The following is a 143,582-nucleotide window of genomic DNA, read 5'->3' on the forward strand; positions in this document are numbered from 1 at the left end:
GAATGATGAGCAACAAAGGAACATGCATGCCAGATGGCACTTGAATAGGCTGTCCACGGTGATAGAAAAGGTTTAAAAAACAACAACAACAATGTTATCATAATTAATGTCATATTTTAGCTTGTGTGGTCATTTTTTACAAGCTAAACCCTGCAAGACTGTTTTACAGTTGAAGCAAGGATAAAATATCAACTCTAGTGATGAGACACTTGCTGTAATGACTTCCACCCCATATGGGACTTGGAACCCCTGGCTTAGGAGGGCAGTGACTTATTCATTATGCCAGTGGTGCTTACTGATGTTCTTATTTAAGACTGTTAGGTTTTTAATAGTCAATTATTTATTTTTGAGGAAAAAGTGAAGCTGTTTACTGTGTTCTTTGCATTACCAAGTCCAGCAAGAAATGTGCTGGTACTATCCAGAGCTGTCAGTATGGATTATCATGCTATATTGCAGAAAATGAATTTGATGCAACTGCTTTACCAACAGTATGTTAATCTTTTCCATTGCTGTTTTGTTGGCTGACTGAAGGAAGATATGCAGTGCATTTGAACCAAAGCAGATGTGTGCTGACAACTTAAATGCACAATCATGTTTGAGTTTTTTCTTTCTTTCTTCCATCCTTTGTAATATCATATTAAATATTAAGGTAGCAGTTTATAATCAATGACTAATGACATAAGAAAAGGAAAAAAACAGTGTACAAAGATGCTCCAGGTGAGGCTTGAACTCACAACCTCGGCATTGCTCAACAGATACTGTCTTATAAGTACTGCGCGCTGACCAATTGCGCCACTGGAGCACTTTGCAGCATTAATTGGTTATGCTAGATGTGGATTTTATTCAATACAATCAGTACAGTCATAAGAATTGAAAAAGAAAATCATTTTTGGTGATGAATGATGAGCAACAAAGGAACATGCATGCCAGATGGCACTTGAATAAGCTGTCCACGGTGATAGAAAAGGTTTAAAAAACAACAACAACAACAACAATGTTATCATAATTAATGTCATATTTTAGCTTCTGTGGTCATTTTTTTACAAGCTAAACACTGCAAGACTGTTTTACAGTTGAAGCAAGGATAAAATATCAACTCTAGTGATGAGACACTTGCTGTAATGACTTCCAACTCAGACAGGACTTAAACCCACAACCACTGGCTTAGGAGAACAGTGCCTTATCCATTATGCCAGTGCTGCTTACTGATGTCTTTATTTAAGACTGATAGGTTTTTAATAGTCAATTATTTATTTTTGAAAAAAAGTGAAGCTGTTTACTGTGTTCTTTGCATTACCAAGTCCAGCATGAAATGTGCTGGTACTATCCAGAGCTGTCAGTATGGATTATCATGCTATATTGCAGAAAATCAATTTGATGCAACTGCTTTACCAACAGTATGTTAATCTTTTCCATTGCTGTTTCGTTAGCTGACTGAAGGAAGATATGCAGTGCATTTGAACCAAAGCAGATGTGTGCTGACAACTTAAATGCACAATCATGTTTGTGTTTTTTCTTTCTTTCTTCCATCCTTTGTAATATCATATTAAATATTAAGGTAGCAGTTTATAATCAATGACTAATGACATAAGAAAAGGAAAAAAAAACAGTATACAAAGATGCTCCAGGTGAGGCTTGAACTCACAACCTCAGCATTGCTCAACAGATATTGTCTTATTAGTACTGCGCGCTGACCAATTGCGCCACTGGAGCACTTTGCAGCATTGATTGGTTATGCTAGATGTGGATTTTATTCAATACAATCAGTACAGTCATAAGAATTGAAAAAGAAAATCATTTTTGGTGATGAATGATGAGCAACAAAGGAACATGCATGCCAGATGGCACTTGAATAAGCTGTCCACGGTGATAGAAAAGGTTTAAAAAACAACAACAACAATGTTATCATAATTAATGTCATATTTTAGCTTGTGTGGTCATTTTTTACAAGCTAAACCCTGCAAGACTGTTTTACAGTTGAAGCAAGGATAAAATATCAACTCTAGTGATGAGACACTTGCTGTAATGACTTCGACCCCATATGGGACTTGGAACCCCTTGCTTAGGAGAACAGTGCCTTATCCATTATGCCAGTGGTGCTTACTGATGTCCTTATTTAAGACTGATAGGTTTTTAATAGTCAATTGTTTATTTTTGAAAAAAAGTGAAGCTGTTTACTGTGTTCTTTGCATTACCAAGTCCAGCAAGAAATGTGCTGGTACTATCCAGAGCTGTCAGTATGGATTATCATGCTATATTGCAGAAAATCAATTTGATGTAACTGCTTTACCAACAGTATGTTAATCTTTTCCATTGCTGTTTTGTTGGCTGACTGAAGGAAGATATGCAGTGCATTTGAACCAAAGCAGATGTGTGCTGACAACTTAAATGCACAATCATGGTTGTGTTTTTTCTTTCTTTCTTCTATCCTTTGTAATATCATATTAAATATTAAGGTAGCAATTTATAATCAATGACTAATGACATAAGAAAAGGAAACAAAAAGTATACAAAGATGCTCCAGGTGAGGCTTGAACTCACGACCTCGGCATTGCTCAACAGATACTGTCTTAAAAGTACTGTGCGCTGACCAATTGCGCCACTGGAGCACTTTTCAGCATTAATTGGTTATGCTAGATGTGGATTTTATTCAATACAATCAGTACAGTCATAAGAATTGAAAAAGAAAATCATTTTTGGTGATGAATGATGAGCAACAAAGGAACATGCATGCCAGATGGCACTTGAATAAGCTGTCCACGGTGATAGAAAAGGTTTAAACAACAACAACAACAACAACAACAATGTTATCATAATTAATGTCATATTTTAGCTTCTGTGGTCATTTTTTACAAGCTAAACACTGCAAGACTGTTTTACAGTTGAAGCAAGGATAAAATATCAACTCTAGTGATGAGACACTTGCTGTAATGACTTCCACCCCATATGGGACTTGGAACCCCTGGCTTAGGAGGGCAGTGACTTATCCATTATGCCAGTGGTGCTTACTGATGTCCTTATTTAAGACTGATAGGTATTTAATAGTCAATTATTTATTTTTGAAAAAAAGTGAAGCTGTTTACTGTATTCTTTACATTACCAAGTCCAGCAAGAAATGTGCTGGTACTATCCAGAGCTGTCAGTATGGATTATCATGCTATATTGCAGAAAATCAATTTGATGCAACTGCTTTACCAACAGTATGTTAATCTTTTCCATTGCTGTTTTGTTGGCTGACTAAAGGTAGATATGCAGTGCATTTGAACCAAAGCAGATGTGTGCTGACAACTTAAATGCACAATCATGTTTGTGTTTTTCTTTCTTTCTTCCATCCTTTGTAATATCATATTAAATATTAAGGTAGCAGTTTATAATCAATGACTAATGACATAAGAAAAGGAAAAAAAACAGTATACAAAGATGCTCCAGGTGAGGCTTGAACTCACAACTTCGGCATTGCTCAACATATACTGTCTTATAAGTATAGCGCGCTGACCAATTGCGCCACTGGAGCACTTTGCAGCATTAATTGGTTATGCTAGATGTGGATTTTTTTCAATACAATCAGTACAGTCATAAGAATTGAAAAAGAAAATCATTTTTGGTGATGAATGATGAGCAACAAAGGAACATGCATGCCAGATGGCACTTGAATAAGCTGTCCACGGTGATAGAAAAGGTTTAAAAAACAACAACAACAACGATGTTATCATAATTAATGTCATATTTTAGCTTCTGTGGTCATTTTTTACAAGCTAAACACTGCAAGACTGTTTTACAGTTGAAGCAAGGATAAAATATCAACTCTAGTGATGAGACACTTGCTGTAATGACTTCCACCCCATATGGGACTTGGAACCCCTGGCTTAGGAGGGCAGTGACTTATCCATTATGCCAGTGGTGCTTACTGATGTTCTTATTTAAGACTGTTAGGTTTTTAATAGTCAATTATTTATTTTTGAGGAAAAAGTGAAGCTGTTTACTGTGTTCTTTGCATTACCAAGTCCAGCAAGAAATGTGCTGGTACTATCCAGAGCTGTCAGTATGGATTATCATGCTATATTGCAGAAAATCAATTTGATGCAACTGCTTTACCAACAGTATGTTAATCTTTTCCATTGCTGTTTTGTTGGCTGACTGAAGGAAGATATGCAGTGCATTTGAACCAAAGCAGATGTGTGCTGACAACTTAAATGCACAATCATGTTTGAGTTTTTTCTTTCTTTCTTCCATCCTTTGTAATATCATATTAAATATTAAGGTAGCAGTTTATAATCAATGACTAATGACATAAGAAAAGGAAAAAAAACAGTGTACAAAGATGCTCCAGGTGAGGCTTGAACTCACAACCTCGGCATTGCTCAACAGATACTGTCTTATAAGTACTGCGCGCTGACCAATTGCGCCACTGGAGCACTTTGCAGCATTAATTGGTTATGCTAGATGTGGATTTTATTCAATACAATCAGTACAGTCATAAGAATTGAAAAAGAAAATCATTTTTGGTGATGAATGATGAGCAACAAAGGAACATGCATGCCAGATGGCACTTGAATAAGCTGTCCACGGTGATAGAAAAGGTTTAAAAAACAACAACAACAACAACAACAATGTTATCATAATTAATGTCATATTTTAGCTTCTGTGGTCATTTTTTACAAGCTAAACACTGCAAGACTGTTTTACAGTTAAAGCAAGGATAAAATATCAACTCTAGTGATGAGACACTTGCTGTAATGACTTCCAACTCAGACGGGACTTAAACCCACAACCACTGGCTTAGGAGAACAGTGCCTTATCCATTATGCCAGTGGTGCTTACTGATGTCTTTGTTTAAGACTGATAGGTTTTTAATAGTCAATTATTTATTTTTGAAAAAAAGTGAAGCTGTTTACCGTGTTCTTTGCATTACCAAGTCCAGCAAGAAATGTGCTGGTACTATCCAGAGCAGTCAGTATGGATTATCATGCTATATTGCAGAAAATCAATTTGATGCAACTGCTTTACCAACAGTATGTTAATCTTTTCCATTGCTGTTTTGTTGGCTGACTGAAGGAAGATATGCAGTGCATTTGAACCAAAGCAGATGTGTGCTGACAACTTAAATGCACAATCATGTTTGTGTTTTTTCTTTCTTTCTTCCATCCTTTGTAATATCATATTAAATATTAAGGTAGCAGTTTATAATCAATGACTAATGACATAAGAAAAGGAAAAAAAAAACAGTATACAAAGATGCTCCAGGTGAGGCTTGAACTCACAACCTCGGCATTGCTCAACAGATACTGTCTTATTAGTACTGCACGCTGACCAATTGCGCCACTGGAGCACTTTGCAGCATTAATTGGTTATGCTAGATGTGGATTTTATTCAATACAATCAGTACAGTAATAAGAATTGAAAAAGAAAATCATTTTTGGTGATGAATGATGAGCAACAAAGGAACATGCATGCCAGATGGCACTTGAATAAGCTGTCCACGGTGATAGAAAAGGTTTAAAAAACAACAACAACAATGTTATCATAATTAATGTCATATTTTAGCTTCTGTGGTCATTTTTTACAAGCTAAACCCTGCAAGACTGTTTTACAGTTGAAGCCAGGATAAAATATCAACTCTAGTGATGAGACACTTGCTGTAATGACTTCCACCCCATATGGGACTTGGAACCCCTGGCTTAGGAGGGCAGTGACTTATCCATTATGCCAGTGGTGCTTACTGATGTCTTTATTTAAGACTGATAGGTTTTTAATAGTCAATTATTTATTTTTGAAAAAAAGTGAAGCTGTTTACCGTGTTCTTTGCATTACCAAGTCCAGCAAGAAATGTGCTGGTACTATCCAGAGCTGTCAGTATGGATTATCATGCTATATTGCAGAAAATCAATTTGATGCAACTGCTTTACCAACAGTATGTTAATCTTTTCCATTGCTGTTTTGTTGGCTGACTGAAGGAAGATATGCAGTGCATTTGAACCAAAGCAGATGTGTGCTGACAACTTAAATGCACAATCATGTTTGTGTTTTTTCTTTCTTTCTTCCATCCTTTGTAATATCATATTAAATATTAAGGTAGCTGTTTATAATCAATGACTAATGACATAAGAAAAGGAAAAAAAAACAGTATACAAAGATGCTCCAGGTGAGGCTTGAACTCACAACCTCGGCATTGCTCAACAAACACTGTCTTATTAGTACTGCACGCTGACCAATTGCGCCACTGGAGCACTTTGCAGCATTAATTGGTTATGCTAGATGTGGATTTTATTCAATACAATCAGTACAGTAATAAGAATTGAAAAAGAAAATCATGTTTGGTGATGAATGATGAGCAACAAAGGAACATGCATGCCAGATGGCACTTGAATAAGCTGTCCACGGTGATAGAAAAGGTTTAAAAAACAACAACAACAACAATGTTATCATAATTAATGTCATATTTTAGCTTCTGTGGTCATTTTTTACAAGCTAAACCCTGCAAGACTGTTTTACAGTTGAAGCAAGGATAAAATATCAACTCTAGTGATGAGACACTTGCTGTAATGACTTCCACCCCATATGGGACTTGGAACCCCTGGCTTAGGAGGGCAGTGACTTATCCATTATGCCAGTGGTGCTTACTGATGTTCTTATTTAAGACTGTTAGGTTTTTAATAGTCAATTATTTATTTTTGAGGAAAAAGTGAAGCTGTTTACTGTGTTCTTTGCATTACCAAGTCCAGCAAGAAATGTGCTGGTACTATCCAGAGCTGTCAGTATGGATTATCATGCTATATTGCAGAAAATCAATTTGATGCAACTGCTTTACCAACAGTATGTTAATCTTTTCCATTGCTGTTTTGTTGGCTGACTGAAGGAAGATATGCAGTGCATTTGAACCAAAGCAGATGTGTGCTGACAACTTAAATGCACAATCATGTTTGAGTTTTTTCTTTCTTTCTTCCATCCTTTGTAATATCATATTAAATATTAAGGTAGCAGTTTATAATCAATGACTAATGACATAAGAAAAGGAAAAAAAACAGTGTACAAAGATGCTCCAGGTGAGGCTTGAACTCACAACCTCGGCATTGCTCAACAGATACTGTCTTATAAGTACTGCGCGCTGACCAATTGCGCCACTGGAGCACTTTGCAGCATTATTTGGTTATGCTAGATGTGGATTTTATTCAATACAATCAGTACAGTCATAAGAATTGAAAAAGAAAATCATTTTTGGTGATGAATGATGAGCAACAAAGGAACATGCATGCCAGATGGCACTTGAATAAGCTGTCCACGGTGATAGAAAAGGTTTAAAAAACAACAACAACAACAATGTTATCATAATTAATGTCATATTTTAGCTTCTGTGGTCACTTTTTTACAAGCTAAACCCTGCAAGACTGTTTTACAGTTGAAGCAAGGATAAAATATCAACTCTAGTGATGAGACACTTGCTGTAATGACTTCCACCCCATATGGGACTTGGAACCCCTGGCTTAGGAGAACAGTGCCTTATCCATTATGCCAGTGGTGCTTACTGATGTCCTTATTTAAGACTGATAGGTTTTTAATAGTCAATTGTTTATTTTTGAAAAAAAGTGAAGCTGTTTACTGTGTTCTTTGCATTACCAAGTCCAGCAAGAAATGTGCTGGTACTATCCAGAGCTGTCAGTATGGATTATCATGCTATATTGCAGAAAATCAATTTGATGTAACTGCTTTACCAACAGTATGTTAATCTTTTCCATTGCTGTTTTGTTGGCTGACTGAAGGAAGATATGCAGTGCATTTGAACCAAAGCAGATGTGTGCTGACAACTTAAATGCACAATCATGGTTGTGTTTTTTCTTTCTTTCTTCCATCCTTTGTAATATCATATTAAATATTAAGGTAGCAATTTATAATCAATGACTAATGACATAAGAAAAGGAAACAAAAAGTATACAAAGATGCTCGAGGTGAGGCTTGAACTCACAACCTCGGCATTGCTCAACAGATACTGTCTTAAAAGTACTGTGCGCTGACCAATTGCGCCACTGGAGCACTTTTCAGCATTAATTGGTTATGCTAGATGTGGATTTTATTCAATACAATCAGTACAGTCATAAGAATTGAAAAAGAAAATCATTTTTGGTGATGAATGATGAGCAACAAAGGAACATGCATGCCAGATGGCACTTGAATAAGCTGTCCACGGTGATAGAAAAGGTTTAAACAACAACAACAACAACAATGTTATCATAATTAATGTCATATTTTAGCTTCTGTGGTCATTTTTTACAAGCTAAACACTGCAAGACTGTTTTACAGTTGAAGCAAGGATAAAATATCAACTCTAGTGATGAGACACTTGCTGTAATGACTTCCACCCCATATGGGACTTGGAACCCCTGGCTTAGGAGGGCAGTGACTTATCCATTATGCCAGTGGTGCTTACTGATGTCCTTATTTAAGACTGATAGGTATTTAATAGTCAATTATTTATTTTTGAAAAAAAGTGAAGCTGTTTACTGTATTCTTTACATTACCAAGTCCAGCAAGAAATGTGCTGGTACTATCCAGAGCTGTCAGTATGGATTATCATGCTATATTGCAGAAAATCAATTTGATGCAACTGCTTTACCAACAGTATGTTAATCTTTTCCATTGCTGTTTTGTTGGCTGACTAAAGGTAGATATGCAGTGCATTTGAACCAAAGCAGATGTGTGCTGACAACTTAAATGCACAATCATGTTTGTGTTTTTCTTTCTTTCTTCCATCCTTTGTAATATCATATTAAATATTAAGGTAGCAGTTTATAATCAATGACTAATGACACAAGAAAAGGAAAAAAAAACAGTATACAAAGATGCTCCAGGTGAGGCTTGAACTCACAACCTCGGCATTGCTCAACATATACTGTCTTATAAGTACTGCGCGCTGACCAATTGCGCCACTGGAGCACTTTGCAGCATTAATTGGTTATGCTAGATGTGGATTTTTTTCAATACAATCAGTACAGTCATAAGAATTGAAAAAGAAAATCATTTTTGGTGATGAATGATGAGCAACAAAGGAACATGCATGTCAGATGGCACTTGAATAAGCTGTCCACGGTGATAGAAAAGGTTTAAAAAACAACAACAACAATGTTATCATAATTAATGTCATATTTTAGCTTCTGTGGTCATTTTTTACAAGCTAAACACTGCAAGACTGTTTTACAGTTGAAGCAAGGATAAAATATCAACTCTAGTGATGAGACACTTGCTGTAATGACTTCCAACTCAGACGGGACTTAAACCCACAACCACTGGCTAAGGAGAACAGTGCCTTATCCATTATGCCAGTGGTGCTTACTGATGTCCTTATTTAAGAATGTTAGGTTTTTAATAGTCAATTATTTATTTTTTGAAAAAAAAGTGAAGCTGTTTACTGTGTTCTTTGCATTACCAAGTCTAGCAAGAAATTTGCTGGTACTATCCAGAGCTCTCAGTATGGATTATCATGCTATATTGCAGAAAATCAATTTGATGTAACTGCTTTACCAACAGTATGTTAATCTTTTCCATTGCTGTTTTGTTGGCTGACTGAAGGAAGATATGCAGTGCATTTGAACCAAAGCATATGTGTGCTGACAACTTAAATGCACAATCATGTTTGTGTGCTTTCTTTCTTTCTTCCATCCTTTGTAATATCATATTAAAAATTAAGGTAGCAGTTTATAATCAATGACTAATGACATAAGAAAAGTAAAAAAAACAGTATACAAAGATGCTCCAGGTGAGGTTTGAACTCACAACCTCAGCATTGCTCAACAGAAACTGTCTTATAAGTACTGCGCGCTGACCAATTGCGCCACTGGAGCAATTTGCAGCATTAATTGGTTATGCTAGATGTGGATTTTATTCAATACAATCAGTACAATCATAAGAATTGAAAAAGAAAATCATTTTTGGTGATGAATGATGAGCAACAAAGGAACATGCATGCTAGATGGCACTTGAATAAGCTGTCCACGGTGATAGAAAAGGTTTAAAAAACAACAACAACAATGTTATCATAATTAATGTCATATTTTAGCTTCTGTGGTCATTTTTTACAAGCTAAACACTGCAAGACTGTTTTACAGTTGAAGCAAAGATAAAATATCAACTCTAGTGATGAGACACTTGCTGTAATGACTTCCAACTCAGACGGGACTTAAACCCACAACCACTGGCTTAGGAGAACAGTGCCTTATCCATTATGCACATGGTGCTTACTGATGTCCTTATTTAAGACTGATAGGTTTTTAATAGTCAATTATTTATTTTTGAAAAAAAGTGAATCTGTTTACTGTGTTCTTTGCATTACCAAGTCCAGCAAGAAATGTGCTGGTACTATCCAGAGCTGTCAGTATGGATTATCATGCTATATTGCAGAAAATCAATTTGATGCAACTGCTTTACCAACAGTATGTTAATCTTTTCCATTGCTGTTTTGTTGGCTGACTGAAGGAAGATATGCAGTGCATTTGAACCAAAGCAGATGTGTGCTGACAACTTAAATGCACAATCATGTTTGTGTTTTTTCTTTCTTTCTTTCTTCCATCCTTTGTAATATCATATTAAATATTAAGGTAGCAGTTTATAATCAATGACTAATGACATAAGAAAAGGAAAAAAAACAGTATACAAAGCTGCTCCAGGTGAGGCTTGAACACACAACCTCAGCATTGCTCAACAGATACTGTCTTATAAGTACCACGCACTTACCAATTGCGCCACTGGAGCACTTTGCAGCATTGATTGATTATGCTAGATGTGGATTTTATTCAATACAATCAGTACAGTCATAAGAATTAAAAAGAAAATCATTTTTGGTGATGAATGATGAGCAACAAAGGAACATGCATGCCAGATGGCACTTGAATAAGCTGTCCATGGTGATAGAAAAGGTTTAAAAAACAACAACAACAATGTTATCATAATTAATGCCATATTTTAGCTTCTGTGGTCAATTTTTACAAGCTAAACACTGCAAGACTGTTTTACAGTTGAAGCAAGGATAAAATATCAACTCTAGTGATGAGACACTTGCTGTAATGACTTCCAACTCAGACGGGACTTAAACCCACAACCACTGGCTTAGGAGAACAGTGCCTTATCCATTATGCGAGTGGTGCTTACTGATGTCCTTATTTAAGAATGTTAGGTTTTTAATAGTCAATTATTTATTTTTTGAAAAAAAAGTGAAGCTGTTTACTGTGTTCTTTGCATTACCAAGTCTATCAAGAAATGTGCTGGTACTATCCAGAGCTCTCAGTATGGATTATCATGCTATATTGCAGAAAATCAATTTGATGCAACTGCTTTACCAACAGTATGTTAATCTTTTCCATTGCTGTATTGTTGGCTGACTGAAGGAAGATATGCAGTGCATTTGAACCAAAGCAGATGTGTGCTGACAACTTAAATGCACTATCATGTTTGTGTGCTTTCTTTCTTTCTTCCATCCTTTGTAATATCATATTAAATATTAAGGTAGCAGTTTATAATCAATGACTAATGACATAAGAAAAGGAAAAAAAAAACAGTATACAAAGCTGCTCCGGGTGAGGCTTGAACTCACAACCTCGGCATTGCTCAACAGATACTGTCTTATAAGTACTGCGCGCTGACCAATTGCGCCACTGGAGCAATTTGCAGCATTGATTGGTTATGCTAGATGTGGATTTTATTCAATACAATCAGTACAATCTTAAGAATTGAAAAAGAAAATAATTTTTGGTGATGAATGATGAGCAACAAAGGAACATGCATGCCAGATGGCACTTGAATAAGCTGTCCACGGTGATAGAAAAGGTTTAAAAAACAACAACAACAACAACAATGTTATCATAATTAATGTCATATTTTAGCTTCTGTGGTCATTTTTTACAAGCTAAACACTGCAAGACTGTTTTACAGTTGAAGCAAGGATAAAATATCAACTCTAGTGATGAGACACTTGCTGTAATGACTTCCAACTCAGACGGGACTTAAAGCCACAACCACTGGCTTAGGAGAACAGTGCCTTATCCATTATGCACATGGTGCTTACTGATGTCCTTATTTAAGACTGATAGGTTTTTAATAGTCAATTATTTATTTTTGAAAAAAAGTGAAGCTGTTTACTGTGTTCTTTGCATTACCAAGTCCAGCAGGAAATGTGCTGGTACTATCCAGAGCTGTCAGTATGGATTATAATGCTATATTGCAGAAAATCAATTTGATGCAACTGCTTTACCAACAGTATGTTAATCTTTTCCATTGCTGTTTTGTTGGCTGACTCAAGGAAGATATGCAGTGCATTTGAACCAAAGCAGATGTGTGCTGACAACTTAAATGCACAATCATGTTTGTGTTTTTTCTTTCTTTCTTTCTTTCTTTCTTTCTTTCTTCCATCCTTTGTAATATCATATTAAATATTAAGGTAGCAGTTTATAATCAATGACTAATGACATAAGAAAAGGAAAAAAAAACAGTATACAAAGCTGCTCCGGGTGAGGCTTGAACTCACAACCTCGGCATTGCTCAACAGATACTGTCTTATAAGTACCGCGCGCTGACCAATTGCGCCACTGGAGCACTTTGCAGCATTAATTGGTTATGCTAGATGTGGAGTTTATTCAATACAATCAGTACAGTCATAAGAATTGAAAAAGAAAATAATTTTTGGTGATGAATGATGAGCAACAAAGGAACATGCATGCCAGATGGCACTTGAATAAGCTGTCCACGGTGATAGAAAAGGTTTAAAAAACAACAACAACAATGTTATCATAATTAATGTCATATTTTAGCTTCTGTTGTCATTTTTTAAAAGCTAAACACTGCAAGACTGTTTTAGAGTTGAAGCAAGGATAAAATATCAACTCTAGTGATGAGACACTTGCTGTAATGACTTCCAACTCAGACGGCACTTAAACCCACAACCACTGGCTTAGGAGAACAGTGCCTTATCCATTATGCCAGTGGTGCTTACTGATGTCCTTATTTAAGACTGTTAGGTTTTTAATAGTCAATTATTTATTTATTTTTTAAAAGTGAAGCTGTTTACTGTGTTCTTTGCATTACCAAGTCTAGCAAGAAATGTGCTGGTACTATCCAGAGCTCTCAGTATTGATTATCATGCTATATTGCAGAAAATCAATTTGATGCAACTGCTTTACCAACAGTATGTTAATCTTTTCCATTGCTGTTTTGTTGGCTAACTGAAGGAAGATTTGCAGTGCATTTGAACCAAAGCAGATGTGTGCTGACAACTTAAATGCACAATCATGTTTGTGTGCTTTCTTTCTTTCTTCCATCCTTTGTAATATCATATTAAATATTAAGGTAGCAGTTTATAATCAATGACTAATGACATAAGAAAAGGAAAAAAAAAGTATACAAAGATGCTCCAAGTGAGGCTTGAACTCTCAACCTTGGCATTGCTTAACAGATACTGTCTTATAAGTACCGCGCGCTGACCAAAGCGCCACTGGAGCACTTTGCAGCATCAGTTGGTTATGCTAGATGTGGATTTTATTCAATATAATCAGTACAGTCATAAGAATTGAAAAAGAAAATCATTTTTGGTGATGAATGATGAGCAACAAAGGAACATGCATGCCAGATGGCACTTGAATAAGCTGTCCACGATGATAAAAAAGGTTTAAAAAACAACAACAACAATGTTATCATAATTAATATCATATTTTAGCTTCTGTGGTCATTTTTTACAAGCTAAACACTGCAAGACTGTTTTACAGTTAAAGCAAGGATAAAATATTAACTCTAGTGATGAGACACTTGCTGTAGTTACTTCCACCCCATATGGGACTTGGACCCCCTGGCTCAGGAGGGCAGTGACTTATCCATTATGCCAGTGGTGCTTACTGATGTTCTTATTTAAGACTGTTAGGTTTTTAATAGTCAATTATTTATTTTTGAGGGAAAAGTGAAGCTGTTTACTGTGTTCTTTGCATTACCAAGTCCAGCAAGAAATGTGCTGGTACTATCCAGAGCTGTCAGTATGGATTATCATGCTCTATTGCAGAAAATCAATTTGATGCAACTGCTTTACCAACAGTATGTTAATCTTTTCCATTGCTGTTTTGTTGGCTGACTGAAGGAAGATATGCAGTGCATTTGAACCAAAGCAGATGTGTGCTGACAACTTAAATGCACAATCATGTTTGTGTTTTTTCTTTCTTTCTTCCATCCTTTGTAATATCATATTAAATATTAAGGTAGCAGTTTATAATCAATGACTAATGACATAAGAAAAGGAAAAAAACAGTATACAAAGCTGCGCCAGGTGAGGCTTGAACACACAACCTCGGCGTTGCTCAACAGATACTGTCTTATAAGTACCACGCACTTACCAATTGCGCCACTGGAGCACTTTGCAGCATTTATTGGTTATGCTAGATGTGGATTTTATTCAATACAATCAGTACAGTCATAAGAATTGAAAAAGAAAATCATTTTTGGTGATGAATGATGAGCAACAAAGGAACATGCATGCCAGATGGCACTTGAATAAGCTGTCCACGGTGATAGAAAAGGTTTAAAAAACAACAACAACAATGTTATCATAATTAATGTCATATTTTAGCTTCTGTGGTCATTTTTTTACAAGCTAAACACTGCAAGACTGTTTTACAGTTGAAGCAAGGATAAAATATCAACTCTAGTGATGAGACACTTGCTGTAATGACTTCCAACTCAGACGGGACTTAAACCCACAACCACTGGCTTAGGAGAACAGTGCCTTATCCATTATGCCAGTGGTGCTTACTGATGTCCTTATTTAAGAATGTTAGGTTTTTAATAGTCAATTATTTATTTTTTGAAAAAAAAGTGAAGCTGCTTACTGTGTTCTTTGCATTACCAAGTCTATCAAGAAATGTGCTGGTACTATCCAGAGCTCTCAGTATGGATTATCATGCTATATTGCAGAAAATCAATTTGATGCAACTGCTTTACCAACAGTATGTTAATCTTTTCCATTGCTGTTTTGTTGGCTGACTGAAGGAAGATATGCAGTGCATTTGAACCAAAGCAGATGTGTGCTGACAACTTAAATGCACAATCATGTTTGTGTGCTTTCTTTCTTTCTTCTATCCTTTGTAATATCATATTAAATATTAAGGTAGCAGTTTATAATCAATGACTAATGACATAAGAAAAGGAAAAAAAACAGTATACAAAGATGCTCCGGGTGAGGTTTAAACTCACAAACTCGGCATTGCTCAACAGAAACTGTCTTATAAGTACTGCGCGCTGACCAATTGCGCCACTGGAGCAATTTGCAGCATTAATTGGTTATGCTAGATGTGGATTTTATTCAATACAATCAGTACAATCATAAGAATTGAAAAAGAAAATAATTTTTGGTGATGAATGATGAGCAACAAAGGAACATGCATGCCAGATGGCACTTGAATAAGCTGTCCACGGTGATAGAAAAGGTTTAAAAAACAACAACAACAACAATGTTATCATAATTAATGTCATATTTTAGCTTCTGTGGTCATTTTTTACAAGCTAAACACTGCAAGACTGTTTTACAGTTGAAGCAAGGATAAAATATCAACTCTAGTGATGAGACACTTGCTGTAATGACTTCCAACTCAGACGGGACTTAAAGCCACAACCACTGGCTTAGGAGAACAGTGCCTTATCCATTATGCACATGGTGCTTACTGATGTCCTTATTTAAGACTGATAGGTTTTTAATAGTCAATTATTTATTTTTGAAAAAAAGTGAAGCTGTTTACTGTGTTCTTTGCATTACCAAGTCCAGCAAGAAATGTGCTGGTACTATCCAGAGCTGTCAGTATTTATTATAATGCTATATTGCAGAAAATAAATTTGATGCAACTGCTTTACCAACAGTATGTTAATCTTTTCCATTGCTGTTTTGTTGGCTGACTGAAGGAAGATATGCAGTGCATTTGAACCAAAGCAGATGTGTGCTGACAACTTAAATGCACAATCATGTTTGTGTTTTTCTTTCTTTCTTTCTTTCTTTCTTTCTTTCTTTCTTTCTTTCTTTCTTTCTTTCTTTCTTTCTTTCTTTCTTTCTTTCTTCCATCCTTTGTAATATCATATTAAATATTAAGGTAGCAGTTTATAATCAATGACTAATGACATAAGAAAAGGAAAAAAAAACAGTATACGAGGCTGCTCCGGGTGAGGCTTGAACTCACAACCTCAGCATTGCTCAACAGATACTGTCTTATAAGTACCGCGCGCTGACCAATTGCGCCACTGGAGCACTTTGCAGCATTAATTGGTTATGCTAGATGTGGATTTTATTCAATACAATCAGTACAGTCATAAGAATTGAAAAAGAAAATAATTTTTGGTGATGAATGATGAGCAACAAAGGAACATGCATGCCAGATGGCACTTGAATAAGCTGTCCACGGTGATAGAAAAGGTTTAAAAAACAACAACAACAATGTTATCATAATTTATGTCATATTTTAGCTTCTGTTGTCATTTTTTAAAAGCTAAACACTGCAAGACTGTTTTAGAGTTGAAGCAAGGATAAAATATCAACTCTAGTGATGAGACACTTGCTGTAATGACTTCCAACTCAGACGGTACTTAAACCCACAACCACAGGCTTAGTAGAACAGTGCCTTATCCATTATGCCAGTGGTGCTTACTGATGTCCTTATTTAAGACTGTTAGGTTTTTAATAGTCAATTATTTATTTATTTTTTAAAAGTGAAGCTGTTTACTGTGTTCTTTGCATTACCAAGTCTAGCAAGAAATGTGCTGGTACTATCCAGAGCTCTCAGTATGGATTATAATGCTATATTGCAGAAAATCAATTTGATGCAACTGCTTTACCAACAGTATGTTAATCTTTTCCATTGCTGTTTTGTTGGCTAACTGAAGGAAGATATGCAGTGCATTTGAACCAAAGCAGATGTGTGCTGACAACTTAAATGCACAATCATGTTTGTGTGCTTTCTTTCTTTCTTCCATCCTTTGTAATATCATATTAAATATTAAGGTAGCAGTTTATAATCAATGACTAATGACATAAGAAAAGGAAAAAAAACATTGTACAAAGATGCTCCAAGTGAGGCTTGAACTCTCAACCTTGGCATTGCTTAACAGATACTGTCTTATAAGTACCGCGCGCTGACCAAAGCGCCACTGGAGCACTTTGCAGCATCAGTTGGTTATGCTAGATGTGGATTTTATTCAATATAATCAGTACAGTCATAAGAATTGAAAAAGAAAATCATTTTTGGTGATGAATGATGAGCAACAAAGGAACATGCATGCCAGATGGCACTTGAATAAGCTGTCCACGATGATAAAAAAGGTTTAAAAAACAACAACAACAATGTTATCATAATTAATATCATATTTTAGCTTCTGTGGTCATTTTTTACAAGCTAAACACTGCAAGACTGTTTTACAGTTGAAGCAAGGATAAAATATCAACTCTAGTGATGAGACACTTGCTGTAATTACTTCCACCCCATATGGGACTTGGACCCCCTGGCTCAGGAGGGCAGTAACTTATCCATTATGCCAGTGGTGCTTACTGATGTTCTTATTTAAGACTGTTAGGTTTTTAATAGTCAATTATTTATTTTTGAGGGAAAAGTGAAGCTGTTTACTGTGTTCTTTGCATTACCAAGTCCAGCAAGAAATGTGCTGGTACTATCCAGAGCTGTCAGTATGGATTATCATGCTCTATTGCAGAAAATCAATTTGATGCAACTGCTTTACCAACAGTATGTTAATCTTTTCCATTGCTGTTTTGTTGGCTGACTGAAGGAAGATATGCAGTGCATTTGTACCAAAGCAGATGTGTGCTGACAACTTAAATGCACAATCATGTTTGTGTTTTTTCTTTCTTTCTTCCATCCTTTGTAATATCATATTAAATATTAAGGTAGCAGTTTATAATCAATGACTAATGACATAAGAAAAGGAAAAAAACAGTATACAAAGCTGCTCCAGGTGAGGCTTGAACACACAACCTCGGCATTGCTCAACAGATACTGTCTTATAAGTACCGCGCGCTGACCAATTGCGCCACTGGAGCACTTTGCAGCATTAATTGGTTATGCTAGATGTGGATTTTATTCAATACAATCAGTACAGTCATAAGAATTGAAAAAGAAAATAATTTTTGGTGATGAATGATGAGCAACAAAGGAACATGCATGCCAGATGGCACTTGAATAAGCTGTCCACGGTGATAGAAAAGGTTTAAAAACAACAACAACAATGTTATCATAATTAATGTCATATTTTAGCTTCTGTTGTCATTTTTTAAAAGCTAAACACTGCAAGACTGTTTTAGAGTTGAAGCAAGGATAAAATATCAACTCTAGTGATGAGACACTTGCTGTAATGACTTCCAACTCAGACGGTACTTAAACCCACAACCACTGGCTTAGGAGAACAGTGCCTTATCCATTATGCCAGTGGTGCTTACTGATGTCCTTATTTAAGACTGTTAGGTTTTTAATAGTCAATTATTTATTTATTTTTTAAAAGTGAAGCTGTTTACTGTGTTCTTTGCATTACCAAGTCTAGCAAGAAATGTGCTGGTACTATCCAGAGCTCTCAGTATGGATTATCATGCTATATTGCAGAAAATCAATTTGATGCAACTGCTTTACCAACAGTATGTTAATCTTTTCCATTGCTGTTTTGTTGGCTGACTAAAGGTAGATATGCAGTGCATTTGAACCAAAGCAGATGTGTGCTGACAACTTAAATGCACAATCATGTTTGTGTTTTTCTTTCTTTCTTCCATCCTTTGTAATATCATATTAAATATTAAGGTAGCAGTTTATAATCAATGACTAATGACATAAGAAAAGGAAAAAAAACAGTATACAAAGATGCTCCAGGTGAGGCTTGAACTCACAACTTCGGCATTGCTCAACATATACTGTCTTATAAGTATAGCGCGCTGACCAATTGCGCCACTGGAGCACTTTGCAGCATTAATTGGTTATGCTAGATGTGGATTTTTTTCAATACAATCAGTACAGTCATAAGAATTGAAAAAGAAAATCATTTTTGGTGATGAATGATGAGCAACAAAGGAACATGCATGCCAGATGGCACTTGAATAAGCTGTCCACGGTGATAGAAAAGGTTTAAAAAACAACAACAACAACGATGTTATCATAATTAATGTCATATTTTAGCTTCTGTGGTCATTTTTTACAAGCTAAACACTGCAAGACTGTTTTACAGTTGAAGCAAGGATAAAATATCAACTCTAGTGATGAGACACTTGCTGTAATGACTTCCACCCCATATGGGACTTGGAACCCCTGGCTTAGGAGGGCAGTGACTTATCCATTATGCCAGTGGTGCTTACTGATGTTCTTATTTAAGACTGTTAGGTTTTTAATAGTCAATTATTTATTTTTGAGGAAAAAGTGAAGCTGTTTACTGTGTTCTTTGCATTACCAAGTCCAGCAAGAAATGTGCTGGTACTATCCAGAGCTGTCAGTATGGATTATCATGCTATATTGCAGAAAATCAATTTGATGCAACTGCTTTACCAACAGTATGTTAATCTTTTCCATTGCTGTTTTGTTGGCTGACTGAAGGAAGATATGCAGTGCATTTGAACCAAAGCAGATGTGTGCTGACAACTTAAATGCACAATCATGTTTGAGTTTTTTCTTTCTTTCTTCCATCCTTTGTAATATCATATTAAATATTAAGGTAGCAGTTTATAATCAATGACTAATGACATAAGAAAAGGAAAAAAAACAGTGTACAAAGATGCTCCAGGTGAGGCTTGAACTCACAACCTCGGCATTGCTCAACAGATACTGTCTTATAAGTACTGCGCGCTGACCAATTGCGCCACTGGAGCACTTTGCAGCATTAATTGGTTATGCTAGATGTGGATTTTATTCAATACAATCAGTACAGTCATAAGAATTGAAAAAGAAAATCATTTTTGGTGATGAATGATGAGCAACAAAGGAACATGCATGCCAGATGGCACTTGAATAAGCTGTCCACGGTGATAGAAAAGGTTTAAAAAACAACAACAACAACAACAACAATGTTATCATAATTAATGTCATATTTTAGCTTCTGTGGTCATTTTTTACAAGCTAAACACTGCAAGACTGTTTTACAGTTAAAGCAAGGATAAAATATCAACTCTAGTGATGAGACACTTGCTGTAATGACTTCCAACTCAGACGGGACTTAAACCCACAACCACTGGCTTAGGAGAACAGTGCCTTATCCATTATGCCAGTGGTGCTTACTGATGTCTTTGTTTAAGACTGATAGGTTTTTAATAGTCAATTATTTATTTTTGAAAAAAAGTGAAGCTGTTTACCGTGTTCTTTGCATTACCAAGTCCAGCAAGAAATGTGCTGGTACTATCCAGAGCAGTCAGTATGGATTATCATGCTATATTGCAGAAAATCAATTTGATGCAACTGCTTTACCAACAGTATGTTAATCTTTTCCATTGCTGTTTTGTTGGCTGACTGAAGGAAGATATGCAGTGCATTTGAACCAAAGCAGATGTGTGCTGACAACTTAAATGCACAATCATGTTTGTGTTTTTTCTTTCTTTCTTCCATCCTTTGTAATATCATATTAAATATTAAGGTAGCAGTTTATAATCAATGACTAATGACATAAGAAAAGGAAAAAAAAAACAGTATACAAAGATGCTCCAGGTGAGGCTTGAACTCACAACCTCGGCATTGCTCAACAGATACTGTCTTATTAGTACTGCACGCTGACCAATTGCGCCACTGGAGCACTTTGCAGCATTAATTGGTTATGCTAGATGTGGATTTTATTCAATACAATCAGTACAGTAATAAGAATTGAAAAAGAAAATCATTTTTGGTGATGAATGATGAGCAACAAAGGAACATGCATGCCAGATGGCACTTGAATAAGCTGTCCACGGTGATAGAAAAGGTTTAAAAAACAACAACAACAATGTTATCATAATTAATGTCATATTTTAGCTTCTGTGGTCATTTTTTACAAGCTAAACCCTGCAAGACTGTTTTACAGTTGAAGCCAGGATAAAATATCAACTCTAGTGATGAGACACTTGCTGTAATGACTTCCACCCCATATGGGACTTGGAACCCCTGGCTTAGGAGGGCAGTGACTTATCCATTATGCCAGTGGTGCTTACTGATGTCTTTATTTAAGACTGATAGGTTTTTAATAGTCAATTATTTATTTTTGAAAAAAAGTGAAGCTGTTTACCGTGTTCTTTGCATTACCAAGTCCAGCAAGAAATGTGCTGGTACTATCCAGAGCTGTCAGTATGGATTATCATGCTATATTGCAGAAAATCAATTTGATGCAACTGCTTTACCAACAGTATGTTAATCTTTTCCATTGCTGTTTTGTTGGCTGACTGAAGGAAGATATGCAGTGCATTTGAACCAAAGCAGATGTGTGCTGACAACTTAAATGCACAATCATGTTTGTGTTTTTTCTTTCTTTCTTCCATCCTTTGTAATATCATATTAAATATTAAGGTAGCTGTTTATAATCAATGACTAATGACATAAGAAAAGGAAAAAAAAACAGTATACAAAGATGCTCCAGGTGAGGCTTGAACTCACAACCTCGGCATTGCTCAACAAACACTGTCTTATTAGTACTGCACGCTGACCAATTGCGCCACTGGAGCACTTTGCAGCATTAATTGGTTATGCTAGATGTGGATTTTATTCAATACAATCAGTACAGTAATAAGAATTGAAAAAGAAAATCATGTTTGGTGATGAATGATGAGCAACAAAGGAACATGCATGCCAGATGGCACTTGAATAAGCTGTCCACGGTGATAGAAAAGGTTTAAAAAACAACAACAACAACAATGTTATCATAATTAATGTCATATTTTAGCTTCTGTGGTCATTTTTTACAAGCTAAACCCTGCAAGACTGTTTTACAGTTGAAGCAAGGATAAAATATCAACTCTAGTGATGAGACACTTGCTGTAATGACTTCCACCCCATATGGGACTTGGAACCCCTGGCTTAGGAGGGCAGTGACTTATCCATTATGCCAGTGGTGCTTACTGATGTTCTTATTTAAGACTGTTAGGTTTTTAATAGTCAATTATTTATTTTTGAGGAAAAAGTGAAGCTGTTTACTGTGTTCTTTGCATTACCAAGTCCAGCAAGAAATGTGCTGGTACTATCCAGAGCTGTCAGTATGGATTATCATGCTATATTGCAGAAAATCAATTTGATGCAACTGCTTTACCAACAGTATGTTAATCTTTTCCATTGCTGTTTTGTTGGCTGACTGAAGGAAGATATGCAGTGCATTTGAACCAAAGCAGATGTGTGCTGACAACTTAAATGCACAATCATGTTTGAGTTTTTTCTTTCTTTCTTCCATCCTTTGTAATATCATATTAAATATTAAGGTAGCAGTTTATAATCAATGACTAATGACATAAGAAAAGGAAAAAAAACAGTGTACAAAGATGCTCCAGGTGAGGCTTGAACTCACAACCTCGGCATTGCTCAACAGATACTGTCTTATAAGTACTGCGCGCTGACCAATTGCGCCACTGGAGCACTTTGCAGCATTATTTGGTTATGCTAGATGTGGATTTTATTCAATACAATCAGTACAGTCATAAGAATTGAAAAAGAAAATCATTTTTGGTGATGAATGATGAGCAACAAAGGAACATGCATGCCAGATGGCACTTGAATAAGCTGTCCACGGTGATAGAAAAGGTTTAAAAAACAACAACAACAACAATGTTATCATAATTAATGTCATATTTTAGCTTCTGTGGTCACTTTTTTACAAGCTAAACCCTGCAAGACTGTTTTACAGTTGAAGCAAGGATAAAATATCAACTCTAGTGATGAGACACTTGCTGTAATGACTTCCACCCCATATGGGACTTGGAACCCCTGGCTTAGGAGAACAGTGCCTTATCCATTATGCCAGTGGTGCTTACTGATGTCCTTATTTAAGACTGATAGGTTTTTAATAGTCAATTGTTTATTTTTGAAAAAAAGTGAAGCTGTTTACTGTGTTCTTTGCATTACCAAGTCCAGCAAGAAATGTGCTGGTACTATCCAGAGCTGTCAGTATGGATTATCATGCTATATTGCAGAAAATCAATTTGATGTAACTGCTTTACCAACAGTATGTTAATCTTTTCCATTGCTGTTTTGTTGGCTGACTGAAGGAAGATATGCAGTGCATTTGAACCAAAGCAGATGTGTGCTGACAACTTAAATGCACAATCATGGTTGTGTTTTTTCTTTCTTTCTTCCATCCTTTGTAATATCATATTAAATATTAAGGTAGCAATTTATAATCAATGACTAATGACATAAGAAAAGGAAACAAAAAGTATACAAAGATGCTCGAGGTGAGGCTTGAACTCACAACCTCGGCATTGCTCAACAGATACTGTCTTAAAAGTACTGTGCGCTGACCAATTGCGCCACTGGAGCACTTTTCAGCATTAATTGGTTATGCTAGATGTGGATTTTATTCAATACAATCAGTACAGTCATAAGAATTGAAAAAGAAAATCATTTTTGGTGATGAATGATGAGCAACAAAGGAACATGCATGCCAGATGGCACTTGAATAAGCTGTCCACGGTGATAGAAAAGGTTTAAACAACAACAACAACAACAATGTTATCATAATTAATGTCATATTTTAGCTTCTGTGGTCATTTTTTACAAGCTAAACACTGCAAGACTGTTTTACAGTTGAAGCAAGGATAAAATATCAACTCTAGTGATGAGACACTTGCTGTAATGACTTCCACCCCATATGGGACTTGGAACCCCTGGCTTAGGAGGGCAGTGACTTATCCATTATGCCAGTGGTGCTTACTGATGTCCTTATTTAAGACTGATAGGTATTTAATAGTCAATTATTTATTTTTGAAAAAAAGTGAAGCTGTTTACTGTATTCTTTACATTACCAAGTCCAGCAAGAAATGTGCTGGTACTATCCAGAGCTGTCAGTATGGATTATCATGCTATATTGCAGAAAATCAATTTGATGCAACTGCTTTACCAACAGTATGTTAATCTTTTCCATTGCTGTTTTGTTGGCTGACTAAAGGTAGATATGCAGTGCATTTGAACCAAAGCAGATGTGTGCTGACAACTTAAATGCACAATCATGTTTGTGTTTTTCTTTCTTTCTTCCATCCTTTGTAATATCATATTAAATATTAAGGTAGCAGTTTATAATCAATGACTAATGACACAAGAAAAGGAAAAAAAAACAGTATACAAAGATGCTCCAGGTGAGGCTTGAACTCACAACCTCGGCATTGCTCAACATATACTGTCTTATAAGTACTGCGCGCTGACCAATTGCGCCACTGGAGCACTTTGCAGCATTAATTGGTTATGCTAGATGTGGATTTTTTTCAATACAATCAGTACAGTCATAAGAATTGAAAAAGAAAATCATTTTTGGTGATGAATGATGAGCAACAAAGGAACATGCATGTCAGATGGCACTTGAATAAGCTGTCCACGGTGATAGAAAAGGTTTAAAAAACAACAACAACAATGTTATCATAATTAATGTCATATTTTAGCTTCTGTGGTCATTTTTTACAAGCTAAACACTGCAAGACTGTTTTACAGTTGAAGCAAGGATAAAATATCAACTCTAGTGATGAGACACTTGCTGTAATGACTTCCAACTCAGACGGGACTTAAACCCACAACCACTGGCTAAGGAGAACAGTGCCTTATCCATTATGCCAGTGGTGCTTACTGATGTCCTTATTTAAGAATGTTAGGTTTTTAATAGTCAATTATTTATTTTTTGAAAAAAAAGTGAAGCTGTTTACTGTGTTCTTTGCATTACCAAGTCTAGCAAGAAATTTGCTGGTACTATCCAGAGCTCTCAGTATGGATTATCATGCTATATTGCAGAAAATCAATTTGATGTAACTGCTTTACCAACAGTATGTTAATCTTTTCCATTGCTGTTTTGTTGGCTGACTGAAGGAAGATATGCAGTGCATTTGAACCAAAGCATATGTGTGCTGACAACTTAAATGCACAATCATGTTTGTGTGCTTTCTTTCTTTCTTCCATCCTTTGTAATATCATATTAAAAATTAAGGTAGCAGTTTATAATCAATGACTAATGACATAAGAAAAGTAAAAAAAACAGTATACAAAGATGCTCCAGGTGAGGTTTGAACTCACAACCTCAGCATTGCTCAACAGAAACTGTCTTATAAGTACTGCGCGCTGACCAATTGCGCCACTGGAGCAATTTGCAGCATTAATTGGTTATGCTAGATGTGGATTTTATTCAATACAATCAGTACAATCATAAGAATTGAAAAAGAAAATCATTTTTGGTGATGAATGATGAGCAACAAAGGAACATGCATGCTAGATGGCACTTGAATAAGCTGTCCACGGTGATAGAAAAGGTTTAAAAAACAACAACAACAATGTTATCATAATTAATGTCATATTTTAGCTTCTGTGGTCATTTTTTACAAGCTAAACACTGCAAGACTGTTTTACAGTTGAAGCAAAGATAAAATATCAACTCTAGTGATGAGACACTTGCTGTAATGACTTCCAACTCAGACGGGACTTAAACCCACAACCACTGGCTTAGGAGAACAGTGCCTTATCCATTATGCACATGGTGCTTACTGATGTCCTTATTTAAGACTGATAGGTTTTTAATAGTCAATTATTTATTTTTGAAAAAAAGTGAATCTGTTTACTGTGTTCTTTGCATTACCAAGTCCAGCAAGAAATGTGCTGGTACTATCCAGAGCTGTCAGTATGGATTATCATGCTATATTGCAGAAAATCAATTTGATGCAACTGCTTTACCAACAGTATGTTAATCTTTTCCATTGCTGTTTTGTTGGCTGACTGAAGGAAGATATGCAGTGCATTTGAACCAAAGCAGATGTGTGCTGACAACTTAAATGCACAATCATGTTTGTGTTTTTTCTTTCTTTCTTTCTTCCATCCTTTGTAATATCATATTAAATATTAAGGTAGCAGTTTATAATCAATGACTAATGACATAAGAAAAGGAAAAAAAACAGTATACAAAGCTGCTCCAGGTGAGGCTTGAACACACAACCTCAGCATTGCTCAACAGATACTGTCTTATAAGTACCACGCACTTACCAATTGCGCCACTGGAGCACTTTGCAGCATTGATTGATTATGCTAGATGTGGATTTTATTCAATACAATCAGTACAGTCATAAGAATTAAAAAGAAAATCATTTTTGGTGATGAATGATGAGCAACAAAGGAACATGCATGCCAGATGGCACTTGAATAAGCTGTCCATGGTGATAGAAAAGGTTTAAAAAACAACAACAACAATGTTATCATAATTAATGCCATATTTTAGCTTCTGTGGTCAATTTTTACAAGCTAAACACTGCAAGACTGTTTTACAGTTGAAGCAAGGATAAAATATCAACTCTAGTGATGAGACACTTGCTGTAATGACTTCCAACTCAGACGGGACTTAAACCCACAACCACTGGCTTAGGAGAACAGTGCCTTATCCATTATGCGAGTGGTGCTTACTGATGTCCTTATTTAAGAATGTTAGGTTTTTAATAGTCAATTATTTATTTTTTGAAAAAAAAGTGAAGCTGTTTACTGTGTTCTTTGCATTACCAAGTCTATCAAGAAATGTGCTGGTACTATCCAGAGCTCTCAGTATGGATTATCATGCTATATTGCAGAAAATCAATTTGATGCAACTGCTTTACCAACAGTATGTTAATCTTTTCCATTGCTGTATTGTTGGCTGACTGAAGGAAGATATGCAGTGCATTTGAACCAAAGCAGATGTGTGCTGACAACTTAAATGCACTATCATGTTTGTGTGCTTTCTTTCTTTCTTCCATCCTTTGTAATATCATATTAAATATTAAGGTAGCAGTTTATAATCAATGACTAATGACATAAGAAAAGGAAAAAAAAAACAGTATACAAAGCTGCTCCGGGTGAGGCTTGAACTCACAACCTCGGCATTGCTCAACAGATACTGTCTTATAAGTACTGCGCGCTGACCAATTGCGCCACTGGAGCAATTTGCAGCATTGATTGGTTATGCTAGATGTGGATTTTATTCAATACAATCAGTACAATCTTAAGAATTGAAAAAGAAAATAATTTTTGGTGATGAATGATGAGCAACAAAGGAACATGCATGCCAGATGGCACTTGAATAAGCTGTCCACGGTGATAGAAAAGGTTTAAAAAACAACAACAACAACAACAATGTTATCATAATTAATGTCATATTTTAGCTTCTGTGGTCATTTTTTACAAGCTAAACACTGCAAGACTGTTTTACAGTTGAAGCAAGGATAAAATATCAACTCTAGTGATGAGACACTTGCTGTAATGACTTCCAACTCAGACGGGACTTAAAGCCACAACCACTGGCTTAGGAGAACAGTGCCTTATCCATTATGCACATGGTGCTTACTGATGTCCTTATTTAAGACTGATAGGTTTTTAATAGTCAATTATTTATTTTTGAAAAAAAGTGAAGCTGTTTACTGTGTTCTTTGCATTACCAAGTCCAGCAGGAAATGTGCTGGTACTATCCAGAGCTGTCAGTATGGATTATAATGCTATATTGCAGAAAATCAATTTGATGCAACTGCTTTACCAACAGTATGTTAATCTTTTCCATTGCTGTTTTGTTGGCTGACTCAAGGAAGATATGCAGTGCATTTGAACCAAAGCAGATGTGTGCTGACAACTTAAATGCACAATCATGTTTGTGTTTTTTCTTTCTTTCTTTCTTTCTTTCTTTCTTTCTTTCTTCCATCCTTTGTAATATCATATTAAATATTAAGGTAGCAGTTTATAATCAATGACTAATGACATAAGAAAAGGAAAAAAAAACAGTATACAAAGCTGCTCCGGGTGAGGCTTGAACTCACAACCTCGGCATTGCTCAACAGATACTGTCTTATAAGTACCGCGCGCTGACCAATTGCGCCACTGGAGCACTTTGCAGCATTAATTGGTTATGCTAGATGTGGAGTTTATTCAATACAATCAGTACAGTCATAAGAATTGAAAAAGAAAATAATTTTTGGTGATGAATGATGAGCAACAAAGGAACATGCATGCCAGATGGCACTTGAATAAGCTGTCCACGGTGATAGAAAAGGTTTAAAAAACAACAACAACAATGTTATCATAATTAATGTCATATTTTAGCTTCTGTTGTCATTTTTTAAAAGCTAAACACTGCAAGACTGTTTTAGAGTTGAAGCAAGGATAAAATATCAACTCTAGTGATGAGACACTTGCTGTAATGACTTCCAACTCAGACGGCACTTAAACCCACAACCACTGGCTTAGGAGAACAGTGCCTTATCCATTATGCCAGTGGTGCTTACTGATGTCCTTATTTAAGACTGTTAGGTTTTTAATAGTCAATTATTTATTTATTTTTTAAAAGTGAAGCTGTTTACTGTGTTCTTTGCATTACCAAGTCTAGCAAGAAATGTGCTGGTACTATCCAGAGCTCTCAGTATTGATTATCATGCTATATTGCAGAAAATCAATTTGATGCAACTGCTTTACCAACAGTATGTTAATCTTTTCCATTGCTGTTTTGTTGGCTAACTGAAGGAAGATTTGCAGTGCATTTGAACCAAAGCAGATGTGTGCTGACAACTTAAATGCACAATCATGTTTGTGTGCTTTCTTTCTTTCTTCCATCCTTTGTAATATCATATTAAATATTAAGGTAGCAGTTTATAATCAATGACTAATGACATAAGAAAAGGAAAAAAAAAGTATACAAAGATGCTCCAAGTGAGGCTTGAACTCTCAACCTTGGCATTGCTTAACAGATACTGTCTTATAAGTACCGCGCGCTGACCAAAGCGCCACTGGAGCACTTTGCAGCATCAGTTGGTTATGCTAGATGTGGATTTTATTCAATATAATCAGTACAGTCATAAGAATTGAAAAAGAAAATCATTTTTGGTGATGAATGATGAGCAACAAAGGAACATGCATGCCAGATGGCACTTGAATAAGCTGTCCACGATGATAAAAAAGGTTTAAAAAACAACAACAACAATGTTATCATAATTAATATCATATTTTAGCTTCTGTGGTCATTTTTTACAAGCTAAACACTGCAAGACTGTTTTACAGTTAAAGCAAGGATAAAATATTAACTCTAGTGATGAGACACTTGCTGTAGTTACTTCCACCCCATATGGGACTTGGACCCCCTGGCTCAGGAGGGCAGTGACTTATCCATTATGCCAGTGGTGCTTACTGATGTTCTTATTTAAGACTGTTAGGTTTTTAATAGTCAATTATTTATTTTTGAGGGAAAAGTGAAGCTGTTTACTGTGTTCTTTGCATTACCAAGTCCAGCAAGAAATGTGCTGGTACTATCCAGAGCTGTCAGTATGGATTATCATGCTCTATTGCAGAAAATCAATTTGATGCAACTGCTTTACCAACAGTATGTTAATCTTTTCCATTGCTGTTTTGTTGGCTGACTGAAGGAAGATATGCAGTGCATTTGAACCAAAGCAGATGTGTGCTGACAACTTAAATGCACAATCATGTTTGTGTTTTTTCTTTCTTTCTTCCATCCTTTGTAATATCATATTAAATATTAAGGTAGCAGTTTATAATCAATGACTAATGACATAAGAAAAGGAAAAAAACAGTATACAAAGCTGCGCCAGGTGAGGCTTGAACACACAACCTCGGCGTTGCTCAACAGATACTGTCTTATAAGTACCACGCACTTACCAATTGCGCCACTGGAGCACTTTGCAGCATTGATTGGTTATGCTAGATGTGGATTTTATTCAATACAATCAGTACAGTCATAAGAATTGAAAAAGAAAATCATTTTTGGTGATGAATGATGAGCAACAAAGGAACATGCATGCCAGATGGCACTTGAATAAGCTGTCCACGGTGATAGAAAAGGTTTAAAAAACAACAACAACAATGTTATCATAATTAATGTCATATTTTAGCTTCTGTGGTCATTTTTTTACAAGCTAAACACTGCAAGACTGTTTTACAGTTGAAGCAAGGATAAAATATCAACTCTAGTGATGAGACACTTGCTGTAATGACTTCCAACTCAGACGGGACTTAAACCCACAACCACTGGCTTAGGAGAACAGTGCCTTATCCATTATGCCAGTGGTGCTTACTGATGTCCTTATTTAAGAATGTTAGGTTTTTAATAGTCAATTATTTATTTTTTGAAAAAAAAGTGAAGCTGCTTACTGTGTTCTTTGCATTACCAAGTCTATCAAGAAATGTGCTGGTACTATCCAGAGCTCTCAGTATGGATTATCATGCTATATTGCAGAAAATCAATTTGATGCAACTGCTTTACCAACAGTATGTTAATCTTTTCCATTGCTGTTTTGTTGGCTGACTGAAGGAAGATATGCAGTGCATTTGAACCAAAGCAGATGTGTGCTGACAACTTAAATGCACAATCATGTTTGTGTGCTTTCTTTCTTTCTTCTATCCTTTGTAATATCATATTAAATATTAAGGTAGCAGTTTATAATCAATGACTAATGACATAAGAAAAGGAAAAAAAACAGTATACAAAGATGCTCCGGGTGAGGTTTAAACTCACAAACTCGGCATTGCTCAACAGAAACTGTCTTATAAGTACTGCGCGCTGACCAATTGCGCCACTGGAGCAATTTGCAGCATTAATTGGTTATGCTAGATGTGGATTTTATTCAATACAATCAGTACAATCATAAGAATTGAAAAAGAAAATAATTTTTGGTGATGAATGATGAGCAACAAAGGAACATGCATGCCAGATGGCACTTGAATAAGCTGTCCACGGTGATAGAAAAGGTTTAAAAAACAACAACAACAACAATGTTATCATAATTAATGTCATATTTTAGCTTCTGTGGTCATTTTTTACAAGCTAAACACTGCAAGACTGTTTTACAGTTGAAGCAAGGATAAAATATCAACTCTAGTGATGAGACACTTGCTGTAATGACTTCCAACTCAGACGGGACTTAAAGCCACAACCACTGGCTTAGGAGAACAGTGCCTTATCCATTATGCACATGGTGCTTACTGATGTCCTTATTTAAGACTGATAGGTTTTTAATAGTCAATTATTTATTTTTGAAAAAAAGTGAAGCTGTTTACTGTGTTCTTTGCATTACCAAGTCCAGCAAGAAATGTGCTGGTACTATCCAGAGCTGTCAGTATTTATTATAATGCTATATTGCAGAAAATAAATTTGATGCAACTGCTTTACCAACAGTATGTTAATCTTTTCCATTGCTGTTTTGTTGGCTGACTGAAGGAAGATATGCAGTGCATTTGAACCAAAGCAGATGTGTGCTGACAACTTAAATGCACAATCATGTTTGTGTTTTTTCTTTCTTTCTTTCTTTCTTTCTTTCTTTCTTTCTTTCTTTCTTTCTTTCTTTCTTTCTTTCTTTCTTTCTTTCTTTCTTCCATCCTTTGTAATATCATATTAAATATTAAGGTAGCAGTTTATAATCAATGACTAATGACATAAGAAAAGGAAAAAAAAACAGTATACGAGGCTGCTCCGGGTGAGGCTTGAACTCACAACCTCAGCATTGCTCAACAGATACTGTCTTATAAGTACCGCGCGCTGACCAATTGCGCCACTGGAGCACTTTGCAGCATTAATTGGTTATGCTAGATGTGGATTTTATTCAATACAATCAGTACAGTCATAAGAATTGAAAAAGAAAATAATTTTTGGTGATGAATGATGAGCAACAAAGGAACATGCATGCCAGATGGCACTTGAATAAGCTGTCCACGGTGATAGAAAAGGTTTAAAAAACAACAACAACAATGTTATCATAATTTATGTCATATTTTAGCTTCTGTTGTCATTTTTTAAAAGCTAAACACTGCAAGACTGTTTTAGAGTTGAAGCAAGGATAAAATATCAACTCTAGTGATGAGACACTTGCTGTAATGACTTCCAACTCAGACGGTACTTAAACCCACAACCACAGGCTTAGTAGAACAGTGCCTTATCCATTATGCCAGTGGTGCTTACTGATGTCCTTATTTAAGACTGTTAGGTTTTTAATAGTCAATTATTTATTTATTTTTTAAAAGTGAAGCTGTTTACTGTGTTCTTTGCATTACCAAGTCTAGCAAGAAATGTGCTGGTACTATCCAGAGCTCTCAGTATGGATTATAATGCTATATTGCAGAAAATCAATTTGATGCAACTGCTTTACCAACAGTATGTTAATCTTTTCCATTGCTGTTTTGTTGGCTAACTGAAGGAAGATATGCAGTGCATTTGAACCAAAGCAGATGTGTGCTGACAACTTAAATGCACAATCATGTTTGTGTGCTTTCTTTCTTTCTTCCATCCTTTGTAATATCATATTAAATATTAAGGTAGCAGTTTATAATCAATGACTAATGACATAAGAAAAGGAAAAAAAACATTGTACAAAGATGCTCCAAGTGAGGCTTGAACTCTCAACCTTGGCATTGCTTAACAGATACTGTCTTATAAGTACCGCGCGCTGACCAAAGCGCCACTGGAGCACTTTGCAGCATCAGTTGGTTATGCTAGATGTGGATTTTATTCAATATAATCAGTACAGTCATAAGAATTGAAAAAGAAAATCATTTTTGGTGATGAATGATGAGCAACAAAGGAACATGCATGCCAGATGGCACTTGAATAAGCTGTCCACGATGATAAAAAAGGTTTAAAAAACAACAACAACAATGTTATCATAATTAATATCATATTTTAGCTTCTGTGGTCATTTTTTACAAGCTAAACACTGCAAGACTGTTTTACAGTTGAAGCAAGGATAAAATATCAACTCTAGTGATGAGACACTTGCTGTAATTACTTCCACCCCATATGGGACTTGGACCCCCTGGCTCAGGAGGGCAGTAACTTATCCATTATGCCAGTGGTGCTTACTGATGTTCTTATTTAAGACTGTTAGGTTTTTAATAGTCAATTATTTATTTTTGAGGGAAAAGTGAAGCTGTTTACTGTGTTCTTTGCATTACCAAGTCCAGCAAGAAATGTGCTGGTACTATCCAGAGCTGTCAGTATGGATTATCATGCTCTATTGCAGAAAATCAATTTGATGCAACTGCTTTACCAACAGTATGTTAATCTTTTCCATTGCTGTTTTGTTGGCTGACTGAAGGAAGATATGCAGTGCATTTGTACCAAAGCAGATGTGTGCTGACAACTTAAATGCACAATCATGTTTGTGTTTTTTCTTTCTTTCTTCCATCCTTTGTAATATCATATTAAATATTAAGGTAGCAGTTTATAATCAATGACTAATGACATAAGAAAAGGAAAAAAACAGTATACAAAGCTGCTCCAGGTGAGGCTTGAACACACAACCTCGGCATTGCTCAACAGATACTGTCTTATAAGTACCGCGCGCTGACCAATTGCGCCACTGGAGCACTTTGCAGCATTAATTGGTTATGCTAGATGTGGATTTTATTCAATACAATCAGTACAGTCATAAGAATTGAAAAAGAAAATAATTTTTGGTGATGAATGATGAGCAACAAAGGAACATGCATGCCAGATGGCACTTGAATAAGCTGTCCACGGTGATAGAAAAGGTTTAAAAACAACAACAACAATGTTATCATAATTAATGTCATATTTTAGCTTCTGTTGTCATTTTTTAAAAGCTAAACACTGCAAGACTGTTTTAGAGTTGAAGCAAGGATAAAATATCAACTCTAGTGATGAGACACTTGCTGTAATGACTTCCAACTCAGACGGTACTTAAACCCACAACCACTGGCTTAGGAGAACAGTGCCTTATCCATTATGCCAGTGGTGCTTACTGATGTCCTTATTTAAGACTGTTAGGTTTTTAATAGTCAATTATTTATTTATTTTTTAAAAGTGAAGCTGTTTACTGTGTTCTTTGCATTACCAAGTCTAGCAAGAAATGTGCTGGTACTATCCAGAGCTCTCAGTATGGATTATCATGCTATATTGCAGAAAATCAATTTGATGCAACTGCTTTACCAACAGTATGTTAATCTTTTCCATTGCTGTTTTGTTGGCTAACTGAAGGAAGATATGCAGTGCATTTGAACCAAAGCAGATGTGTGCTGACAACTTAAATGCACAATCATGTTTGTGTGCTTACTTTCTTTCTTCCATCCTTTGTAATATCATATTAAATATTAAGGTAGCAGTTTATAATCAATGACTAATGACATAAGAATAGGAAAAAATCATTGTACAAAGATGCTCCAAGTGAGGCTTGAACTCTCAACCTTGGCATTGCTTAACAGATACTGTCTTATAAGTACCGCGCGCTGACCAAAGCGCCACTGGAGCACTTTGCAGCATCAGTTGGTTATGCTAGATGTGGATTTTATTCAATATAATCAGTACAGTCATAAGAATTGAAAAAGAAAATCATTTTTGGTGATGAATGATGAGCAACAAAGGAACATGCATGCCAGATGGCACTTGAATAAGCTGTCCACGATGATAAAAAAAGGTTTAAAAAACAACAACAACAATGTTATCATAATTAATATCATATTTTAGCTTCTGTGGTCATTTTTTACAAGCTAAACACTGCAAGACTGTTTTACAGTTGAAGCAAGGATAAAATATCAACTCTAGTGATGAGACACTTGCTGTAATTACTTCCACCCCATATGGGACTTGGACCCCCTGGCTCAGGAGGGCAGTGACTTATCCATTATGCCAGTGGTGCTTACTGATGTTCTTATTTAAGACTGTTAGGTTTTTAATAGTCAATTATTTATTTTTGAGGGAAAAGTGAAGCTGTTTACTGTGTTCTTTGCATTACCAAGTCCAGCAAGAAATGTGCTGGTACTATCCAGAGCTGTCAGTATGGATTATCATGCTCTATTGCAGAAAATCAATTTGATGCAACTGCTTTACCAACAGTATGTTAATCTTATCCATTGCTGTTTTGTTGGCTGGCTGAAGGAAGATATGCAGTGCATTTGAACCAAAGCAGATGTGTGCTGACAACTTAAATGCACAATCATGTTTGTGTTTTTTCTTTCTTTCTTCCATCCGTTGTAATATCATATTAAATATTAAGGTAGCAGTTTATAATCAATGACTAATGACATAAGAAAAGGAAAAAAACAGTATACAAAGCTGCTCTAGGTGAGGCTTGAACACAACCTTGGCGTTGCTCAACAGATACTGTCTTATAAGTACCACGCACTTACCAATTGCGCCACTGGAGCACTTTGCAGCATTTATTGGTTATGCTAGATGTGGATTTTATTCATTACAATCAGTACAGTCATTTTTGGTGATGAATGATGAGCAACAAAGGAACATGCATGCCAGATGGCACTTGAATAAGCTGTCCACGGTGATAGAAAAGGTTTAAAAAACAACAACAACAACAATGTTATCATAATTAATGTCATATTTTAGCTTCTGTGGTCATTTTTTACAAGCTAAACACTGCAAGACTGTTTTACAGTTGAAGCAAGGATAAAATATCAACTCTAGTGATGAGACACTTGCTGTAATGACTTCCAACTCAGACGGGACTTAAACCCACAACCACTGGCTTAGGAGAACAGTGCATTATCCATTATGCCAGTGGTGCTTACTGATGTCCTTATTTAAGAATGTTAGGTTTTTAATAGTCAATTATTTATTTTTGAAAAAAAGTGAAGCTGTTTACTGTGTTCTTTGCATTACCAAGTCCAGGAAGAAATGTGCTGGTACTATCCAGAGCTGTCAGTATGGATTATAATGCTATATTGCAGAAAATCAATTTGATGCAACTGCTTTACCAACAGTATGTTAATCTTTTCCATTGCTGTTTTGTTGGCTGACTCAAGGAAGATATGCAGTGCATTTGAACCAAAGCAGATGTGTGCTGACAACTTAAATGCACAATCATGTTTGTGTTTTTTCTTTCTTTCTTTCTTCCATCCTTTGTAATATCATATTAAATATTAAGGTAGCAGTTTATAATCAATGACTAATGACATAAGAAAAGGAAAAAAAAAACAGTATACAAAGCTGCTCCGGGTGAGGCTTGAAATCACTACCTCGGCATTGCTCAACAGATACAGTCTTATAAGTACCGCGCGCTGACCAATTGCGCCACTGGAGCACTTTGCAGCTTTAATTGGTTATGCTAAATGTGTATTTTATTCAATACAATCAGTACAGTCATAAGAATTGAAAAAGAAAATCATTTTTGGTGATGAATGATGAGCAACAAAGAAACATGCATGCCAGATGGCACTTGAATAAGCTGTCCACGGTGATAGAAAAGGTTTAAAAAACAACAACAACAATGTTATCATAATTAATGTCATATTTTAGCTTCTGTTGTCATTTTTTAAAAGCTAAACACTGCAAGACTGTTTTAGAGTTGAAGCAAGGATAAAATATCAACTCTAGTGATGAGACACTTGCTGTAATGACTTCCAACTCAGACGGTACTTAAACCCACAACCACTGGCTTAGGAGAACAGTGCCTTATCCATTATGCCAGTGGTGCTTATTGATGTCCTTATTTAAGACTGTTAGGTTTTTAATAGTCAATTATTTATTTATTTTTTAAAAGTGAAGCTGTTTACTGTGTTCTTTGCATTACCAAGTCTAGCAAGAAATGTGCTGGTACTATCCAGAGCTCTCAGTATGGATTATCATGCTATATTGCAGAAAATCAATTTGATGCAACTGCTTTACCAACAGTATGTTAATCTTTTCCATTGCTGTTTTGTTGGCTAACTGAAGGAAGATATGCAGTGCATTTGAACCAAAGCAGATGTGTGCTGACAACTTAAATGCACAATCATGTTTGTGTGCTTTCTTTCTTTCTTCCATCCTTTGTAATATCATATTAAATATTAAGGTAGCAGTTTATAATCAATGACTAATGACATAAGAAAAGGAAAAAAAACATTGTACAAAGATGCTCCAGGTGAGGCTTGAACTCTCAACCTTGGCATTGCTTAACAGATACTGTCTTGTAAGTACCGCGCGCTGACCAAAGCGCCACTGGAGCACTTTGCAGCATCAGTTGGTTATGCTAGATGTGGATTTTATTCAATATAATCAGTACAGTCATAAGAATTGAAAAAGAAAATCATTTTTGGTGATGAATGATGAGCAACAAAGGAACATGCATGCCAGATGGCACTTGAATAAGCTGTCCACGATGATAAAAAAGGTTTAAAAAACAACAACAACAATGTTATCATAATTAATATCATATTTTAGCTTCTGTGGTCATTTTTTACAAGCTAAACACTGCAAGACTGTTTTACAGTTGAAGCAAGGATAAAATATCAACTCTAGTGATGAGACACTTGCTGTAATTACTTCCACTCCATATGGGACTTGGACCCCCTGGCTCAGGAGGGCAGTGACTTATCCATTATGCCAGTAGTGCTTACTGATGTTCTTATTTAAGACTGTTAGGTTTTTAATAGTCAATTATTTATTTTTGAGGGAAAAGTGAAGCTGTTTACTGTGTTCTTTGCATTACCAAGTCCAGCAAGAAATGTGCTGGTACTATCCAGAACTGTCAGTATGGATTATCATGCTCTATTGCAGAAAATCAATTTGATGCAACTGCTTTACCAACAGTATGTTAATCTTTTCCATTGCTGTTTTGTTGGCTGACTGAAGGAAGATATGCAGTGCATTTGAACCAAAGCAGATGTGTGCTGACAACTTAAATGCACAATCATGTTTGTGTTTTTTCTTTCTTTCTTCCATCCTTTGTAATATCATATTAAATATTAAGGTAGCAGTTTATAATCAATGACTAATGACATAAGAAAAGGAAAAAAAACAGTATACAAAGCTGCTCCAGGTGAGGCTTGAACACACAACCTCGGCGTTGCTCAACAGATACTGTCTTATAAGTACCACGCACTTACCAATTGCGCCACTGGAGCACTTTGCAGCATTGATTGGTTATGCTAGATGTGGATTTTATTCAATACAATCAGTACAGTCATAAGAATTGAAAAAGAAAATCATTTTTGGTGATGAATGATGAGCAACAAAGGAACATGCATGCCAGATGGCACTTGAATAAGCTGTCCACGGTGATAGAAAAGGTTTAAAAAACAACAACAACAACAATGTTATCAAAATTAATGTCATATTTTAGCTTCTGTGGTCATTTTTTACAAGCTAAACACTGCAAGACTGTTTTACAGTTGAAGCAAGGATAAAATATCAACTCTAGTGATGAGACACTTGCTGTAATGACTTCCAACTCAGACGGGACTTAAATCCACAACCACTGGCTTAGGAGAACAGTGCCTTATCCATTATGCCAGTGGTGCTTACTGATGTCCTTATTTAAGAATGTTAGGTTTTTAATAGTCAATTATTTATTTTTTGAAAAAAAAAGTGAAGCTGTTTACTGTGTTCTTTGCATTACCAAGTCTATCAAGAAATGTGCTGGTACTATCCAGAGCTCTCAGTATGGATTATCATGCTATATTGCAGAAAATCAATTTGATGCAACTGCTTTACCAACAGTATGTTAATCTTTTCCATTGCTGTTTTGTTGGCTGACTGAAGGAAGATATGCAGTGCATTTGAACCAAAGCAGATGTGTGCTGACAACTTAAATGCACAATCATGTTTGTGTGCTTTCTTTCTTTCTTCTATCGTTTGTAATATCATATTAAATATTAAGGTAGCAGTTTATAATCAATGACTAATGACATAAGAAAAGGAAAAAAAACAGTATACAAAGATGCTCAAGGTGAGGTTTAAACTCACAAACTCGGCATTGCTCAACAGAAACTGTCTTATAAGTACAGCGCGCTGACCAATTGCGCCACTGGAGCAATTTGCAGCATTAATTGGTTATGCTAGATGTGGATTTTATTCAATACAATCAGTACAATCATAAGAATTGAAAAAGAAAATAATTTTTGGTGATGAATGATGAGCAACAAAGGAACATGCATGCCAGATGGCACTTGAATAAGCTGTCCACGGTGATAGAAAAGGTTTAAAAAACAACAACAACAATGTTATCATAATTAATGTCATATTTTAGCTTCTGTGGTCGTTTTTTACAAGCTAAACACTGCAAGACTGTTTTACAGTTGAAGCAAGGATAAAATATCAACTCTAGTGATGAGACACTTGCTGTAATGACTTCCAACTCAGACGGGACTTAAAGCCACAACCACTGGCTTAGGAGAACAGTGCCTTATCCATTATGCACATGGTGCTTACTGATGTCCTTATTTAAGACTGATAGGTTTTTAATAGTCAATTATTTATTTTTGAAAAAAAGTGAAGCTGTTTACTGTGTTCTTTGCATTACCAAGTCCAGCAAGAAATGTGCTGGTACTATCCAGAGCTGTCAGTATGGATTATCATGCTCTATTGCAGAAAATCAATTTGATGCAACTGCTTTACCAACAGTATGTTAATCTTTTCCATTGCTGTTTTGTTGGCTGACTGAAGGAAGATATGCAGTGCATTTGTACCAAAGCAGATGTGTGCTGACAACTTAAATGCACAATCATGTTTGTGTTTTTTCTTTCTTTCTTCCATCCTTTGTAATATCATATTAAATATTAAGGTAGCAGTTTATAATCAATGACTAATGACATTAGAAAAGGAAAAAAACAGTATACAAAGCAGCTCCAGGTGAGGCTTGAACACACAACCTCGGCGTTCCTCAACAGATACTGTCTTATAAGTACCACGCACTTACCAATTGCGCCACTGGAGCACTTTGCAGCATTTATTGGTTATGCTAGATGTGGATTTTATTCAATACAATCAGTACAGTCATAAGAATTGAAAAAGAAAATCATTTTTGGTGATGAATGATGAGCAACAAAGGAACATGCATGCCAGATGGCACTTGAATAAGCTGTCCACGGTGATAGAAAAGGTTTAAAAAACAACAACAACAATGTTATCATAATTAATGTCATACTTTAGCTTCTGTGGTCATTTTTTACAAGCTAAACACTGCAAGACTGTTTTACAGTTGAAGCAAGGATAAAATATCAACTCTAGTGATGAGACACTTGCTGTAATGACTTCCAACTCAGACGGGACTTAAGCCCACAACCACTGGCTTAGGAGAACAGTGCCTTATCCATTATGCCAGTGGTGCTTACTGATGTCCTTATTTAAGAATGTTAGGTTTTTAATAGTCAATTATTTATTTTTTGAAAAAAAAGTGAAGCTGTTTACTGTGTTCATTGCATTACCAAGTCTATCAAGAAATGTGCTGGTACTATCCAGAGCTCTCAGTATGGATTATCATGCTATATTGCAGAAAATCAATTTGATGCAACTGCTTTACCAACAGTATGTTAATCTTTTCCATTGCTGTATTGTTGGCTGACTGAAGGAAGATATGCAGTGCATTTGAACCAAAGCAGATGTGTGCTGACAACTTAAATGCACAATCATGTTTGTGTGCTTTCTTTCTTTCTTCTATCCTTTGTAATATCATATTAAATATTAAGGTAGCAGTTTATAATCAATGACTAATGACATAAGAAAAGGAAAAAAAACAGTATACAAAGATGCTCCAGGTGAGGTTTAAACTCACAAACTCGGCATTGCTCAACAGAAACTGTCTTATAAGTACTGCGCGCTGACCAATTGCGCCACTGGAGCAATTTGCAGCATTAATTGGTTATGCTAGATGTGGATTTTATTCAATACAATCAGTACAATCATAAGAATTGAAAAAGAAAATCTTTTTTGGTGATGAATGATGAGCAACAAAGGAACATGCATGCCAGATGGCACTTGAATAAGCTGTCCACGGTGATAGAAAAGGTTTAAAAAACAACAACAACAATGTTATCATAATTAATGTCATATTTTAGCTTCTGTGGTCATTTTTTACAAGCTAAACACTGCAAGACTGTTTTACAGTTGAAGCAAGGATAAAATATCAACTCTAGTGATGAGACACTTGCTGTAATGACTTCCAACTCAGACGGGACTTAAAGCCACAACCACTGGCTTAGGAGAACAGTGCCTTATCCATTATGCACATGGTGCTTACTGATGTTCTTATTTAAGACTGATAGGTTTTTAATAGTCAATTATTTATTTTTGAAAAAAAGTGAAGCTGTTTACTGTGTTCTTTGCATTACCAAGTCCAGCAAGAAATGTGCTGGTACTATCCAGAGTTGTCAGTATGGATTATAATGCTATATTGCAGAAAATCAATTTGATGCAACTGCTTTACCAACAGTATGTTAATCTTTTCCATTGCTGTTTTGTTGGCTGACTCAAGGAAGATATGCAGTGCATTTCAACCAAAGCAGATGTGTGCTGACAACTTAAATGCACAATCATGTTTGTGTTTTTTCTTTCTTTCTTTCTTTCTTCCATCCTTTGTAATATCATATTAAATATTAAGGTAGCAGTTTATAATCAATGACTAATGACATAAGAAAAGGAAAAAAAATAGTATACAAAGCTGCTCCGGGTGAGGCTTGAACTCACAACCTCGGCATTGCTTAACAGATACTGTCTTATAGGTACCGTGCGCTGACCAATTGCGCCACTGGAGCACTTTGCAGTGTTAATTGGTTATGCTAGATGTAGATTTTATTCAATACAATCAGTACAGTCATAAGAATTGAAAAAGAAAATCATTTTTGGTGATGAATGATGAGCAACAAAGGAACATGCATGCCAGATGGCACTTGAATAAGCTGTCCACGGTGATAGAAAACGTTTAAAAAACAACAACAACAATGTTATCATAATTAATGTCATATTTTAGCTTCTGTTGTCATTTTTTAAAAGCTAAACACTGCAAGACTGTTTTAGAGTTGAAGCAAGGATAAAATATCAACTCTAGTGATGAGACACTTGCTGTAATGACTTCCAACTCAGACGGGACTTAAACCCACAACCACTGGCTTAGGAGAACAGTGCCTTATCCATTATGCCAGTGGTGCTTACTGATGTCCTTATTTAAGACTGTTAGGTTTTTAATAGTCAATTATTTATTTATTTTTTAAAAGTGAAGCTGTTTACTGTGTTCTTTGCATTACCAAGTCTAGCAAGAAATGTGCTGGTACAATCCAGAGCTCTCAGTATGGATTATCATGCTATATTGCAGAAAATCAATTTGATGCAACTGCTTTACCAACAGTATGTTAATCTTTTCCATTGCTGTTTTGTTGGCTGACTGAAGGAAGATATGCAGTGCATTTGAACCAAAGCAGATGTGTGCTGACAACTTAAATGCACAATCATGTTTGTGTGCTATCTTTCTTTCTTCCATCCTTTGTAATATCATATTAAATATTAAGGTAGCAGTTTATAATCAATGACTAATGACATAAGAAAAGGAAAAAAAACTTTGTACAAAGATGCTCCAGGTGAGGCTTGAACTCTCAACCTTGGCATTGCTTAACAGATACTGTCTTATAAGTACCGCGCGCTGACCAAAGCGCCACTGGAGCACTTTGCAACATCAGTTGGTTATGCTAGATGTGGATTTTATTCAATATAATCAGTACAGTCATAAGAATTGAAAAAGAAAATCATTTTTGGTGATGAATGATGAGCAACAAAGGAACATGCATGCGAGATGGCACTTGAATAAGCTGTCCACGATGATAAAAAAAGGTTTAAAAAACAACAACAATGTTATCATAATTAATATCATATTTTAGCTTCTGTGGTCATTTTTTACAAGCTAAACACTGCAAGACTGTTTTACAGTTGAAGCAAGGATAAAATATCAACTCTAGGGATGAGACACTTGCTGTAATTACTTCCACCCCATATGGGACTTGGACCCCCTGGCTCAGGAGGGCAGTGACTTATCCATTATGCCAGTAGTGCTTACTGATGTTCTTATTTAAGACTGTTAGGTTTTTAATAGTCAATTATTTATTTTTGAGGGAAAAGTGAAGCTGTTTACTGTGTTCTTTGCATTACCAAGTCCAGCAAGAAATGTGCTGGTACTATCCAGAGCTGTCAGTATGGATTATCATGCTCTATTGCAGAAAATCAATTTGATGCAACTGCTTTACCAACAGTATGTTAATCTTTTCCATTGCTGTTTTGTTGGCTGACTGAAGGAAGATATGCAGTGCATTTGAACCAAAGCAGATGTGTGCTGACAACTTAAATGCACAATCATGTTTGTGTTTTTTCTTTCTTTCTTCCATCCTTTGTAATATCATATTAAATATTAAGGTAGCAGTTTATAATCAATGACTAATGACATAAGAAAAGGAAAAAAAACAGTAAACAAAGCTGCTCCAGGTGAGGCTTGAACACACAACCTTGGCGTTGCTCAACAGATACTGTCTTATAAGTACCACGCACTTACCAATTGCGCCACTGGAGCACTTTGCAGCATTGATTGGTTATGCTAGATGTGGATTTTATTCAATACAATCAGTGCAGTCATAAGAATTGAAAAAGAAAATCATTTTTGGTGATGAATGATGAGCAACAAAGGAACATGCATGCCAGATGGCACTTGAATAAGCTGTCCACGGTGATAGAAAAGGTTTAAAAAACAACAACAACAACAATGTTATCATAATTAATGTCATATTTTAGCTTCTGTGGTCATTTTTTACAAGCTAAACACTGCAAGACTGTTTTACAGTTGAAGCAAGGATAAAATATCAACTCTAGTGATGAGACACTTGCTGTAATGACTTCCAACTCAGACGGGACTTAAACCCACAACCACTGGCTTAGGAGAACAGTGCCTTATCCATTATGCCAGTGGTGCTTACTGATGTCCTTATTTAAGAATGTTAGGTTTTTAATAGTCAATTATTTATTTTTTGAAAAAAAAGTGAAGCTGTTTACTGTGTTCTTTGCATTACCAAGTCTATCAAGAAATGTGCTGGTACTATCCAGAGCTCTCAGTATGGATTATCATGCTATATTGCAGAAAATCAATTTGATGCAACTGCTTTACCAACAGTATGTTAATCTTTTCCATTGCTGTATTGTTGGCTGACTGAAGGAAGATATGCAGTGCATTTGAACCAAAGCAGATGTGTGCTGACAACTTAAATGCACAATCATGTTTGTGTGCTTTCTTTCTTTCTTCCATGCTTTGTAATATCATATTAAATATTAAGGTAGCAGTTTATAATCAATGACTAATGACATAAGAAAAGGAAAAAAAACAGTATACAAAGATGCTCCAGGTGAGGTTTAAACTCACAACCTTGGCATTGCTCAACAGAAACTGTCTTATAAGTACTGCGCGCTGACCAATTGCGCCACTGGAGCAATTTGCAGCATTAATTGGTTATGCTAGATGTGGATTTTATTCAATACAATCAGAACAGTTATAAGAATTGAAAAAGAAAATAATTTTTGGTGATGAATGATGAGCAACAAAGGAACATGCATGCCAGATGGCACTTGAATAAGCTGTCCACGGTGATAGAAAAGGTTTAAAAAACAACAACAACAATGTTATCATAATTAATGTCATATTTTAGCTTCTGTGGTCATTTTTTCCAAGCTAAACACTGCAAGACTGTTTTACAGTTGAAGCAAGGATAAAATATCAACTCTAGTGATGAGACACTTGCTGTAATGACTTCCAACTAAGACGGGACTTAAACCCACAACCACTGGCTTAGGAGAACAGTGCCTTATCCATTATGCACATGGTGCTTACTGATGTCCTTATTTAAGACTGATAGGTTTTTAATAGTCAATTATTTATCTTTGAAAAAAAGTGAAGCTGTTTACTGTGTTCTATGCATTACCAAGTCCAGCAAGAAATGTGCTGGTACTATCCAGAGCTGTCAGTATGGATTATAATGCTATATTGCAGAAAATCAATTTGATGCAACTGCTTTACCAACAGTATGTTAATCTTTTCCATTGCTGTTTTGTTGGCTGACTCAAGGAAGATATGCAGTGCATTTGAACAAAAGCAGATGTGTGCTGACAACTTAAATGCACAATCATGTTTGTATTTTTTCTTTCTTTCTTTCTTCCATCCTTTGTAATATCATATTAAATATTAAGGTAGCAGTTTATAATCAATGACTAATGACATAAGAAAAGGAAAAAAAACAGTATACAAAGCTGCTCCAGGTGAGGCTTGAACTCACAACCTCGGCATTGCTTAACAGATACTGTCTTATAACTACCGCGCGCTGACCAATTGCGCCACTGGAGCACTTTGCAGCGTTAATTGGTTATGCTAGATGTGGATTTTATTCAATACAATCAGTACAGTCATAAGAATTGAAAAAGAAAATCATTTTTGGTGATGAATGATGAGCAACAAAGGAACATGCATGCCAGATGGCACTTGAATAAGCTGTCCACGGTGATAGAAAAGGTTTAAAAAACAACAACAACAATGTTATCATAATTAATGTCATATTTTAGCTTCTGTTGTCATTTTTTAAAAGCTAAACACTGCAAGACTGTTTTAGAGTTGAAGCAAGGATAAAATATCAACTCTAGTGATGAGACACTTGCTGTAATGACTTCCAACTCAGACGGGACTTAAACCCACAACCACTGGCTTAGGAGAACAGTGCCTTATCCATTATGCCAGTGGTGCTTACTGATGTCCTTATTTAAGAATGTTAGGTTTTTAATAGTCAATTATTTATTTATTTTTTAAAAGTGAAGCTGTTTACTGTGTTCTTTGCATTACCAAGTCTAGCAAGAAATGTGCTGGTACAATCCAGAGCTCTCAGTATGGATTATCATGCTATATTGCAGAAAATCAATTTGATGCAACTGCTTTACCAACAGTATGTTAATCTTTTCCATTGCTGTTTTGTTGGCTGACTGAAGGAAGATATGCAGTGCATTTGAACCAAAGCAGATGTGTGCTGACAACTTAAATGCACAATCATGTTTGTGTTTTTTCTTTCTTTCTTCCATCCTTTGTAATATCATATTAAATATTAAGGTAGCAGTTTATAATCAATGACTAATGACATAAGAAAAGGAAAAAAAACAGTATACAAAGATGCTCCAGGTGAGGCTTGAACTCAAAACCTCGGCATTGCTCAACAGATACTGTCTTATAAGAACCGCGCGCAGACCAATTGCGCCACTGGAGCACTTTGTAGCATTGATTTGTTATGCTAGATGTGGATTTTATTCAATACAATCAGTACAGTCATAAGAATTGAAAAAGAAAATCATTTTTGGTGATGAATGATGAGCAACAAAGGAACATGTATGCCAGATGGCACTTGAATAAGCTGTCCACGGTGATAGAAAAGGTTTAAAAAACAACAACAACAATGTTATCATAATTAATGTCATATTTTAGCTTCTGTGGTCATTTATTACAAGCTTAACACTGCAAGACTGTTTTACAGTTGAAGCAAGGATAAAATATCAACTCTGGTGATGAGACACTTGCTGTAATGACTTCCACCCCATATGGGACTTGGACCCCCTGGCTTAGGAGGGCAGTGACTTATCCATTATGCCAGTGGTGCTTACTGATGTCCTTATTTAAGACTGATAGGTTTTTAATAGTCAATTATTTATTTTTGAAATAAAGTGAAGCTGTTTACTGTGTTCTTTGCATTACCAAGTCTAGCAAGAAATGTTCTGGTACTATCCAGAGCTGTCAGTATGGATTATCATGCTATATTGCAGAAAATCAATTTGATGCAACTGCTTTACCAACAGTATGTTAATCTTTTCCATTGCTGTTTTTTTGGCTGACTGAAGGAAGATATGCAGTGCATTTGAACCAAAGCAGATGTGTGCTGACAACTTAAATGCACAATCATGTTTGTGTTTTTTCTTTCTTTCTTCCATCCTTTGTAATATCATATTAAATATTAAGGTAGCAGTTTATAATCAATGACTAATGACATAAGTAAAGGAAAAAAAACAGTATACAAAGCTGCTCCAGGTGAGGCTTGAACACACAACCTCGGCATTGCTCAACAGATACTGTCTTATAAGTACCGCGTGCTGACCAATTGCGCCACTGGAGCACTTTGCAGCATTAATTGGTTATGCTAGATGTGGATTTTATTCAATACAATCAGTACAGTCATAAGAATTGAAAAAGAAAATCATTTTTGGTGATGAATGATGAGCAACAAAGGAACATGCATGCTAGACGGCACTTGAATAAGCTGTCCACGGTGATAGAAAAGGTTTAAAAAACAACAACAAAAATGTTATCATAATTAATGTCATATTTTAGCTTCTGTGGTCATTTTTTTAAAGCTAAACACTGCAAGACTGTTTTAGAGTTGAAGCAAGGATAAAATATCAACTCTAGTGATCAGACACTTGCTGTAATGACTTCCAACTCAGACGGGACTTAAACCCACAACCACTGGCTTAGGAGAACAGTGCTTTATCCATTATGCCAGTGGTGCTTACTGATGTCCTTATTTAAGACTGTTAGGTTTTTAATAGTCAATTATTATTATTTTTTTTAAAAATTGAAGCTGTTTACTGTGTTCTTTGCATTACCAAGTCTAGCAAGAAATGTGCTGGTACTATCCCGAGCTCTCAGTTTGGATTATCATGCTATATTGCAGAAAATCAATTTGATGCAACTGCTTTACCAACAGTATGTTAATCTTTTCCATTGCTGTTTTGTTGGCTGACTGAAGGAAGATATGCAGTGCATTTGAACCAAAGCAGATGTGTGCTGACAACTTAAATGCACAATCATGTTTGTGTGCTTTCTTTCTTTCTTCCATCCTTTGTAATATCATATTAAATATTAAGGTAGCAGTTTATAATAAATGACTAATGACATAAGAAAAGGGAAAAAAACAGTGTACAAAGATGCTCCAGGTGAGGCTTGAACTCACAACCTCGGCATTGCTCAACAGATACTGTCTTATAAGTACCGCGTGCTGACCAATTGCGACACTGGAGCACTTTGCAGCATTAATTGGTTATGCTAGATGTGGATTTTATTCAATACAATCAGTACAGTCATAAGAATGGAAAAAGAAAATCATTTTTGGTGATGAATGATGAGCAACAAAGGAACATGCATGCCAGATGGCACTTGAATAAGCTGTCCACGGTGATAGAAAAGGTTTAAAAAACAACAACAATGTTATCATAATTAATGTCATATTTTAGCTTCCGTGGTCATTTTTTACAAGCTAAACACTGCAAGACTGTTTTACAGTTGAAGCAAGGATAAAATATCAACTCTAGTGATGAGACACTTGCTGTAATGACTTCCAACTCAGACAGGACTTAAACCCACAACCACTGGCTTAGGAGAACAGTGCCTTATCCATTATGCCAGTGGTGCTTACTGATGTCCTTATTTAAGACTGATAGGTTTATAATAGTCAATTATTTATTTTTGAAAAAAAGTGAAGCTGTTTACAGTGTTCTTTGCATTACCAAGTCCAGCAAGAAATGTGCTGGTACTATCCAGAGCTGTCAGTATGGATTATCATGCTATATTGCAGAAAATCAATTTGATGCAACTGCTTTACCAACAGTATGTTAATCTTTTCCATTGCTGTTTTGTTGACTGACTGAAGGAAGATATGCAGTGCATTTGAACCAAAGCAGATGTGTGCTGACAACTTAAATGCACAATCATGTTTGTGTTTTTACTTTCTTTCTTCCATCCTTTGTAATATCATATTAAATATTAAGGTAGCAGTTTATAATCAATGACTATTGACATAAGAAAAGGAAAAAAAACAGTATACAAAGATGCTCCAGGTGAGGCTTGATCTCACAACCTCGGCATTGCTCAACAGATACTGTCTTATAAGTTTCGCACGCTGACCAATTGCGCCACTGGAGAACTTTGCAGCATTTATTGGAAATGCTAGATGTGGATTGTATTCAATACAATCAGTACATTCATAAGAATTGAAAAAGAAAATCATTTTTGGTGATGAATGATGAGCAACAAAGGAACATGCATGCCAGATGGCACTAGAATAAGCTGTCCACGGTGATAGAAAAGGTTTAAAAAACAACAACAACAATGTTATCATATTTAATGTCATATTTTAGCTTCTGTGGTCATTTTTTACAAGCTAAACACTGCAAGACTGTTTTACAGTTGAAGCAAGGATAAAATATCAACTCTAGTGATGAGACACTTGCTGTAATGACTTCCAACTCAGACGAGACTTAAACCCACAAACACTGGCTTAGGAGAACAGTGCCTTATCCATTATGCCAGTGGTGCTTACTGATGTCCTTATTTAAGACTGATTGGTTTTTAATAGTCAATTATTTATTTTTGAAAAAAAGTGAAGCTGTTTACTGTGTTATTTGCATTACCAAGTCCAGCAAGAAATGTGCTGGTACTATCCAGAGCTGTCAGTATGAATTATCATGCTATATTGCAGAAAATCAATTTGATGCAACTTCTTTACCAACAGTATGTTAATCTTTTCCATTGCTGTTTTGTTGGCTGACTGAAGGAAGATATGCAGTGCATTTGAACAAAAGCAGATGTGTGCTGACAACTTAAATGCACAATCATGTTTGTGTTTTTTCTTTCTTTCTTCCATCCTTTGTAATATCATATTAAATATTAAGGTAGCAGTTTATAATCAATGACTAATGACAAGAAATGGAAAAAACAGTATACAAAGATGCTCCATGTGAGGCTTGAACTCACAACCTCGGCATTGCTTAACAGATACTATCTTATAGGTACCGTGCGCTGACCAATTGCGCCACTGGAGCACTTTGCAGTGTTAATTGGTTATGCTAGATGTAGATTTTATTCAATACAATCAGTACAGTCATAAGAATTGAAAAAGAAAATCATTTTTGGTGATGAATGATGAGCAACAAAGGAACATGCATGCCAGATGGCACTTGAATAAGCTGTCCACGGTGATAGAAAACGTTTAAAAAACAACAACAACAATGTTATCATAATTAATGTCATATTTTAGCTTCTGTTGTCATTTTTTAAAAGCTAAACACTGCAAGACTGTTTTAGAGTTGAAGCAAGGATAAAATATCAACTCTAGTGATGAGACACTTGCTGTAATGACTTCCAACTCAGACGGGACTTAAACCCACAACCACTGGCTTAGGAGAACAGTGCCTTATCCATTATGCCAGTGGTGCTTACTGATGTCCTTATTTAAGACTGTTAGGTTTTTAATAGTCAATTATTTATTTATTTTTTAAAAGTGAAGCTGTTTACTGTGTTCTTTGCATTACCAAGTCTAGCAAGAAATGTGCTGGTACAATCCAGAGCTCTCAGTATGGATTATCATGCTATATTGCAGAAAATCAATTTGATGCAACTGCTTTACCAACAGTATGTTAATCTTTTCCATTGCTGTTTTGTTGGCTGACTGAAGGAAGATATGCAGTGCATTTGAACCAAAGCAGATGTGTGCTGACAACTTAAATGCACAATCATGTTTGTGTGCTATCTTTCTTTCTTCCATCCTTTGTAATATCATATTAAATATTAAGGTAGCAGTTTATAATCAATGACTAATGACATAAGAAAAGGAAAAAAAACTTTGTACAAAGATGCTCCAGGTGAGGCTTGAACTCTCAACCTTGGCATTGCTTAACAGATACTGTCTTATAAGTACCGCGCGCTGACCAAAGCGCCACTGGAGCACTTTGCAGCATCAGTTGGTTATGCTAGATGTGGATTTTATTCAATATAATCAGTACAGTCATAAGAATTGAAAAAGAAAATCATTTTTGGTGATGAATGATGAGCAACAAAGGAACATGCATGCGAGATGGCACTTGAATAAGCTGTCCACGATGATAAAAAAAGGTTTAAAAAACAACAACAATGTTATCATAATTAATATCATATTTTAGCTTCTGTGGTCATTTTTTACAAGCTAAACACTGCAAGACTGTTTTACAGTTGAAGCAAGGATAAAATATCAACTCTAGTGATGAGACACTTGCTGTAATTACTTCCACCCCATATGGGACTTGGACCCCCTGGCTCAGGAGGGCAGTGACTTATCCATTATGCCAGTAGTGCTTACTGATGTTCTTATTTAAGACTGTTAGGTTTTTAATAGTCAATTATTTATTTTTGAGGGAAAAGTGAAGCTGTTTACTGTGTTCTTTGCATTACCAAGTCCAGCAAGAAATGTGCTGGTACTATCCAGAGCTGTCAGTATGGATTATCATGCTCTATTGCAGAAAATCAATTTGATGCAACTGCTTTACCAACAGTATGTTAATCTTTTCCATTGCTGTTTTGTTGGCTGACTGAAGGAAGATATGCAGTGCATTTGAACCAAAGCAGATGTGTGCTGACAACTTAAATGCACAATCATGTTTGTGTTTTTTCTTTCTTTCTTCCATCCTTTGTAATATCATATTAAATATTAAGGTAGCAGTTTATAATCAATGACTAATGACATAAGAAAAGGAAAAAAAACAGTAAACAAAGCTGCTCCAGGTGAGGCTTGAACACACAACCTTGGCGTTGCTCAACAGATACTGTCTTATAAGTACCACGCACTTACCAATTGCGCCACTGGAGCACTTTGCAGCATTGATTGGTTATGCTAGATGTGGATTTTATTCAATACAATCAGTGCAGTCATAAGAATTGAAAAAGAAAATCATTTTTGGTGATGAATGATGAGCAACAAAGGAACATGCATGCCAGATGGCACTTGAATAAGCTGTCCACGGTGATAGAAAAGGTTTAAAAAACAACAACAACAACAATGTTATCATAATTAATGTCATATTTTAGCTTCTGTGGTCATTTTTTACAAGCTAAACACTGCAAGACTGTTTTACAGTTGAAGCAAGGATAAAATATCAACTCTAGTGATGAGACACTTGCTGTAATGACTTCCAACTCAGACGGGACTTAAACCCACAACCACTGGCTTAGGAGAACAGTGCCTTATCCATTATGCCAGTGGTGCTTACTGATGTCCTTATTTAAGAATGTTAGGTTTTTAATAGTCAATTATTTATTTTTTGAAAAAAAAGTGAAGCTGTTTACTGTGTTCTTTGCATTACCAAGTCTATCAAGAAATGTGCTGGTACTATCCAGAGCTCTCAGTATGGATTATCATGCTATATTGCAGAAAATCAATTTGATGCAACTGCTTTACCAACAGTATGTTAATCTTTTCCATTGCTGTATTGTTGGCTGACTGAAGGAAGATATGCAGTGCATTTGAACCAAAGCAGATGTGTGCTGACAACTTAAATGCACAATCATGTTTGTGTGCTTTCTTTCTTTCTTCCATGCTTTGTAATATCATATTAAATATTAAGGTAGCAGTTTATAATCAATGACTAATGACATAAGAAAAGGAAAAAAAACAGTATACAAAGATGCTCCAGGTGAGGTTTAAACTCACAACCTTGGCATTGCTCAACAGAAACTGTCTTATAAGTACTGCGCGCTGACCAATTGCGCCACTGGAGCAATTTGCAGCATTAATTGGTTATGCTAGATGTGGATTTTATTCAATACAATCAGAACAGTTATAAGAATTGAAAAAGAAAATAATTTTTGGTGATGAATGATGAGCAACAAAGGAACATGCATGCCAGATGGCACTTGAATAAGCTGTCCACGGTGATAGAAAAGGTTTAAAAAACAACAACAACAATGTTATCATAATTAATGTCATATTTTAGCTTCTGTGGTCATTTTTTACAAGCTAAACACTGCAAGACTGTTTTACAGTTGAAGCAAGGATAAAATATCAACTCTAGTGATGAGACACTTGCTGTAATGACTTCCAACTAAGACGGGACTTAAACCCACAACCACTGGCTTAGGAGAACAGTGCCTTATCCATTATGCACATGGTGCTTACTGATGTCCTTATTTAAGACTGATAGGTTTTTAATAGTCAATTATTTATCTTTGAAAAAAAGTGAAGCTGTTTACTGTGTTCTATGCATTACCAAGTCCAGCAAGAAATGTGCTGGTACTATCCAGAGCTGTCAGTATGGATTATAATGCTATATTGCAGAAAATCAATTTGATGCAACTGCTTTACCAACAGTATGTTAATCTTTTCCATTGCTGTTTTGTTGGCTGACTCAAGGAAGATATGCAGTGCATTTGAACAAAAGCAGATGTGTGCTGACAACTTAAATGCACAATCATGTTTGTATTTTTTCTTTCTTTCTTTCTTCCATCCTTTGTAATATCATATTAAATATTAAGGTAGCAGTTTATAATCAATGACTAATGACATAAGAAAAGGAAAAAAAACAGTATACAAAGCTGCTCCAGGTGAGGCTTGAACTCACAACCTCGGCATTGCTTAACAGATACTGTCTTATAACTACCGCGCGCTGACCAATTGCGCCACTGGAGCACTTTGCAGCGTTAATTGGTTATGCTAGATGTGGATTTTATTCAATACAATCAGTACAGTCATAAGAATTGAAAAAGAAAATCATTTTTGGTGATGAATGATGAGCAACAAAGGAACATGCATGCCAGATGGCACTTGAATAAGCTGTCCACGGTGATAGAAAAGGTTTAAAAAACAACAACAACAATGTTATCATAATTAATGTCATATTTTAGCTTCTGTTGTCATTTTTTAAAAGCTAAACACTGCAAGACTGTTTTAGAGTTGAAGCAAGGATAAAATATCAACTCTAGTGATGAGACACTTGCTGTAATGACTTCCAACTCAGACGGGACTTAAACCCACAACCACTGGCTTAGGAGAACAGTGCCTTATCCATTATGCCAGTGGTGCTTACTGATGTCCTTATTTAAGAATGTTAGGTTTTTAATAGTCAATTATTTATTTATTTTTTAAAAGTGAAGCTGTTTACTGTGTTCTTTGCATTACCAAGTCTAGCAAGAAATGTGCTGGTACAATCCAGAGCTCTCAGTATGGATTATCATGCTATATTGCAGAAAATCAATTTGATGCAACTGCTTTACCAACAGTATGTTAATCTTTTCCATTGCTGTTTTGTTGGCTGACTGAAGGAAGATATGCAGTGCATTTGAACCAAAGCAGATGTGTGCTGACAACTTAAATGCACAATCATGTTTGTGTTTTTTCTTTCTTTCTTCCATCCTTTGTAATATCATATTAAATATTAAGGTAGCAGTTTATAATCAATGACTAATGACATAAGAAAAGGAAAAAAAACAGTATACAAAGATGCTCCAGGTGAGGCTTGAACTCAAAACCTCGGCATTGCTCAACAGATACTGTCTTATAAGAACCGCGCGCAGACCAATTGCGCCACTGGAGCACTTTGTAGCATTGATTTGTTATGCTAGATGTGGATTTTATTCAATACAATCAGTACAGTCATAAGAATTGAAAAAGAAAATCATTTTTGGTGATGAATGATGAGCAACAAAGGAACATGTATGCCAGATGGCACTTGAATAAGCTGTCCACGGTGATAGAAAAGGTTTAAAAAACAACAACAACAATGTTATCATAATTAATGTCATATTTTAGCTTCTGTGGTCATTTATTACAAGCTTAACACTGCAAGACTGTTTTACAGTTGAAGCAAGGATAAAATATCAACTCTGGTGATGAGACACTTGCTGTAATGACTTCCACCCCATATGGGACTTGGACCCCCTGGCTTAGGAGGGCAGTGACTTATCCATTATGCCAGTGGTGCTTACTGATGTCCTTATTTAAGACTGATAGGTTTTTAATAGTCAATTATTTATTTTTGAAATAAAGTGAAGCTGTTTACTGTGTTCTTTGCATTACCAAGTCTAGCAAGAAATGTTCTGGTACTATCCAGAGCTGTCAGTATGGATTATCATGCTATATTGCAGAAAATCAATTTGATGCAACTGCTTTACCAACAGTATGTTAATCTTTTCCATTGCTGTTTTTTTGGCTGACTGAAGGAAGATATGCAGTGCATTTGAACCAAAGCAGATGTGTGCTGACAACTTAAATGCACAATCATGTTTGTGTTTTTTCTTTCTTTCTTCCATCCTTTGTAATATCATATTAAATATTAAGGTAGCAGTTTATAATCAATGACTAATGACATAAGTAAAGGAAAAAAAACAGTATACAAAGCTGCTCCAGGTGAGGCTTGAACACACAACCTCGGCATTGCTCAACAGATACTGTCTTATAAGTACCGCGTGCTGACCAATTGCGCCACTGGAGCACTTTGCAGCATTAATTGGTTATGCTAGATGTGGATTTTATTCAATACAATCAGTACAGTCATAAGAATTGAAAAAGAAAATCATTTTTGGTGATGAATGATGAGCAACAAAGGAACATGCATGCTAGACGGCACTTGAATAAGCTGTCCACGGTGATAGAAAAGGTTTAAAAAACAACAACAAAAATGTTATCATAATTAATGTCATATTTTAGCTTCTGTGGTCATTTTTTTAAAGCTAAACACTGCAAGACTGTTTTAGAGTTGAAGCAAGGATAAAATATCAACTCTAGTGATCAGACACTTGCTGTAATGACTTCCAACTCAGACGGGACTTAAACCCACAACCACTGGCTTAGGAGAACAGTGCTTTATCCATTATGCCAGTGGTGCTTACTGATGTCCTTATTTAAGACTGTTAGGTTTTTAATAGTCAATTATTATTATTTTTTTTAAAAATTGAAGCTGTTTACTGTGTTCTTTGCATTACCAAGTCTAGCAAGAAATGTGCTGGTACTATCCCGAGCTCTCAGTTTGGATTATCATGCTATATTGCAGAAAATCAATTTGATGCAACTGCTTTACCAACAGTATGTTAATCTTTTCCATTGCTGTTTTGTTGGCTGACTGAAGGAAGATATGCAGTGCATTTGAACCAAAGCAGATGTGTGCTGACAACTTAAATGCACAATCATGTTTGTGTGCTTTCTTTCTTTCTTCCATCCTTTGTAATATCATATTAAATATTAAGGTAGCAGTTTATAATAAATGACTAATGACATAAGAAAAGGGAAAAAAACAGTGTACAAAGATGCTCCAGGTGAGGCTTGAACTCACAACCTCGGCATTGCTCAACAGATACTGTCTTATAAGTACCGCGTGCTGACCAATTGCGACACTGGAGCACTTTGCAGCATTAATTGGTTATGCTAGATGTGGATTTTATTCAATACAATCAGTACAGTCATAAGAATGGAAAAAGAAAATCATTTTTGGTGATGAATGATGAGCAACAAAGGAACATGCATGCCAGATGGCACTTGAATAAGCTGTCCACGGTGATAGAAAAGGTTTAAAAAACAACAACAATGTTATCATAATTAATGTCATATTTTAGCTTCTGTGGTCATTTTTTACAAGCTAAACACTGCAAGACTGTTTTACAGTTGAAGCAAGGATAAAATATCAACTCTAGTGATGAGACACTTGCTGTAATGACTTCCAACTCAGACAGGACTTAAACCCACAACCACTGGCTTAGGAGAACAGTGCCTTATCCATTATGCCAGTGGTGCTTACTGATGTCCTTATTTAAGACTGATAGGTTTATAATAGTCAATTATTTATTTTTGAAAAAAAGTGAAGCTGTTTACAGTGTTCTTTGCATTACCAAGTCCAGCAAGAAATGTGCTGGTACTATCCAGAGCTGTCAGTATGGATTATCATGCTATATTGCAGAAAATCAATTTGATGCAACTGCTTTACCAACAGTATGTTAATCTTTTCCATTGCTGTTTTGTTGACTGACTGAAGGAAGATATGCAGTGCATTTGAACCAAAGCAGATGTGTGCTGACAACTTAAATGCACAATCATGTTTGTGTTTTTACTTTCTTTCTTCCATCCTTTGTAATATCATATTAAATATTAAGGTAGCAGTTTATAATCAATGACTATTGACATAAGAAAAGGAAAAAAAACAGTATACAAAGATGCTCCAGGTGAGGCTTGATCTCACAACCTCGGCATTGCTCAACAGATACTGTCTTATAAGTTTCGCACGCTGACCAATTGCGCCACTGGAGAACTTTGCAGCATTTATTGGAAATGCTAGATGTGGATTGTATTCAATACAATCAGTACATTCATAAGAATTGAAAAAGAAAATCATTTTTGGTGATGAATGATGAGCAACAAAGGAACATGCATGCCAGATGGCACTAGAATAAGCTGTCCACGGTGATAGAAAAGGTTTAAAAAACAACAACAACAATGTTATCATATTTAATGTCATATTTTAGCTTCTGTGGTCATTTTTTACAAGCTAAACACTGCAAGACTGTTTTACAGTTGAAGCAAGGATAAAATATCAACTCTAGTGATGAGACACTTGCTGTAATGACTTCCAACTCAGACGAGACTTAAACCCACAAACACTGGCTTAGGAGAACAGTGCCTTATCCATTATGCCAGTGGTGCTTACTGATGTCCTTATTTAAGACTGATTGGTTTTTAATAGTCAATTATTTATTTTTGAAAAAAAGTGAAGCTGTTTACTGTGTTATTTGCATTACCAAGTCCAGCAAGAAATGTGCTGGTACTATCCAGAGCTGTCAGTATGAATTATCATGCTATATTGCAGAAAATCAATTTGATGCAACTTCTTTACCAACAGTATGTTAATCTTTTCCATTGCTGTTTTGTTGGCTGACTGAAGGAAGATATGCAGTGCATTTGAACAAAAGCAGATGTGTGCTGACAACTTAAATGCACAATCATGTTTGTGTTTTTTCTTTCTTTCTTCCATCCTTTGTAATATCATATTAAATATTAAGGTAGCAGTTTATAATCAATGACTAATGACAAGAAATGGAAAAAACAGTATACAAAGATGCTCCATGTGAGGCTTGAACTCACAACCTCGGCATTGCTTAACAGATACTATCTTATAGGTACCGTGCGCTGACCAATTGCGCCACTGGAGCACTTTGCAGTGTTAATTGGTTATGCTAGATGTAGATTTTATTCAATACAATCAGTACAGTCATAAGAATTGAAAAAGAAAATCATTTTTGGTGATGAATGATGAGCAACAAAGGAACATGCATGCCAGATGGCACTTGAATAAGCTGTCCACGGTGATAGAAAACGTTTAAAAAACAACAACAACAATGTTATCATAATTAATGTCATATTTTAGCTTCTGTTGTCATTTTTTAAAAGCTAAACACTGCAAGACTGTTTTAGAGTTGAAGCAAGGATAAAATATCAACTCTAGTGATGAGACACTTGCTGTAATGACTTCCAACTCAGACGGGACTTAAACCCACAACCACTGGCTTAGGAGAACAGTGCCTTATCCATTATGCCAGTGGTGCTTACTGATGTCCTTATTTAAGACTGTTAGGTTTTTAATAGTCAATTATTTATTTATTTTTTAAAAGTGAAGCTGTTTACTGTGTTCTTTGCATTACCAAGTCTAGCAAGAAATGTGCTGGTACAATCCAGAGCTCTCAGTATGGATTATCATGCTATATTGCAGAAAATCAATTTGATGCAACTGCTTTACCAACAGTATGTTAATCTTTTCCATTGCTGTTTTGTTGGCTGACTGAAGGAAGATATGCAGTGCATTTGAACCAAAGCAGATGTGTGCTGACAACTTAAATGCACAATCATGTTTGTGTGCTATCTTTCTTTCTTCCATCCTTTGTAATATCATATTAAATATTAAGGTAGCAGTTTATAATCAATGACTAATGACATAAGAAAAGGAAAAAAAACTTTGTACAAAGATGCTCCAGGTGAGGCTTGAACTCTCAACCTTGGCATTGCTTAACAGATACTGTCTTATAAGTACCGCGCGCTGACCAAAGCGCCACTGGAGCACTTTGCAGCATCAGTTGGTTATGCTAGATGTGGATTTTATTCAATATAATCAGTACAGTCATAAGAATTGAAAAAGAAAATCATTTTTGGTGATGAATGATGAGCAACAAAGGAACATGCATGCGAGATGGCACTTGAATAAGCTGTCCACGATGATAAAAAAAGGTTTAAAAAACAACAACAATGTTATCATAATTAATATCATATTTTAGCTTCTGTGGTCATTTTTTACAAGCTAAACACTGCAAGACTGTTTTACAGTTGAAGCAAGGATAAAATATCAACTCTAGTGATGAGACACTTGCTGTAATTACTTCCACCCCATATGGGACTTGGACCCCCTGGCTCAGGAGGGCAGTGACTTATCCATTATGCCAGTAGTGCTTACTGATGTTCTTATTTAAGACTGTTAGGTTTTTAATAGTCAATTATTTATTTTTGAGGGAAAAGTGAAGCTGTTTACTGTGTTCTTTGCATTACCAAGTCCAGCAAGAAATGTGCTGGTACTATCCAGAGCTGTCAGTATGGATTATCATGCTCTATTGCAGAAAATCAATTTGATGCAACTGCTTTACCAACAGTATGTTAATCTTTTCCATTGCTGTTTTGTTGGCTGACTGAAGGAAGATATGCAGTGCATTTGAACCAAAGCAGATGTGTGCTGACAACTTAAATGCACAATCATGTTTGTGTTTTTTCTTTCTTTCTTCCATCCTTTGTAATATCATATTAAATATTAATGTAGCAGTTTATAATCAATGACTAATGACATAAGAAAAGGAAAAAAAACAGTAAACAAAGCTGCTCCAGGTGAGGCTTGAACACACAACCTTGGCGTTGCTCAACAGATACTGTCTTATAAGTACCACGCACTTACCAATTGCGCCACTGGAGCACTTTGCAGCATTGATTGGTTATGCTAGATGTGGATTTTATTCAATACAATCAGTGCAGTCATAAGAATTGAAAAAGAAAATCATTTTTGGTGATGAATGATGAGCAACAAAGGAACATGCATGCCAGATGGCACTTGAATAAGCTGTCCACGGTGATAGAAAAGGTTTAAAAAACAACAACAACAACAATGTTATCATAATTAATGTCATATTTTAGCTTCTGTGGTCATTTTTTACAAGCTAAACACTGCAAGACTGTTTTACAGTTGAAGCAAGGATAAAATATCAACTCTAGTGATGAGACACTTGCTGTAATGACTTCCAACTCAGACGGGACTTAAACCCACAACCACTGGCTTAGGAGAACAGTGCCTTATCCATTATGCCAGTGGTGCTTACTGATGTCCTTATTTAAGAATGTTAGGTTTTTAATAGTCAATTATTTATTTTTTGAAAAAAAAGTGAAGCTGTTTACTGTGTTCTTTGCATTACCAAGTCTATCAAGAAATGTGCTGGTACTATCCAGAGCTCTCAGTATGGATTATCATGCTATATTGCAGAAAATCAATTTGATGCAACTGCTTTACCAACAGTATGTTAATCTTTTCCATTGCTGTATTGTTGGCTGACTGAAGGAAGATATGCAGTGCATTTGAACCAAAGCAGATGTGTGCTGACAACTTAAATGCACAATCATGTTTGTGTGCTTTCTTTCTTTCTTCCATGCTTTGTAATATCATATTAAATATTAAGGTAGCAGTTTATAATCAATGACTAATGACATAAGAAAAGGAAAAAAAACAGTATACAAAGATGCTCCAGGTGAGGTTTAAACTCACAACCTTGGCATTGCTCAACAGAAACTGTCTTATAAGTACTGCGCGCTGACCAATTGCGCCACTGGAGCAATTTGCAGCATTAATTGGTTATGCTAGATGTGGATTTTATTCAATACAATCAGAACAGTTATAAGAATTGAAAAAGAAAATAATTTTTGGTGATGAATGATGAGCAACAAAGGAACATGCATGCCAGATGGCACTTGAATAAGCTGTCCACGGTGATAGAAAAGGTTTAAAAAACAACAACAACAATGTTATCATAATTAATGTCATATTTTAGCTTCTGTGGTCATTTTTTACAAGCTAAACACTGCAAGACTGTTTTACAGTTGAAGCAAGGATAAAATATCAACTCTAGTGATGAGACACTTGCTGTAATGACTTCCAACTAAGACGGGACTTAAACCCACAACCACTGGCTTAGGAGAACAGTGCCTTATCCATTATGCACATGGTGCTTACTGATGTCCTTATTTAAGACTGATAGGTTTTTAATAGTCAATTATTTATCTTTGAAAAAAAGTGAAGCTGTTTACTGTGTTCTATGCATTACCAAGTCCAGCAAGAAATGTGCTGGTACTATCCAGAGCTGTCAGTATGGATTATAATGCTATATTGCAGAAAATCAATTTGATGCAACTGCTTTACCAACAGTATGTTAATCTTTTCCATTGCTGTTTTGTTGGCTGACTCAAGGAAGATATGCAGTGCATTTGAACAAAAGCAGATGTGTGCTGACAACTTAAATGCACAATCATGTTTGTATTTTTTCTTTCTTTCTTTCTTCCATCCTTTGTAATATCATATTAAATATTAAGGTAGCAGTTTATAATCAATGACTAATGACATAAGAAAAGGAAAAAAAACAGTATACAAAGCTGCTCCAGGTGAGGCTTGAACTCACAACCTCGGCATTGCTTAACAGATACTGTCTTATAACTACCGCGCGCTGACCAATTGCGCCACTGGAGCACTTTGCAGCGTTAATTGGTTATGCTAGATGTGGATTTTATTCAATACAATCAGTACAGTCATAAGAATTGAAAAAGAAAATCATTTTTGGTGATGAATGATGAGCAACAAAGGAACATGCATGCCAGATGGCACTTGAATAAGCTGTCCACGGTGATAGAAAAGGTTTAAAAAACAACAACAACAATGTTATCATAATTAATGTCATATTTTAGCTTCTGTTGTCATTTTTTAAAAGCTAAACACTGCAAGACTGTTTTAGAGTTGAAGCAAGGATAAAATATCAACTCTAGTGATGAGACACTTGCTGTAATGACTTCCAACTCAGACGGGACTTAAACCCACAACCACTGGCTTAGGAGAACAGTGCCTTATCCATTATGCCAGTGGTGCTTACTGATGTCCTTATTTAAGAATGTTAGGTTTTTAATAGTCAATTATTTATTTATTTTTTAAAAGTGAAGCTGTTTACTGTGTTCTTTGCATTACCAAGTCTAGCAAGAAATGTGCTGGTACAATCCAGAGCTCTCAGTATGGATTATCATGCTATATTGCAGAAAATCAATTTGATGCAACTGCTTTACCAACAGTATGTTAATCTTTTCCATTGCTGTTTTGTTGGCTGACTGAAGGAAGATATGCAGTGCATTTGAACCAAAGCAGATGTGTGCTGACAACTTAAATGCACAATCATGTTTGTGTTTTTTCTTTCTTTCTTCCATCCTTTGTAATATCATATTAAATATTAAGGTAGCAGTTTATAATCAATGACTAATGACATAAGAAAAGGAAAAAAAACAGTATACAAAGATGCTCCAGGTGAGGCTTGAACTCAAAACCTCGGCATTGCTCAACAGATACTGTCTTATAAGAACCGCGCGCAGACCAATTGCGCCACTGGAGCACTTTGTAGCATTGATTTGTTATGCTAGATGTGGATTTTATTCAATACAATCAGTACAGTCATAAGAATTGAAAAAGAAAATCATTTTTGGTGATGAATGATGAGCAACAAAGGAACATGTATGCCAGATGGCACTTGAATAAGCTGTCCACGGTGATAGAAAAGGTTTAAAAAACAACAACAACAATGTTATCATAATTAATGTCATATTTTAGCTTCTGTGGTCATTTATTACAAGCTTAACACTGCAAGACTGTTTTACAGTTGAAGCAAGGATAAAATATCAACTCTGGTGATGAGACACTTGCTGTAATGACTTCCACCCCATATGGGACTTGGACCCCCTGGCTTAGGAGGGCAGTGACTTATCCATTATGCCAGTGGTGCTTACTGATGTCCTTATTTAAGACTGATAGGTTTTTAATAGTCAATTATTTATTTTTGAAATAAAGTGAAGCTGTTTACTGTGTTCTTTGCATTACCAAGTCTAGCAAGAAATGTTCTGGTACTATCCAGAGCTGTCAGTATGGATTATCATGCTATATTGCAGAAAATCAATTTGATGCAACTGCTTTACCAACAGTATGTTAATCTTTTCCATTGCTGTTTTTTTGGCTGACTGAAGGAAGATATGCAGTGCATTTGAACCAAAGCAGATGTGTGCTGACAACTTAAATGCACAATCATGTTTGTGTTTTTTCTTTCTTTCTTCCATCCTTTGTAATATCATATTAAATATTAAGGTAGCAGTTTATAATCAATGACTAATGACATAAGTAAAGGAAAAAAAACAGTATACAAAGCTGCTCCAGGTGAGGCTTGAACACACAACCTCGGCATTGCTCAACAGATACTGTCTTATAAGTACCGCGTGCTGACCAATTGCGCCACTGGAGCACTTTGCAGCATTAATTGGTTATGCTAGATGTGGATTTTATTCAATACAATCAGTACAGTCATAAGAATTGAAAAAGAAAATCATTTTTGGTGATGAATGATGAGCAACAAAGGAACATGCATGCTAGACGGCACTTGAATAAGCTGTCCATGGTGATAGAAAAGGTTTAAAAAACAACAACAAAAATGTTATCATAATTAATGTCATATTTTAGCTTCTGTGGTCATTTTTTTAAAGCTAAACACTGCAAGACTGTTTTAGAGTTGAAGCAAGGATAAAATATCAACTCTAGTGATCAGACACTTGCTGTAATGACTTCCAACTCAGACGGGACTTAAACCCACAACCACTGGCTTAGGAGAACAGTGCTTTATCCATTATGCCAGTGGTGCTTACTGATGTCCTTATTTAAGACTGTTAGGTTTTTAATAGTCAATTATTATTATTTTTTTTAAAAATTGAAGCTGTTTACTGTGTTCTTTGCATTACCAAGTCTAGCAAGAAATGTGCTGGTACTATCCCGAGCTCTCAGTTTGGATTATCATGCTATATTGCAGAAAATCAATTTGATGCAACTGCTTTACCAACAGTATGTTAATCTTTTCCATTGCTGTTTTGTTGGCTGACTGAAGGAAGATATGCAGTGCATTTGAACCAAAGCAGATGTGTGCTGACAACTTAAATGCACAATCATGTTTGTGTGCTTTCTTTCTTTCTTCCATCCTTTGTAATATCATATTAAATATTAAGGTAGCAGTTTATAATAAATGACTAATGACATAAGAAAAGGGAAAAAAACAGTGTACAAAGATGCTCCAGGTGAGGCTTGAACTCACAACCTCGGCATTGCTCAACAGATACTGTCTTATAAGTACCGCGCGCTGACCAATTGCGCCACTGGAGCACTTTGCAGCAATAATTGGTTATGCTAGATGTGGATTTTATTCAATACAATCAGTACAGTCATAAGAATTGAAAAAGAAAATCATTTATGGTGATGAATGATGAGCAACAAAGGAACATGCATGCCAGATGGCACTTGAATAATCTGCCCACGATGATAGAAAAGGTTAAAAAAAAAAACAACAACAATGTTATTTTTGTCATATTTTAGCTTCTGTGGTCATTTTTTACAAGCTAAACACTGCAAGACTGTTTTACAGTTGAAGCAAGGATAAAATATCAACTCTAGTGATGAGACACTTGCTGTAATGACTTCCAACTCAGACAGGACTTAAACCCACAACCACTGGCTTAGGAGAACAGTGCCTTATCCATTATGCCAGTGGTGCTTACTGATGTCCTTATTTAAGACTGATAGGTTTATAATAGTCAATTATTTATTTTTGAAAAAAAGTGAAGCTGTTTACAGTGTTCTTTGCATTACCAAGTCCAGCAAGAAATGTGCTGGTACTATCCAGAGCTGTCAGTATGGATTATCATGCTATATTGCAGAAAATCAATTTGATGCAACTGCTTTACCAACAGTATGTTAATCTTTTCCATTGCTGTTTTGTTGACTGACTGAAGGAAGATATGCAGTGCATTTGAACCAAAGCAGATGTGTGCTGACAACTTAAATGCACAATCATGTTTGTGTTTTTACTTTCTTTCTTCCATCCTTTGTAATATCATATTAAATATTAAGGTAGCAGTTTATAATCAATGACTATTGACATAAGAAAAGGAAAAAAAACAGTATACAAAGATGCTCCAGGTGAGGCTTGATCTCACAACCTCGGCATTGCTCAACAGATACTGTCTTATAAGTTTCGCACGCTGACCAATTGCGCCACTGGAGAACTTTGCAGCATTTATTGGAAATGCTAGATGTGGATTGTATTCAATACAATCAGTACATTCATAAGAATTGAAAAAGAAAATCATTTTTGGTGATGAATGATGAGCAACAAAGGAACATGCATGCCAGATGGCACTAGAATAAGCTGTCCACGGTGATAGAAAAGGTTTAAAAAACAACAACAACAATGTTATCATATTTAATGTCATATTTTAGCTTCTGTGGTCATTTTTTACAAGCTAAACACTGCAAGACTGTTTTACAGTTGAAGCAAGGATAAAATATCAACTCTAGTGATGAGACACTTGCTGTAATGACTTCCAACTCAGACGAGACTTAAACCCACAAACACTGGCTTAGGAGAACAGTGCCTTATCCATTATGCCAGTGGTGCTTACTGATGTCCTTATTTAAGACTGATTGGTTTTTAATAGTCAATTATTTATTTTTGAAAAAAAGTGAAGCTGTTTACTGTGTTATTTGCATTACCAAGTCCAGCAAGAAATGTGCTGGTACTATCCAGAGCTGTCAGTATGAATTATCATGCTATATTGCAGAAAATCAATTTGATGCAACTTCTTTACCAACAGTATGTTAATCTTTTCCATTGCTGTTTTGTTGGCTGACTGAAGGAAGATATGCAGTGCATTTGAACAAAAGCAGATGTGTGCTGACAACTTAAATGCACAATCATGTTTGTGTTTTTTCTTTCTTTCTTCCATCCTTTGTAATATCATATTAAATATTAAGGTAGCAGTTTATAATCAATGACTAATGACAAGAAATGGAAAAAACAGTATACAAAGATGCTCCATGTGAGGCTTGAACTCACAACCTCGGCATTGCTCAACAGATACTGTCTTATAAGTACCGCGCGCTGACCAATCGCGCCACTGGAGCACTTTGCAGCATTAATTGGTTATGCTAGATGTGGATTTTATTCAATACAATCAGTACATTCATAAGAATTGAAAAAGAAAATAATTTTTGGTGATGAATGATGAGCAACAAAGGAACATGCATGCCAGATTGCACTTGAATAAGCTGTCCACGGTGATAGAAAAGGTTTAAAAAACAACAACAACAATGTTATCATAATTAATGTCATATTTTAGCATCTGTGGTCATTTTTTACAAGCTAAACACTGCAAGACTGTTTTACAGTTGAAGCAAGGATAAAATATCAACTCTAGTGATGAGACACTTGCTGTAATGACTTCCAACTCAGACGGGACTTAAACCCACAACCACTGGTTTAGGAGAACAGTGCCTTATCCATTATGCCAGTGGTGCTTACTGATGTCCTTATTTAAGACTGATAGGTTTTAATAGTCAATTTTTTATTTTTGAAAAAAAGTGAAGCTGTTTACTGTGTTCTTTGCATTACCAAGTCCAGCAAGAAATGTGCTGGTACTATCCAGAGCTGTCAGTATGGATTATCATGCTATATTGCAGAAAATCAATTTGATGCAACTGCTTTACCAACAGTATGTTAATCTTTTCCATTGCTGTTTTGTTGGCTGACTGAAGGAAGATATGCAGTGCATTTGAACCAAAGCAGATGTGTGCTGACAACTTAAATGCACAATCATGTTTGTGTTTTTTCTTTCTTTCTTCCATCCTTTTTAATATCATATTAAATATTAAGGTAGCAGTTTATAATCAATGACTAATGACATAAGAAAAGAAAAAAAAAACAGTATACAAAGATGCTCCAGGAGAGGCTTGAACTCACAACCTCGGCATTGCTCAACAGATACTGTCTTATAAGTTTTGCGCGCTGACCAACTGCGCCACTGGAGCATTTTGCAGCATTATCTGGTTATGCGAGATGTGGATTTTATTCAATACAATCAGTACATTCATAAGAATTGAAAAAGAAAATCATTTTTGGTGATGAATGATGAGCAACAAAGGAACATGCATGCCAGATGGCACTTGAATAAGCTGTCCACGGTGATAGAAAAGGTTTAAAAAACAACAACAACAATGTTATCATATTTAATGTCATATTTTAGCTTCTGTGGTCATTTTTTACAAGCTAAACACTGCAAGACTGTTTTACAGTTGAAGCAAGGATAAAATATAAACTCTAGTGATGAGACACGTGCTGTAATGACTTCCAACTCAGACGGGACTTAAACCCATAACCACTGGCTTAGGAGAACAGTGCCTTATCCATTATGCCAGTTGTGCTTACTGATGTCCTTATTTAAGACTGATAGGTTTTAATAGTCAATTTTTTATTTTTGAAAAAAAGTGAAGTTGTTTACTGTGTTCTTTGCATTACCAAGTCCAGCAAGAAATGTGCTGGTACTATCCAGAGCTGTCAGTATGGATTATCATGCTATATTGCAGAAAATCAATTTGATGCAACTGCTTTACCAACAGTATGTTAATCTTTTCCATTGCTGTTTTGTTGGCTGACTGAAGGAAGATATGCAGTGCATTTGAACCAAAGCAGATGTGTGCCGACAACTTAAATGCACAATCATGTTTGTGTTTTTTCTTTCTTTCTTCCAACCTTTGTAATATCATATTAAATATTAAGGTAGCAGTTTATAATCAATGACTAATGACATAAGAAAAGGAAAAAAAACAGTATACAAAGATGCTCCAGGTGAGGCTTGAACTCACAACCTCGGCATTGCTCAACAGATACTGTCTTATAAGTTTCACGCGCTGACCAATTGCGCCACTGGAGCACTTTGCAGCATTAAATGTTTATGCTAGATGTGGATTTTATTCAATACAATCAGTACATTCATAAGAATTGAAAAAGAAAATCATTTTTGGTGATGAATGATGAGCAACAAAGGAACATGCATGCCAGATGGCACTTGAATAAGCTGTCCACGGTGATAGAAAAGGTAAAAAAAACAACAACAACAACAATGTTATCATAATTAATGTCATATTTTAGCTTCTGTGGTCATTTTTTACAAGCTAAACACTGCAAGACTGTTTTACAGTTGAAGCAAGGATAAAATATCAACTCTAGTGATGAGACACTTGCTGTAATGACTTCCAACTCAGACGGGACTTAAACCCACAACCACTGGCTTAGGAGAACAGTGCCTTATCCATTATGCCAGTGGTGCTTACTGATGTCCTTATTTAAGACTGATAGGTTTTTAATAGTCAATTATTTATTTTTGAAAAAAAGTGAAGTTGTTTACTGTGTTCTTTGCATTACCAAGTCCAGCAAGAAATGTGCTGGTACTATCCAGAGCTGTCAGTATGGATTATCATGCTATATTGCAGAAAATCAATTTGATGCAACTGCTTTACCAACAGTATGTTAATCTTTTCCATTGCTGTTTTGTTGGCTGACTGAAGGAAGATATGCAGTGCATTTGAACCAAAGCAGATGTGTGCTGACAACTTAAATGCACAATCATGTTTGTGTTTTTTCTTTCTTTCTTTCATCCTTTGTAATATCATATTAAATATTAAGGTAGCAGTTTATAATCAATGACTAATGACATAAGAAAAGGAAAAAAAACAGTATACAAAGATGCTCCAGGTGAGGCTTGAACTCACAACCTAGGCATTGCTCAACAGATACTGTCTTATAAGTACCGCGCGCTGACCAACTGCACCACTGGAGCACTTTGCAGCATTGATTGGTTATGCAAGATGTGGATTTTATTCAATACAATCAGTACATTCATAAGAATTGAAAAAGAAAATCATTTTTGGTGATGAATGATGAGCAACAAAGGAACATGCATGCCAGATGGCACTTGAATAAGCTGTCCACGGTGATAGAAAAGGTTTAAAAAACAACAACAACAATGTTATCATATTTAATGTCATATTTTAGCTTCTGTGGTCATTTTTTACAAGCTAAACACTGCAAGACTGTTTTACAGTTGAAGCAAGGATAAAATATCAACTCTAGTGATGAGACACTTGCTGTAATGACTTCCAACTCAGACGGGACTTAAACCCACAACCACTGGCTTAGGAGAACAGTGCCTTATCCATTATGCCAGTGGTGCTTACTGATGTCCTTATTTAAGACTGATAGGTTTTTAATAGTCAATTATTTATTTTTGAAAAAAAGTGAAGCTGTTTACTGTGTTCTTTGCATTACCAAGTCCAGCAAGAAATGTGCTGGTACTATCCAGAGCTGTCAGTATGAATTATCATGCTATATTGCAGAAAATCAATTTGATGCAACTGCTTTACCAACAGTATGTTAATCTTTTCCATTGCTGTTTTGTTGGCTGACTGAAGGAAGATATGTAGTGCATTTGAACCAAAGCAGATGTGTGCTGACAACTTAAATGCACAATCATGTTTGTGTTTTTCTTTCTTTCTTCCGTCCTTTGTAATATCATATTAAATATTAAGGTAGCAGTTTATAATCAATGACTAATGACAAGAAATGGAAAAAAACAGTATACAAAGATGCTCCATGTGAGGCTTGAACTCACAACCTCGGCATTGCTCAACAGATACTGTCTTATAAGTACCGCGCGCTGACCAATTGCGCCACTGGAGCACTTTGCAGCATTCATTGGTTATGCTAGATGTGGATTTTATTCAATACAATCAGTACAGTCATAAGAATTGAAAAAGAAAATCATTTTTGGTGATGAATGATGAGCAACAAAGGAACATGCATGCCAGATGGCACTTGAATAAGCTGTCCACGGTGATAGAAAAGGTTTAAAAAACAACAACAACAATGTTATCATAATTAATGTCATATTTTAGCATCTGTGGTCATTTTTTACAAGCTAAACACTGCAAGACTGTTTTACAGTTGAAGCAAGGATAAAATATCAACTCTAGTGATGAGACACTTGCTGTAATGACTTCCAACTCAGACGGGACTTAAACCCACAACCACTGGCTTAGGAGAACAGTGCCTTATCCATTATGCCAGTGGTGCTTACTGATGTCCTTATTTAAGACTGATAGGTTTTAATAGTCAATTTTTTATTTTTGAAAAAAAGTGAAGTTGTTTACTGTGTTCTTTGCATTACCAAGTCCAGCAAGAAATGTGCTGGTACTATCCAGAGCTGTCAGTATGGATTATCATGCTATATTGCAGAAAATCAATTTGATGCAACTGCTTTACCAACAGTATGTTAATCTTTTCCATTGCTGTTTTGTTGGCTGACTGAAGGAAGATATGCAGTGCATTTGAACCAAAGCAGATGTGTGCTGACAACTTAAATGCACAATCATGTTTGTGTTTTTTCTTTCTTTCTTCCATCCTTTGTAATATCATATTAAATATTAAGGTAGCAGTTTATAATCAATGACTATTGACATAAGAAAAGGAAAAAAAACAGTATACAAAGATGCTCCAGGTGAGGCTTGAACTCACAACCTTGGCATTGCTCAACAGATACTGTCTTATAAGTTTTGCGCGCTGTCCAATTGCGCCACTGGAGCACTTTGCAGCATTAATTGGTTATGCTAGATGTGGATTTTATTCAATACAATCAGTACATTCATAAGAATTGAAAAAGAAAATCATTTTTGGTGATGAATGATGAGCAACAAAGGAACATGCATGCCAGATGGCACTTGAATAAGCTGTCCACGGTGATAGAAAAGGTTTAAAAAACAACAACAACAATGTTATCATAATTAATGTCATATTTTAGCATCTGTGGTCATTTTTTACAAGCTAAACACTGCAAGACTGTTTTACAGTTGAAGCAAGGATAAAATATCAACTCTAGTGATGAGACACTTGCTGTAATGACTTCCAACTCAGACGGGACTTAAACCCACAACCACTGGCTTAGGAGAACAGTGCCTTATCCATTATGCCAGTGGTGCTTACTGATGTCCTTATTTAAGACTGATAGGTTTTAATAGTCAATTTTTTATTTTTGAAAAAAAGTGAAGTTGTTTACTGTGTTCTTTGCATTACCAAGTCCAGCAAGAAATGTGCTGGTACTATCCAGAGCTGTCAGTATGGATTATCATGCTATATTGCAGAAAATCAATTTGATGCAACTGCTTTACCAACAGTATGTTAATCTTTTCCATTGCTGTTTTGTTGGCTGACTGAAGGAAGATATGCACTGCATTTGAACCAAAGCAGATGTGTGCTGACAACTTAAATGCACAATCATGTGTGTGTTTTTTCTTTCTTTCTTCCATCCTTTTTAATATCATATTAAATATTAAGGTAGCAGTTTATAATCAATGACTAATGACATAAGAAAAGGAAAAAAAAACAGTATACAAAGATGCTCCAGGTGAGGCTTGAACTCACAACCTCGGCATTGCTCAACAGATACTGTCTTATAAGTTTCACGTGCTGACCAATTGCGCCACTGGAGCACTTTGCAGCCTTAATTGGTTATGCTAGATGTGGATTTTATTCAATACAATCAGTACATTCATAAGAATTGAAAAAGAAAATCATTTTTGGTGATGAATGATGAGCAACAAAGGAACATGCATGCCAGATGGCACTTGAATAAGCTGTCCACGGTGATAGAAAAGGTTTAAAAAACAACAACAACAATGTTATCATAATTAAAGTCATATTTCAGCTTCTGTGGTAATTTTTTACAAGCTAAACACTGCAAGACTGTTTTACAGTTGAAGCAAGGATAAAATATCAACTCTAGTGATGAGACACTTGCTGTAATGACTTCCAACTCAGACGAGACTTAAACCCACAACCACTGGCTTAGGAGAACAGTGCCTTATCCATTATGCCAGTGGTGCTTACTGATGTCCTTATTTAAGACTGATAGGTTTTTAATAGTCAATTATTTATTTTTGAAAAAAAGTGAAGTTGTTTACTGTGTTCTTTGCATTACCAAGTCCAGCAAGAAATGTGCTGGTACTATCCAGAGCTGTCAGTATGGATTATCATGCTATATTGCAGAAAATCAATTTGATGCAACTGCTTTACCAACAGTATGTTAATCTTTTCCATTGCTGTTTTGTTGGCTGACTGAAGGAAGATATGCAGTGCATTTGAACCAAAGCAGATGTGTGCTGACAACTTAAATGCACAATCATGTTTGTGTTTTTTCTTTCTTTCTTTCATCCTTTGTAATATCATATTAAATATTAAGGTAGCAGTTTATAATCAATGACTAATGACATAAGAAAAGGAAAAAAAACAGTATACAAAGATACTCCAGGTGAGGCTTGAACTCACAACCTCGGCATTGCTCAACAGATACTGTCTTATAAGTTTTGTGCGCTGACCAACTGCGCCACTGGAGCACTTTGCAGCTTTAATTGGTTATGCTAGATGTGGATTTTATTCAATACAATCAGTACATTCATAAGAATTGAAAAAGAAAATCATTTTTGGTGATGAATGATGAGCAACAAAGGAACATGCATGCCAGATGGCACTTGAATAAGCTGTCCACGGTGATAGAAAAGGTTTAAAAACAACAACAACAATGTTATCATATTTAATGTCATATTTTAGCTTCTGTGGTCATCTTTTACAAGCTAAACACTGCAAGACTGTTTTACAGTTGAAGCAAGGATAAAATATCAACTCTAGTGATGAGACACTTGCTGTAATGACTTCCAACTCAGATGGGACTTAAACCCACAACCACTCGCTTAGGAGAACAGTGCCTTATCCATTATGCCAGTGGTGCTTACTGATGTCCTTATTTAAGACTGATAGGTTTTTAATAGTCAATTATTTATTTTTGAAAAAAAGTGAAGCTGTTTACTGTGTTCTTTGCATTACCAAGTCCAGCAAGAAATGTGCTGGTACTATCCAGAGCTGTCAGTATGAATTATCATGCTATATTGCAGAAAATCAATTTGATGCAACTGCTTTACCAACAGTATGTTAATCTTTTCCATTGCTGTTTTGTTGGCTGACTGAAGGAAGATATGCAGTGCATTTGAACCAAAGCAGATATGTGCTGACAACTTAAATGCACAATCATGTTTGTGTTTTTTCTTTCTTTCTTCCATCCTTTGTAATATCATATTAAATATTAAGGTAGCAGTTTATAATCAATGACTAATGACAAGAAATGGAAAAAAACAGTATACAAAGATGCTCCATGTGAGGCTTGAACTCACAACCTCGGCAGTGCTCAACAGATACTGTCTTATAAGTACCGCGCGCTGACCAATTGCGCCACTGGAGCACTTTGCCGCATTAATTGGTTATGCTAGATGTGGATTTTATTCAATACAATCAGTACATTCATAAGAATTGAAAAAGAAAATCATTTTTGGTGATGAATGATGAGCAACAAAGGAACATGCATGCCAGATGGCACTTGAATAAGCTGTCCACGGTGATAGAAAAGGTTTAAAAAACAACAACAACAATGTTATCATAATTAATGTCATATTTTAGCATCTGTGGTCATTTTTTACAAGCTAAACACTGCAAGACTGTTTTACAGTTGAAGCAAGGATAAAATATCAACTCTAGTGATGAGACACTTGCTGTAATGACTTCCAACTCAGACGGGACTTAAACCCACAACCACTTGCTTAGGAGAACAGTGCCTTATCCATTATGCCAGTGGTGCTTACTGATGTCTTTATTTAAGACTGATAGGTTTTAATAGTCAATTTTTTATTTTTGAAAAAAAGTGAAGTTGTTTACTGTGTTCTTTGCATTACCAAGTCCAGCAAGAAATGTGCTGGTACTATCCAGAGCTGTCAGTATGGATTATCATACTATATTGCAGAAAATCAATTTGATGCAACTGCTTTACCAACAGTATGTTAATCTTTTCCATTGCTGTTTTGTTGGCTGACTGAAGGAAGATATGCAGTGCATTTGAACCAAAGCAGATGTGTGCTGACAACTTAAATGCACAATCATGTTTGTGTTTTTACTTTCTTTCTTTCATCCTTTGTAATATCATATTAAATATTAAGGTAGCAGTTTATAATCAAGGACTATTGACATAAGAAAAGGAAAAAAAACAGTATACAAAGATACTCCATGTGAGGCTTGAACTCACAACCTCGGCATTGCTCAACAGACACTGTCTTATAAGTACCACGTGCTGACCAATTGCGCCACTGGAGCACTTTGCAGCATTAATTGGTTATGCTAGATGTGGATTTTATTCAATACAATCAGTACATTCATATGAATTGAAAAAGAAAATCATTTTTGGTGATAAATGATGAGCAACAAAGGAACATGCATGCCAGATGGCACTTGAATAAGCTGTCCACTGTGACAGAAAAGGTTTAAAAAACAACAACAACAATGTTATCATAATTAATGTCATATTTTAGCATCTGTGGTCATTTTTTACAAGCTAAACACTGCAAGACTGTTTTACAGTTGAAGCAAGGATAAAATATCAACTCTAGTGATGAGACACTTGCTGTAATGACTTCCAACTCAGACGGGACTTAAACCCACAACCACTGGCTTAGGAGAACAGTGCCTTATCCATTATGCCAGTGGTGCTTACTGATGTCCTTATTTAAGACTGATAGGTTTTTAATAGTCAATTATTTATTTTTGAAAAAAAGTGAAGCTGTTTACTGTGTTATTTGCATTACCAAGTCCAGCAAGAAATGTGCTGGTACTATCCAGAGCTGTCAGTATGAATTATCATGTTATATTGCAGAAAATCAATTTGATGCAACTGCTTTACCAACAGTATGTTAATCTTTTCCATTGCTGTTTTGTTGGCTGACTGAAGGAAGATATGCAGTGCATTTGAACCAAAGCAGATGTGTGCTGACAACTTAAATGCACAATCATGTTTGTGTTTTTTCTTTCTTTCTTCCATCCTTTGTAATATCATATTAAATATTAAGGTAGCTGTTTATAATCAATGACTAATGACAAGAAATGGAAAAAACAGTATACAAAGATGCTCCATGTGAGGCTTGAACTCACAACCTCAGCATTGCTCTACAGATACTGTCTTATAAGTACCGCGCGCTGACAAATTGCGCCACTGGAGCACTTTGCAGCGTTAATTGGTTATGCTAGATGTGGATTTTATTCAATACAATCAGTACATTCATAAGAATTAAAAAAGAAAATCATTTTTGGTGATGAATGATGAGCAACAAAGGAACATGCATGCCAGATGGCACTTGAATAAGCTGTCCACGGTGATAGAAAAGGTTTAAAAAACAACAACAACAATGTTATCATAATTAATGTCATATTTTAGCATCTGTGGTCATTTTTTACAAGCTAAACACTGCAAGACTGTTTTACAGTTGAAGCAAGGATAAAATATCAACTCTAGTGATGAGACACTTGCTGTAATGACTTCCAACTCAGACGGGACTTAAACCAACAACCACTGGCTTAGGAGAACAATGCCTTATCCATTATGCCAGTGGTGCTTACTGATGTTCTTATTTAAGACTGATAGGTTTTAATAGTCAATTTTTTATTTTTGAAAAAAAGTGAAGTTGTTTACTGTGTTCTTTGCATTACCAAGTCCAGCAAGAAATGTGCTGGTACTATCCAGAGCTGTCAGTATGGATTATCATGCTATATTGCAGAAAATCAATTTGATGCAACTGCTTTACCAACAGTATGTTAATCTTTTCCATTGCTGTTTTGTTGGCTGACTGAAGGAAGATATGCAGTGCATTTGAACCAAAGCAGATGTGTGCTGACAACTTAAATGCACAATCATGTTTGTGTTTTTTCTTTCTTTCTTCCATCCTTTGTAATATCATATTAAATATTAAAGTAGCAGTTTATAATCAATGAATAATGACAAGAAATGGAAAAAAACAGTATACAAAGATGCTCCATGTAAGGCTTGAATTCACAACCTCGGCATTGCTCAACAGATACTGTCTTATAAGTTTCGCGCGCTGACCAATTGCACCACTGGAGCACTTTGCAGCATTAATTGGTTATGCTAGATGTGGATTTTATTCAATACAATCAGTACATTCATAAGAATTGAAAAAGAAAATAATTTTTGGTGATGAATGATGAGCAACAAAGGAACATGCATGCCAGATGGGATGGCACTTGAATAAGCTGTCCACGGTGATAGAAAAGGTTTAAAAAACAACAACAACAATGTTATCATAATTAATGTCATATTTTAGCTTCTATGGTCATTTTTTACAAGCTAAACACTGCAAGACTGTTTTACAGTTGAAGCAAGGATAAAATATCAACTCTAGTGATGAGACACTTGCTGTAATGACTTCCAACTCAGACAGGACTTAAACCCACAACCACTGGCTTAGGAGAACAGTGCCTTATCCATTATGCCAGTGGTGCTTACTGATGTCCTTATTTAAGACTGATAGGTTTATAATAGTCAATTTTTTATTTTTGAAAAAAAGTGAAGCTGTTTACTGTGTTCTTTGCATTACCAAGTCCAGCAAGAAATGTGCTGGTACTATCCAGAGCTGTCAGTATGGATTATCATGCTATATTGCAGAAAATCAATTTGATGCAACTGCTTTACCAACAGTATGTTAATCTTTTCCATTGCTGTTTTGTTGGCTGACTGAAGGAAGATATGCAGTGCATTTGAACCAAAGCAGATGTGTGCTGACAACTTAAATGCACAATCATGTTTGTGTTTTTTCTTTCTTTCTTCCATCCTTTGTAATATCATATTAAATATTAAGGTAGCAGTTTATAATCAATGACTAATGACATAAGAAAAGGAAAAAAAAACAGTATACAAAGATGCTCCAGGTGAGGCTTGAACTCACAACCTCGGCATTGCTCAACAGATACTGTCTTATAAGTTTTGCGCGCTGACCAACTGCACCACTGGAGCATTTTGCAGCATTATCTGGTTATGCGAGATGTGGATTTTATTCAATACAATCAGTACATTCATAAGAATTGAAAAAGAAAATCATTTTTGGTGATGAATGATGAGCAACAAAGGAACATGCATGCCAGATGGCACTTGAATAAGCTGTCCACGGTGATAGAAAAGGTTTAAAAAACAACAACAACAATGTTATCATATTTAATGTCATATTTTAGCTTCTGTGGTCATTTTTTACAAGCTAAACACTGCAAGACTGTTTTACAGTTGAAGCAAGGATAAAATATCAACTCTAGTGATGAGACACTTGCTGTAATGACTTCCAACTCAGACGGGACTTAAACCAACAACCACTGGCTTAGGAGAACAGTGCCTTATCCATTATGCCAGTGGTGCTTACTGATGTCCTTATTTAAGACTGATAGGTTTTTAATAGTCAATTATTTATTTTTGAAAAAAAGTGAAGCTGTTTACTGTGTTCTTTGCATTACCAAGTCCAGCAAGAAATGTGCTGGTACTATCCAGAGCTGTCAGTATGGATTATCATGCTTTATTGCAGAAAATCAATTTGATGCAACTGCTTTACCAACAGTATGTTAATCTTTTCCATTGCTGTTTTGTTGGCTGACTGAAGGAAGATATGCAGTGCATTTGAACCAAAGCAGATGTGTGCTGACAACTTAAATGCACAATCATGTTTGTGTTTTTTCTTTCTTTCTTCCGTCCTTTGTAATATCATATTAAATATTAAGGTAGCAGTTTATAATCAATGACTAATGACAAGAAATGGAAAAAAACAGTATACAGAGATGCTCCATGTGAGGCTTGAACTCACTACCTCGGCATTGCTCAACAGATAATGTCTTATAAGTACCGCGCGCTGACAAATTGCGCCACTGGAGCACTTTGCAGCATTAATTGGTTATGCTAGATGTGGATTTTATTCAATACAATCAGTACATTCATAAGAATTGAAAAAGAAAATCATTTTTGGTGATGAATGATGAGCAACAAAGGAACATGCATGCCAGATGGCACTTGAATAAGCTGTCCACGGTGATAGAAAAGGTTTAAAAAACAACAACAACAATGTTATCATAATTAATGTCATATTTTAGCATCTGTGGTCATTTTTTACAAGCTAAACACTGCAAGACTGTTTTACAGTTGAAGCAAGGATAAAATATCAACTCTAGTGATGAGACACTTGCTGTAATGACTTCCAACTCAGACGGGACTTAAACCCACAACCACTGGCTTAGGAGAACAGTGCCTTATCCATTATGCCAGTGGTGCTTACTGATGTCCTTATTTAAAAATAATAGGTTTTTAATAGTCAATTTTTTATTTTTGAAAAAAAGTGAAGTTGTTTACTGTGTTCTTTGCATTACCAAGTCCAGCAAGAAATGTGCTGGTACTATCCAGAGCTGTCAGTATGGATTATCATGCTATATTGCAGAAAATCAATTTGATGCAACTGCTTTACCAACAGTATGTTAATCTTTTCCATTGCTGTTTTGTTGGCTGACTGAAGGAAGATATGCAGTGCATTTGAACCAAAGCAGATGTGTGCTGACAACTTAAATGCACAATCATGTTTGTGTTTTTTCTTTCTTTCTTCCATCCTTTGTAATATCATATTAAATATTAAGGTAGCAGTTTATAATCAATGACTAATGACAAGAAATGGAAAAAAACAGTATACAAAGATGCTCTATGTGAGGCTTGAACTCACAACCTCGGCATTGCTCAACAGATACTGTCTTATAAGTACCGCGCGCTGACCAATTGCGCCACTGGAGCACTTTGCAGCATTAATTGGTTATGCTAGATGTGGATTTTATTCAATACAATCAGTACATTCATAAGAATTGAAAAAGAAAATCATTTTTGGTGATGAATGATGAGCAACAAAGGAACATGCATGCCAGATGGTACTTGAATAAGCTGTCCACGGTGATAGAAAAGGTTTAAAAAACAACAACAACAATGTTATCATAATTAATGTCATATTTTAGCATCTGTGGTCATTTTTTACAAGCTAAACACTGCAAGACTGTTTTACAGTTGAAGCAAGGATAAAATATCAACTCTAGTGATGAGACACTTGCTGTAATGACTTCCAACTCAGACGGGACTTAAACCCACAACCACTGGCTTAGGAGAACAGTGCCTTATCTATTATGCCAGTGGTGCTTACTGATGTCCTTATTTAAGACTGATAGGTTTTAATAGTCAATTTTTTATTTTTGAAAAAAAGTGAAGTTGTTTACTGTGTTCTTTGCATTACCAAGTCCAGCAAGAAATGTGCTGGTACTATCCAGAGCTGTCAGTATGGATTATCATGCTATATTGCAGAAAATCAATTTGATGCAACTGCTTTACCAACAGTATGTTAATCTTTTCCATTGCTGTTTTGTTGGCTGACTGAAGGAAGATATGCAGTGCATTTGAACCAAAGCAGATGTGTGCTGACAACTTAAATGCACAATCATGTTTGTGTTTTTTCTTTCTTTCTTCCATCCTTTGTAATATCATATTAAATATTAAGGTAGCAGTTTATAATCAATGACTATTGACATAAGAAAAGGAAAAAAAACAGTATACAAAGATGCTCCAGGTGAGGCTTGAACTCACAACCTTGGCATTGCTCAACAGATACTGTCTTATAAGTTTCGCGCGCTGACCAATTGCGCCACTGGAGCACTTTGCAGCATTGATTGGTTATGCTAGATGAGGATTTTATTCAATACAATCAGTACATTCATAAGAATTGAAAAAGAAAATCATTTTTGGTGATGAATGATGAGCAACAAAGGAACATGCATGCCAGATGGCACTTGAATAAGCTGTCCACGGTGATAGAAAAGGTTTAAAAATCAACAACAACAATGTTATCATAATTAATGTCATATTTTAGCTTCTGTGGTCATTTTTTACAAGCTAAACACTGCAAGACTGTTTTACAGTTGAAGCAAGGATAAAATATCAACTCTAGTGATGAGACACTTGCTGTAATGACTTCCTGCTCAGACGGGACTTAAACCCACAACCACTGGCTTAGGAGAACAGTGCCTTATCCATTATGCCAGTGGTGCTTACTGATGTCCTTATTTAAGACTGATAGGTTTTTAATAGTCAATTATTTATTTTTGAAAAAAAGTGAAGCTGTTTACTGTGTTCTTTGCATTACCAAGTCCAGCAAGAAATGTGCTGTTACTATCCAGAGCTGTCAGTATGAATTATCATGCTATATTGCAGAAAATCAATTTGATGCAACTGCTTTACCAACAGTATGTTAATCTTTTCCATTGCTGTTTTGTTGGCTGACTGAAGGAAGATATGCAGTGCATTTGAACCAAAGCAGATGTGTGCTGACAACTTAAATGCACAATCATGTTTGTGTTTTTTCTTTCTTTCTTCCATCCTTTGTAATATCATATTAAATATTAAGGTAGCAGTTTATAATCAATGACTAATGACAAGAAATGGAAAAAAACAGTATACAAAGATGCTCCATGTGAGGCTTGAACTCACAACCTCGGCATTGCTCAACAGATACTGTCTTAAAAGTACCGCGCGCTGACCAATTGCGCCACTGGAGCACTTTGCAGCATTAATTGGTTATGCTTGATGTGGATTTTATTCAATACAATCAGTACATTCATAAGAATTGAAAAAGAAAATCATTTTTGGTGATGAATGATGAGCAACAAAGGAACATGCATGCCAGATGGTACTTGAATAAGCTGTCCACGGTGATAGAAAAGGTTTAAAAAACAACAACAACAATGTTATCATAATTAATGTCATATTTTAGCATCTGTGGTCATTTTTTACAAGCTAAACACTGCAAGACTGTTTTACAGTTGAAGCAAGTATAAAATATCAACTCTAGTGATGAGACACTTGCTGTAATGACTTCCAACTCAGACGGGACTTAAACCCACAACCACTGGCTTAGGAGAACAGTGCCTTATCTATTATGCCAGTGGTGCTTACTGATGTCCTTATTTAAGACTGATAGGTTTTAATAGTCAATTTTTTATTTTTGAAAAAAAGTGAAGTTGTTTACTGTGTTCTTTGCATTACCAAGTCCAGCAAGAAATGTGCTGGTACTATCCAGAGCTGTCAGTATGGATTATCATGCTATATTGCAGAAAATCAATTTGATGCAACTGCTTTACCAACAGTATGTTAATCTTTTCCATTGCTGTTTTGTTGGCTGACTGAAGGAAGATATGCAGTGCATTTGAACCAAAGCCGATGTGTGCTGACAACTTAAATGCACAATCATGTTTGTGTTTTTTCTTTCTTTCTTCCATCCTTTGTAATATCATATTAAATATTAAGGTAGCAGTTTATAATCAATGACTATTGACATAAGAAAAGGAAAAAAAACAGTATACAAAGATGCTCCAGGTGAGGCTTGAACTCACAACCTCGGCATTGCTCAACAGATACTGTCTTATAAGTTTCGCGCGCTGACCAATTGCGCCACTGGAGCACTTTGCAGCATTAATTGGTTATGCTAGATGTGGATTTTATTCAATACAATCAGTACATTCATAAGAATTGAAAAAGAAAATCATTTTTGGTGATGAATGATGAGCAACAAAGGAACATGCATGCCAGATGGCACTTGAATAAGCTGTCCACGGTGATAGAAAAGGTTTAAAAATCAACAACAACAATGTTATCATAATTAATGTCATATTTTAGCTTCTGTGGTCATTTTTTACAAGCTAAACACTGCAAGACTGTTTTACAGTTGAAGCAAGTATAAAATATCAACTCTAGTGATGAGACACTTGCTGTAATGACTTCCAGCTCAGACGGGACTTAAACCCACAACCACTGGCTTAGGAGAACAGTGCCTTATCCATTATGCCAGTGGTGCTTACTGATGTCCTTATTTAAGACTGATAGGTTTTTAATAGTCAATTATTTATTTTTGAGGAAAAAGTGAAGCTGTTTACTGTGTTCTTTGCATTACCAAGTCCAGCAAGAAATGTGCTGGTACTATCCAGAGCTGTCAGTATGGATTATCATGCTATATTGCAGAAAATCAATTTGATGCAACTGCTTTACCAACAGTATGTTAATCTTTTCCATTGCTGTTTTGTTGGCTGACTGAAGGAAGATATGCAGTGCATTTGAACCAAAGCAGATGTGTGCTGACAACTTAAATGCACAATCATGTTTGTGTGCTTTCTTTCTTTCTTTCTTCCATCCTTTGTAATATCATATTAAATATTAAGGTAGCAGTTTATAATCAATGACTAATGACATAAGAAAAGGAAAAAAAAACAGTATACAAAGATGCTCCAGGTGAGGCTTGAACTCACAACCTCGGAATTGCTCAACAGATACTGTTTTATAAGTACTGCGCGCTGACCAATTGCGCCACTGGAGCACTTTGCAGCATTAATTGGTTATGCTAGATGTGGATTTTATTCAATACAATCAGTACAGTCATAAGAATTGAAAAAGAAAATCATTTTTGGTGATGAATGATGAGCAACAAAGGAACATGCATGCCAGATGGCACTTGAATAAGCTGTCCACGGTGATAGAAATGGTTTAAAAAACAACAACAACAATGTTATCATAATTAATGTCATATTTTAGCTTCTGTGGTCTTTTTTTACAAGCTAAACACTGCAAGACTGTTTTACAGTTGAAGCAAGGATAAAATATCAACTCTAGTGATGAGACACTTGCTGTAATGACTTCCAACTCAGACGGGACTTAAACCCACAACCACTGGCTTAGGAGAACAGTGCTTTATCCATTATGCCAGTTGTGCTTACTGATGTCCTTATTTAAGACTGATAGGTTTTTAATAGTCAATTATTTATTTCTGAGAAAAAGTGAAGCTGTTTACTGTGTTCTTTGCATTACCAAGTCCAGCAAGAAATGTGCTGGTACTATCCAGAGCTGTCAGTATGGATTATCATGCTATATTGCAGAAAATCAATTTGATGCAACTGCTTTACCAACAGTATGTTAATCTTTTCCATTGCTGTTTTGTTGGCTGACTGAAGGAAGATATGCAGTGCATTTGAACCAAAGCAGATGTGTGCTGACAACTTAAATGCACAATCATGTTTGTGTTTGTTTTTTCTTTCTTTCTTCCATCCTTTGTAATATCATATTAAATATTAAGGTAGCAGTTTATAATCAATGACTAATGACATAAGAAAAGGAAAAAAAACAGTAAACAAAGATGTTCCAGATGAGGCTTGAACTCACAACCACGGCATTGCTCAACAGATACTGTCTTAAAAGTTTTGCGCGCTGACCAACTGCGCCACTGGAGCACTTTGCAGCGTTGATTGGTTATGCTAGATGTGGATTTTATTCAATACAATCAGTACATTCATAAGAATTGAAAAAGAAAATCATTTTTGGTGATGAATGATGAGCAACAAAGGAACATGCATGCCAGATGGCACTTGAATAAGCTGTCCACGGTGATAGAAAAGGTTTAAAAAACAACAACAACAATGTTATCATAATTAATGTCATATTTTAGCTTCTGTGGTCATTTTTTACAAGCTAAACACTGCAAGACTGTTTTACAGTTGAAGCAAGGATAATATATCAACTCTAGTGATGAGACACTTGCTGTAATGACTTCCAACTCAGACGGGACTTAAACCCACAACCACTGGCTTAGGAGAACAGTGCCTTATCCATTATGCCAGTGGTGCTTACTGATGTCCTTATTTAAGACTGATAGGTTTTTAATAGTCAATTATTTATTTTTGAAAAAAAGTGAAGCTGTTTACTGTGTTCTTTGCATTACCAAGTCCAGCAAGAAATGTGCTGTTACTATCCAGAGCTGTCAGTATGAATTATCATGCTATATTGCAGAAAATCAATTTGATGCAACTGCTTTACCAACAGTATGTTAATCTTTTCCATTGCTGTTTTGTTGGCTGACTGAAGGAAGATATGCAGTGCATTTGAACCAAAGCAGATGTGTGCTGACAACTTAAATGCACAATCATGTTTGTGTTTTTTCTTTCTTTCTTCCATCCTTTGTAATATCAAAATAAATATTAAGGTAGCAGTTTATAATCAATGACTAATGACATAAGAAAAGGAAAAAAATACAATATGCTCCAGGTGAGGCTTGAACTCACAACCTCGGCATTGCTCAACAGATTCTGTCTTATAAGAACCGTGCGCTGACCAATTGCGCCACTGGAGCACTTTGCAGCATTAGTTGGTTATGCTAGATGTGGATTTTATTCAATACAATCAGTACAGTCATAAGAATTGAAAAAGAAAATCATTTTTGGTGATAAATGATGAGCAACAAAGGAACATGCATGCCAGATGGCACTTGAATAAGCTGTCCACGGTGATAGAAAAGGTTTAAAAAACAACAACAACAATGTTATCATAATTAATGTCATATTTTAGCTTCTGTGGTCATTTTTTACAAGCTAAACACTGCAAGACTGTTTTACAGTTGAAGCAAGGATAAAATATCAACTCTAGTGATGAAACACTTGCTGTAATGACTTCCAACTCAGACGGGACTTAAACCCACAACCACTGGCTTAGGAGAACAGTGCCTTACCCATTATGCCAGTGGTGCTTACTGATGTTCTTATTTATGACTGATAGGTTTTTAATAGTCAATTATTTATTTTTGAGGAAAAAGTGAAGCTGTTTACTGTGTTCTTTGCATTACCAAGTCCAGCAAGAAATGTGCTGGTACTATCCAGAGCTGTCAGTATGGATTATCATGCTATATTGCAGAAAATCAATTTTATGCAACTGCTTTACCAACAGTATGTTAATCTTTTCCATTGCTGTTTTGTTGGCTGACTGAATGAAGATATGCAGTGCATTTGAACCAAAGCAGATGTGTGCTGACAACTTAAATGCACAATCATGTTTGTGTTTTTTCTTTCTTTCTTTCATCCTTTGTAATATCATATTAAATATTAAGGTAGCAGTTTATAATCAATGACTAATGACATAAGAAAAGGAAAAAAAACAGTATACAAAGAAGCTCCAGGTGTGGCTTGAACTCACAACCTCGGCATCACTCAAGAGATACTGTCTTATAAGAACCGCGCGCTGACCAATTGCGCCACTGGAGCACTTTGCAGCATTAATTGGTTATGCTAGATGTGGATTTTATTCAATACAATCAGTACAGTCATAAGAATTGAAAAAGAAAAACATTTTTGGTGATAAATGATGAGCAACAAAGGAACATGCATGCCAGATGGCACTTGAATAAGCTGTCCACGGTGATAGAAAAGGTTTAAAAAACAACAACAACAATGTTATCATAATTAATGTCATATTTTAGCTTCTGTGGTCATTTTTTACAAGCTAATCACTGCAAGACTGTTTTACAGTTGAAGCAAGGATAAAATATCAACTCTAGTGATGAGACACTTGCTGTAATGACTTCCACCCCATATGGGACTTGGACCCCGTGGCTTAGGAGGGCAGTGACTTATCCATTATACCAGTGGTGCTTACTGATGTTCTTATTTAAGACTGTTATTTTTTTAATAGTCAATTATTTATTTTTGATGAAAAAGTGAAGCTGTTTACTGTGTTCTTTGCATTACCAAGTCCAGCAAGAAATGTGCGGGTACTATCCAGAGCTGTCAGTATGGATTATCATGCTATATTGCAGAAAATCAATTTGATGCAACTGCTTTACCAACAGTATGTTAATCTTTTCCATTGCTGTTTTTTTAGCTGACTGAAGGAAGATATGCAGTGCATTTGAACCAAAGCAGATGTGTGCTGACAACTTAAATGCACAATCATGTTTATGTTTTTTCTTTCTTTCTTCCATCCTTTGTAATATCATATTAAATATTAAGGTAGCAGTTTATAATCAATAACTAATGACATAAGAAAAGGAAAAAAAACAGTATACAAAGACGCTCCAGGTGAGGCTTGAACTCACAACCTCGGCATTGCTCAACAGATACTGTCTTATAAGTACCGCGCGCTGACCAATTGCGCCACTGGAGCACTTTACAGCATTAATTGGTTATGCTAGATGTGGATTTTATTCAATACAATCAGTACAGTCATAAGAATTGAAAAAGAAAATCATTTTTGGTGATAAATGATGAGCAACAAAGGAACATGCATGCCAGATGGCACTTGAATAAGCTGTCCACGGTGATAGAAAAGGTTTAAAAAACAACAACAACAATGTTATCATAATTAATGTCATATTTTAGCTTCTGTGGTCATTTTTTACAAGCTAAACACTGCAAGACTGTTTTACAGTTGAAGCAAGGATAAAATATCAACTCTAGTGATGAAACACTAGCTGTAATGACTTCCAACTCAGACGGGACTTAAACCCACAACCACTGGCTTAGGAGAACAGTGCCTTACCCATTATGCCAGTGGTGCTTACTGATGTTCTTATTTAAGACTGTTAGGTTTTTAATAGTCAATTATTTATTTTTGAGGAAAAAGTGAAGCTGTTTACTGTGTTCTTTGCATTACCAAGTCCAGCAAGAAATGTGCTGGTACTATCCAGAGCTGTCAGTATGGATTATCATGCTATATTGCAGAAAATCAATTTTATGCAACTGCTTTACCAACAGTATGTTAATCTTTTCCATTGCTGTTTTGTTGGCTGACTGAAGGAAGATATGCAGTGCATTTGAACCAAAGCAGATGTGTGCTGACAACTTAAATGCACAATCATGTTTGTGTTTTTTCTTTCTTTCTTTCATCCTTTGTAATATCATATTAAATATTAAGGTAGCAGTTTATAATCAATGACTAATGACATAAGAAAAGGAAAAAAAACAGTATACAAAGAAGCTCCAGGTGTGGCTTGAACTCACAACCTCGGCATCGCTCAACAGATACTGTCTTATAAGTACCGCGCGCTGACCAATTGCGCCACTGGAGCACTTTGCAGCATTAATTGGTTATGCTAGATGTGGATTTTATTCAATACAATCAGTACAGTCATAAGAATTGAAAAAGAAAAACATTTTTGGTGATAAATGATGAGCAACAAAGGAACATGCATGCCAGATGGCACTTGAATAAGCTGTCCACGGTGATAGAAAAGGTTTAAAAAACAACAACAACAATGTTATCATAATTAATGTCATATTTTAGCTTCTGTGGTCATTTTTTACAAGCTAAACACTGCAAGACTGTTTTACAGTTGAAGCAAGGATAAAATATCAACTCTAGTGATGAGACACTTGCTGTAATGACTTCCACCCCATATGGGACTTGGACCCCCTGGCTTAGGAGGGCAGTGACTTATCCATTATGCCAGTGGTGCTTACTGATGTTCTTATTTAAGACTGTTAGGTTTTTAATAGTCAATTATTTATTTTTGAGGAAAAAGTGAAGCTGTTTACTGTGTTCTTTGCATTACCAAGTCCAACAAGAAATGTGCTGGTACTATCCAGAGCTTTCAGTATGGATTATCATGCTATATTGCAGAAAATCAATTTGATGCAACTGCTTTACCAACAGTATGTTAATCTTTTCCATTGCTGTTTTGTTGGCTGACTGAAGGAAGATATGCAGTGCATTTGAACCAAAGCAGATGTGTGCTGACAACTTAAATGCACAATCATGTTTGTGTTTTTTCTTTCTTTCTTCCATCCTTTGTAATATCATATTAAATATTAAGGTAGCAGTTTATAATCAATGACTAATGACATAAGAAAAGGAAAAAAAAACAGTATACAAAAATGCTCCATGTGAGGCTTGAACTCACAACCTCGGCATTGCTCAACAGATACTGTCTTATAAGTACCGTGCGCTGACTAATTGCGCCACTGGAGTGCTTTTCAGCATTAATTGGTTATGCTAGATGTGGATTTTATTCAATACAATCAGTACAGTCATAAGAATTGAAAAAGAAAATCATTTTTGGTGATAAATGATGAGCAACAAAGGAACATGCATGCCAGATGGCACTTGAATAAGCTGTCCACGGTGATAGAAAAGGTTTAAAAAACAACAACAACAATGTTATCTTAATTAATGTCATATTTTAGCTTCTGTGGTCATTTTTTACAAGCTAAACACTGCAAGACTGTTTTACAGTTGAAGCAAGGATAAAATATCAACTCTAGTGATGAGACACTTGCTGTAATGACTTCCAGCTCAGACGGGACTTAAACCCACAACCACTGGCTTAGGAGAACAGTGCCTTATCCATTATGCCAGTGGTGCTTACTGATGTCCTTATTTAAGACTGATAGGTTTTTAATAGTCAATTATTTATTTTTGAGGAAAAAGTGAAGCTGTTTACTGTGTTCTTTGCATTACCAAGTCCAGCAAGAAATGTGCTGGTACTATCCAGAGCTGTCAGTATGGATTATCATGCTATATTGCAGAAAATCAATTTGATGCAACTGCTTTACCAACAGTATGTTAATCTTTTCCATTGCTGTTTTGTTGGCTGACTGAAGGAAGATATGCAGTGCATTTGAACCAAAGCAGATGTGTGCTGACAACTTAAATGCACAATCATGTTTGTGTGCTTTCTTTCTTTCTTCCATCCTTTGTAATATCATATTAAATATTAAGGTAGCAGTTTATAATCAATGACTAATGACATAAGAAAAGGAAAAAAAAACAGTATACAAAGATGCTCCAGGTGAGGCTTGAACTCACAACCTCGGAATTGCTCAACAGATACTGTCTTATAAGAACTGCGCGCTGACCAATTGCGCCACTGGAGCACTTTGCAGCGTTAATTGGTTATGCTAGATGTGGATTTTATTCAATACAATCAGTACAGTCATAAGAATTGAAAAAGAAAATCATTTTTGGTGATGAATGATGAGCAACAAAGGAACATGCATGCCAGATGGCACTTGAATAAGCTGTCCACGGTGATAGAAAAGGTTTAAAAAACAACAACAACAACAATGTTATCATAATTAATGTCATATTTTAGCTTCTGTGGTCTTTTTTTACAAGCTAAACACTGCAAGACTGTTTTACAGTTGAAGCAAGGATAAAATATCAACTCTAGTGATGAGACACTTGCTGTAATGACTTCCAACTCAGACGGGACTTAAACCCACAACCACTGGCTTAGGAGAACAGTGCCTTATCCATTATGCCAGTTGTGCTTACTGATGTCCTTATTTAAGACTGATAGGTTTTTAATAGTCAATTATTTATTTATTTTTAAAAAGAGAAGCTGTTTACTGTGTTCTTTGCATTACCAAGTCCAGCAAGAAATGTGCTGGTACTATCCAGAGCTGTCAGTATGGATTATCATGCTATATTGCAGAAAATCAATTTGATGCAACTGCTTTACCAACAGTATGTTAATCTTTTCCATTGCTGTTTTGTTGGCTGACTGAAGGAAGATATGCAGTGCATTTGAACCAAAGCAGATGTGTGCTGACAACTTAAATGCACAATCATGTTTGTGTGCTTTCTTTCTTTCTTTCATCCTTTGTAATATCATATTAAATATTAAGGTAGCAGTTTATAATCAATGACTAATGACATAAGAAAAGGAAAAAAAACAGTATACAAAGAAGCTCCATGTGTGGCTTGAACTCACAACCTCGGCATCGCTCAACAGATACTATCTTATAAGTACCGCGCGCTGACCAATTGCGCCACTGGAGCACTTTGCAGCATTAATTGGTTATGCTAGATGTGGATTTTATTCAATACAATCAGTACAGTCATAAGAATTGAAAAAGAAAAACATTTTTGGTGATAAATGATGAGCAACAAAGGTACATGCATGCCAGATGGCACTTGAATAAGCTGTCCACGGTGATAGAAAAGGTTTAAAAAACAACAACAACAATGTTATCATAATTAATGTCATATTTTAGCTTCTGTGGTCATTTTTTACAAGCTAAACACTGCAAGACTGTTTTACAGTTGAAGCAAGGATAAAATATCAACTCTAGTGATGAGACACTTGCTGTAATGACTTCCACCCCATATGGGACTTGGACCCCCTGGCTTAGGAGGGCAGTGACTTATCCATTATGCCAGTGGTGCTTACTGATGTTCTTATTTAAGACTGTTAGGTTTTTAATAGTCAATTATTTATTTTTGAGGAAAAAGTGAAGCTGTTTACTGTGTTCTTTGCATTACCAAGTCCAACAAGAAATGTGCTGGTACTATCCAGAGCTTTCAGTATGGATTATCATGCTATATTGCAGAAAATCAATTTGATGCAACTGCTTTACCAACAGTATGTTAATCTTTTCCATTGCTGTTTTGTTGGCTGACTGAAGGAAGATATGCAGTGCATTTGAACCAAAGCAGATGTGTGCTGACAACTTAAATGCACAATCATGTTTGTGTTTTTTCTTTCTTACTTCCATCCTTTGTAATATCAAAATAAATATTAAGGTAGCAGTTTATAATCAATGACTAATGACATAAGAAAAGGAAAAAAAAACAGTATACAAAGATGCTCCAGGTGAGGCTTGAACTCACAACCTCTTCATTGCTCAACAGATACTGTCTTATAAGTACCGCGTGCTGACCAATTGCGCCACTGGAGCACTTTGCAGCATTAACTGGTTATGCTAGATGTGGATTTTATTCAATACAATCAGTACAGTCATAAGAATTGAAAAAGAAAATCATTTTTGGTGATAAATGATGAGCAACAAAGGAACATGCATGCCAGATGGCACTTGAATAAGCTGTCCACGGTGATAGAAAAGGTTTAAAAAACAGCAACAACAATGTTATCATAATTAATGTCATATTTTAGCTTCTGTGGTCATTTTTTACAAGCTAAACACTGCAAGACTGTTTTACAGTTGAAGCAAGGATAAAATATCAACTCTAGTGATGAGACACTTGCTGTAATGACTTCCAGCTCAGACGGGACTTAAACCCACAACCACTGGCTTAGGAGAACAGTGCCTTATCCATTATGCCAGTGGTGCTTACTGATGTCCTTATTTAAGACTGATAGGTTTTTAATAGTCAATTATTTATTTTTGAGGAAAAAGTGAAGCTGTTTACTGTGTTCTTTGCATTACCAAGTCCAGCAAGAAATGTGCTGGTACTATCCAGAGCTGTCAGTATGGATTATCATGCTATATTGCAGAAAATCAATTTGATGCAACTGCTTTACCAACAGTATGTTAATCTTTTCCATTGCTGTTTTGTTGGCTGACTGCAGGATGATATGCAGTGCATTTGAACCAAAGCAGATGTGTGCTGACAACTTAAATGCACAATTATGTTTGTGTGCTTTCTTTCTTTCTTCCATCCTTTGTAATATCATATTAAATATTAAGGTAGCAGTTTATAATCAATGACTAATGACATAAGAAAAGGAAAAAAAACAGTGTACAAAGATGCTCCAGGTGAGGCTTGAACTCACAACCTCGGAATTGCTCAACAGATACTGTCTTATAATTACTGCGCGCTGACCAATTGCGCCACTGGAGCACTTTGCAGCAATAATTGGTTATGCTAGATGTGGATTTTATTCAATACAATCAGTACAGTCATAAGAATTGAAAAAGAAAATAATTTTTGGTGATGAATGATGAGCAACAAAGGAACATGCATGCCAGATGGCACTTGAATATGCTGTCCACGGTGATAGAAAAGGTTTAAAAAACAACAACAACAATGTTATCATAATTAATGTCATATTTTAGTTTCTGTGGTCATTTTTTACAAGCTAAACACTGCAAGACTGTTTTACAGTTGAAGCAAGGATAAAATATCAACTCTAGTGATGAGACACTTGCTGTAATGACTTCCAACTCAGACGGGACTTAAACCCACAACCACTGGCTTAGGAGAACAGTGCCTTATCCATTATGCCAGTGGTGCTTACTGATGTCCTTATTTAAGACTGATAGGTTTTTAATAGTCAATTATTTATTTCTGTGAAAAAGTGAAGCTGTTTACTGTGTTCTTTGCATTACCAAGTCCAGCAAGAAATGTGCTGGTACTATCCAGAGCTGTCAGTATGGATTATCATGCTATATTGCAGAAAATCAATTTGATGCAACTGCTTTACCAACAGTATGTTAATCTTTTCCATTGCTGTTTTGTTGGCTGACTGAAGGAAGATATGCAGTGCATTTGAACCAAAGCAGATGTGTGCTGACAACTTAAATGCACAATCATGTTTGTGTTTTTTCTTTCTTTCTTCCATCCTTTGTAATATCATATTAAATATTAAGGTAGCAGTTTATAATCAATGACTAATGACATAAGAAAAGGAAAAAAAACAGTAAACAAAGATGTTCCAGATGAGGCTTGAACTCACAACCACGGCATTGCTCAACAGATACTGTCTTATAAGTTTTGCATGCTGATTAACAGCGCCACTGGAGCACTTTGCAGCATTGATTGGTTATGCTAGATGTGGATTTTATTCAATACAATCAGTACATTCATAAGAATTGAAAAAGAAAATCATTTTTGGTGATGAATGATGAGCAACAAAGGAACATGCATGCCAGATGGCACTTGAATAAGCTGTCCACGGTGATAGAAAAGGTTTAAAAAACAACAACAACAATGTTATCATAATTAATGTCATATTTTAGCTTCTGTGGTCATTTTTTACAAGCTAAACACTGCAAGACTGTTTTACAGTTGAAGCAAGGATAAAATATCAACTCTAGTGATGAGACACTTGCTGTAATGACTTCCAACTCAGACGGGACTTAAACCCACAACCACTGGCTTAGGAGAACAGTGCCTTATCCATTATGCCAGTGGTGCTTACTGATGTTCTTATTTAAGACTGTTAGGTTTTTAATAGTCAATTATTTATTTTTGAGGAAAAAGTGAAGCTGTTTACTGTGTTCTTTGCATTACCAAGTCCAACAAGAAATGTGCTGGTACTATCCAGAGCTTTCAGTATGGATTATCATGCTATATTGCAGAAAATCAATTTGATGCAACTGCTTTACCAACAGTATGTTAATCTTTTCCATTGCTGTTTTGTTGGCTGACTGAAGGAAGATATGCAGTGCATTTGAACCAAAGCAGATGTGTGCTGACAACTTAAATGCACAATCATGTTTGTGTTTTTTCTTTCTTTCTTCCATCCTTTGTAATATCAAAATAAATATTAAGGTAGCAGTTTATAATCAATGACTAATGACATAAGAAAAGGAAAAAAAAACAGTATACAAAAATGCTCCAGGTGAGGCTTGAACTCACAACCTCTTCATTGCTCAACAGATACTGTCTTATAAGTACCGCACGCTGACCAATTGCGCTACTGGAGCACTTTGCAGCATTAACTGGTTATGCTAGATGTGGATTTTATTCAATACAATCAGTACAGTCATAAGAATTGAAAAAGAAAATCATTTTTGGTGATAAATGATGAGCAACAAAGGAACATGCATGCCAGATGGCACTTGAATAAGCTGTCCACTGTGATAGAAAAGGTTTAAAAAACAACAACAACAATGTTATCATAATTAATGTCATATTTTAGCTTCTGTGGTCATTTTTTACAAGCTAAACACTGCAAGACTGTTTTACAGTTGAAGCAAGGATAAAATATCAACTCTAGTGATGAAACAGTTGCTGTAATGACTTCCAACTCAGACGGGACTTAAACCCACAACCACTGGCTTAGGAGAACAGTGCCTTACCCATTATGCCAGTGGTGCTTACTGATGTTCTTATTTAAGACTGATAGGTTTTTAATAGTCAATTATTTATTTTTGAGGAAAAAGTGAAGCTGTTTACTGTGTTCTTTGCATTACCAAGTCCAGCAAGAAATATGCTGGTACTATCCAGAGCTGTCAGTATGGATTATCATGCTATATTGCAGAAAATCAATTTTATGCAACAGCTTTACCAACAGTATGTTAATCTTTTCCATTGCTGTTTTGTTGGCTGACTGAATGAAGATATGCAGTGCATTTGAACCAAAGCAGATGTGTGCTGACAACTTAAATGCACCATCATGTTTGTGTTTTTTCTTTCTTTCTTCCATCCTTTGTAATATCATATTAAATATTAAGGTAGCAGTTTATAATCAATGACTAATGACATAAGAAAAGGAAAAAAAAACAGTATACAAAGAAGCTCCAGGTGAGGCTTGAACTCACAACCTCGGCATCGCTCAACAGATACTGTCTTATAAGTACCGCGCGCTGACCAATTGCGCCACTGGAGCACTTTGCAGCATTAATTGGTTATGCTAGATGTGGATTTTATTCAATACAATCAGTACAGTCATAAGAATTGAAAAAGAAAATCATTTTTGGTGATGAATGATGAGCAACAAAGGAACATGCATGCCAGATGGCACTTGAATAAGCGGTCCACGGTGATAGAAAAGGTTTAAACAACAACATCAATGTTATCATAATTAATGTCATATTTTAGCTTCTGTGGTCATTTTTTATAAGCTAAACACTGCAAGACTGTTTTACAGTTGAAGCAAGGATAAAATAACAACTCTAGTGATGAGACACTTGCAGTAATGACTTCCACCCCATATGGGACTTGGACCCCCTGGCTTAGGAGGGCAGTGACTTATCCATTATGCCAGTGGTGCTTACTGATGTTCTTATTTAAGACTGTTAGGTTTTTAATAGTCAATTATTTATTTTTGAGGAAAAAGTGAAGCTGTTTACTGTGTTCTTTGCATTACCAAGTCCAACAAGAAATGTGCTGGTACTATCCAGAGCTTTCAGTATGGATTATCATGCTATATTGCAGAAAATCAATTTGATGCAACTGCTTTACCAACAGTATGTTAATCTTTTCCATTGCTGTTTTGTTGGCTGACTGAAGGAAGATATGCAGTGCATTTGAACCAAAGCAGATGTGTGCTGACAACTTAAATGCACAATCATGTTTGTGTTTTTTCTTTCTTTCTTCCATCCTTTGTAATATCATATTAAATATTAAGGTAGCAGTTTATAATCAATGACTAATGACATAAGAAAAGGAAAAAAAACAGTATACAAAGAAGCTCCAGGTGAGGCTTGAACTCACAACCTCGGCATCTCTCAATAGATATTGTCTTATAAATACCGCGCGCTGACCAATTGCGCCACTGGAGCACTTTGCAGCATTAATTGGTTATGCTAGATGTGGATTTTATTCAATACAATCAGTACAGTCATAAGAATTGAAAAAGAAAATCATTTTTGGTGATAAATGATGAGCATCAAAGGAATATGCATGCCAGATGGCACTTGAATAAGCTGTCCACGGTGATAGAAAAGGTTTAAAAAACAACAACAACAATGTTATCATAATTAATGTCATATTTTAGCTTCTGTGGTCATTTTTTACAAGCTAAACACTGCAAGACTGTTTTACAGTTGAAGCAAGGATAAAATATCAACTCTAGTGATGAGACACTTGCTGTAATGACTTCCACCCCATATGGGACTTGGACCCCGTGGCTTAGGAGGGCAGTGACATATCCATTATGCCAGTGGTGCTTACTGATGTTCTTATTTAAGACTGTAAGGTTTTTAATAGTCAATTATTTATTTTTGAGGAAAAAGTGAAGCTGTTTACTGTGTTTTTTTACATTACCAAGTCCAGCAAGAAATGTGCTGGTACTATCCAGAGCTGTCAGTATGGATTATCATGCTATATTGCAGAAAATCAATTTGATGCAACTGCTTTACCAACAGTATGTTAATCTTTTCCATTGCTGTTTTGTTGGCTGGCTGAAGGAAGATATGCAGTGCATTTGAACCAAAGCAGATGTGTGCTGACAACTTAAATGCACAATCATGTTTGTGTTTTTCTTTCTTTCTTCCATCCTTTGTAATATCATATTAAATATTAAGGTAGCAGTTTATAATCAATGACTAATGACATAAGAAAAGGAAAAAAAAACAGTATACAAAGATGCTCCAGGTGAGGCTTGAACTCACAACCTCGGCATTGCTCAACATATACTGTCTTATAAATACCGCACGCTGATCAATTGCGCCACTGGAGCACTTTGCAGCATTGATTGGCTATGCTAGATGTGGATTTTATTTAATACAATCAGTACAGTCATAAGAATTGAAAAAGAAAATCATTTTTGGTGATGAATGATGAGCAACAAAGGAACATGCATGCCAGATGGCACTTGAATAAGCTGTCCACGGTGATAAAAAAGGTTTAAAAAACAACAACAACAACAACAATGTTATCATAATTAATGTCATATTTTAGCTTCTGTGGTCATATCATATTAAATATTAAGGCTACCAGTTTATAATCAATGACTAATGACATAAGAAAAGGAAAAAAAATAGTATACAAAGATGCTCCAGGTGAGGCTTGAACTCACAACCTCGGCATTGCTCAACAGATACTGTCTTATAAGTACCACGCGCTGAACAATTGCGCCACTGGAACACTTTGCAGGTTTTATTGGTTATGCTAGATGTGGATTTTATTCAATACAATCAGTACAGTCATAAGAATTGAAAAAGAAAATCATTGTTGGTGATGAATGATGAGCAACAAAGGAACATGCATCCCAGATGGCACTTGAATAAGCTGTCCACGGTGATAGAAAAGGTTTAAAAAACAACAACAATGTTATCATAATTAATGTCATATTTTAGCTTCTGTGGTCATTTTTTATAAGCTAAACACTGCAAGACGGTTTTACAGTTGAAGCAAGGATAAAATATCAACTCTGGTGATGAGACACTTGTTGTAATGACTTCCACCCCATATGGGACTTGGACCCCCTGGCTTAGGAGGGCAGTGACTTATCCATTATGCCAGTGGTGCTTACTGATGTTCTTATTTAAGACTGTTAGGTTTTTAATAGTCAATTATTTATTTTTGAGGAAAAAGTGAAGCTGTTTACTGTGTTCTTTGCATTACCAAGTCCAGCAAGAAATGTGCTGGTACTATCCAGAGCTGTCAGTATGGATTATCATGCTATATTGCAGAAAATCAATTTGATGCAACTGCTTTACCAACAGTATGTTAATCTTTTTCATTGCTGTTTTGTTGGCTGAATGAAGGAAGATATGCAGTGCATTTGAACCAAAGCAGATGTGTGCTGACAACTTAAATGCACAATCATGTTTGTGTTTTTTCTTTCTTTCTTCCATCCTTTGTAATATCATATTAAATATTAAGGTAGCAGTTTATAATCAATGACTAATGACATAAGAAAAGGAAAAAAAACAGTATACAAAGATGCTCCAGGTGAGGCTTGAACTCACAACCTCGGCATTGCTCAACAGATACTGTCTTATAAGTACCGCACGCTGACCAATTGCACCACTGGAGCACTTTGAAGCATTGATTGTTTATGCTAGATGTGGATTTTATTCAATACAATTAGTACAGTCATAAGAATTGAAAAAGAAAATCATTTTTGGTGATGAATGATGAGCAACAAAGGAACATGCATGCCAGATGGCACTTGAATAAGCAGTCCACGGTGATAAAAAAAAGGTTTAAAAAACAACAACAACAATGTTATCATAATTAATGTCATATTTTAGCTTCTATGGTCATTTTTTACAAGCTAAACACTGCAAGACTGTTTTACAGTTGAAGCAAGGATAAAATATCAACTCTAGTGATGAGACACTTGCTGTAATTACTTCCACCCCATATGGGACTTGGACGCCATGGCTTAGGAGGGTAGTGACTTATCCATTATGCAAGTGGTGCTTACTGATGTTCTTATTTAAGACTGTTAGGTTTTTAATAGTCAATTATTTATTTTTGAGGAAAAAGTGAAGCTGTTTACTGTGTTCTTTGCATTACCAAGTCCAGCAAGAAATGTGCTGGTACTATCCTGAGCTGTCAGTATGGATTATTATGCTATATTGCAGAAAATCAATGTGATGCAACTGATTTACCAACAATATGTTAATCTTTTCCATTGCTGTTTTGTTGGCTGACTGAAGGAAGATATGCAGTGCATTTGAACCAAAGCAGGTATGCGCTGACAACTTAAATGCACAATCATGTTTGTGTTTTTTCTTTATTTCTTCCATCCTTTGTAATATCATATTAAATATTAAGGTAGCAGTTTATAATCAATGACTAATGACATAAGAAAAGGAAAAAAAAACAGTATACAAAGATTCTCCAGGTGAGGCTTGAACTCACAACCTCGGCATTGCTCAACAGATACTGTCTTATAAGTACCGTGCGCTGACCAATTGCGCCATTGGAGCACTTTGCAGCATTAGTTGGTTATGCTAGATGTGGATTTTATTCAATACAATCAGTACAGTCATAAGAATTGAAAAAGAAAATCATTTTTGGTGATAAATGATGAGCAACAAAGGAACATGCATGCCAGATGGCACTTGAATAAGCTGTCCACGGTGATAGAAAAGGTTTAAAAAAACAACAACAACAACAACAACAACAACAACAACAATGTTATCATAATTTATGTCATATTTTAGCTTCTGTGGTCATTTTTTACAAGCTAAACACTGCAAGACTGTTTTACAGTTGAAGCAAGGATAAAATATCAACTCTAGTGATGAAAAACTTGCTGTAATGACTTCCAACTCAGACGGGACTTAAACCGACAACCACTGGCTTAGGAGAACAGTGCCTTACCCATTATGCCTGTGGTGCTTACTGATGTTCTTATTTAAGACTGTTAGGTTTTTAATAGTCAATTATTTATTTTTGAGGAAAAAGTGAAGCTGTTTACTGTGTTCTTTGCATTACCAAGTCCAGCAAGAAATGTGCTGGTACTATCCAGAGCTGTCAGTATGGATTATCATGCTATATTGCAGAAAATCAATTTGATGCAACTGCTTTACCAACAGTATGTTAATCTTTTCCATTGCTGTTTTGTTGGCTGACTGAAGAAAGATATGCAGTGCATTTGAACCAAAGCAGATGTGTGCTGACAACTTAAATGCACAATCATGTTTGTATTATTTCTTTCTTTCTTCCATCCTTTGTAATATCATATTAAATATTAAGTTAGCAGTTTATAATCAATGACTAATGACATAAGAAAAGGAAAAAAAAACAGCATACAAATATGCTCCAGGTGAGGCTTGAACTCACAACCTCGGCATTGCTCAACAGATACTGTCTTATAAGTACCGCACGCTGACCAATTGCGCCACTGGAGCACTTTGCAGCATTAATTGGTTATGCTAGATGTGGATTTTATTCAATACAATCAGTACAGTCATAAGAATTGAAAAAGAAAATCATTTTTGGTGATGAATGATGAGCAACAAAGGAACATGCATGCCAGACGGCACTTGAATAAGCTGTCCACGGTGATAGAAAAGGTTTAAAAAACAACAACAACAATGTTATCATAATTAATGTCATATTTTAGCTCTGTGGTCATTTTTTACAAGCTAAACACTGCAAGACTGTTTTACAGTTGAAGCAAGGATAAAATATCAACTCTAGTGATGAGACACTTGCTGTAATGACTTCCACCAAATATGGGACTTGGACCCCCTAACTTAGGAGGGCAGTGACTTATCCATTATGCCAGTGGTGCTTACTGATGTTCTTATTTAAGACTTTTAGGTTTTTAATAGTCAATTATTTATTTTTGAGGAAAAAGTGAAGCTGTTTACTGTGTTCTTTGCATTACCAAGTCCAGCAAGAAATGTGCTGGTACTATCCAGAGCTGTCAGTATGGATTATCATGCTATATTGCAGAAAATCAATTTGATGCAACTGCTTTACCAACAGTATGTTAATCTTTTCCATTGCTGTTTTGTTGGCTGACTGAAGGAAGATATGCAGTACATTTGAACCAAAGCAGATGTGTGCTGACAACTTAAATGCACAATCATGTTTGTGTTTTTTCTTTCTTTCTTCCATCCTTTGTAATATCATATTAAATATTAAGGTAGCAGTTTATAATCAATGACTAATGACATAAGAAAAGGAAAAAAAAAACAGTATACAAAGATGCTCCAGGTGAGGCTTGAACTCACAACCTTGGCATCGCTCAACAGATACTGTCTTATAAGTACCATGCACTGACCAATTGCGCCACTGGAGCACTTTGCAGCAAAAATTGGTTATGCTAGATGTGGAGTTTATTCAATACAATCAGTACAGTCATAAGAATTGAAAAAGAAAATCATTTTTGGTGATAAATGATGAGCAACAAAGGAACATGCATGCCAGATGGGACTTGAATAAGCTGTCCACGGTGATAGAAAAGGTTTAAAAAACAACAACAACAATGTTATCATAATTAATGTCATATTTTAGCTTCTGTGGTCATTTTTTACAAGCTAAACACTGCAAGACTGTTTTACAGTTGAAGCAAGGATAAAATATCAACTCTAGTGATGAGACACTTGCTGTAATGACTTCCACCCTATATGGGACTTGGACCCCGTGGCTTAGGAGGGCAGTGACTTATCCATTATGCCAGTGGTGCTTACTGATGTTCTTATTTAAGACTGTTATTTTTTTAATAGTCAATTATTTATTTTTGATGAAAAAGTGAAGCTGTTTACTGTGTTCTTTGCATTACCAAGTCCAGCAAGAAATGTGCTGGTACTATCCAGAGCTGTCAGTATGGATTATCATGCTATATTGCACAAAATCAATTTGATGCAACTGCTTTACCAACAATATGTTAATCTTTTCCATTGCTGTTTTGTTGGCTGACTGAAGGAAGATATGCAGTGCATTTGAACCAAAGCAGATGTGTGCTGACAACTTAAATGCACAATCATGTTTGTGTTTTTTCTTTCTTTCTTCCATCCTTTGTAATATCATATTGAATATTAAGGTAGCAGTTTATAATCAATGACTAATGACATAAGAAAAGGAAAAAAAAAACAGTATACAAAGATGCTCCAGGTGAGGCTTGAACTCACAACCTCGGCATTGCTCAACAGATACTGTCTTATAAGTGCCTCGCGCTGACCAATTGCGCCACTGGTGCACTTTGCAGCATTAATTGGTTATGCTAGATGTGGATTTTATTCAATACAATCAGTACAGTCATAAGAATTGAAAAAGAAAATCATTGTTGGTGATGAATGATGAGCAACAAAGGAACATGCATGCCAGATGGCACTTGAATAAGCTGTCCACGGTGATAGAAAAGGCTTAAACAACAACAACAATGTTATCATAATTAATGTCATATTTTAGCTTCTGTGGTCATTTTTTATAAGCTAAACACTGCAAGACTGTTTTACAGTTGAAGCAAGGATAAAATATCAACTCTAGTGATGAGACACTTGCTGTAATGACTTCCACCCCATATGGGACTTGGACCCGCTGGCTTAGGAGGGCAGTGACTTATCCATTATGCCAGTGGTGCTTACTGATGTTCTTATTTAAGACTGTTAGGTTTTTTTTTTATTGTTTATTTTAATTTTCAGGTTACAAATATCACAACAGCTCCCCACCACACGTGGGGTGAGCTGCTTCGTGTAACAATATACTACCAGAAGTAGAGATATAACTGTAATACAAAGAACATGCGGTTCCCAACATGCAAAATAAAAAATAAAAAAAATAAAAAAAAGTAAAATAAGAGCCATTAACCCAGCATTTGTTAGAACGAGAAACAGCAATGGATTATGCGTCGGGGTGAACAGAGGCTATTCAGTCTTATGGGAACCGGAGATTAGACTCATAACTATAGCAATATAAAGAAAAAGACTAAAGCGAAAGAGAGCATAAAGAGAGAGAAGGGGAGACGGGGAAAGATGGGGAGGGAATAGAATAGGGGGGAGAAGAGACAGGGTTGGAGGCACCTCCGGTGCGCCCCCGCATTCCGCTGATCTCGTACAGGGCGCTAGTACAAAAAGAGAAAGTGCTACTTGAGGGACACGAAGAGGACAAATTAAGGGTAAGCCTGTATCTACTCGTCAGGTAAGGAGATTGCAAAGATCATAGTAGGAGAGCCATCGAGCCTCCGGGGGATCGTACTCCACCTGCGGTAGCCTGAGAGTCGAACCATAGTTCCCAACTCAGGAGAAACTGGAAAGATCTATTATGAAGGTATGCAGTGATTTTTTCCATGCTTGCGAGGTACCATACTTTGTTGATGACCTGTTTAATAGGGGGGGGCTCCCTCTGTTTCCATTGGAGGGCAATTGAGCACCTAGCCGCGTTTAGAATCTGTGTCAGTAGTTTACCGGAGTTTGGAGGTGCGTTGGCAATGGGGAGGCCTAGCAGGAAGGACCAAGGGTCTTTTTTCACCTGGGTCTTGAGTACTGCGCTTAGCAAGCGTGCGACTGCGTCCCAAAATAGCATGATTTTAGGGCACGTCCACCATATGTGGAGGAAAGAGCCATGTCCGCCGCATCCTCTCCAGCACATGGGCGATGAGGAGGAAAACATTTTGTGGAGTCTAGAGGGGACAAAATACCACCTGTATAAGATTTTATATGCGTTTTCCTTTACTAGGGTTGAGATCGAGGACTTCGCGGCCGCGGTGAAGACATCCGACCAGTCATAGTCATCGGGCACCGGACCTAGGTCCCGCTCCCATTGGAGTATGAAAGCCGGGGTCGTCGTCTGGTCCCATGTATGGAGAAGGGAATACAGTAGGGAGATGATTCCTCGAGCGAGCGGTTTGTGATAGCAGTAGGACTCCAGAGTGGTGAGAGGCTGGAGCGGGGACGAGTTCGATAGAGAGGTGACAAAATGTCTTAGCTGGAAATAGGTAAAAGGATTCGCCTCCGGGAAGTCAAATTTCGACATGATATCCGGTAAAGGTGCACAGGCACCCTCAGAGAGCACATCCAGAACAAAGCGGATATTCCGTTCCAACCATGGACGCGAGCGGGTCAGAGACTGACCCGGGGCGAAAGAAGGGTTGTCCCACAATGGGGTAAGCACCGAGGGATATGATAGCAGGTGAAAGTGACGCGTGCAATAGTCCCAGATCTGGCAAGTGAATTCCAGCACCGGGTGCAGTTGTAGATGAGGAGATCTAGTTCTAGGAGGGGATAAAAGTAGGGACGACAAAGATGGAATGTGACTAAGCGCTGTCTCCAACTGGAGCCAGCGTATGGACTGCATAGGGGCGAACCAGGTCACTGCTTGGCTGAGATGGGTGGCCAAATAGTAAAGACGGATATCTGGAAAGCCTCTACCTCCATCTTGCACTGGTTTGCGCAGAGTGGAGAAACCTATCCTAGGAACCTTGTTTCTCCACACAAAGCGGAGCAACCATGAGTGGACTTGTGCTAAAACTGAGTCCGGAACTTTCACTGGCAGCGTCTGGAACAAATAAAGTAGGCGGGGGACAATGTTCATTTTCAGAGCTACGATACGACCCAGCCAGGAGATAATTAGTGATTGCCATTTATGGAGGTCGGCTTTAAGGTTTTTAAGCAATGGCGAGAAGTTTTCCTTATATAAGTCTCCGTATCGGCGCGTAATAAAGATCCCCAGGTAACGGATTTTAGAAGCGCACCAGGAGAATTTAAAGTTGTTTTTCATGTGGGACAGTCGGGGAGGGGGGATGTGGAAGGGGAGAGCTTCCGTTTTGGACCAATTAACTTTGTAACCCGAAACATGGCCATATTCAGACAGGAGGTCAAAAAGGTTCGGCAAAGAAGTGTGCGGCGAGGAAAGCGATAGGAGGACATCATCTGCGAACAGAGAAATCTTGTAAACAGAGCCCCCCACCTCCAGCCCATCAATGTCGGGCGAGGCTCGTATGCGGGCTGCTAATGGCTCTATTACTAAAGCAAAGATCAGAGGCGAGAGTGGGCAGCCCTGTCTGGTACCGTTGGAGATGTCCAGAGGGTCCGACTGCACTCCATTCACAGATACTCTGGCGGAAGGGTTCGAGTACAAGGCCTGGATTCCCATGAGAAATTCCCCCTGAAAGCCAAAATGAGCAAGAGTTTCGAACAAAAAGGGCCAACCTATCCTGTCAAATGCTTTCTCCGCGTCCAGAGAAAGCAAAAGAGCAGGAGTGTGTGTGAGGTTGATGTGGTGAGCAAGGCTAACAACGCGCCTCGTGTTGTCTCGGGCTTGGCGGCCGGGGATAAATCCCACCTGATCGTTATGGACGAGGTGGGGTAAGACACTATTCAATCGGAGGGCTAGGATTTTTGCGTATATCTTGATATCCGAATTAAGTAGCGAAATAGGTCTATAGTTAGCGCAGTTAGATGCGTCTTTGCCGTCCTTGGGAATAACTATAATCTTAGCCTCCAGAGCCGATTTGGAGAATGAAGCTCCCTGTAAAACAGCGTTGAAGAGGGATGAAAGGTGGGGCGTAAGCTGGGGGAGAAAAGTCTTGTAATAGGCGGCCGTAAAGCCGTCTGGGCCAGGCGCCTTGGTAAGTTTTAGGGACTTAACCACGGTGGCAATTTCTTCGTCGGAGATCTTTGAGTTTAATTCTGCAGCAGCCGATGGGCTCAGACAAGGCAGTTGGCAGTGGGATAGGAAGGTACGAATAGCCCCAAGAAAGTCCGGCCTCGCTTGAGTGGGCCCATGGGCATTGTACAACTTTTCGTAGAAGCGAGAGAAAGTTTCAGTGATACGTTTGGGATCAGCTGTTTTCTTGCCAGGAGAAGACTGGATAGATAAAACGTTGTTCCTTGCAAGCTTCGCCCGAAGCCTGGAGGCTAGTAGTCGATCAGCTTTATCCCCTTTTTCGTAAAAGGACTGATTGAGCCATTTCAGGCTGGTTTCTACCTTCGCCGTCAGGAGCATGTTTAGTTCCCCCCTGGCCGTGGACAAGGATGAGAGATCTGCTTCGGACCCTGTTTTTTTATGTTTCAGTGAGAGGGAAGCGACCAAGTCCGAGAGCTCCCGGATGCGTTTGGATCTGGTCCTCTTATTATAAGAGGAGGTACTGATCAAACATCCACGTATTACCGCCTTGTGGGCGTCCCACAATAACATAGGAGAAACAGACGGGGATGTATTTGTCTCAAAGTAATGGGAGATTTCGGCGGCTATGTGGGCTTTCGTTTGGGGATTGAGAAGGAGTCTGTCATTCAGTCTCCACACAGGGTGGCGAACGGGAGGATGCGGACCCGGGATGTCCACAGTAGCCGGGCCGTGGTCTGACCACGTGCTAGGGTGGATGGAGGTGTCAAGGATACATTGAGCAGGTTCCGAGCTTAGAAATATCATGTCCAGTCTTGTGTAAACATCATATATGGGGGAATAGTATGTGTAATCCTTAGCATTTGGCTCTTTCACTCTCCAAGTATCAAAGAGAAGGTGTCGTGATAGCAGGAGATTCAAAGCAGCTGCATTGCGCGAGTGAGAGGAGCGCATTGATCTGGGCAGAGGTTTAGATCTGTCCAGGGTGCTATCCAGAGTGACATTAAAGTCCCCTCCCAAAACCACGTTACCGCGTCTGTGCAGGGCTAAGAGGCTATTTAGGGAGTGGAAGAAAGGGGCCTGGAGCTGATTTGGAGCATATACATTCAGGAATGTATAGGGGGATCCGTTCAACAACCCCACTAGCAGCAGGTATCTACCTTCAGGGTCCCTCCATATTTCAGAGGGGGTGAAATCTAGGTGGCTAGCAAAGAGTATAGTGACCCCCTTTTTCTTGCGCATGGGGTCGCAAGCATGGAAAGTGTGTGGGAAGGATTTTGACCTAAGTTCTGGATGTGATTTACCCGAGAAGTGGGTCTCTTGTAGAAATACGATGTCGCCTTTAAGTTGTTTAAGGGACTGAAACAGGAGGGAACGTTTACGTGGGCTATTCAAACCCTTCGTGTTCAGAGTAACTATTCTAAGAACCATGGTATAGGAGTGGAGCACTATTCATGCGGGAGCGCACCAGCGGAACCCCAGGGGAGATAGGGGAAAGGAAAGGGGAGGAGACCAGAGAAAGAGGAGGAGAAAGAGTAAGAGAACAGAGGAAGAACAGGCATAGGTTAGTACCAGTAACTAGAAGACAGAGAAAATCCATTCTCATTAGTCGGACCCAAGGAAGGAATAGACCTGCAGGTCTAGCTCGTCCGACGTCGACCTCGGAGGTCGAGTGGGGGGTGGGTGAACCCAGCCGATCGGAGAGGAGACCGGGTCCCGTGTGTGAGCAAAATCAATTTAAGTGTACATATTTGCAGTTAGTAAGCAAAAGGAGCTAACGGGGAAGGGAAGAGGGGGGGGGGGAGGGAGGAGAACATATTTAAAGGAACTGAGGTTAAACATGTCATGGCGATTACAAAGCAACAGTAGTAACACTAGGACTAGTTTGAAGTAAGAAAAGAAGGCGAGGCCCAGTCGGGCCGCCCGGGACAGGAGCCCACGCGGACAGCCGCGAAGAACCCCTGCCCCGGGGACCCGAGAAGGCCCACCCACCATATATTCAACAAGACAATAAACGGTAAACAACAGTTATATAGGGGGCCCCGCACCACACGGAAATCCCGGTGAAGCGCAACGAGCCCCCCTGAGGTCTGCTAAGAACCCGTGTGGGCATCAAGTCCCTGCAAGACCATCAACATATGCTGAGTCATGTATCTGGAGAGGCATGGGATACCGGTCCGACGGTGTTCCAATTTAGGGAAGGGGCTGCGAGGGGAGGGGAGGTGTTGACTGGGAGAGGGCGCTGAGATGCGGCCGGAGGGCCGGAGATGTTCAATTGATGGAGTAGCTGTAGGGCCTCGTCAGGGGACCTGGCAGAGAGGAATTTGCCATCTGCCCTGACCTGGAGGGCAAAGGGAAAGCCCCATCTATATCTGACGTTGTTGTCTCTCAGGGTTTTGGTTATGTCCTTTAGTTCCCTTCTTCTATTTAGCGTAACCGGTGACAGGTCCTGGAAGATCGAAAGGTTGGACCCTTCGAAAGAGGTGATCGGTGACCTCCGGGCTTTGGCGTAGATTTGGTCTTTAACAGCAAAGTAGTGAAAACGTAGAATCACATCCCTTGGTGTTTTAGCGTCTTGAGATCTAGGGCGCAGAGCTCTGTGAGCCCTATCTAGGAGTAGCATGTCATCCGGAATGGAGGGGGCAAGTGAGCGGTAGAGGCGGAGCAGGTAATCCATGAGGTGGGTTTGTTCAACCGTCTCGGGGACGTTACGGATTCGAAGATTGTTCCGACGGCCTCTGTTGTCCAAATCTTCTTGTTTATCCGCTAGCAGCATGACATCTGTACGCATTTGCGTCATCTCCTGTTCCGATTCTTGTTGGAAGGCGATGAGCTCCTCTTGTTTTCTTTCAATGGCATCAACTCTGGAGCCCAGGCTGTCAACATCAGTTTTCAGACCAGAGATAGCCTCCTGCACCTCCGCACGAATTGATTTTTTAATATTGCGCATTTCGGACAGAAGAAGGGCGACGTCTGCTTTTGTGGCGGGGGTAGAGGAAGAGTCATCCTCTGAGTCTCGATCAGAGGTGGGTGGAGGTGAGGATGATTTCCGGGTGGAGGATGGAGTAGAATTCTTGAAGTAGCCCACCAGGTTATGGGCGTTCGTCTTTTTCCCCCCTTTAGGCATAGTGGTGGAGAGAGGTGAAGTAGATTGGTAGTCAACACCTGGGCAGGTATGGGGGAGCTCCTATAGCATTAGAATCACACACGGGATCGGGTGCATTACTTAGTGAGATCACATGGTAGGCGGTTCACAGAGGATGGCCCGGCGAGTCCGGCCGGGTGCGCTAAAACGTGTAGGTACACCCCTAAGCTCCAACCAATTTGGGATCTTCTGATGGCTGAGGTTTCTATTAGGGTCGCCCTATGCACCGCAGCCGTTGTATGTGTAGGTGTAAGAGGTAGCGCCTTGAGGGTCCCCCGAGTGGCACCGGTATTTATATGCCCACGGTTGTTTATCAGATCCCTGCTTGGGTGCAGCGCAGGAGATGCGGGATCTTCAGGGGGTTGGAGTTACAATACGGGGCACCACAGTGCAGTAGAGGGCACCACAGTTGCGCTTTTAGAGGCACAGGTGCGTATGTTTGCGTATCACAACCCTACCCAGATGCACCCGGAGAGAGCAGCATCGCCCTCAATAGGGGACACCTAGGGGGGGAGAAAGCATGTGATAAGGCCGCACCGTAGTAGGGGCGAGAGCATCCACTGGGGAGGTTAGAGATTAATAGTTGTCAGCGCTTCCCGTCTTCATTGTTTTTGTAACTGCATGGGAGGTGCGACCAGAGATAGCGGTCGCCAGCCCCCCGTTCGTTTTCCCGGGTGTTATTAACCAATATGCAGTCTCCGGTAGTGCGTCTTATCTCACTAGCACACCGCCAGTACCCAGTCAGGCAAGAATATAGGTGTGTGGCACGTTACCGCAGGGGAACTGCGGGTACAGCACAGCCTCCGAGGGTGTGAGGGACTCCGCAGTCACAGGGGCCAAACTGGCGAGGGGTAGCTGCAGCAGGTAGCAGCAGGCCGGATAGGGGCGGCTGCAGCAGCTGATAGTGTTAATGCTAATGTTGCCCCAGCAAGGGTAAGTATCAAACAGAGCCGGCTGGGGAACTCCCTATGGCAGGCTGCACTATGTGGGAGACAACAGAAACACCGGCTCTTAGCAGAGAACACAGCCCGGGAACCAGCTCCCCTTCTTAATGCAGGAGTGTGGGCGGCAGTATGCAGCGGGGAGAGAGCAGAGAAGTCACCTCAAGATGGCCGCCGAGCGTCTCCCGATCTCGTCCGCTCTGCAAGATCTCCGGCGTCCTCGGGCAGCACAGGTAGGCAGCGGGTGGATGGCAGTCACTGCTAGCCGCGGCCAGCGGCCGTGCAGGTGCCGGGGATCAGGTGGAAGTCCGCGGTCAGATCCGGCGGCTCACGGAGCTGTCGCCGGTACAGGGCGGAAATCTAGGCCCCGGCTTGAGGAGGTCCCGTAGGCCGCAATCCGCGGGAGCTCAAAGTGCAGCTCCCCGACTCCGCGGCCTAGACAGGGGCACTGCTGGGGGAACAGGAGGGACAGGGGAGCCGCTGGTAGCAGAGATGGGGCACGGATGTGGCAATAATAGGAGGTTTGGAGCCCCAAAACACAGGAGCTCGTATAGAGCGTGACTATCTCCTCCAGCAGCCAGGCCACGCCCCCCAAGACTGTTAGGTTTTTAATAGTCAATTATTTATTTTTGAGGAAAAAGTGAAGCTGTTTACTGTGTTCTTTGCATTACCAAGTCCAACAAGAAATCTGCTGGTACTATCCAGAGCTTTCAGTATGGATTATCATGCTATATTGCAGAAAATCAATTTGATGCAACTGCTTTACCAACAGTATGTTAATCTTTTTCATTGCTGTTTTGTTGGCTGACTGAAGGAAGATATGCAGTGCATTTGAACCAAAGCAAATGTGTGCTGACAACTTAAATGCACAATCATGTTTGTGTTTTTTCTTTCTTTCTTCCATCCTTTGTAATATCAAAATAAATATTAAGGTAGCAGTTTATAATCAATGACTAATGACATAAGAAAAGGAAAAAAAAACAGTATACAAAGATGCTCCAGGTGAGGCTTGAACTCACAACCTCGGCATTGCTCAACAGATACTGTCTTATAAGTACCGTGCGCTGACCAATTGCGCCACTGGAGCACCTTGCAGCATTAATTGGTTAGGCTAGATGTGGATTTTTTTCAATACAATCAGTACAGTCATAAGAATTGAAAAAGAAAATCATTTTTGGTGATAAATGATGAGCAACAAAGGAACATGCATGCCAGATGGCACTTGAATAAGCTGTCCACGGTGATAGAAAAGGTTTGAAAAACAACAACAATGTTATCATAATTAATGTCATATTTTAGCTTCTGTGGTCATTTTTTACAAGCTAAACACTGCAAGACTGTTTTACAGTTGAAGCAAGGATAAACTATCAACTCTAGTGATGAAACACTTGCTGTAATGACTTCCAACTCAGACGGGACTTAAACCCACAACCACTGGCTTAGGAGAACAGTGCCTTACCCATTATGCCAGTGGTGCTTACTGATGTTCTTATTTAAGACTGTTAGGTTTCTAATAGTCAATTATTTATTCTTGAGGAAAAAGTGAAGCTGTTTACTGTGTTCTTTGCATTACCAAGTCCAGCAAGTAATGTGCTGGTACTATCCAGAGCTGTCAGTATGGATTATCATGCTATATTGCAGAAAATCAATTTGATGCAACTGCTTTACCAACAGTATGTTAATCTTTTCCATTGCTGTTTTGTTGGCTGACTGAAGGAAGATATGCAGTCCATTTGAACCAAAACAGATGTGTGCTGACAACTTAAATGCACAATCATGTTTGTGTTTTTTCTTTCTTTCTTCCATCCTTTGTAATATCATATTAAATATTAAGGTAGCAGTTTATAATCAATGACTAATGACATAAGAAAAGGAAAAAAAAACAGTATACAAAGAAGCTCCAGGTGAGGCTTGAACTCACAACCTCGGCATCGCTCAACAGATACTGTCTTATTAGTATCACACGCTGACCAATTGCGCCACTGGAGCACTTTGCAGCATTAGTTGGTTATGCTAGATGTGGATTTTATTCAATACAATCAGTACAGTCATAAGAATTGAAAAAGAAAATCATTTTTGGTGTTAAATGATGAGCAACAAAGGAACATGCAAGCCATATGGCACTTGAATAAGCTGTCCACGGTGATAGAAAAGGTTTAAAAAACAACAACAACAATGTTATCATAATTAATGTCATATTTTAGCTTCTGTGGTCATTTTTTACAAGCTAAACACTGCAAGACTGTTTTACAGTTGAAGTAAGGATAAAATATCAACTCTAGTAATGAGACACTTGCTGTAATGACTTCCAAATCAGACGGGACTTAAACCCACAACCACTGGCTTAGGAGAAAAGTGCCTTATCCATTATGCCAGTGGTGCTTACTGATGTCCTTATTTAAGACTGATAGGTTTTTAATAGTCAATTATTTATTTTTGAAAAAAAGTGAAGCTGTTTACTGTGTTCTTTGCATTACCAAGTCCAGCAAGAAATGTGCTGGTACTATCCAGAGCTGTCAGTATTAATTATCATGCTATATTGCAGAAAATCAATTTGATGCAACTGCTTTACCAACAGTATGTTAATCATTTCCATTGCTGTTTTGTTGGCTGACTGAAGGAAGATATGCAGTGCATTTGAACCAAAGCAGATGTGTGCTGACAACTAAAATGCACAATCATGTTTGTGTTTTTTCTTTCTTTCTTCCATCCTTTGTAATACAGGTTGAGTATCCCATATCCAAATATTCCGAAATACGGAATATTCTGAAATACGAACTTTTTTGAGTGAGAGTGAGATTGTGAAACCTTTGTTTTTTGATGGCTCAATGTACACAAACTTTGTTTAATACACAAAGTTATTAAAATATTGTATTAAATGACCTTCAGGCTGTGTGTATAAGGTGTATATGAAACATAAATGAATTGTGTGAATGTAGACACAGTTTGTTTTATGCACAAAGTTATAAAAAAATATTGGCTAAAATGACCTTCAGGCTGTGTGTATAAGGTGTATATGTAACATAAATGCATTCTGTGCTTAGATTTAGGTCCCATCACCATGATATCTCATTATGGTATGCAATTATTCCAAAATACGGAAAAATCCCATATCCAAAATACCTCTGGTCCCAAGCATTTTGGATAAGGGAGACTCAACCTGTATCATATTAAATATTAAGGTAGCAGTTTATAATCAATGACTAATGACATTAGAAATAGAAAAAAAAACAGTATACAAAGACGCTCCAGGTGAGGCTTGAACTCACAACCTCAGCATTGCTCAACAGATACTGTCTTACTAGTACCACGCGCTGACCAATTGCGCCACTGGAGCACTTTGCAGTATTAATTGGTTATGCTAGATGTGGATTTTATTCAATACAATCAGTACAGTCATAAGAATTGAAAAAGAAAATCATTTTTGGTGATGAATGATGAGCAACAAAGGAACATGCATGCCAGATGGCACTTGAATAAGCTGTCCACGGTGATAGAAAAGGTTTAAAAAACAACAACAACAATGTTATCATAATTAATGTCATATTTTAGCTTCTGTGGTCATTTTTTACAAGCTAAACACTGCAAGACTGTTTTACAGTTGAAGCAAGGATAAAATATCAACTTTAGTGATGAGACACTTGCTGTAATGACTTCCACCTCATATGGGACTTGGACCCCGTGGCTTAGGAGGGCAGTGACTTATCCATTATGCCAGTGGTGCTTACTGATGTTCTTATTTAAGACTATTAGGTTTTTAATAGTCAATTATTTATTTTTGAGGAAAAAGTGAAGCTGTTTACTGTGTTCTTTGCATTACCAAGTCCAGTAAGAAATGTGCTGGTACTATCCAGAGCTGTCAGTATGGATTATCATGCTATATTGCAGAAAATCAATTTGATGCAACTGCTTTACCAACAGTATGTTAATCTTTTCCATTGCTGTTTTGTTGGCTGGCTGAAGGAAGATATGCAGTGCATTTGAACCAAAGCAGATGTGTGCTGACAACTTAAATGCACAATCATGTTTGTGTTTTTCTTTCTTTCTTCCATCCTTTGTAATATCATATTAAATATTAAGGTAGCAGTTTATAATCAATGACTAATGACATAAGAAAAGGAAAAAAACAGTATATAAAGATGCTCCAGGTGAGGCTTGAACTCACAACCTCGGCATTGCTCAACAGATACTGTCTTATAAGTACCGTGCGCTGATCAATTGCACCACTGGAGCACTTTGCAGCATTGATTGGTTATGCTAGATGTGGATTTTATTCAATACAATCAGTACAGTCATAAGAATTGAAAAAGAAAATCATTTTTGGTGATGAATGATGAGCAACAAAGGAACATGCATGCCAGATGGCACTTGAATAAGCTGTCCACGGTGACTGAAAAGGTTTAAAAAACAACAACAACAATGTTATCATAATTAATGTCATATTTTAGCTTCTGTGGTCATTTTTTACAAGCTAAACACTGCAAGACTGTTTTACAGTTGAAGCAAGGATAAAATATCAACTCTAGTGATGAGACACTTGCTGTAATGACTTCCACCCCATATGGGACTTGGACCCCCTGGCTTATGAGGGCAGTGACTTATCCATTATGCCAGTGGTGCTTACTGATGTTCTTATTTAAGACTGTTAGGTTTTTAATAGTCAATTATTTATTTTTGAGGAAAAAGTGAAGCTGTTTACTGTGTTCTTTGCATTACCAAGTCCAGCAAGAAATGTGCTGGTACTATCCAGAGCTGTCAGTATCGATTATCATGCTATATTGCAGAAAATCAATTTGATGCAACTGCTTTACCAACAGTATGTTAATCTTTTCCATTGCTGTTTTGTTGGCTGACTGAAGGAATATATGCAGTGCATTTGAACCAAAGCAGATGTGTGCTGACAACTTAAATGCACAATCATGTTTGTGTTTTTTCTTTCTTTCTTCCATCCTTTGTAATATCATATTAAATATTAAGGTAGCAGTTTATAATCAATGACTAATGACATAAGAAAAGGAAAAAAAACAGTATACAAAGATGCTTCAGGTGAGGCTTGAACTCACAACCTCGGCATTGCTCTACAGATACTGTCTTATAAGTACCGCGTGCTGACCAATTGCGCCACTGGAGCACTTTGCAGCATTAATTGGTTATGCTATATGTGGATTTTATTCAATACAATCAGTACAGTCATAAGAATTGAAAAAGAAAATAATTTTTGGTGATGAATGATGAGCAACAAAGGAACATGCATGCCAGATGGCACTTGAATAAGCTGTCCACGGTGACAGAAAAGGTTTAAAAAACAACAACAACAATGTTATCATAATTAATGTCATATTTTAGCTTCTGTGGTCATTTTTTACAAGCTAAACACTGCAAGACTGTTTTACAGTTGAAGCAAGGATAAAATATCAACTCTAGTGATGAGACACTTGCTGTAATGACTTCCACCCCATATGGGACTTGGACCCCGTGGCTTAGGAGGGCAGTGACTTATCCATTATGCCACTTGCTGTAATGACTTCCAACTCAGATGGGACTTAAACCCACAACGACTGGCTTAGGAGAACAGTGCCTTATCCATTATGCCAGTGGTGCTTACTGATGTCCTTATTTAAGACTGATAGGTTTTTAATAGTCAATTATTTATTTTTGAAGAAAAGTTAAGCTGTTTACTGTGTTCTTTGCATTGCCAAGTCCAGCAAGAAATGTGCTGGTACTATCCAGAGCTGTCAGTATGGATTATCATGCTATATTGCAGAAAATCAATTTGATGCAACTGCTTTACCAACAGTATGTTAATCTTTTCCATTGCTGTTTTGTTGGCTGACTGAAGGAAGATATGCAGTGCATTTGAACCAAAGCAGATGTGTGCTGACAACTTAAATGCACAATCATGTTTGTGTTTTTTCTTTCTTTCTTCCATCCTTTGTAATATCATATTAAATATTAAGGTAGCAGTTTATAATCAATTACTAATGACATAAGAAAAGGAAAAAAAAAACAGTATACAAAGATGCTCCAGGTGAGGCTTGAACTCACAACCTCGGCATTGCTCAACAGATACTATCTTATAAGTACCGCGCGCTGACCAATTGCGCCACTGGAGAACTTTGCAGGATTAGTTGGTTATGCTAGATGTGGATTTTATTCAATACAATCAGTACAGTCATAAGAATTGAAAAAGAAAATCATTTTTGGTGATGAATGAGGAGCAACAAAGGAACATGCATGCCAGATGGCACTTGAATAAGCTGTCCACGGTGATAGAAAAGGTTTAAAAAACAACAACAACAATGTTATCATAATTAATGTCATATTTTAGCTTCTGTGGTCATTTTTTTACAAGCTAAACACTGCAAGACTATTTTACAGTTGAAGCAAGGATAAAATATCAACTCTAGTGATGAGACACTTGCTGTAATGACTTCCACCCCATATGGGACTTGGACCCCCTGGCTTAGGAGGGCAATGACTTATCCATTATGCCAGTGGTGCTTACTGATATTCTTATTTAAGACTGTTAGGTTTTTAATAGTCAATTATTTATTTTTGATGAAAAAGTGAAGCTGTTTACTGTGTTCTTTGCATTACCAAGTCCAGCAAGAAATGTGCTTGTACTATCCAGATCTGTCATGGATTATCATGCTATATTGCAGAAAATCAATTTGATGCAACTGTTTAACCAACAGTATGTTAATCTTTTCCATTGCTGTTTTGTTGGCTGACTGAAGGAAGATATGCAGTGCATTTGAACCAAAGCAGATGTGTGCTGACAACTTAAATGCACAATCATGTTTGTGTTTTTTCTTTCTTTCTTCCATCCTTTGTAATATCATATTAAATATTAAGGTAGCAGTTTATAATCAATGACTAATGACATAAGAAAAGGGAAAAAATACAATATGCTCCAGGTGAGGCTTGAACTCACAACCTCGGCATTGCTCAACAGATTCTGTCTTATAAGAACCGTGCGCTGACCAATTGCGCCACTGGAGCACTTTGCAGCATTAGTTGGTTATGCTAGATGTGGATTTTATTCAATACAATCAGTACAGTCATAAGAATTGAAAAAGAAAATCATTTTTGGTGATAAATGATGAGCAACAAAGGAACATGCATGCCAGATGGCACTTGAATAAGCTGTCCACGGTGATAGAAAAGGTTTAAAAAACAATAACAACAATGTTATCATAATTAATGTCATATTTTAGCTTCTGTGGTCATTTTTTACAAGCTAAACACTGCAAGACTGTTTTACAGTTGAAGCAAGGATAAAATATCAACTCTAGTGATGAGACACTTGCTGTAATGACTTCCAACTGAGACGGGACTTAAATTCACAACCACTGGCTTAGGAGAACAGTGCCTTATCCATTATGCCAGTGGTGCTTACTGATGTCCTTATTTAAGACTGATAGGTTTTTAATAGTCAATTATTTATTTTTGAAAAAAAGTGAAGCTGTTTACTGTGTTCTTTGCATTACCAAGTCCAGCAAGAAATGTGCTGGTACTATCTAGAGCTGTCAGTATGGATTATCATGCTATATTGCAGAAAATCAATTTGATGCAACTGCTTTACCAACAGTATGTTAATCTTTTCCATTGCTGTTTTGTTGGCTGACTGAAGGAAGATATGCAGTCCATTTGAACCAAAACAGATGTGTGCTGACAACTTAAATGCACAATCATGTTTGTGTTTTTTCTTTCTTTCTTCCATCCTTTGTAATATCATATTAAATATTAAGGTAGCAGTTTATAATCAATGACTAATGACATAAGAAAAGGAAAAAAAAACAGTATACAAAGAAGCTCCAGGTGAGGCTTGAACTCACAACCTCGGCATCGCTCAACAGATACTGTCTTATTAGTATCACACGCTGACCAATTGCGCCACTGGAGCACTTTGCAGCATTAGTTGGTTATGCTAGATGTGGATTTTATTCAATACAATCAGTACAGTCATAAGAATTGAAAAAGAAAATCATTTTTGGTGTTAAATGATGAGCAACAAAGGAACATGCAAGCCATATGGCACTTGAATAAGCTGTCCACGGTGATAGAAAAGGTTTAAAAAACAACAACAACAATGTTATCATAATTAATGTCATATTTTAGCTTCTGTGGTCATTTTTTACAAGCTAAACACTGCAAGACTGTTTTACAGTTGAAGTAAGGATAAAATATCAACTCTAGTAATGAGACACTTGCTGTAATGACTTCCAAATCAGACGGGACTTAAACCCACAACCACTGGCTTAGGAGAAAAGTGCCTTATCCATTATGCCAGTGGTGCTTACTGATGTCCTTATTTAAGACTGATAGGTTTTTAATAGTCAATTATTTATTTTTGAAAAAAAGTGAAGCTGTTTACTGTGTTCTTTGCATTACCAAGTCCAGCAAGAAATGTGCTGGTACTATCCAGAGCTGTCAGTATTAATTATCATGCTATATTGCAGAAAATCAATTTGATGCAACTGCTTTACCAACAGTATGTTAATCATTTCCATTGCTGTTTTGTTGGCTGACTGAAGGAAGATATGCAGTGCATTTGAACCAAAGCAGATGTGTGCTGACAACTAAAATGCACAATCATGTTTGTGTTTTTTCTTTCTTTCTTCCATCCTTTGTAATACAGGTTGAGTATCCCATATCCAAATATTCCGAAATACGGAATATTCTGAAATACGAACTTTTTTGAGTGAGAGTGAGATTGTGAAACCTTTGTTTTTTGATGGCTCAATGTACACAAACTTTGTTTAATACACAAAGTTATTAAAATATTGTATTAAATGACCTTCAGGCTGTGTGTATAAGGTGTATATGAAACATAAATGAATTGTGTGAATGTAGACACAGTTTGTTTTATGCACAAAGTTATAAAAAAATATTGGCTAAAATGACCTTCAGGCTGTGTGTATAAGGTGTATATGTAACATAAATGCATTCTGTGCTTAGATTTAGGTCCCATCACCATGATATCTCATTATGGTATGCAATTATTCCAAAATACGGAAAAATCCCATATCCAAAATACCTCTGGTCCCAAGCATTTTGGATAAGGGAGACTCAACCTGTATCATATTAAATATTAAGGTAGCAGTTTATAATCAATGACTAATGACATTAGAAATAGAAAAAAAAACAGTATACAAAGACGCTCCAGGTGAGGCTTGAACTCACAACCTCAGCATTGCTCAACAGATACTGTCTTACTAGTACCACGCGCTGACCAATTGCGCCACTGGAGCACTTTGCAGTATTAATTGGTTATGCTAGATGTGGATTTTATTCAATACAATCAGTACAGTCATAAGAATTGAAAAAGAAAATCATTTTTGGTGATGAATGATGAGCAACAAAGGAACATGCATGCCAGATGGCACTTGAATAAGCTGTCCACGGTGACTGAAAAGGTTTAAAAAACAACAACAACAATGTTATCATAATTAATGTCATATTTTAGCTTCTGTGGTCATTTTTTACAAGCTAAACACTGCAAGACTGTTTTACAGTTGAAGCAAGGATAAAATATCAACTCTAGTGATGAGACACTTGCTGTAATGACTTCCACCCCATATGGGACTTGGACCCCCTGGCTTATGAGGGCAGTGACTTATCCATTATGCCAGTGGTGCTTACTGATGTTCTTATTTAAGACTGTTAGGTTTTTAATAGTCAATTATTTATTTTTGAGGAAAAAGTGAAGCTGTTTACTGTGTTCTTTGCATTACCAAGTCCAGCAAGAAATGTGCTGGTACTATCCAGAGCTGTCAGTATCGATTATCATGCTATATTGCAGAAAATCAATTTGATGCAACTGCTTTACCAACAGTATGTTAATCTTTTCCATTGCTGTTTTGTTGGCTGACTGAAGGAATATATGCAGTGCATTTGAACCAAAGCAGATGTGTGCTGACAACTTAAATGCACAATCATGTTTGTGTTTTTTCTTTCTTTCTTCCATCCTTTGTAATATCATATTAAATATTAAGGTAGCAGTTTATAATCAATGACTAATGACATAAGAAAAGGAAAAAAAACAGTATACAAAGATGCTTCAGGTGAGGCTTGAACTCACAACCTCGGCATTGCTCTACAGATACTGTCTTATAAGTACCGCGTGCTGACCAATTGCGCCACTGGAGCACTTTGCAGCATTAATTGGTTATGCTATATGTGGATTTTATTCAATACAATCAGTACAGTCATAAGAATTGAAAAAGAAAATAATTTTTGGTGATGAATGATGAGCAACAAAGGAACATGCATGCCAGATGGCACTTGAATAAGCTGTCCACGGTGACAGAAAAGGTTTAAAAAACAACAACAACAATGTTATCATAATTAATGTCATATTTTAGCTTCTGTGGTCATTTTTTACAAGCTAAACACTGCAAGACTGTTTTACAGTTGAAGCAAGGATAAAATATCAACTCTAGTGATGAGACACTTGCTGTAATGACTTCCACCCCATATGGGACTTGGACCCCGTGGCTTAGGAGGGCAGTGACTTATCCATTATGCCACTTGCTGTAATGACTTCCAACTCAGATGGGACTTAAACCCACAACGACTGGCTTAGGAGAACAGTGCCTTATCCATTATGCCAGTGGTGCTTACTGATGTCCTTATTTAAGACTGATAGGTTTTTAATAGTCAATTATTTATTTTTGAAGAAAAGTTAAGCTGTTTACTGTGTTCTTTGCATTGCCAAGTCCAGCAAGAAATGTGCTGGTACTATCCAGAGCTGTCAGTATGGATTATCATGCTATATTGCAGAAAATCAATTTGATGCAACTGCTTTACCAACAGTATGTTAATCTTTTCCATTGCTGTTTTGTTGGCTGACTGAAGGAAGATATGCAGTGCATTTGAACCAAAGCAGATGTGTGCTGACAACTTAAATGCACAATCATGTTTGTGTTTTTTCTTTCTTTCTTCCATCCTTTGTAATATCATATTAAATATTAAGGTAGCAGTTTATAATCAATTACTAATGACATAAGAAAAGGAAAAAAAAAACAGTATACAAAGATGCTCCAGGTGAGGCTTGAACTCACAACCTCGGCATTGCTCAACAGATACTATCTTATAAGTACCGCGCGCTGACCAATTGCGCCACTGGAGAACTTTGCAGGATTAGTTGGTTATGCTAGATGTGGATTTTATTCAATACAATCAGTACAGTCATAAGAATTGAAAAAGAAAATCATTTTTGGTGATGAATGAGGAGCAACAAAGGAACATGCATGCCAGATGGCACTTGAATAAGCTGTCCACGGTGATAGAAAAGGTTTAAAAAACAACAACAACAATGTTATCATAATTAATGTCATATTTTAGCTTCTGTGGTCATTTTTTTACAAGCTAAACACTGCAAGACTATTTTACAGTTGAAGCAAGGATAAAATATCAACTCTAGTGATGAGACACTTGCTGTAATGACTTCCACCCCATATGGGACTTGGACCCCCTGGCTTAGGAGGGCAATGACTTATCCATTATGCCAGTGGTGCTTACTGATATTCTTATTTAAGACTGTTAGGTTTTTAATAGTCAATTATTTATTTTTGATGAAAAAGTGAAGCTGTTTACTGTGTTCTTTGCATTACCAAGTCCAGCAAGAAATGTGCTTGTACTATCCAGATCTGTCATGGATTATCATGCTATATTGCAGAAAATCAATTTGATGCAACTGTTTAACCAACAGTATGTTAATCTTTTCCATTGCTGTTTTGTTGGCTGACTGAAGGAAGATATGCAGTGCATTTGAACCAAAGCAGATGTGTGCTGACAACTTAAATGCACAATCATGTTTGTGTTTTTTCTTTCTTTCTTCCATCCTTTGTAATATCATATTAAATATTAAGGTAGCAGTTTATAATCAATGACTAATGACATAAGAAAAGGAAAAAAATACAATATGCTCCAGGTGAGGCTTGAACTCACAACCTCGGCATTGCTCAACAGATTCTGTCTTATAAGAACCGTGCACTGACCAATTGCGCCACTGGAGCACTTTGCAGCATTAGTTGGTTATGCTAGATGTGGATTTTATTCAATACAATCAGTACAGTCATAAGAATTGAAAAAGAAAATCATTTTTGGTGATAAATGATGAGCAACAAAGGAACATGCATGCCAGATGGCACTTGAATAAGCTGTCCACGGTGATAGAAAAGGTTTAAAAAACAATAACAACAATGTTATCATAATTAATGTCATATTTTAGCTTCTGTGGTCATTTTTTACAAGCTAAACACTGCAAGACTGTTTTACAGTTGAAGCAAGGATAAAATATCAACTCTAGTGATGAGACACTTGCTGTAATGACTTCCAACTGAGACGGGACTTAAATTCACAACCACTGGCTTAGGAGAACAGTGCCTTATCCATTATGCCAGTGGTGCTTACTGATGTCCTTATTTAAGACTGATAGGTTTTTAATAGTCAATTATTTATTTTTGAAAAAAAGTGAAGCTGTTTACTGTGTTCTTTGCATTACCAAGTCCAGCAAGAAATGTGCTGGTACTATCTAGAGCTGTCAGTATGGATTATCATGCTATATTGCAGAAAATCAATTTGATGCAACTGCTTTACCAACAGTATGTTAATCTTTTCCATTGCTGTTTTGTTGGCTGACTGAAGGAAGATATGCAGTGCATTTGAACCAAAGCAGATGTGTGCTGACAACTTAAATGCACAATCATGTTTGTGTTTTTTCTTTCTTTCTTCCATCCTTTGTAATATCATATTAAATATTAAGGTAGCAGTTTATAATCAATGACTAATGACATAAGAAAAGGGAAAAAAGCAGTATACAAAGATGCTCCAGGTGAGGCTTGAACTCACAACCTCGGCATTGCTCAACAGATACTGTCTTATAAATAACGTGCGCTGACCAATTGCACAACTGGAGCACTTTGCAGCATTAATTGGTTATGCTAGATGTGGATTTTATTCAATACAATTAGTATAGTCATAAGAATTGAAAAAGAAAATCATTTTTGGTGATGAATGATGAGCCACAAAGGAACATGCATGCCAGATGGCACTTGAATAAGCTGTCCACGGTGATAGAAAAGGTTTAAAAAACAACAACAACAACAACAATGTTATCATAATTAATGTCATATTTTAGCTCTGTGGTCATTTTTTACAAGCTAAACACTGCAAGACTGTTTTACAGTTGAAGCAAGGATAAAATATCAACTCTAGTGATGAGACACTTGCTGTAATGACTTCCACCCCATATGGGACTTGGACCCCCTGGCTTAGGAGGGCAGTGACTTATTCATTATGCCAGTGGTGCTTACTGATGTTCTTATTTAAGACTGTTAGGTTTTTAATAGTCAATTATTTATTTTTGAGGAAAAAGTGAAGCTGTTTACTGTGTTCTTTGCATTACCAAGTCCAGCAAGAAATGTGCTGGTACTATCCAGAGCTGTCAGTATGGATTATCATGCTATATTGCAGAAAATCTATTTGATGCAACTGCTTTACCAACAGTATGTTAATATTTTCCATTGCTGTTTTGTTGGCTGACTGAAGGAAGATATGCAGTGCATTTGAACCAAAGCAGATGTGTGCTGACAACTTAAATGCACAATCATGTTTGTATTTTTTCTTTCTTTCTTCCATCCTTTGTAATATCATATTAAATATTAAGGTAGCAGTTTATAATCAATGACTAATGACATAAGAAAAGGAAAAAAAGCGGTATACAAAGATGCTCCAGGTGAGGCTTGAACTCACAACCTCGTCATTGCTCAACAGATACTGTCTTATAAATAACGTGCGCTGACCAATTGCACCACTGGAGCACTTTGCAGCATTATTTGGTTATGCTAGATGTGGATTTTATTCAATACAGTCAGTACAGTAATAAGAATTGAAAAAGAAAATCATTTTTGGTGATGAATGATGAGCAACAAAGGAACATGCATGCCAGATGGCACTTGAATAAGCTGTCCACGGTGATAGAAAAGGTTTAAAAAACAACAACAACAACAACAACAATGTTATCATAATTAATGTCATATTTTAGCTTCTGTGGTCATGTTTTACAAGCTAAACACTGCAAGAAGGTTTTACAGTTAAAGCAAGGATAAAATATCAACTCTAGTGATGAGACACTTGCTGTAATGACTTCCACCCCATATGGGACTTGGACCCCGTGGCTTAGGAGGGCAGTGACTTATCCATTATGCCACTTGCTGTAATGACTTCCAACTCATATGGGACTTAAACCCACAACGACTGGCTTAAGAGAACAGTGCCTTATCCATTATGCCAGTGGTGCTTACTGATGTCCTTATTTAAGACTGATAGGTTTTTAATAGTCAATTATTTATTTTTGAAGAAAAGTTAAGCTGTATACTGTGTTCTTTGAATTGCCAAGTCCAGCAAGAAATGTGCTGGTACTATCCAGAGCTGTCAGTATGGATTATCATGCTATATTGCAGAAAATCAATTTGATGCAACTGCTTTACCAACAGTATGTTAATCTTTTCCATTGCTGTTTTGTTGGCTGACTGAAGGAAGATATGCAGTGCATTTGAACCAAAGCAGATGTGTGCTGACAACTTAAATGCACAATCATGTTTGTGTTTTTTCTTTCTTTCTTCCATCCTTTGTAATATCATATTAAATATTAAGGTAGCAGTTTATAATCAATTACTAATGACATAAGAAAAGGAAAAAAAAAACAGTATACAAAGATGCTCCAGGTGAGGCTTGAACTCACAACCTCGGCATTGCTCAACAGATACTGTCTTATAAGTACCGCGCGCTGACCAATTGCGCCACTTTAGCACTTTGCAGGATTAATTGGTTATGCTAGATGTGGATTTTATTCAATACAATCAGTACAGTCATAAGAATTGAAAAAGAAAATCATTTTTGGTGATGAATGAGGAGCAACAAAGGAACATGCATGCCAGATGGCACTTGAATAAGCTGTCCACGGTGATAGAAAAGGTTTAAAAAACAACAACAACAATGTTATCATAATTAATGTCATATTTTAGCTTCTGTGGTCATATCATATTAAATATTAAGGCTACCAGTTTATAATCAATGACTAATGACATAAGAAAAGGAAAAAAAATAGTATACAAAGATGCTCCAGGTGAGGCTTGAACTCACAACCTCGGCATTGCTCAACAGATACTGTCTTATAAGTACCGCGCGCTGACCAATTGCGCCACTGGAACACTTTGCAGGTTTTATTGGTTATGCTAGATGTGGATTTTATTCAATACAATCAGTACAGTCATAAGAATTGAAAAAGAAAATCATTGTTGGTGATGAATGATGAGCAACAAAGGAACATGCATCCCAGATGGCACTTGAATAAGCTGTCCACGGTGATAGAAAAGGTTTAAAAAACAACAACAATGTTATCATAATTAATGTCATATTTTAGCTTCTGTGGTCATTTTTTATAAGCTAAACACTGCAAGACGGTTTTACAGTTGAAGCAAGGATAAAATATCAACTCTGGTGATGAGACACTTGTTGTAATGACTTCCACCCCATATGGGACTTGGACCCCCTGGCTTAGGAGGGCAGTGACTTATCCATTATGCCAGTGGTGCTTACTGATGTTCTTATTTAAGACTGTTAGGTTTTTAATAGTCAATTATTTATTTTTGAGGAAAAAGTGAAGCTGTTTACTGTGTTCTTTGCATTACCAAGTCCAACAAGAAATGTGCTGGTACTATCCAGAGCTTTCAGTATGGATTATCATGCTATATTGCAGAAAATCAATTTGATGCAACTGCTTTACCAACAGTATGTTAATCTTTTTCATTGCTGTTTTGTTGGCTGAATGAAGGAAGATATGCAGTGCATTTGAACCAAAGCAGATGTGTGCTGACAACTTAAATGCACAATCATGTTTGTGTTTTTTCTTTCTTTCTTCCATCCTTTGTAATATCATATTAAATATTAAGGTAGCAGTTTATAATCAATGACTAATGACATAAGAAAAGGAAAAAAATACAATATGCTCCAGGTGAGGCTTGAACTCACAACCTCGGCATTGCTCAACAGATTCTGTCTTATAAGAACCGTGCGCTGACCAATTGCGCCACTGGAGCACTTTGCAGCATTAGTTGGTTATGCTAGATGTGGATTTTATTCAATACAATCAGTACAGTCATAAGAATTGAAAAAGAAAATCATTTTTGGTGATAAATGATGAGCAACAAAGGAACATGCATGCCAGATGGCACTTGAATAAGCTGTCCACGGTGATAGAAAAGGTTTAAAAAACAACAACAACAATGTTATCATAATTAATGTCATATTTTTGCTTCTGTGGTCATTTTTTACAAGCTAAACACTGCAAGACTGTTTTACAGTTGAAGCAAGGATAAAATATCAACTCTAGTGATGAGACACTTGCTGTAATGACTTCCAACTGAGACGGGACTTAAATTCACAACCACTGGCTTAGGAGAACAGTGCCTTATCCATTATGCCAGTGGTGCTTACTGATGTCCTTATTTAAGACTGATAGGTTTTTAATAGTCAATTATTTATTTTTGATGAAAAAGTGAAGCTGTTTACTGTGTTCTTTGCATTACCAAGTCCAGCAAGAAATGTGCTGGTACTATCCAGAGCTGTCAGTATGGATTATCATGCTATATTGCAGAAAATCAATTTGATGCAACTGCTTTACCAACAGTATGTTAATCTTTTCCATTGCTGTTTTGTTGGCTGACTGAAGGAAGATATGCAGTGCATTTGAACCAAAGCAGATGTGTGCTGACAACTTAAATGCACAATCATGTTTGTGTTTTTTCTTTCTTTCTTCCATCCTTTGTAATATCATATTAAATATTAAGGTAGCAGTTTATAATCAATGACTAATGACATAAGAAAAGGAAAAAAAGCAGTATACAAAGATGCTCCAGGTGAGGCTTGAACTCACAACCTCAGCATTGCTCAACAGATACTGTCTTATAAATAACGTGCGCTGACCAATTGCACCACTGGAGCACTTTGCAGCATTAATTGGTTATGCTAGATGTGGATTTTATTCAATACAATTAGTACAGTCATAAGAATTGAAAAAGAAAATCATTTTTGGTGATGAATGATGAGCAACAAAGGAACATGCATGCCAGATGGCACTTGAATAAGCTGTCCACGGTGATAGAAAAGGTTTAAAAAACAACAACAACAACAATGTTATCATAATTAATGTCATATTTTAGCTCTGTGGTCATTTTTTACAAGCTAAACACTGCAAGACTGTTTTACAGTTGAAGCAAGGATAAAATATCAACTCTAGTGATGAGACACTTGCTGTAAAGACTTCCACCCCATATGGGACTTGGACCCCCTGGCTTAGGAGGGCAGTGACTTATTCATTATGCCAGTGGTGCTTACTGATGTTCTTATTTAAGACTGTTAGATTTTTAATAGTCAATTATTTATTTTTGAGGAAAAAGTGAAGCTGTTTACTGTGTTCTTTGCATTACCAAGTCCAGCAAGAAATGTGCTGGTACTATCCAGAGCTGTCAGTATGGATTATCATGCTATATTGCAGAAAATCTATTTGATGCAACTGCTTTACCAACAGTAATCTTTTCCATTGCTGTTTTGTTGGCTGACTGAAGGAAGATATGCAGTGCATTTGAACCAAAGCAGATGTGTGCTGACAACTTAAATGCACAATCATGTTTGTGTTTTTTCTTTCTTTCTTCCATCCTTTGTAATATCATATTAAATATTAAGGTAGCAGTTTATAATAAATGACTAATGACATAAGAAAAGGAAAAAAAGCAGTATACAAAGATGCTCCAGGTGAGGCTTGAACTCACAACCTCTGCATTGCTCAACAGATACTGTCTTATAAATAACGTGCACTGACCAATTGCACCACTTGAGCACTTTGCAGCATTAATTGGTTATGCTAGATGTGGATTTTATTCAATACAATTAGTACAGTCATAAGAATTGAAAAAGAAAATCATTTTTGGTGATGAATGATGAGCAACAAAGGAACATGCATGCCAGATGGCACTTGAATAAGCTGTCCACGGTGATAGAAAAGGTTTAAAAAACAACAACAACAATGTTATCATAATTAATGTCATATTTTAGCTTCTGTGGTCATGTTTTACAAGCTAAACACTGCAAGAAGGTTTTACAGTTGAAGCAAGGATAAAATATCAACTCTAGTGATGAGACACTTGCTGTAATGACTTCCACCCCATATGGGACTTGGACCCCGTGGCTTAGGAGGGCAGTGACTTATCCATGATGCCACTTGCTGTAATGACTTCCAACTCAGAAGGGACTTAAACCCACAACGACTGGCTTAGGAGAACAGTGCCTTATCCATTATGCCAGTGGTGCTTACTGATGTCCTTATTTAAGACTGATAGGTTTTTAATAGTCAATTATTTATTTTTGAAGAAAAGTTAAGCTGTTTACTGTGTTCTTTGCATTGCCAAGTCCAGCAAGAAATGTGCTGGTACTATCCAGAGCTGTCAGTATGGATTATCATGCTATATTGCAGAAAATCAATTTGATGCAACTGCTTTACCAACAGTATGTTAATCTTTTCCATTGCTGTTTTGTTGGCTGACTGAAGGAAGATATGCAGTGCATTTGAACCAAAGCAGATGTGTGCTGACAACTTAAATGCACAATCATGTTTGTGTTTTTTCTTTCTTTCTTCCAACCTTTGTAATATCATATTAAATACTAAGGTAGCAGTTTATAATCAATGACTAATGACATAAGAAAAGGAAAAAAATACAGTATACAAAGATGCTCCAAGTGAGGCTTGAACTCACAACCTCGGCATTGCTCAACAGATACTGTCTTATAAGTACCGTGCGCTGACCAATTGCGCCACTGGAGCACTTTGCAGCATTCGTTGGTTATGCTAGATGTGGATTTTATTCAATACAATCAGTACAGTCATAAGAATTGAAAAAGAAAATCATTTTTGGTGATAAATGATGAGAAACAAAGGAACATGCATGCCAGATGGCACTTGAATAAGCTGTCCACGGTGATAGAAAAGGTTTAAAAAAACAGCAACAACAATGTTATCATAATTAATGTCATATTTTAGCTTCTGTGGTCATTTTTTACAAGCTAAACACTGCAAGACTGTTTTACAGTTGAAGCAAGGATAAAATATCAACTCTAGTGATGAAAAACTTGCTGTAATGATTTCCAACTCAGACGGGACTTAAACCCACAACCACTGGCTTAGGAGAACAGTGCCTTACCCATTATGCCAGTGGTGCTTACTGATGTTCTTATTTAAGACTGTTAGGTTTTTAATAGTCAATTATTTATTTTTGAGGAAAAAGTGAAGCTGTTTACTGTGTTCTTTGCATTACCAAGTCCAGCAAGAAATGTGCTGGTACTATCCAGAGCTGTCAGTATGGATTATCATGCTATATTGCAGAAAATCAATTTGATGCAACTGCTTTACCAACAGTATGTTAATCTTTTCCATTGCTGTTTTGTTGGCTGACTGAAGAAAGATATGCAGTGCATTTGAACCAAAGCAGATGTGTGCTGACAACTTAAATGCACAATCATGTTTGTGTTATTTCTTTCTTTCTTCCATCCTTTGTAATATCATATTAAATATTAAGGTAGCAGTTTATAATCAATGACTAATGACATAAGAAAAGGAAAAAAAAACAGTATACAAAGATGCTCCTGGTGAGGCTTGAACTCACAACCTCGACATTGCTCAACAGATACTGTCTTATAAGTACCGCGCGCTGACCAATTGTGCCACTGGAGCACTTTGCAACATTAATTGGTTATGCTAGATGTGGATTTTATTCAATACAATCAGTACAGTCATAAGAATTGAAAAAGAAAATCATTTTTGGTGATGAATGATGAGCAACAAAGGAACATGCATGCCAGACGGCACTTGAATAAGCTGTCCACGGTGATAGAAAAGGTTTAAAAAACAACAACAACAATGTTATCATAATTAATGTCATATTTTAGCTCTGTGGTCATTTTTTACAAGCTAAACACTGCAAGACTGTTTTACAGTTGAAGCAAGGATAAAATATCAACTCTAGTGATGAGAAACTTGCTGTAATGACTTCCACCCCATATGGGACTTGGACCCCCTGGCTTAGGAGGGCAGTGACTTATCCATTATGCCAGTGGTGCTTACTGGTGTTCTTATTTAAGACTTTTATGTTTTTAATAGTCAATTATTTATTTTTGAGGAAAAAGTGAAGCTGTTTACTGTGTTCTTTGCATTACCAAGTCCAGCAAGAAATGTGCTGGTACTATCCAGAGCTGTCAGTATGGATTATCATGCTATATTGCAGAAAATCAATTTGATGCAACTGCTTTACCAACAGTATGTTAATCTTTTCCATTGCTGTTTTGTTGGCTGACTGAAGGAAGATATGCAGTGCATTTGAACCAAAGCAGATGTGTGCTGACAACTTAAATGCACAATCATGTTTGTGTTTTTTCTTTCTTTCTTCCATCCTTTGTAATATCATATTAAATATTAAGGTAGCAGTTTATAATCAATGACTAATGACATAAGAAAAGGAAAAAAAAAACAGTATACAAAGATGCTCCAGGTGAGGCTTGAACTCACAACCTCGGCATCGCTCAACAGATACTGTCTTATAAGTACCGTGTGCTGACCAATTGCGCCACTGGAGCACTTTGCAGCATTAATTGGTTATGCTAGATGTGGATTTTATTCAATACAATCAGTACAGTCATAAGAATTGAAAAAGAAAATCATTTTTGGTGATAAATGATGAGCAACAAAGGAACATGCATGCCAGATGGCACTTGAATAAGCTGTCCACGGTGATAGAAAAGGTTTAAAAAACAACAACAACAATGTTATCATAATTAATGTCATATTTTAGCTTCTGTGGTCATTTTTTACAAGCTAAACACTGCAAGACTGTTTTACAGTTGAAGCAAGGATAAAATATCAACTCTAGTGATGAGACACTTGCTGTAATGACTTCCACCTTATATGGGACTTGGACCCCGTGGCTTAGGAGGGCAGTGACTTATCCATTATGCCAGTGGTGCTTACTGATGTTCTTATTTAAGACTGTTATTTTTTTAATAGTCAATTATTTATTTTTGATGAAAAAGTGAAGCTGTTTACTGTGTTCTTTGCATTACCAAGTCCAGCAAGAAATGTGCTGGTACTATCCAGAGCTGTCAGTATGGATTATCATGCTATATTGCAGAAAATCAATTTGATGCAACTGCTTTACCAACAGTATGTTAATCTTTTCCATTGCTGTTTTGTTGGCTGACTGAAGGAAGATATGCAGTGCATTTGAACCAAAGCAGATGTGTGCTGACAACTTAAATGCACAATCATGTTTGTGTTTTTTCTTTCTTTCTTCCATCCTTTGAAATATCATATTAAATATTAAGGTAGCAGTTTATAATCAATGACTAATGACATAAGAAAAGGAAAAAAAACAGTATAAAAAGATGCTCCAGGTGAGGCTTGAACTCACAACTTCGGCATTGCTCAACAGAAACTGTCTTATAAGTACCGCGCGCTGACCAATTGCGCCACTGGAGCACTTTGCAGCATTAATTGGTTATGCTAGATGTGGATTTTATTCAATACAATCAGTACAGTCATAAGAATTGAAAAAGAAAATCATTGTTGGTGATGAATGATGAGCAACAAAGGAACATGCATGCCAGATGGCACTTGAATAAGCTGTCCACGGTGATAGAAAAGGCTTAAACAACAACAACAATGTTATCATAATTAATGTCATATTTTAGCTTCTGTGGTCATTTTTTATAAGCTAAACACTGCAAGACTGTTTTACAGTTGAAGCAAGGATAAAATATCAACTCTAGTGATGAGACACTTGCTGTAATGACTTCCACCCCATATGGGACTTGGACCCCCTGGCTTAGGAGGGCAGTGACTTATCCATTATGCCAGTGGTGCTTACTGATGTTCTTATTTAAGACTGATAGGTTTTTAATAGTCAATTATTTATTTTTGAGGAAAAAGTGAAGCTGTTTACTGTGTTCTTTGCATTACCAAGTCCAACAAGAAATGTGCTGGTACTATCCAGAGCTTTCATTATGGATTATCATGCTATATTGCAGAAAATCAATTTGATGCAACTGCTTTACCAACAGTATGTTAATCTTTTTCATTGCTGTTTTGTTGGCTGCCTGAAGGAAGATATGCAGTGCATTTTAACCAAAGCAGATGTGTGCTGACAACTTAAATGCACAATCATGTTTGTGTTTTTTCTTTCTTTCTTCCATCCTTTGTAATATCATATTAAATATTAAGGTAGCAGTTTATAATCAATGACTAATGACATAAGAAAAGGAAAAAAAAACAGTATACAAAGATGCTCCAGGTGAGGCTTGAACCTCGGCATCGCTCAACAGATACTGTTTTATAAGTACCGCGCGCTGACCAATTGCGCCACTGGAGCACTTTGCAGCATTAATTGGTTATGCTAGATGTGGATTTTATTCAATACAATCAGTACAGTCATAAGAATTTAAAAAGAAAATCATTTTTGGTGATAAATGATGAGCAACAAAGGAACATGCATGCCAGATGGCACTTGAATAAGCTGTCCACGGTGATAGAAAAGGTTTAAAAAACAACAACAACAATGTTATCATAATTAATGTCATATTTTAGCTTCTGTGGTCATTTTTTACAAGCTAAACACTGCAAGACTGTTTTACAGTTGAAGCAAGGATAAAATATCAACTCTAGTGATGAGACACTTGCTGTAATGACTTCCACCTTATATGGGACTTGGACCCCGTGGCTTAGGAGGGCAGTGACTTATCCATTATGCCAGTGGTGCTTACTGATGTTCTTATTTAAGACTGTTATTTTTTTAATAGTCAATTATTTATTTTTGATGAAAAAGTGAAGCTGTTTACTGTGTTCTTTGCATTACCAAGTCCAGCAAGAAATGTGCTGGTACTATCCAGAGCTGTCAGTATGGATTATCATGCTATATTGCAGAAAATCAATTTGATGCAACTGCTTTACCAACAGTATGTTAATCTTTTCCATTGCTGTTTTGTTGGCTGACTGAAGGAAGATATGCAGTGCATTTGAACCAAAGCAGATGTGTGCTGACAACTTAAATGCACAATCATGTTTGTGTTTTTTCTTTCTTTCTTCCATCCTTTGAAATATCATATTAAATATTAAGGTAGCAGTTTATAATCAATGACTAATGACATAAGAAAAGGAAAAAAAACAGTATAAAAAGATGCTCCAGGTGAGGCTTGAACTCACAACTTCGGCATTGCTCAACAGAAACTGTCTTATAAGTACCGCGCGCTGACCAATTGCGCCACTGGAGCACTTTGCAGCATTAATTGGTTATGATAGATGTGGATTTTATTCAATACAATCAGTACAGTCATAAGAATTGAAAAAGAAAATCATTGTTGGTGATGAATGATGAGCAACAAAGGAACATGCATGCCAGATGGCACTTGAATAAGCTGTCCACGGTGATAGAAAAGGCTTAAACAACAACAACAATGTTATCATAATTAATGTCATATTTTAGCTTCTGTGGTCATTTTTTACAAGCTAAACACTGCAAGACTGTTTTACAGTTGAAGCAAGGATAAAATATCAACTCTAGTGATGAGACACTTGCTGTAATGACTTCCAGCTCAGACGGGACTTAAACCCACAACCACTGGCTTAGGAGAACAGTGCCTTATCCATTATGCCAGTGGTGCTTACTGATGTCCTTATTTAAGACTGATAGGTTTTTAATAGTCAATTATTTATTTTTGAGGAAAAAGTGAAGCTGTTTACTGTGTTCTTTGCATTACCAAGTCCAGCAAGAAATGTGCTGGTACTATCCAGAGCTGTCAGTATGGATTATCATGCTATATTGCAGAAAATCAATTTGATGCAACTGCTTTACCAACAGTATGTTAATCTTTTCCATTGCTGTTTTGTTGGCTGACTGAAGGAAGATATGCAGTGCATTTGAACCAAAGCAGATGTGTGCTGACAACTTAAATGCACAATCATGTTTGTGTGCTTTCTTTCTTTCTTCCATCCTTTGTAATATCATATTAAATATTAAGGTAGCAGTTTATAATCAATGACTAATGACATAAGAAAAGGAAAAAAAAACAGTATACAAAGATGCTCCAGGTGAGGCTTGAACTCACAACCTCGGAATTGCTCAACAGATACTGTCTTATAAGTACTGCGCGCTGACCAATTGCGCCACTGGAGCACTTTGCAGCGTTAATTGGTTATGCTAGATGTGGGTTTTATTCAATACAATCAGTACAGTCATAAGAATTGAAAAAGAAAATCATTTTTGGTGATGAATGATGAGCAACAAAGGAACATGCATGCCAGATGGCACTTGAATAAGCTGTCCACGGTGATAGAAAAGGTTTAAAAAACAACAACAACAACAATGTTATCATAATTAATGTCATATTTTAGCTTCTGTGGTCTTTTTTTACAAGCTAAACACTGCAAGACTGTTTTACAGTTGAAGCAAGGATAAAATATCAACTCTAGTGATGAGACACTTGCTGTAATGACTTCCAACTCAGACGGGACTTAAACCCATAACCACTGGCTTAGGAGAACAGTGCCTTATCCATTATGCCAGTTGTGCTTACTGATGTCCTTATTTAAGACTGATAGGTTTTTAATAGTCAATTATTTATTTATTTTTAAAAAGAGAAGCTGTTTACTGTGTTCTTTGCATTACCAAGTCCAGCAAGAAATGTGCTGGTACTATCCAGAGCTGTCAGTATGGATTATCATGCTATATTGCAGAAAATCAATTTGATGCAACTGCTTTACCAACAGTATGTTAATCTTTTCCATTGCTGTTTTGTTGGCTGACTGAAGGAAGATATGCAGTGCATTTGAACCAAAGCAGATGTGTGCTGACAACTTAAATGCACAATCATGTTTGTGTGCTTTCTTTCTTTCTTTCTTTCATCCTTTGTAATATCATATTAAATATTAAGGTAGCAGTTTATAATCAATGACTAATGACATAAGAAAAGGAAAAAAAACAGTATACAAAGAAGCTCCAGGTGTGGCTTGAACTCACAACCTCGGCATCGCTCAACAGATACTATCTTATAAGTACCGCGCGCTGACCAATTGCGCCACTGGAGCACTTTGCAGCATTAATTGGTTATGCTAGATGTGGATTTTATTCAATACAATCAGTACAGTCATAAGAATTGAAAAAGAAAAACATTTTTGGTGATAAATGATGAGCAACAAAGGAACATGCATGCCAGATGGCACTTGAATAAGCTGTCCACGGTGATAGAAAAGGTTTAAAAAACAACAACAACAATGTTATCATAATTAATGTCATATTTTAGCTTCTGTGGTCATTTTTTACAAGCTAAACACTGCAAGACTGTTTTACAGTTGAAGCAAGGATAAAATATCAACTCTAGTGATGAGACACTTGCTGTAATGACTTCCACCCCATATGGGACTTGGACCCCCTGGCTTAGGAGGGCAGTGACTTATCCATTATGCCAGTGGTGCTTACTGATGTTCTTATTTAAGACTGTTAGGTTTTTAATAGTCAATTATTTATTTTTGAGGAAAAAGTGAAGCTGTTTACTGTGTTCTTTGCATTACCAAGTCCAACAAGAAATGTGCTGGTACTATCCAGAGCTTTCAGTATGGATTATCATGCTATATTGCAGAAAATCAATTTGATGCAACTGCTTTACCAACAGTATGTTAATCTTTTCCATTGCTGTTTTGTTGGCTGACTGAAGGAAGATATGCAGTGCATTTGAACCAAAGCAGATGTGTGCTGACAACTTAAATGCACAATCATGTTTGTGTTTTTTCTTTCTTACTTCCATCCTTTGTAATATCAAAATAAATATTAAGGTAGCAGTTTATAATCAATGACTAATGACATAAGAAAATGAAAAAAAAACAGTATACAAAGATGCTCCAGGTGAGGCTTGAATTCACAACCTCTTCATTGCTCAACAGATACTGTCTTATAAGTACCGCGTGCTGACCAATTGCGCCACTGGAGCACTTTGCAGCATTAACTGGTTATGCTAGATGTGGATTTTATTCAATACAATCAGTACAGTCATAAGAATTGAAAAAGAAAATCATTTTTGGTGATAAATGATGAGCAACAAAGGAACATGCATGCCAGATGGCACTTGAATAAGCTGTCCACGGTGATAGAAAAGGTTTAAAAAACAACAACAACAACAATGTTATCATAATTAATGTCATATTTTAGCTTCTGTGGTCATTTTTTACAAGCTAAACACTGCAAGACTGTTTTACAGTTGAAGCAAGGATAAAACATCAACTCTAGTGATGAGACACTTGCTGTAATGACTTCCAGCTCAGACAGGACTTAAACCCACAACCACTGGCTTAGGAGAACAGTGCCTTATCCATTATGCCAGTGGTGCTTACTGATGTCCTTATTTAAGACTGATAGGTTTTTAATAGTCAATTATTTATTTTTGAGGAAAAAGTGAAGCTGTTTACTGTGTTCTTTGCATTACCAAGTCCAGCAAGAAATGTGCTGGTACTATCCAGAGCTGTCAGTATGGATTATCATGCTATATTGCAGAAAATCAATTTGATGCAACTGCTTTACCAACAGTATGTTAATCTTTTCCATTGCTGTTTTGTTGGCTGACTGAAGGAAGATATGCAGTGCATTTGAACCAAAGCAGATGTGTGCTGACAACTTAAATGCACAATCATGTTTGTGTGCTTTCTTTCTTTCTTCCATCCTTTGTAATATCATATTAAATATTAAGGTAGCAGTTTATAATCAATGACTAATGACATAAGAAAAGGAAAAAAAACAGTATACAAAGATGCTCCAGGTGAGGCTTGAACTCACAACCTCTTCATTGCTCAACAGATACTGTCTTATAAGTACTGCGCGCTGACCAATTGCGCCACTGGAGCACTTTGCAGCGTTAATTGGTTATGCTAGATGTGGATTTTATTCAATACAATCAGTACAGTCATAAGAATTGAAAAAGAAAATCATTTTTGGTGATGAATGATGAGCAACAAAGGAACATGCATGCCAGATGGCACTTGAATATGCTGTCCACGGTGATAGAAAAGGTTTAAAAAACAACAACAACAATGTTATCATAATTAATGTCATATTTTAGCTTCTGTGGTCTTTTTTTTACAAGCTAAACACTGCAAGACTGTTTTACAGTTGAAGCAAGGATAAAATATCAACTCTAGTGATGAGACACTTGCTGTAATGACTTCCAACTCAGACGGGACTTAAACCCACAACCACTGGCTTAGGAGAACAGTGCCTTATCCATTATGCCAGTTGTGCTTACTGATGTCCTTATTTAAGACTGATAGGTTTTTAATAGTCAATTATTTATTTATTTTTAAAAAGAGAAGCTGTTTACTGTGTTCTTTGCATTACCAAGTCCAGCAAGAAATGTGCTGGTACTATCCAGAGCTGTCAGTATGGATTATCATGCTATATTGCAGAAAATCAATTTGATGCAACTGCTTTACCAACAGTATGTTAATCTTTTCCATTGCTGTTTTGTTGGCTGACTGAAGGAAGATATGCAGTGCATTTGAACCAAAGCAGATGTGTGCTGACAACTTAAATGCACAATCATGTGTGTGTGCTTTCTTTCTTTCTTCCATCCTTTGTAATATCATATTAAATATTAAGGTAGCAGTTTATAATCAATGACTAATGACATAAGAAAAGGAAAAAAAAACAGTATACAAAGATGCTCCAGGTGAGGCTTGAACTCACAACCTCGGAATTGCTCAACAGAAACTGTCTTATAAGTACTGCGCGCTGACCAATTGCGCCACTGGAGCACTTTGCAGCGTTAATTGGTTATGCTAGATGTGGGTTTTATTCAATACAATCAGTACAGTCATAAGAATTGAAAAAGAAAATCATTTTTGGTGATGAATGATGAGCAACAAAGGAACATGCATGCCAGATGGCACTTGAATAAGCTGTCCACGGTGATAGAAAAGGTTTAAAAAACAACAACAACAACAATGTTATCATAATTAATGTCATATTTTAGCTTCTGTGGTCTTTTTTTACAAGCTAAACACTGCAAGACTGTTTTACAGTTGAAGCAAGGATAAAATATCAACTCTAGTGATGAGACACTTGCTGTAATGACTTCCAACTCAGACGGGACTTAAACCCATAACCACTGGCTTAGGAGAACAGTGCCTTATCCATTATGCCAGTTGTGCTTACTGATGTCCTTATTTAAGACTGATAGGTTTTTAATAGTCAATTATTTATTTATTTTTAAAAAGAGAAGCTGTTTACTGTGTTCTTTGCATTACCAAGTCCAGCAAGAAATGTGCTGGTACTATCCAGAGCTGTCAGTATGGATTATCATGCTATATTGCAGAAAATCAATTTGATGCAACTGCTTTACCAACAGTATGTTAATCTTTTCCATTGCTGTTTTGTTGGCTGACTGAAGGAAGATATGCAGTGCATTTGAACCAAAGCAGATGTGTGCTGACAACTTAAATGCACAATCATGTTTGTGTGCTTTCTTTCTTTCTTTCTTTCATCCTTTGTAATATCATATTAAATATTAAGGTAGCAGTTTATAATCAATGACTAATGACATAAGAAAAGGAAAAAAAACAGTATACAAAGAAGCTCCAGGTGTGGCTTGAACTCACAACCTCGGCATCGCTCAACAGATACTATCTTATAAGTACCGCGCGCTGACCAATTGCGCCACTGGAGCACTTTGCAGCATTAATTGGTTATGCTAGATGTGGATTTTATTCAATACAATCAGTACAGTCATAAGAATTGAAAAAGAAAAACATTTTTGGTGATAAATGATGAGCAACAAAGGAACATGCATGCCAGATGGCACTTGAATAAGCTGTCCACGGTGATAGAAAAGGTTTAAAAAACAACAACAACAATGTTATCATAATTAATGTCATATTTTAGCTTCTGTGGTCATTTTTTACAAGCTAAACACTGCAAGACTGTTTTACAGTTGAAGCAAGGATAAAATATCAACTCTAGTGATGAGACACTTGCTGTAATGACTTCCACCCCATATGGGACTTGGACCCCCTGGCTTAGGAGGGCAGTGACTTATCCATTATGCCAGTGGTGCTTACTGATGTTCTTATTTAAGACTGTTAGGTTTTTAATAGTCAATTATTTATTTTTGAGGAAAAAGTGAAGCTGTTTACTGTGTTCTTTGCATTACCAAGTCCAACAAGAAATGTGCTGGTACTATCCAGAGCTTTCAGTATGGATTATCATGCTATATTGCAGAAAATCAATTTGATGCAACTGCTTTACCAACAGTATGTTAATCTTTTCCATTGCTGTTTTGTTGGCTGACTGAAGGAAGATATGCAGTGCATTTGAACCAAAGCAGATGTGTGCTGACAACTTAAATGCACAATCATGTTTGTGTTTTTTCTTTCTTACTTCCATCCTTTGTAATATCAAAATAAATATTAAGGTAGCAGTTTATAATCAATGACTAATGACATAAGAAAATGAAAAAAAAAACAGTATACAAAGATGCTCCAGGTGAGGCTTGAATTCACAACCTCTTCATTGCTCAACAGATACTGTCTTATAAGTACCGCGTGCTGACCAATTGCGCCACTGGAGCACTTTGCAGCATTAACTGGTTATGCTAGATGTGGATTTTATTCAATACAATCAGTACAGTCATAAGAATTGAAAAAGAAAATCATTTTTGGTGATAAATGATGAGCAACAAAGGAACATGCATGCCAGATGGCACTTGAATAAGCTGTCCACGGTGATAGAAAAGGTTTAAAAAACAACAACAACAATGTTATCATAATTAATGTCATATTTTAGCTTCTGTGGTCATTTTTTACAAGCTAAACACTGCAAGACTGTTTTACAGTTGAAGCAAGGATAAAACATCAACTCTAGTGATGAGACACTTGCTGTAATGACTTCCAGCTCAGACAGGACTTAAACCCACAACCACTGGCTTAGGAGAACAGTGCCTTATCCATTATGCCAGTGGTGCTTACTGATGTCCTTATTTAAGACTGATAGGTTTTTAATAGTCAATTATTTATTTTTGAGGAAAAAGTGAAGCTGTTTACTGTGTTCTTTGCATTACCAAGTCCAGCAAGAAATGTGCTGGTACTATCCAGAGCTGTCAGTATGGATTATCATGCTATATTGCAGAAAATCAATTTGATGCAACTGCTTTACCAACAGTATGTTAATCTTTTCCATTGCTGTTTTGTTGGCTGACTGAAGGAAGATATGCAGTGCATTTGAACCAAAGCAGATGTGTGCTGACAACTTAAATGCACAATCATGTTTGTGTGCTTTCTTTCTTTCTTCCATCCTTTGTAATATCATATTAAATATTAAGGTAGCAGTTTATAATCAATGACTAATGACATAAGAAAAGGAAAAAAAAACAGTATACAAAGATGCTCCAGGTGAGGCTTGAACTCACAACCTCTTCATTGCTCAACAGATACTGTCTTATAAGTACTGCGCGCTGACCAATTGCGCCACTGGAGCACTTTGCAGCGTTAATTGGTTATGCTAGATGTGGATTTTATTCAATACAATCAGTACAGTCATAAGAATTGAAAAAGAAAATCATTTTTGGTGATGAATGATGAGCAACAAAGGAACATGCATGCCAGATGGCACTTGAATATGCTGTCCACGGTGATAGAAAAGGTTTAAAAAACAACAACAACAATGTTATCATAATTAATGTCATATTTTAGCTTCTGTGGTCTTTTTTTTACAAGCTAAACACTGCAAGACTGTTTTACAGTTGAAGCAAGGATAAAATATCAACTCTAGTGATGAGACACTTGCTGTAATGACTTCCAACTCAGACGGGACTTAAACCCACAACCACTGGCTTAGGAGAACAGTGCCTTATCCATTATGCCAGTTGTGCTTACTGATGTCCTTATTTAAGACTGATAGGTTTTTAATAGTCAATTATTTATTTATTTTTAAAAAGAGAAGCTGTTTACTGTGTTCTTTGCATTACCAAGTCCAGCAAGAAATGTGCTGGTACTATCCAGAGCTGTCAGTATGGATTATCATGCTATATTGCAGAAAATCAATTTGATGCAACTGCTTTACCAACAGTATGTTAATCTTTTCCATTGCTGTTTTGTTGGCTGACTGAAGGAAGATATGCAGTGCATTTGAACCAAAGCAGATGTGTGCTGACAACTTAAATGCACAATCATGTTTGTGTGCTTTCTTTCTTTCTTCCATCCTTTGTAATATCATATTAAATATTAAGGTAGCAGTTTATAATCAATGACTAATGACATAAGAAAAGGAAAAAAAAACAGTATACAAAGATGCTCCAGGTGAGGCTTGAACTCACAACCTCGGAATTGCTCAACAGATACTGTCTTATAAGTACTGCGCGCTGACCAATTGCGCCACTGGAGCACTTTGCAGCGTTAATTGGTTATGCTAGATGTGGGTTTTATTCAATACAATCAGTACAGTCATAAGAATTGAAAAAGAAAATCATTTTTGGTGATGAATGATGAGCAACAAAGGAACATGCATGCCAGATGGCACTTGAATAAGCTGTCCACGGTGATAGAAAAGGTTTAAAAAACAACAACAACAACAATGTTATCATAATTAATGTCATATTTTAGCTTCTGTGGTCTTTTTTTACAAGCTAAACACTGCAAGACTGTTTTACAGTTGAAGCAAGGATAAAATATCAACTCTAGTGATGAGACACTTGCTGTAATGACTTCCAACTCAGACGGGACTTAAACCCATAACCACTGGCTTAGGAGAACAGTGCCTTATCCATTATGCCAGTTGTGCTTACTGATGTCCTTATTTAAGACTGATAGGTTTTTAATAGTCAATTATTTATTTATTTTTAAAAAGAGAAGCTGTTTACTGTGTTCTTTGCATTACCAAGTCCAGCAAGAAATGTGCTGGTACTATCCAGAGCTGTCAGTATGGATTATCATGCTATATTGCAGAAAATCAATTTGATGCAACTGCTTTACCAACAGTATGTTAATCTTTTCCATTGCTGTTTTGTTGGCTGACTGAAGGAAGATATGCAGTGCATTTGAACCAAAGCAGATGTGTGCTGACAACTTAAATGCACAATCATGTTTGTGTGCTTTCTTTCTTTCTTTCTTTCATCCTTTGTAATATCATATTAAATATTAAGGTAGCAGTTTATAATCAATGACTAATGACATAAGAAAAGGAAAAAAAACAGTATACAAAGAAGCTCCAGGTGTGGCTTGAACTCACAACCTCGGCATCGCTCAACAGATACTATCTTATAAGTACCGCGCGCTGACCAATTGCGCCACTGGAGCACTTTGCAGCATTAATTGGTTATGCTAGATGTGGATTTTATTCAATACAATCAGTACAGTCATAAGAATTGAAAAAGAAAAACATTTTTGGTGATAAATGATGAGCAACAAAGGAACATGCATGCCAGATGGCACTTGAATAAGCTGTCCACGGTGATAGAAAAGGTTTAAAAAACAACAACAACAATGTTATCATAATTAATGTCATATTTTAGCTTCTGTGGTCATTTTTTACAAGCTAAACACTGCAAGACTGTTTTACAGTTGAAGCAAGGATAAAATATCAACTCTAGTGATGAGACACTTGCTGTAATGACTTCCACCCCATATGGGACTTGGACCCCCTGGCTTAGGAGGGCAGTGACTTATCCATTATGCCAGTGGTGCTTACTGATGTTCTTATTTAAGACTGTTAGGTTTTTAATAGTCAATTATTTATTTTTGAGGAAAAAGTGAAGCTGTTTACTGTGTTCTTTGCATTACCAAGTCCAACAAGAAATGTGCTGGTACTATCCAGAGCTTTCAGTATGGATTATCATGCTATATTGCAGAAAATCAATTTGATGCAACTGCTTTACCAACAGTATGTTAATCTTTTCCATTGCTGTTTTGTTGGCTGACTGAAGGAAGATATGCAGTGCATTTGAACCAAAGCAGATGTGTGCTGACAACTTAAATGCACAATCATGTTTGTGTTTTTTCTTTCTTACTTCCATCCTTTGTAATATCAAAATAAATATTAAGGTAGCAGTTTATAATCAATGACTAATGACATAAGAAAATGAAAAAAAAACAGTATACAAAGATGCTCCAGGTGAGGCTTGAATTCACAACCTCTTCATTGCTCAACAGATACTGTCTTATAAGTACCGCGTGCTGACCAATTGCGCCACTGGAGCACTTTGCAGCATTAACTGGTTATGCTAGATGTGGATTTTATTCAATACAATCAGTACAGTCATAAGAATTGAAAAAGAAAATCATTTTTGGTGATAAATGATGAGCAACAAAGGAACATGCATGCCAGATGGCACTTGAATAAGCTGTCCACGGTGATAGAAAAGGTTTAAAAAACAACAACAACAATGTTATCATAATTAATGTCATATTTTAGCTTCTGTGGTCATTTTTTACAAGCTAAACACTGCAAGACTGTTTTACAGTTGAAGCAAGGATAAAACATCAACTCTAGTGATGAGACACTTGCTGTAATGACTTCCAGCTCAGACAGGACTTAAACCCACAACCACTGGCTTAGGAGAACAGTGCCTTATCCATTATGCCAGTGGTGCTTACTGATGTCCTTATTTAAGACTGATAGGTTTTTAATAGTCAATTATTTATTTTTGAGGAAAAAGTGAAGCTGTTTACTGTGTTCTTTGCATTACCAAGTCCAGCAAGAAATGTGCTGGTACTATCCAGAGCTGTCAGTATGGATTATCATGCTATATTGCAGAAAATCAATTTGATGCAACTGCTTTACCAACAGTATGTTAATCTTTTCCATTGCTGTTTTGTTGGCTGACTGAAGGAAGATATGCAGTGCATTTGAACCAAAGCAGATGTGTGCTGACAACTTAAATGCACAATCATGTTTGTGTGCTTTCTTTCTTTCTTCCATCCTTTGTAATATCATATTAAATATTAAGGTAGCAGTTTATAATCAATGACTAATGACATAAGAAAAGGAAAAAAAACAGTATACAAAGATGCTCCAGGTGAGGCTTGAACTCACAACCTCTTCATTGCTCAACAGATACTGTCTTATAAGTACTGCGCGCTGACCAATTGCGCCACTGGAGCACTTTGCAGCGTTAATTGGTTATGCTAGATGTGGATTTTATTCAATACAATCAGTACAGTCATAAGAATTGAAAAAGAAAATCATTTTTGGTGATGAATGATGAGCAACAAAGGAACATGCATGCCAGATGGCACTTGAATATGCTGTCCACGGTGATAGAAAAGGTTTAAAAAACAACAACAACAATGTTATCATAATTAATGTCATATTTTAGCTTCTGTGGTCTTTTTTTTACAAGCTAAACACTGCAAGACTGTTTTACAGTTGAAGCAAGGATAAAATATCAACTCTAGTGATGAGACACTTGCTGTAATGACTTCCAACTCAGACGGGACTTAAACCCACAACCACTGGCTTAGGAGAACAGTGCCTTATCCATTATGCCAGTTGTGCTTACTGATGTCCTTATTTAAGACTGATAGGTTTTTAATAGTCAATTATTTATTTATTTTTAAAAAGAGAAGCTGTTTACTGTGTTCTTTGCATTACCAAGTCCAGCAAGAAATGTGCTGGTACTATCCAGAGCTGTCAGTATGGATTATCATGCTATATTGCAGAAAATCAATTTGATGCAACTGCTTTACCAACAGTATGTTAATCTTTTCCATTGCTGTTTTGTTGGCTGACTGAAGGAAGATATGCAGTGCATTTGAACCAAAGCAGATGTGTGCTGACAACTTAAATGCACAATTATGTTTGTGTGCTTTCTTTCTTTCTTCCATCCTTTGTAATATCATATTAAATATTAAGGTAGCAGTTTATAATCAATGACTAATGACATAAGAAAAGGAAAAAAAACAGTATACAAAGACGCTCCAGGTGAGGCTTGAACTCACAACCTCAGCATTGCTCAACAGATACTGTCTTATTAGTACCGCACGCTGACCAATTGCGCCACTGGAGCACTTTGCAGTATTAGTTGGTTATGCTAGATGTGGATTTTATTCAATACAATCAGTACAGTCATAAGAATTGAAAAAGAAAATCATTTTTGGTGATGAATGATGAGCATCAAAGGAACATACATTCCAGATGGCACTTGAATAAGCTGTCCACGGTGATAGAAAAGGTTTAAAAAACAACAACAACAATGTTATCATAATTAATGTCATATTTTAGCTTCTGTGGTCATTTTTTACAAGCTAAACACTGCAAGACTGTTTAACAGTTGAAGCAAGGATAAAATATCAACTCTAGTGATGAGACACTTGCTGTAATG

General features: G+C 36.6%; 42 non-coding genes across 42 annotated transcripts; all 42 read right to left on the bottom strand.

Annotated features, from left to right (window-relative positions):
- Positions 1–709: 709 nt before the first annotated feature.
- TRNAI-UAU (transfer RNA isoleucine (anticodon UAU)) lies at positions 710–802 on the bottom strand. The gene is given in 2 exon segments: positions 710–745; positions 765–802. It is a non-coding gene; the product is annotated as a tRNA-Ile (tRNA).
- An 818-nt stretch (positions 803–1,620) lies between these two features.
- Positions 1,621–1,713, bottom strand: TRNAI-AAU (transfer RNA isoleucine (anticodon AAU)). Its single transcript is given in 2 exon segments — positions 1,621–1,656; positions 1,676–1,713. It is a non-coding gene; the product is annotated as a tRNA-Ile (tRNA).
- A 2,609-nt stretch (positions 1,714–4,322) lies between these two features.
- On the bottom strand, positions 4,323–4,415 carry TRNAI-UAU (transfer RNA isoleucine (anticodon UAU)). Its single transcript is given in 2 exon segments — positions 4,323–4,358; positions 4,378–4,415. It is a non-coding gene; the product is annotated as a tRNA-Ile (tRNA).
- Positions 4,416–5,236: 821 nt separating this feature from the next.
- Positions 5,237–5,329, bottom strand: TRNAI-AAU (transfer RNA isoleucine (anticodon AAU)). Its single transcript is given in 2 exon segments — positions 5,237–5,272; positions 5,292–5,329. It is a non-coding gene; the product is annotated as a tRNA-Ile (tRNA).
- Positions 5,330–6,134: 805 nt separating this feature from the next.
- Positions 6,135–6,227, bottom strand: TRNAI-AAU (transfer RNA isoleucine (anticodon AAU)). Its single transcript is given in 2 exon segments — positions 6,135–6,170; positions 6,190–6,227. It is a non-coding gene; the product is annotated as a tRNA-Ile (tRNA).
- An 808-nt stretch (positions 6,228–7,035) lies between these two features.
- Positions 7,036–7,128, bottom strand: TRNAI-UAU (transfer RNA isoleucine (anticodon UAU)). Its single transcript is given in 2 exon segments — positions 7,036–7,071; positions 7,091–7,128. It is a non-coding gene; the product is annotated as a tRNA-Ile (tRNA).
- Positions 7,129–8,835: 1,707 nt separating this feature from the next.
- On the bottom strand, positions 8,836–8,928 carry TRNAI-UAU (transfer RNA isoleucine (anticodon UAU)). Its single transcript is given in 2 exon segments — positions 8,836–8,871; positions 8,891–8,928. It is a non-coding gene; the product is annotated as a tRNA-Ile (tRNA).
- An 812-nt stretch (positions 8,929–9,740) lies between these two features.
- On the bottom strand, positions 9,741–9,833 carry TRNAI-UAU (transfer RNA isoleucine (anticodon UAU)). Its single transcript is given in 2 exon segments — positions 9,741–9,776; positions 9,796–9,833. It is a non-coding gene; the product is annotated as a tRNA-Ile (tRNA).
- Positions 9,834–12,483: 2,650 nt separating this feature from the next.
- Positions 12,484–12,576, bottom strand: TRNAI-UAU (transfer RNA isoleucine (anticodon UAU)). The gene is given in 2 exon segments: positions 12,484–12,519; positions 12,539–12,576. It is a non-coding gene; the product is annotated as a tRNA-Ile (tRNA).
- Positions 12,577–19,765: 7,189 nt separating this feature from the next.
- TRNAI-UAU (transfer RNA isoleucine (anticodon UAU)) lies at positions 19,766–19,858 on the bottom strand. Its single transcript is given in 2 exon segments — positions 19,766–19,801; positions 19,821–19,858. It is a non-coding gene; the product is annotated as a tRNA-Ile (tRNA).
- An 821-nt stretch (positions 19,859–20,679) lies between these two features.
- Positions 20,680–20,772, bottom strand: TRNAI-AAU (transfer RNA isoleucine (anticodon AAU)). The gene is given in 2 exon segments: positions 20,680–20,715; positions 20,735–20,772. It is a non-coding gene; the product is annotated as a tRNA-Ile (tRNA).
- Positions 20,773–21,577: 805 nt separating this feature from the next.
- Positions 21,578–21,670, bottom strand: TRNAI-AAU (transfer RNA isoleucine (anticodon AAU)). Its single transcript is given in 2 exon segments — positions 21,578–21,613; positions 21,633–21,670. It is a non-coding gene; the product is annotated as a tRNA-Ile (tRNA).
- An 808-nt stretch (positions 21,671–22,478) lies between these two features.
- On the bottom strand, positions 22,479–22,571 carry TRNAI-UAU (transfer RNA isoleucine (anticodon UAU)). Its single transcript is given in 2 exon segments — positions 22,479–22,514; positions 22,534–22,571. It is a non-coding gene; the product is annotated as a tRNA-Ile (tRNA).
- Positions 22,572–24,278: 1,707 nt separating this feature from the next.
- On the bottom strand, positions 24,279–24,371 carry TRNAI-UAU (transfer RNA isoleucine (anticodon UAU)). Its single transcript is given in 2 exon segments — positions 24,279–24,314; positions 24,334–24,371. It is a non-coding gene; the product is annotated as a tRNA-Ile (tRNA).
- An 812-nt stretch (positions 24,372–25,183) lies between these two features.
- On the bottom strand, positions 25,184–25,276 carry TRNAI-UAU (transfer RNA isoleucine (anticodon UAU)). Its single transcript is given in 2 exon segments — positions 25,184–25,219; positions 25,239–25,276. It is a non-coding gene; the product is annotated as a tRNA-Ile (tRNA).
- Positions 25,277–27,930: 2,654 nt separating this feature from the next.
- TRNAI-UAU (transfer RNA isoleucine (anticodon UAU)) lies at positions 27,931–28,023 on the bottom strand. The gene is given in 2 exon segments: positions 27,931–27,966; positions 27,986–28,023. It is a non-coding gene; the product is annotated as a tRNA-Ile (tRNA).
- A 17,116-nt stretch (positions 28,024–45,139) lies between these two features.
- Positions 45,140–45,232, bottom strand: TRNAI-UAU (transfer RNA isoleucine (anticodon UAU)). Its single transcript is given in 2 exon segments — positions 45,140–45,175; positions 45,195–45,232. It is a non-coding gene; the product is annotated as a tRNA-Ile (tRNA).
- Positions 45,233–53,258: 8,026 nt separating this feature from the next.
- On the bottom strand, positions 53,259–53,351 carry TRNAI-UAU (transfer RNA isoleucine (anticodon UAU)). The gene is given in 2 exon segments: positions 53,259–53,294; positions 53,314–53,351. It is a non-coding gene; the product is annotated as a tRNA-Ile (tRNA).
- Positions 53,352–61,377: 8,026 nt separating this feature from the next.
- Positions 61,378–61,470, bottom strand: TRNAI-UAU (transfer RNA isoleucine (anticodon UAU)). Its single transcript is given in 2 exon segments — positions 61,378–61,413; positions 61,433–61,470. It is a non-coding gene; the product is annotated as a tRNA-Ile (tRNA).
- Positions 61,471–64,083: 2,613 nt separating this feature from the next.
- On the bottom strand, positions 64,084–64,176 carry TRNAI-UAU (transfer RNA isoleucine (anticodon UAU)). Its single transcript is given in 2 exon segments — positions 64,084–64,119; positions 64,139–64,176. It is a non-coding gene; the product is annotated as a tRNA-Ile (tRNA).
- Positions 64,177–69,490: 5,314 nt separating this feature from the next.
- Positions 69,491–69,583, bottom strand: TRNAI-UAU (transfer RNA isoleucine (anticodon UAU)). The gene is given in 2 exon segments: positions 69,491–69,526; positions 69,546–69,583. It is a non-coding gene; the product is annotated as a tRNA-Ile (tRNA).
- A 14,339-nt stretch (positions 69,584–83,922) lies between these two features.
- TRNAI-UAU (transfer RNA isoleucine (anticodon UAU)) lies at positions 83,923–84,015 on the bottom strand. Its single transcript is given in 2 exon segments — positions 83,923–83,958; positions 83,978–84,015. It is a non-coding gene; the product is annotated as a tRNA-Ile (tRNA).
- Positions 84,016–85,724: 1,709 nt separating this feature from the next.
- TRNAI-UAU (transfer RNA isoleucine (anticodon UAU)) lies at positions 85,725–85,817 on the bottom strand. Its single transcript is given in 2 exon segments — positions 85,725–85,760; positions 85,780–85,817. It is a non-coding gene; the product is annotated as a tRNA-Ile (tRNA).
- An 8,038-nt stretch (positions 85,818–93,855) lies between these two features.
- TRNAI-UAU (transfer RNA isoleucine (anticodon UAU)) lies at positions 93,856–93,948 on the bottom strand. Its single transcript is given in 2 exon segments — positions 93,856–93,891; positions 93,911–93,948. It is a non-coding gene; the product is annotated as a tRNA-Ile (tRNA).
- An 802-nt stretch (positions 93,949–94,750) lies between these two features.
- Positions 94,751–94,843, bottom strand: TRNAI-UAU (transfer RNA isoleucine (anticodon UAU)). Its single transcript is given in 2 exon segments — positions 94,751–94,786; positions 94,806–94,843. It is a non-coding gene; the product is annotated as a tRNA-Ile (tRNA).
- Positions 94,844–96,951: 2,108 nt separating this feature from the next.
- On the bottom strand, positions 96,952–97,044 carry TRNAI-UAU (transfer RNA isoleucine (anticodon UAU)). The gene is given in 2 exon segments: positions 96,952–96,987; positions 97,007–97,044. It is a non-coding gene; the product is annotated as a tRNA-Ile (tRNA).
- Positions 97,045–98,779: 1,735 nt separating this feature from the next.
- On the bottom strand, positions 98,780–98,872 carry TRNAI-UAU (transfer RNA isoleucine (anticodon UAU)). Its single transcript is given in 2 exon segments — positions 98,780–98,815; positions 98,835–98,872. It is a non-coding gene; the product is annotated as a tRNA-Ile (tRNA).
- An 806-nt stretch (positions 98,873–99,678) lies between these two features.
- On the bottom strand, positions 99,679–99,771 carry TRNAI-UAU (transfer RNA isoleucine (anticodon UAU)). Its single transcript is given in 2 exon segments — positions 99,679–99,714; positions 99,734–99,771. It is a non-coding gene; the product is annotated as a tRNA-Ile (tRNA).
- A 9,345-nt stretch (positions 99,772–109,116) lies between these two features.
- On the bottom strand, positions 109,117–109,209 carry TRNAI-UAU (transfer RNA isoleucine (anticodon UAU)). The gene is given in 2 exon segments: positions 109,117–109,152; positions 109,172–109,209. It is a non-coding gene; the product is annotated as a tRNA-Ile (tRNA).
- An 809-nt stretch (positions 109,210–110,018) lies between these two features.
- TRNAI-AAU (transfer RNA isoleucine (anticodon AAU)) lies at positions 110,019–110,111 on the bottom strand. Its single transcript is given in 2 exon segments — positions 110,019–110,054; positions 110,074–110,111. It is a non-coding gene; the product is annotated as a tRNA-Ile (tRNA).
- A 1,255-nt stretch (positions 110,112–111,366) lies between these two features.
- TRNAT-AGU (transfer RNA threonine (anticodon AGU)) lies at positions 111,367–111,459 on the bottom strand. Its single transcript is given in 2 exon segments — positions 111,367–111,402; positions 111,422–111,459. It is a non-coding gene; the product is annotated as a tRNA-Thr (tRNA).
- A 3,572-nt stretch (positions 111,460–115,031) lies between these two features.
- Positions 115,032–115,124, bottom strand: TRNAI-UAU (transfer RNA isoleucine (anticodon UAU)). Its single transcript is given in 2 exon segments — positions 115,032–115,067; positions 115,087–115,124. It is a non-coding gene; the product is annotated as a tRNA-Ile (tRNA).
- Positions 115,125–115,935: 811 nt separating this feature from the next.
- Positions 115,936–116,028, bottom strand: TRNAI-AAU (transfer RNA isoleucine (anticodon AAU)). The gene is given in 2 exon segments: positions 115,936–115,971; positions 115,991–116,028. It is a non-coding gene; the product is annotated as a tRNA-Ile (tRNA).
- Positions 116,029–117,283: 1,255 nt separating this feature from the next.
- Positions 117,284–117,376, bottom strand: TRNAT-AGU (transfer RNA threonine (anticodon AGU)). The gene is given in 2 exon segments: positions 117,284–117,319; positions 117,339–117,376. It is a non-coding gene; the product is annotated as a tRNA-Thr (tRNA).
- Positions 117,377–121,858: 4,482 nt separating this feature from the next.
- On the bottom strand, positions 121,859–121,951 carry TRNAI-UAU (transfer RNA isoleucine (anticodon UAU)). Its single transcript is given in 2 exon segments — positions 121,859–121,894; positions 121,914–121,951. It is a non-coding gene; the product is annotated as a tRNA-Ile (tRNA).
- A 1,299-nt stretch (positions 121,952–123,250) lies between these two features.
- Positions 123,251–123,343, bottom strand: TRNAI-UAU (transfer RNA isoleucine (anticodon UAU)). The gene is given in 2 exon segments: positions 123,251–123,286; positions 123,306–123,343. It is a non-coding gene; the product is annotated as a tRNA-Ile (tRNA).
- A 795-nt stretch (positions 123,344–124,138) lies between these two features.
- TRNAI-UAU (transfer RNA isoleucine (anticodon UAU)) lies at positions 124,139–124,231 on the bottom strand. The gene is given in 2 exon segments: positions 124,139–124,174; positions 124,194–124,231. It is a non-coding gene; the product is annotated as a tRNA-Ile (tRNA).
- A 2,687-nt stretch (positions 124,232–126,918) lies between these two features.
- TRNAI-UAU (transfer RNA isoleucine (anticodon UAU)) lies at positions 126,919–127,011 on the bottom strand. Its single transcript is given in 2 exon segments — positions 126,919–126,954; positions 126,974–127,011. It is a non-coding gene; the product is annotated as a tRNA-Ile (tRNA).
- A 1,712-nt stretch (positions 127,012–128,723) lies between these two features.
- On the bottom strand, positions 128,724–128,816 carry TRNAI-UAU (transfer RNA isoleucine (anticodon UAU)). The gene is given in 2 exon segments: positions 128,724–128,759; positions 128,779–128,816. It is a non-coding gene; the product is annotated as a tRNA-Ile (tRNA).
- An 805-nt stretch (positions 128,817–129,621) lies between these two features.
- Positions 129,622–129,714, bottom strand: TRNAI-UAU (transfer RNA isoleucine (anticodon UAU)). The gene is given in 2 exon segments: positions 129,622–129,657; positions 129,677–129,714. It is a non-coding gene; the product is annotated as a tRNA-Ile (tRNA).
- A 1,694-nt stretch (positions 129,715–131,408) lies between these two features.
- TRNAI-UAU (transfer RNA isoleucine (anticodon UAU)) lies at positions 131,409–131,501 on the bottom strand. Its single transcript is given in 2 exon segments — positions 131,409–131,444; positions 131,464–131,501. It is a non-coding gene; the product is annotated as a tRNA-Ile (tRNA).
- An 11,673-nt stretch (positions 131,502–143,174) lies between these two features.
- On the bottom strand, positions 143,175–143,267 carry TRNAI-AAU (transfer RNA isoleucine (anticodon AAU)). Its single transcript is given in 2 exon segments — positions 143,175–143,210; positions 143,230–143,267. It is a non-coding gene; the product is annotated as a tRNA-Ile (tRNA).
- Between the last annotated feature and the right edge of the window lie 315 nt (positions 143,268–143,582).

Source organism: Pseudophryne corroboree, unplaced genomic scaffold, assembly GCF_028390025.1.
Source record: "Pseudophryne corroboree isolate aPseCor3 unplaced genomic scaffold, aPseCor3.hap2 scaffold_1274, whole genome shotgun sequence".
NCBI classification, from domain to species: domain Eukaryota; kingdom Metazoa; phylum Chordata; class Amphibia; order Anura; family Myobatrachidae; genus Pseudophryne; species Pseudophryne corroboree.